General features: G+C 26.5%; 4 protein-coding genes and 10 non-coding genes across 14 annotated transcripts in view; 7 read left to right on the plus strand and 7 right to left on the minus strand.

The window, feature by feature from the left end:
* Positions 1 to 17,390: 17,390 nt before the first annotated feature.
* Positions 17,391 to 92,327, minus strand: LOC145832351 (dynein axonemal heavy chain 6-like). The gene is made up of 82 exons (XM_082939669.1): positions 92,233 to 92,327; positions 84,664 to 84,770; positions 84,462 to 84,598; positions 83,095 to 83,250; positions 82,540 to 82,721; positions 82,240 to 82,383; positions 80,711 to 80,807; positions 79,420 to 79,545; positions 78,278 to 78,552; positions 77,545 to 77,755; positions 76,912 to 77,126; positions 76,351 to 76,558; positions 71,318 to 71,496; positions 67,398 to 67,545; positions 67,146 to 67,258; positions 66,717 to 66,879; positions 66,463 to 66,575; positions 66,155 to 66,293; positions 65,604 to 65,759; positions 65,218 to 65,355; positions 64,116 to 64,393; positions 63,728 to 63,896; positions 63,552 to 63,663; positions 63,026 to 63,167; positions 62,353 to 62,581; positions 61,513 to 61,566; positions 61,118 to 61,263; positions 60,580 to 60,835; positions 60,230 to 60,328; positions 59,857 to 60,012; positions 59,246 to 59,443; positions 58,947 to 59,068; positions 58,680 to 58,832; positions 57,206 to 57,401; positions 56,692 to 56,809; positions 56,231 to 56,412; positions 55,880 to 56,020; positions 55,355 to 55,455; positions 54,879 to 55,062; positions 54,368 to 54,505; positions 53,837 to 53,932; positions 53,334 to 53,529; positions 53,124 to 53,194; positions 52,778 to 52,917; positions 51,297 to 51,492; positions 50,557 to 50,745; positions 49,958 to 50,107; positions 49,162 to 49,337; positions 48,741 to 48,926; positions 48,292 to 48,541; positions 47,866 to 48,017; positions 47,264 to 47,486; positions 47,076 to 47,131; positions 46,746 to 46,902; positions 46,282 to 46,395; positions 45,663 to 45,938; positions 45,395 to 45,544; positions 44,799 to 44,954; positions 44,305 to 44,520; positions 43,857 to 43,967; positions 43,457 to 43,638; positions 42,791 to 42,950; positions 42,586 to 42,720; positions 41,755 to 42,013; positions 39,389 to 39,645; positions 38,780 to 39,003; positions 38,425 to 38,600; positions 38,096 to 38,292; positions 37,197 to 37,313; positions 36,858 to 37,103; positions 34,588 to 34,666; positions 33,867 to 34,030; positions 33,506 to 33,660; positions 25,745 to 25,929; positions 25,135 to 25,310; positions 24,639 to 24,770; positions 24,329 to 24,419; positions 23,769 to 23,866; positions 23,497 to 23,697; positions 23,046 to 23,350; positions 22,323 to 22,437; positions 17,391 to 17,576 (listed from the first exon to the last, which is right to left on the minus strand). Exons 1-82 carry the CDS (start codon positions 92,325 to 92,327, stop codon positions 17,391 to 17,393), a joined length of 13,377 nt encoding a protein of 4,458 aa, XP_082795795.1.
* Positions 29,486 to 29,650, minus strand: LOC145832767 (U1 spliceosomal RNA). Its single transcript, XR_014369744.1, has one exon. It is a non-coding gene; the product is annotated as a U1 spliceosomal RNA (small nuclear RNA).
* Positions 30,402 to 30,565, minus strand: LOC145832759 (U1 spliceosomal RNA). The gene has a single exon (XR_014369736.1). It is a non-coding gene; the product is annotated as a U1 spliceosomal RNA (small nuclear RNA).
* LOC145832760 (U1 spliceosomal RNA) lies at positions 31,020 to 31,183 on the minus strand. The gene has a single exon (XR_014369737.1). It is a non-coding gene; the product is annotated as a U1 spliceosomal RNA (small nuclear RNA).
* On the plus strand, positions 35,648 to 35,720 carry Trnar-ccu (transfer RNA arginine (anticodon CCU)). The gene has a single exon. It is a non-coding gene; the product is annotated as a tRNA-Arg (tRNA).
* Trnan-guu (transfer RNA asparagine (anticodon GUU)) lies at positions 72,924 to 72,997 on the plus strand. The gene has a single exon. It is a non-coding gene; the product is annotated as a tRNA-Asn (tRNA).
* Trnai-aau (transfer RNA isoleucine (anticodon AAU)) lies at positions 73,080 to 73,153 on the plus strand. The gene has a single exon. It is a non-coding gene; the product is annotated as a tRNA-Ile (tRNA).
* Trnad-guc (transfer RNA aspartic acid (anticodon GUC)) lies at positions 73,161 to 73,232 on the plus strand. The gene has a single exon. It is a non-coding gene; the product is annotated as a tRNA-Asp (tRNA).
* Positions 74,459 to 74,530, minus strand: Trnad-guc (transfer RNA aspartic acid (anticodon GUC)). The gene has a single exon. It is a non-coding gene; the product is annotated as a tRNA-Asp (tRNA).
* Trnai-aau (transfer RNA isoleucine (anticodon AAU)) lies at positions 74,538 to 74,611 on the minus strand. The gene has a single exon. It is a non-coding gene; the product is annotated as a tRNA-Ile (tRNA).
* Trnan-guu (transfer RNA asparagine (anticodon GUU)) lies at positions 74,694 to 74,767 on the minus strand. Its single transcript has one exon. It is a non-coding gene; the product is annotated as a tRNA-Asn (tRNA).
* Positions 92,328 to 107,628: 15,301 nt separating the features above from the next.
* On the plus strand, positions 107,629 to 112,024 carry LOC145831803 (uncharacterized). Its single transcript, XM_082939145.1, has 6 exons — positions 107,629 to 107,755; positions 108,417 to 108,590; positions 108,808 to 108,867; positions 110,213 to 110,335; positions 110,785 to 110,958; positions 111,303 to 112,024. The coding sequence occupies exons 1-5, from the start codon at positions 107,672 to 107,674 to the stop codon at positions 110,956 to 110,958; spliced, it is 615 nt and encodes a 204-aa protein (XP_082795271.1). The 5' UTR covers positions 107,629 to 107,671; the 3' UTR covers positions 111,303 to 112,024.
* A 7,678-nt stretch (positions 112,025 to 119,702) lies between these two features.
* Positions 119,703 to 132,791, plus strand: LOC145831640 (uncharacterized). Its single transcript, XM_082938950.1, has 12 exons — positions 119,703 to 119,805; positions 120,687 to 120,764; positions 120,910 to 120,963; positions 124,010 to 124,068; positions 124,258 to 124,362; positions 125,585 to 125,678; positions 126,876 to 127,000; positions 127,202 to 127,334; positions 128,891 to 128,967; positions 129,975 to 130,446; positions 131,504 to 131,583; positions 132,214 to 132,791. Exons 1-12 carry the CDS (start codon positions 119,724 to 119,726, stop codon positions 132,241 to 132,243), a joined length of 1,389 nt encoding a protein of 462 aa, XP_082795076.1. The 5' UTR covers positions 119,703 to 119,723; the 3' UTR covers positions 132,244 to 132,791.
* A 10,055-nt stretch (positions 132,792 to 142,846) lies between these two features.
* The window catches only part of LOC145832352 (uncharacterized), a 5,587-nt gene continuing 4,254 nt past the window's right edge, over positions 142,847 to 144,179 (plus strand). Inside the window, exon 1 of the mRNA XM_082939670.1 lies at positions 142,847 to 142,997. Within this exon, the coding sequence (XP_082795796.1) occupies positions 142,847 to 142,997 (151 nt within the window). The remainder of the gene's footprint in view (positions 142,998 to 144,179) is intronic.

The following is a 144,179-nucleotide window of genomic DNA, read 5'->3' on the forward strand; positions in this document are numbered from 1 at the left end:
TACAAATATTTTAGTGGAAATGAATATAAAAAACAAAGAACCTTGGAATGCTATTCTTGTACTTTTTGGATTTTTTTTCGTTTTTAAAATTCTTTCTTATTTTGCATTCAGAATTCGTGTTGACTTGCAAACATAAATTGAAATCATATATTTATTATCTATGTTACAAAAATAAGAGAACTCAGTTTAATTTAAATGATTAATTATTTAAAGTTTTTAAATTACATGAATTATGAAATATTTATTTTAAAGTTTTCTTAAAAATTTAAAACTACGTTAAAAATAAAAGAAGACTGTTCATTGCATAATTGCTGTTTACTACTATGATAGTATATACTAAAAGATAATTATATTTTATTATCGTTTTAAATAAAGACTTAGTGCGTTTTCTTAGAAACTCGAATCAATCAATAAACAAAAATTAATACCATTTTTACCTGCTATTTATTTATAAAAAATTGAGTAAAGTAGTTGCTGGTTAATAAAATTGAATAAGTTATATCAGAAAAATTTTACTGTTTTACTAAAAATCCTGTAAGTAGCTGGATACTTACGTAAGTATAAAACTTTCTCCGTCTAATGGTAATTTATAATTCTTTACCAAAACAATTATCTTCAGATTTTGAGTAAAACCTTTTTTTACAACATTTTATTTAGTCTACGGTATAATATTAAATAGACGAAATTAGGTGCCTCACTAAAAAAGTATTTGATATTTTATGGTTGAAAATTGTTGATAAAAAGTTGAAGCTTTATATTATCATTTTAATATGTTATAATTTTTATATGTAACATACTTGTTGTATTTATTTCTCCCTTTGAAATAGCAATTGTATGCATAAGTTTACAATTGATTAATCGTTTTTACATATTAGCTTTGAAGGTAAAGAATCGCATTTTATTTTAATTTAAAAGCCTAAATAGTAAAGGTTCAGTGGCAGTATCAATTTTTTAGATAAATATTAAAATTTGAATAGGTTGCAGATATATAGTATTTTAATGTTCTAAACAAATTCTGTTTTTTCTTGTCAAAGTAGATACAATAATTGTTACACTAATAAAAAAATTGAATGTTTTTTAATATACGTTTTTTAATTGTTCTAAACTAAACGTTATTCCTTAAAACTTAAAGTGATTTTTAAATGACTTAAAGCAAAACTAAATAGTAGTTTAAAACCTTGTTTAATATTTCATTATTTTTACTCATATGGAAAAACTAAAATTATCAGTGCAGTAAACTATTTACGATCAGAGGATTTTATAGATGCAGTAACTAATGTTTTAAAATTTATTGTCATTGAAATTTTAATATTATAAAATTCAAAACAATCTTTAAATGTCGATTAACTTAAATACAAGTTAAGTAGATAACTTTTATATGTACTTAAAATTTTAAGTTCCCTACTGAGTTATAGTAATTTTTTAATACTTTATATATACAAGTTTAAATAACAAAAAAACTGCAAATTTTATTTATTTCGTAGCCATTAGTTATTTTAATCAGTAAAAACACGTAAAATTCCTTTAACTTATTTAAACACCTTAGTTTTAGTAAAAAAATTCTAAAAACATGTCTATTATTTTTCGTGGTCCAAAAGTGTTGATAGCATTTTTTATTTTGCCGCATAGCTAAATTTGTGAACTCCCAATAAACCTAGAATATATTTTTAATTAGTAGTTGAAAAAATTTAAGAGAAGTTTAATAGTTTTATCACTAAAGAAAATAATTTTAATAAAAAAAATAATCTAGTTTCATTGATACGGTTCATAATTAGATAAAATTAGAACTTTATGTCTGCTAGCATAAGAGTTTAGATAAATATAAAGAAAGTAATATATATTTTAATTATTTATTTTTGTTATTAAATATAATTTTTAAGAACTGTTTGGAATTTATTTAGTTAAATAACGTTTAATTCGTAATATGTTTGATAATAATAGTTTTTTGTCTTTATAAATTAAACTGTTGTAAAAAATTAAGAAAGTTATAAACTTTGAAAAATAAAAAGAGTAAACTAAAGTGAATAAAGTTTAGTAGTAAAATATTCTTATACCTAAAAGTACGTAGACTAAAATAAGTTATACAGAGATCTTATAGGTTTAAGAGTGTTTAGCTACTGCACTTATGCATCTCTATGAATAATTAAACTTGAATCTATTTATGTACATCATGAAGCAGAAGTCATAAATGGTTTTTCTTGTAGTTATAAGTCTCAAAAAAGGAATGATCTGCCGGAATTGTATCCAGCCTTATCTTAGTTTGAAAAATTTATCCACATTCTAGCTGATATATTACCAGATTTAATAATTTGAATATAGTAATGTCTTTTTCAGTAATAATACCAAAACGTTGTATTAAAAGATAGTTAACTTCAAAATATTTTTTACAAAAACAGTTAGGCACAAAAGTAAATCATCAAGCATAAACAAGACCACAGTTTAAGTTATTTTACAATTTTTAAGTGATGTATACTGTAAGTTTAAAACCATTTACAAATATTTTTTGTTGCAATAGATAGAGGTTAAAAAATGTAAAATGAATAGTCCAGAAATTTTTTTACCTGCCATTTATTGGTATATTTTTACCTTCTTTGGATCAAAAAAGCATACTGTTTGATTTATAGTAATTTAGTTTCATTTATTATATGACTGTAAAATATTTTTTTATCTATGTAATGTTTTAAATTTTGATGAACTTTTATATTCTTTAAAAGTTTTGTCTTTATATAGATTTTTGATAATCTGTAAGAAGACTGTATAATTTCTCCAGTCAGATTAGGCATAATTAAATACATAAAGTTCACTGGATTTGTTTGGCATAGACTTATGCAGGACGTTTTACTTTTGTAAAAATAAAATATTTACAAAGTTAGTGATGCTTAGATGTAGAGCTCTACTACTAGGAGCCAATAGATAACAAAGTGCAATTCAAATCAAACTAAGTCAAACAGAATGTTTTTGAGTTACCATTTTAAAATTCAAATGGTTTAGTTTTTATAGCAATAGCAAACAATATTAGTAAGCCTTAAACTCTTTTTATAATTTAAGTGTATAATGAGATCTAAATTCTATTACTTCTTAAACTTTATAGTGGTGAAATCAACCTATTTTAAATCAGTTTCAAATTATATTATTGTAACAACTTTTTAAAGAATCTACGATACCTAAAACTTTTTATTCATTTATCCGATTAAAAGTAAAATAAACTTGTATTTTAGCTTGTCTCCTTAAAATTAGTCATAAAAATACTATTTAGTTAAGAAAATACTGATTAACTTTTATTAAAGGCTTTGGCTGTGGTGTTTGGTTTTCTTGACTTCTCGATAGACAACGTCTGAATAAAGTTGTATAAAAGATTCTACAGCTTTAAAAAGAAAAAAAACATTTTGGCGTAATATATATATGAACTTTTAGTTACTCACCATTTATGCTCACTACAATTTTTACTTGCTAACTTTCTATCTTTTACTAACTTAAGATAAAAAATTACCAACTATTGTTTTAAAAACACTAAAATGTTATAAAGTACTTGATATAAAACTAGTAGCAATATATAAATTTTTAGTATATACTTTTAGTACTTTATTAAATTTACTTTGAACTTTTTTATAATGACATTATAAATTAGTTAAACCTTAATTATTACAAATCAGTATAAAAAGATGAATATTGTTTAAGTTGTTTAGTAAAGTTAACAGTGTATAAATTCTTATTCCAGCATTATACTTTTAATTTAATCTACTTGTGTTTAGTTTAATGCTTTGGTTACAACGAATAAGGTACCAACGTGTTTTCGAACAAAAATCATAAACTTCAAACTAGTCTAAACAATATAACCTCAATCAAGTCCAGATAAATAACAAAATTCTGATACTAAGTAAAAATTTTTTTTTTTGAGTATATAATTAATAATTAAACGTTAATTTTACTACTGATTTAAAGTGTTATATAAAAGTTGTTTTAATTTTTACAATTATAAGTAGGTAAGAAAATCACTATAACATTAGTTATTTAGGCATTAGTGCTAAAGATCGCTGTGTTGTACCTAATGGTGGTTAGAAAGTTAGAACTACTTACCTTATTGAAATAACGGCGCTTACCAAAAATAACAGGTAACTAAAATTAAACTTTCATTAAAAAATTAAAATTTTTCTGTACTAATTAAACTTGGGAAAATATGTTCCGCTTCAGATATATTCAAGTAGAAATGAATGAATCTCGACTTAGACATATAAACTCATAAAATAAAATGTTTTTACACTACTACAGAAAACATAAACATTTATATGTTAAATTTTATACTGTATTTAAGGGCATAAGGGGGTGGGTCCACCATGATTTTTATAATGTGATTTTATTTTATAGAGTTTAATCTGAGCTATCAGAAACTTTTAACCGCTTGAAAAAGTTCAAAGTAATTTTTGAGATATGAGCGATCAAAGTCGGTGACCTCAACAGGTTCCTAATGGAAGGCGCATACTAAAAACGCGAAAAAAGACCATTTCACTAAAAATCTATCTCCTCCTTCATTTTTTAAGCAATCTTATTCAAATTTTCACAGAAAGTGTATAATTAAATTTTAAAAAGATTGAATGCAGGAATTTTTATAATTTTGAAAAACAAACACTTTTTTTTTTTTTTTTTTAAACTAAAATTTTATTTTTGAATATTTTTAAAATTCCGATATTCAAAGTCTTTTATACTAAAAAAGGAACGTTTCCTGAAAGTTTGAGGTCTCTAGCTAAAAAAATGAAGGAGAAGATAGATTTTTAGTGATTTATTAATTTTCCAAGAAAAATTTGCTGTACTTCGTTTGTACCGAAAATTTTTTATAAAAACTACAATACCTCAAAAGTTAAATTAGATTTTTTAATTCTGAAAAAAACTGCCTTGTAGTTTGTACTTCAAGCTTTCATATAAGATCCAATGTTATTTTTAGTGAAAAAAATGTCGGATCCTCCCCTATGCCCTTAACTTTCATGTACTTAAGTAATTTTATTAACATTTAATGATAATCTTTAAAAACCTGAAATATTTTTGATAACAGCTCTTTGAATATTACATGCAAAAACAAATAATCAGAAAGTAATATTAACAGTTATAAAACGACCATTATCAAAGTAGATAGTTAACAAAAACAGCTTTTGGATAAATATCAAAACTAACTAGTATTAAAACTTTACATTACTGTAGATTATTTGTTCAGTGACACGATTCTCGCCTGCCACAAGGGAGGAAAAGGTTCGATTTTATTGTAAATGTTTTTTGAAATAGCTTTTGAAAATTTTATGACAAATACATAAATACTTTTACATTAACCTTCCTTGTAACTTCGCATTTATGATTAAAAGGGCGAAGTTACTCAGCAAATTTCTGTAAAAGCCTTAAATTAAATTTCATGTAATTTTTAAATGCTAGTTCAAAAACATTTTAAACAATTTTTATAGTAAAAACAAAAAACTATAGTACAAACTTTTCAGCAAAAAGTTGATAATTGAAAAATACTAGTTTGAAAGTGTAAAACTGCAATAATTTTAGTTTAGATTTTATTTTTGCAGGCTAACAAAATAATACAATGTTTCATTTATATAGTTATTATTGTATTGTTTTAATAGTCTGCAAAAACAAATTCTAATTCGTTTTCTTATAGCTACATAAGTTAAGAATTTTCTATTGTTTAATTTAAAGCAAACTACAACATCATAATTGTGATATATTCCAAAAATACTTAGAGTATTAATATCTATAAATTTTTTTTTAATTCTTTAGCAAAGTCAAAATAAAGTACAACTACTAATTGCTGACTTGTTTATTAATAAACAAGTGCACTCTTTCTATACATTTGCAAAAAAATCTGTTAATAAAATTATTAAAAAAGATTAATTACAAAATATTAAACGATGTATACAACTCAGATTAAAAGTTGAAATCAACAAACAAGAATCACAAAATAAGCATTAAAAAATAAATTAAAGATTAAAAAAATAATTTGATAAAATAGAAAATAATTAAAAAAAAACATTACTTTTGATTAATTTCTGAGCAAAAGCACAAGTTTTTCCATTCAGTTGACAACCTATTTGAAGCTAAGCCCCAAATCCAGGTTCCATTAGCAATTTGATCAAGTTTTTTTGGATGAGGGTTCAAAGCTTTGTCAATACAATTATCACACATTTTGTGTCTTAAATTTTCATGATTATCTATGGCATGAGTCATTTCGTGCACTATATACTCATCTTCTTTTAAATTCGAACTAACACAATTAGAACGATTAACATTGTTGTCCAAAACAATGTCTGCCATTTCGTATATTAGAAAAAAAAATATCAAACTCGCCTTTTAAAGTCAAATCTTATGACAATAATTACTTTTTTAAACCGTGCTCAAGCCTTCTAGAATCTAGAATAAAATATCTTTTAAAATTTCAGCTTGTAAAATCGACGATGGATATTATGACGTAATTTAGCTGTAACCATTTATATACGGTAGCTTTCGTAGGTATCTTCAAAATAGTTTTATTTGAAAAGTTTGTATTATGAGTGATATTAAACTCGGTTTACTAAAGAACTGTACACTTTGGTTTTAAGTGCAACAATTAGATTTCTCAAACTGGGTTTAAGGAGATAAATACAACATAACATCCCAAATACATCCTATTTAAATAAATTTTCATTAAGATTTTATTAATAATAACATATATCAAAGGAGTTTTACCTAAGAACTGAAAATTTTGTTTGATCTAATCTTATGTAAATTTGCTGGTACTGAAAGGATTATTAAAATTTTTGTTTTAAAGAAACCAACTAACATAAAAATTCATTCGTCCGCGAAAATTGCTTCGGTTTAAAGTTTTGCATTGACAGTGTTTACTAGTCTACTTTAAAATAATGTGTTTGAACAATTTTAAGGTTAAAAAAGTTAAATTAGTTTTACCAGTTAACAACAGATAGTTTTAAGAAAATTAACCAAAGTTCAATTAAGCAGAATAAATAAGAGGCATCTAAAAATGTGGTTTTCACGGTAATTTAAATCCGTGCACACTTAACTAGAATAAAAATCATTCTGTGCACTCCCAGCTCAAAACTCACTGAAAATGTAGACTATTAGAAAAATGTTTCCGTTATATCTAGTGTAAGTTTTAAAATTTCCTTTAAATATACCTGAGGCTGTTTCTTTGTTTGCACTTTATCTTAAATTCCGTAATAAGTAGTTTTAAGTTTAAACTTTTTTCCAGAGCATCATACAAGTTTTATAAATTTGTCAGAATGTCTAGTGTAAGTTTTAAAACTCCCTCCTATATGCCTGAGACCTTTTTTGCTCTTTATCGTAAAATCTGGAATGTATAGTATAAATTTCCTGCACCCATGCATGAGTTATATACAACATAAAATTCTCGTGCATCGTTAAGACCACTGATCTAATGTATGTGGGTAGCTGTCAAATATACACGAAGGGACACTTTTGCACGGCGTCAATTTTGCACGAGGAGTCACTTTTGAGCAAAGACACTTTTGCACGGGTTGTAAAATTTATTTTAGTTTTTGATTTTAATTTTATTTTTATTATCACTCTTACCCCTTACCCTCGGTTGGTAATTTTTTTTCTTCTTTTTGCATTTTTATTAAATTATTTTAATTGTTTTATTTAATTAATATTTATTATTATATGTATTTTAATTTTTACTATCACTGTTACCCTTACCCTCGGTCGATAACTTACTTTATCTTTTTTTTTTGTTTTTTATTAATTTAATTTATCTTTTGGCTCTTTTTCTTGTTTAAAAAAAAAAATTTTAGCTTTTAATTTTGTTTTTACTCTCGTACATAAATGAACCTTCGTGCCAAAGTGGCCCTCCGTGCAAAAGTTTTCCTTTGTGCATATTTGACCCTTCGTGCAAAAATGTCTTCGTGCATTTATGACCCGTTCCTAATGTATGCATAACTACAATAAGTTGTAATTTTTCGCTTCAAAAAATTTCTTTAATTGGTTTTAGGTATTTTTTATTTGCGTTTTTGTTTAAAAATTTTTGTTATATGAAACAATGAACTTCAAAATTTAATCAAATAGTTTCCAAAAAATTGTTATACGGGTAAACTATATTGGTGTGTAAACAAAAACTTAAATTGAATAAAAAACGAATTTATACTTTAAAAACAAAACCAAACTATTATCTTACGGTTAAAATTAAATGAAAAGTTTAGTAAAGAATAATAAACTTGAATTTTTAGAAAAATAAGGATATAAGATTAATAAATTCTTGATAGAAATACATGTTTGAGATCATGATCAAATGATAGTTTGATATTAAAGTAAATATTAGTTTTTGTTTAACTTAAAATTTTGTTTACACACCAGTATTCTATCTAATCTCTTAAGCAGCACCCATTTTCCAAGACTTTCAAACATATTTTTTTAGTTTAAGTACTGATGATGAGCTCATTGAGCGAAATATAATTAAATTGTACTAATTCTCCTTGTACAAGTAGAGTTCTTTGATTATTGTATTTTCAAGACAACAAAACGTCTTAAAAAAGTTTTAGTATATAGAATAAGTACTGGTTTGATAAAAACAAACTTTATAAAAAGACTTTTAATTCTATCGTATAAACAAACTTTTAAAATAATCTTCTTTATACAGACAACTATTTAAACGTACTGATTAAATAATTTACCAATATAAATTTAAAAAATTTACAGTTTTACCGAATCTATAGCTACTTTATTGTAAAACTACGCAATCTTTTTAATAACGGGTAGTATGATTCTAAAAACTTCAGTTTTTGGTACTCTAGCAATTGTAGATACTTTTTTCTACACAACAGGTCGTCATACATCCTGTGTTGACGATTTTAATAAAAAAGGGGGAAAACGTTGAAATTTAAAATAAATTATTTAAGTGTTGATTACTTTTTTAATTTTTGCTAAGTGGGCAATTATAAAAAACAGCTTGGAAAACCTTATCTACTATAAATATGATTTTTTTTATCACTAAACTTAAGTAAAAGTACTTGTTTAATTTAAATTATTCAAAAAAAGTTTTAGCTAAGTAGTGGTATCTCAAGCAGCAATGAAAAATATATTAGGTTGAGCAACAGAACACTGAAGTTGTTATAAACAAAGCGATTAAAATAATCATCTTTAAAGAATACATGCTTTTGTTGTTACTTCACGTTTTGTATTGTTTATCATCATTTTATTTTTTCATAAGCAAGTTTCATGGCAAAATGTTATATATGTGAACATTTCCAAATAAATAGTCACACTAAAATATTAAATTATTTAACAAAAAGCAAGTTCTGAACATTTTTGTCCTAAAAGTTAATAAGGTTCTACTTTTGTTATATTAAATAATATATGGCCTAATTTATTTTATATTAAATAATTATCTTTGCTTTTTGTAAAATATTACAATAAAAATATAACATATACTTATTTAAAACAAAGGTTTATAATTATAGTAAAAATTTTATTCTCAACCATATGCATTAAAAAAAGCTTAGCCTACACTGCATTTATTTAAATAGATTATTTATAGCTAGAGTTATTCAGTTATTGGACGTATCAAATCGTGTTCATTATAACTATTTATACTATAACTCAAAACAAAACTTAACAATAATAACGTGTAGAAAATGTTTTCATTTATTTTCTGATATGAAAACAGCTTTTTTTAGCAAGATGTATTTGTAAGTGCAGTTTTTCTTAATCGTTGTTTTTCTATTGTTAAGAAATTTTATAATTAAATATAAACAATACAAAACAAACCCTGGACGAGATGTTAAAAGGTATCCAAGTGGTGTGCGACTCGACAACCGAAAGGTTTTTTTGGCACCAGGTCCTAAGACAAAATATTTTGAGCGCTTTTTTTTTGTCGTTCAATAAACTATACTAAACCGTTTAATTTAAATTGATATATATTATTTCTAGCTTTTAGCTTAAGAGGTATTTATATTTGTCATAATAAATCTGTTTGAAAAAGAAGGGTTGAAATTAGTTTTAATAACACTGTATAACAGTTTACTGTATAATAACAATTAAACACTATTTTATTTTATTTTCCTTGACATGACGTTAAACTGTTCTGGTGTATGACTCGATAACCGAAAGGTTTTTTCGTGCACCAAGTCCTTTGACCAAATTTTTTGAGCGTTTATTGTCGTTCAATAAACAATATTTAAGTAAAGTAATTGGCGCTTTTATAATCAATATAAAGACTTAAATTAATTGGACACATATTAGCTAAACAACTTTATGTATATTCTATACACTAAAATAATTTTTCAACTGTTATATTGTTTATTGAACGACAAAAAACGCTCAAAAATTTTGGTCCAAGGACTTGGTGCACGAAAAAACCTTTCGGTTATCGATTCATACAGCCGAACAGTTTAACGTCATGTCCAGGAGTCTTGTTATGTAAGTAAGTCTTGTTGTTAAAAAAAAAGCTTCAATAAAATTTATTAATTATATTTTTTTTTGTTTTATATACCACAGATTCCTTAAACATCATTTTTTTAAATATTTTGTTATTATAATTTACGGTTTTCACAGTTAAGTTTGTATATCATAATAAGAATTTTACTTTATAACGCTTTTCTACTATAACATATATAAATTTTATCTGATCGTTATTTTCCAAACGACAATAATAAAAGTTAATAAAATTAAAAGCGTAATTTGTATTACCTCTAAAAATATTATTTATTAAGAAACTTGATATTTTTACAGTAACTAAAGTGATTGTTATTGAAAGTTTATACCTTACTTATATACTACTTAGCAAAACAAAAATTTCTTTTTTTTTTGTTTGATTGCTATCCATTTTGACAATCAAACAACAATTTTTGTAGCTGATATGATATAAAAATGTTAGGAGTATTAGTTATAAACCAAGTTTATTGTTTTTTAAAATAGATCAGTGTAAGTTTTTCCAGAAAAACAAAAAAAAAACTATTAGTTTATACATCAATAAACTTTTAGTGTTAAAACATAATTTGCTATGCATTGAGATTTAGTTTAGTTATGTATTCAAAACAATTTTAGATACAATGATTTTTTATAGCTTGTTTAATCAATATGAAAGTAGTCAACCAAAAACATTGGAGACTTTATATCTTTCAAAAAATCTTACCGAGTTGTAATTATTTTTACAAAGTAGTTTTGTTGATCATAGATTAACTTTAAAAAACTATTTAAGATAAAGTATTCAATTACATATTGAAATGTTTTTCTTGTATAGAAAAGATTTTATTGTAAAAAATATTTTTTGCTAAAAATTAACGGGAATTTTTATCTTAAATAACAAACTATACATAAACAATTCAACAATTTCTAAAACTTATTAAAAACGCTTTTGAGAAAAAAACAAATTAACTATTCTATGAGTATTCTTCGAAATAACAATCTATGCATGATAATTCAACTGGTGTAAATATTAAATAACTTTTAATTATTAAACAAAATATTTAGTTGTGCTAGTTAGGTTTAAGAAAACAATAACAAAAATTCAGAATAACAATTTTAGAATACAAAAACATTAAGTACGCTCTAAGTGTAGGTATACAAATAAAAATGAACTATTGTACCTACTTAATGAAACTTGGTGTCTAAATTATTGCATGTTTAATATACCTTAAGTATGATAACACTTAAATAAATTATTAAAGGAATGTTAAAACAACTGTTCATATCAAAAAGTAAAACTACTTAAAATCGAATAAAAACCAAACTACTTTCCTAAGTTTACATTTGTTTGCAGTTTGAGATGGTTTATGATACCGCAAGTGTTCTTAAGCTTGCAAAGGTGACATTAATGAACTTAATGTCAGGCTATCTGCTACCGTACTTAATATATAAGAGTTAATTCATAGGAGGTTTAGTTTACCTGCAAATGTCCATAGTCTGTTTGATTATTTTTCTGTACCTGATCATTGGCAACCTGGTTTGCGTTTGTTTGCAGATAACCACACCTTTTAAGCGGGTATGCTTAGCACACACTTGATTGTGTACTTACACTTGGGAAGTAAAACCTTGGGCACACTTTTACTTTCACACCCCGCCTATTAACAATGCACGATATTTGGTAGCAACGCATCTCACAACTTTCAAACACTGGCTTATGTTAAAGTGGACCTCAGCGCTATAACAAGGCTGGCACCAGACAGGCTACAAATGACACTGAGTGGAAACTTCTTGGCAGACAATTTAGATCTCTACCAGTTTCAAATTCACAACGGATCGGTTTTTGATTGCCATTTGTTTTGAATGTTTTCCGATTGACTTGATGAAAATTAGTTAGTGCTTTGTTGAATTGAGCTGATCTTATTGAAATGACATGTAAAAGTGTAAAACTATTTATAGTAAATATAATTTTTATAATTAGGTGTTTTTCTAACTAATAACCAAAATTATTTTTTACGTTACATGTTTAATTACTACCTTTTTTTTTTGAAAAGTCTGACAATGTTTTAAAAGTATTATATAAATTCGCAAATTTAAAAAAATATTTTTAGCCTATATTAACACGAACTATTTGTAGTTGTATAAATATAACTCCTTAATACTTTACTTGTATTAAAGCTTTATATTTTTTATGGAACAGAAAAAAAATTGAAATGCTCGACGCATAAAGAAAATTTTTTAATAATAGTTAATAAGTTTATTATAATATTTTTATAACCGCTGATGAACTGCTTAACTCATTTAAAAGCTCAAAATATAAAACACTTGATTATTTTCTGCTTGAACTTTATTTTTTGATTTTCTACAGCCGCTTGAGTTGCTAGTGCTTTGCTAATTTTCTTTTTAGATTTTATTAATTTTTCTATTTTAAACTGAAAAATCAATTTATGAAAAAATAGTTAAAAAAAGTTTTTAACTAAATAGACTTATATTTAACGTGAAAAATAACTTTACAGAACATCAGTACATTGATTTTTTTGATACATAAGTTTATCCATAATAAACTAGACTACTACCAAATTTGTTAAACAGTAATTAAAGAACTAGCAAAACATACAAATAAATTTGTTTAAAACTTAGACTTAATTAATAAAGTTCTAAATAATAATAATAACAAATTAAACAATATTCTTTCCTTACAGTGTTTATTTTTTACAGAGCTCCGTTGAAGTGTGTTAACTTGTTAACACACAGAAACATGTTTTAGTGCAGGGGTCGGCAAACTGCGGCCAGCGGGCCAACTGCGGCCCTTGAAGTGTAAATCTGCGGCCCGCGAGCATGTTTTTTATTTAAATGGAATGCGGCCCGAGAAAGAAAAAGCTACGGCCCGCGAGCATGTAAATGTGGTCCTCAGGCATGTAAATTTGCCCGCTAAACAAAACTACATTTTAAATTTAGTATGTGAAAAAAGACCGATAGTAGTTATAGCAGTTTTTCTTTAAAATTTAGATTTTGCTTTTCCTTTCAAACAACAACATCTTGGAGTGTATACAAAAGCTTACGTACTTGGATTGGAAAGCATCTCAGATTCAGTAACTTGACAATGCAATAATTAATTTTATTTAATAAAAGGTTTTTATGTCCACAAACACTGTGCAAACATTACAATGTTTTACTAACATATCAGTTCTTTATAATTTAGGTCTTTGTTTTGACAAATGATTAAAAAATTGTTTCTTTAATAGTCATTTTATCACTGTATTGAATTTATGAAAGAAACATTTAAAAGAAATCAAAGAATATTAACTGAAATTAAAATATATTTATTTTTATGTTATTTTGTTTAAATGGGAAAGTTTTTCTATATTTTATTTTTTTTAAATCCTTTAAAAAACACTGACTGGTTTGTTGTAACTGATTGTAACTTTTCTGTTTCAAAAAGTTGCAACCAAGAAAACTTTAAATAGCTTTCAAAAGTATTTGAGGATTTTAAATGAAAAACTAATAAATGAAAAATGTTTAAAATGAAACTAATAATATGAATTTAGTTTATAAATATGTAACTGAATCTTTAAATACGTGCTGTGCAATATATTGAACATGTAAAGATTATTTTCAACAACTTAAAACTAAATAACAACTAAATAAACAGAATTTTTTTTCTTCCTACCTAGATTCAACAGCAAAATAGATCATAAATCGCTATCCTACCAAGGAAGTAAGTTATGGATTAAGCTACCATTACGTTTAAAAAATATAAGTCATTTTGTAAAGTTCCAGAATGAACTTAAAATTTATCTTTTAAATAGTGATTATCAAGGTCATAAGTGATCATTCCTACTCGTCTATTTACTTTTATTTAAGAAGTTAATAGTATTTGTCATTTTCAAGTTTTTATTTTATATATATATCTTTTTTTTTGAAAGTTGATTTATTGGTTACAATAACATTTGTTTAGTCTAGGTTTTAGCATTTTATATCTAGTTATTTTAAGGATTATTCTCTCAGATAAATATTTTGAGTTAAATTCAGAATACTTACAAACTTTTTTTTATTAAGCTTACAAACTTTATTTTTAGCATGCAAATGTGAAAAAATAGTTATAGATGTTTATACTTAAGCAGACAATAAAGTATCTAAATATTACGCTGAGATAACTGTTTCAAGCAAACTTAAGTTAAATTTTTTGAGGAAACCAAAGAAAAAAATTCTTCTTTTTTATGTTTGAAAACTTATGTGCTTTCTATTATTAAAGGTTTAGACTTGGACAAGTATTCAAAAAAAAACAGTATATTTTGAAATAGAAGGAAATTTGTTGTTATTAATTTAATTATTGTTTATTTTTTTTTTGTTTTTTTTCTTATTAAAGCATAAACTTTACAGTACTTTTCTTCATATTTTCATTTATAAAAGTTAAGTTCAGTTATTGTAAAAATCACTTCTTTAAAACTCTTAAAGAAATTTTACAATAGCTTATTTAACTATTAAAATGAAAATTTATTTTTACTGTTCAAGTTAAATTACTAAATAAAAATTACCTTTTTAGCACAAATACTTATAAAATTTTTTGTCAAAATGTTTTAGCGTATTACATTTTACTTTCTTTAAAGAAGTTGTAACCTATAATTCAAGTATTCACACGTATGTTATTAGTGTTTTTTATATTCTTTTAAAAGTTAGTTCAGAGATTTATATACTTTTTAGTTTTTATGTTATTAACAAGATTCTTAGTACAATATTAAACACAAAATTCAGTTAATTTTCGTTTAGTTTTATTTTCTTCCATTTTTTATTTCGTTTTACTGATTGTTTTATTACTAAAGATATAAACATTTAAATGATTAAAAAAACTATGTGTAACAGCTCGTAAGAAACTTTATAAGCATGTGGTGTACGACTCGATAATCGAAAGGTTCCTTTGTACACCAGGTCCATAGACCAAACATTTTTAGCGCTTTTTTTTATCGTTCAATAAAAAATATATTAAATAAAAAGTTTACAAAGTGATCCACATCTGTTTTTTGAGCTGGACCCGGATCTAGTTAGTAAAAAAGAGCATACTGAAAAGTATTTTTTCAAAAACAAACCCTGTGTAAATTAATAAGAGTCATTTTCGTCAGTTAAAATTAAACACCTACCGTGATTGGCTCATTTTGTACACGTGACTAATTTACATTTGTTTACATTTGAACTATGAAATAAACATTTCATGAAATGCAACTCTTTACATATATTATAAAATTGAAAACTTTGGAATAAATATTTGTATTATTTATTGTTTAAAGTTGAGCTCAGAGAATATTTAGAGTTAAAACGGTTGAATGTACGAGCCAATGAGAATCATACGACGAAATGTTTCAAACTAAATACTGATGCAACAAAACATCAGAACATGACAGGCAGTTTATATGTAAGCAGTTAGTTAGTTTGGTGTGTAGCTTGAAGCAACAAAATATCTTGAACGTTTTTGTGAATGCTTATTGTAAGTAGTGTTTTGTTTTAAAAGTGAATATTTCAACAGGTGTTTAATTGTTTAAATATTTGAGCCAGGTTTATAGTTTAATAGTTTATTAAAAATTTTACAGTTTCTTGTTTACTAAAAGTTTATTTAATTTTTAGTTTTTTATTTTAAGTCTTTTGATATAGATTTAAATAGCTTCCAATTTTTAAAGTGTTACCAAAGTAATTAATAATTTTGTATATGCTAGTATTTCTTGTTGTGTTTTATATAAAAGATTTATCACTCAAAACTGTCGTGTCTGATTATAGAAAGTAGTCTCAGTTAGAATTTAGTATTTGTTAGATATTAATTAAATAAGGAAGGATTTAATTATGATGGGTAGTACTAATAAGTTAAGTGTACCAAAACTTTACTACTAAATTGTCAACCTTTGCTAGCTGTTCTTATTATTGATTATTAGATTAAAGTAATTTTTTTAGTTTTTAAAAACCTCATTCTGACTCCGGCTTGTTTATACTCAATCTAGCTAGTTTTATTGACTTGAACAGTGGCAACCCTGCTAGTTTGAAAATTTTTGGGAATTTTAGAAAATCTTGGACTGCCTCAGGCTAGTTTAGTTTTTTATAAAAACTCAGGCTAGTTTTCTTTTAGATTTTGAATAAGTTTGAGCTGATCCAGTTTTCAATATTTTGTAATTTTCTAGTGTATTTTGTTCAAGAACTAGATTTCAGATTTTTAATTGTAAATAGCACCTAAATTTGTAAACCTTGTGGCTAGCTGTTCTACTTATTATTAGATTAAAGTTCTTTTTTTCTCAGTTCTCAAAAACCTCATTCTGACTCAGGCTAGTTTATTCTAGTGATGTTACGGAATCACTATCCGGGTCCGGTCGGATATTGCCATTTTTGTCTGATATCCGGATCCGGCCGGATTCTAATTTGAAAAATAAGTCCGGATCCGGTTCCGGCCGGACTCTAATCTGAAAAAAAAGTCCGGGTCCGGTTCCGGCCGGATTCTAATTTGAAAAAAAAGTCCGGATCCGGGTCCGGTACATCACTATTTAGAACATTACTAATTCTACTATGGACAAACTAGTACAAGTTGTATTTAAACAGTAGTAAAGTTTATTTACTGCACGATTTTTTTTGAGAGAAAACATTATGAACAACTGTAAGATTAAAAATATCAATACGATCTAAAATTTAAAAACTTAAGAACACAGTGTTATAAAATAGGTAATTGAAAGCGGCATGATTTCACAGTAATGTGTACTTTGGACGAAATATTAAACAATGCACAGAATAAAAAAGTTGTTCATTACAACTTACTTGCTAATCAACAACTACGTAGGAATGTCAAAAAAAATTGTAAAACACTTTTAAAAAACCCTATCAAACTACGTTTAAAAGCTTGCTCTAAAACTACAGTGACAAAAAAAAGGCAACAAAAAATACTTGTGCATACTATTTGAAAAATATTTTCAAAACATCTGGTCCTAGGCAAAAAATAAAATCTGCGTCGAACTTGGTCAGTCATCGAGCTGGGTGAGCATCGCGGTACCCCGCAGCACCCAGTGGTCCTGGGACGCCGTGGACGGGATGCGGACGGTGGTGATGAAGTTGCTCGAGTGTCCCGAGGACGTCAGGGCCCCGGTGCGGCGCGAGGACCGGTAAACTGGACACTCGTACAAATTGTTCTCGTCGTATTGCGCGCTCTGGTGGTTGAAATTTTGAAATGTTGAAATACAAAACAAAATTATTATCAAACAGTGTGTAAGATATTAGAAAAACTTGTAAAGTTTTGAAACACTTTTCCTGCAGTCTGCTTGTTTTAGTAAGAACTTTATGTATCGATTACTATCAGGCAAAACTTGTTTATATTTAATCTAATTAATAAAAAACATTTGATGTCTGAAACATTGTTAAGAAACTTTACACAACTTTTTTTTTATGGTAAAAAAACATCAGTATCAAACTCTACCCCTTGCAACGATAAACGTTTTCTGGGGAAAAGTGAGTGTGTTACATCATATGTAATTTTACCTGCCCATTGATATTTAACTTTAACTATCCAAGAATAAAATTAACAAAAAACTATATTTTAAACTAACAAAAAACCCTTGGTGACACGCCATTTGGAGAACACTCACAAGGCTAAAATCTCAACCCTAAAAACCACATAGTGGGGGAAAATCATGAAGCTCAAATCCCCAAGTAAGTGTTCACCGGCGCTACAACAAAAAAAATCACACCAACAACCCAAACATGTGATTACTGCCACCATAATGAAAAAACAATCAGTTGTTGAGATAATGCATTAAACTAGTACTATAATGAATACATTAGCTTTAAATAACTATCTTAAAACTTAATAACTAATTACTTTACTTAAATGATACTCAGAAATAATAAAACTAAAACATATTAAGAAAAACTGTAGTTTCTAAGACTTGTATTGGTAGAATCAATTTTAGTCTAATAAAAGTAAGAAGAGAAAAAAAAACTTATAGTTAGGCAATAGTAATTAATATATACAGCTAAAAAATAAAACACAACACAACTGGAAAACAGCAAAAAAACAATCACTCACACCCATATAAGTATCTTTACCCATTAACAGACCAAAACCAGCCAATAATAATCAGAGTAAACACACACAAAACTGACAAGACGTATATTAAGTAAGACAGATAACAAGTAACAACCAAAAGCAGTTAAGCAACATCTGCATGCAACACAAATTACTCAACCAGAGCACTCCAAACCTACTCAGTATACTGGCTCAACAAGAATTTTTTTTGACTGTATTTAAACTGATCCTTTTTTAGGTTTTAAAAATTTCTTGAACACTAGACCACAACTTAGGTGCAAGATACTTAAAGGAGTTTAGGCCAAGCCCTGTTCTAGGTCTTTCAACTACAATTTTTTTTGAATGTCTTGTATTGTGTGTATGAGCCATACTTACTGGAGTAAAACAACTGTGGTCAACCTCAAATCCTCTCAAAATATTCAGCATCAACTTACAAACTTGCAAGTTAAACACTTCATTAAACTGCAGAATACTAGTTATCAAAAACAATGAATTTGTTGGATTCAGTGCAGGCACACGACAAACATATCTTACAATTCTTTTTTGCATACAAACGATTGGGTTCAAATGACAACTAGCAGCACCACTTAAGCAAATATACAATACTGTATATGCGGATAGAACAAACTGTACTACACCATTTTCAAAGTACTCCTATCCAAACAATATCTCAATTTTGACATTGTAAAACAACTTCTCGAAAGCTTCTTTTAAGGTACTTTAAATGTGCCTTCCAATTTAACTTGTCGTCTAGTACTACACCTAGGTATCTAATATTTCAACTTTGCTCAATCACAAAACCATTTACCTTAACACTAAATTCACTCTTTTTTTCAGTTCTATTAACAGCCAAAAATTTGTCTTTGAATAATTAATAAACAGTCTATTTTTACAGAGCCATTCATCAATTTTCTTCAACTCCATATTTATAACAGAAATAACATGGTCAATATCACAATGTTGATAACTCAGAAAAGCATCGTCTGTAAACAATCTCAATTTAATACTTGTAGCTGAAAATATGTCATTTATATACAGAAGAAACAACAATAAACCAAAACAAGAACCCTAAAGTATCCCAAAATTCAAAATTTCACGCTCAGAAACAATATTATTTATCACAGTAGACTGACTTAAATATTTTAAATAGCTTTCAGAAAAATTTAACATTGAGCATTTTATATTATAAAATTTAAGTTTTGATACTAAAATTTTATAATTAACAGTTTAAAAGCTTTAGCAAGATCAAAGAAGACAGAACAATTTACCTTATTTTTTCACTAGCCTCGATTAGTTCCTCAATAATCTGATTTACTGCTAACTCAGTCATACTATTTTTTCTAAACCCATATTGTTTGCAGTGCAGTAAACCATTTGACAGAAAGTAATTACTCAGTCTCTCACTCACTAGTGACTCAAAAGTTTTAGAAAAGGGAAACAAAAGAGAAATAGGCCTATAATATTTACATCGTTTTTTTTACCATTTCTATAAATTGGCACTACCCCAGCATGTTTAAGAGAATCAGGAAACACACCATTCTCAACACAATTATTATACAATATAGAGAGGTAGGGAGAAATTATTTTTGCACTAAGCTTCACAAAACGAATACTAGGGACATCAGAACGCACACTCTTATTAGAGTTCATTGTTTCAATATAATTTTCAATTTCGCTCGCTGATACATTCTTAAAAACAAAACCATTTTTTACACTTCCTAAGGAAAACTCATCATAATCACAAGCAACATGTGTTCTTTTTTTATTAAATCGTCAGCAATAGACACAAAATTTTTATTCATTACAATACCAAATTGTTTTGGTTCAACAACAAAATTACCATGCACATCAAGCATACCATTGATTTTTGAATGAGAGATAGGCTTAGTAGCAACAATGCTGTTAATTATTATCCAAAAAATGTCACTGTTTGTTTATTTTTTACAACCTGTTTAAAATAAAGTATTTTAGAGCATTCAATAACTCGATTCAGCATATTTCTAAATTTTTTGAATATAATTGAATTTTTTTTGTTTTATTTTTGATGGCGGACTTAAACATCAGATTTTTCTTTTTAATTGAAACAATAATCCCCTTTGTAATCCAAGGTTTAGCTTTGAGTTTTTTATCTTTTTTATTTAAAATTCTAATTGGTGCATGATAAAACACTGTGCTACCAAACACACTCTCAAACTCATTCCAACACTCATTTATATCCTCACCTTTTGTAATAATCATTTTCAATTTACCCAAGCTTCTATTAAGATCATTGAAAAAAACTCCAACATCAAACTTACAAAAATCTTGAACTGATTTTTGATAATACAATACTTTTAATTCTTTAAACATTTAGTTACACAAATAACAGGCATATGGTCAGTTATATCATAATCTACAACATTTACGTTTAGCTTCTCACGCCCAAAACTAGAATAAACATGGTCAATCAAAGAACTAGAGGAATAATCAGAGGAAAGTCTAGTTGGGGAATCAACAAATTGTTTAGCACCAGCACTAGAAATACAATTCAAATAGTCACAAGTACGCTGATCTCTAACAATAAATTATTTTTAACATATATAATATTAATATATATAATAACACTTAATAAGTTTATATTTACATCACCACCAACTATAAAAAAAAATTATTTTCATTTAACATATCTTAAACTTTAAGGAAATTTTCTTTAAAAGTATTAAATGTAGAGCTTGGGTGTCTGCACACATTACTAAGTATAATATATTTATTATTTTCAAGTTTAATAGAGATCCACAAATCATCTACATCGTACTGTTCAAAAGACACACCTTCTACAACCTCATAAGAGTGACAAGCTCTAACAAAAAATGCAACACCACCAGATTGATTACTATTAGGCAACTTATTTACAAAATCATACCCATGCAGTTTACCCATAAAAGGTCTCAGACTAGTCAACCAAGTTTCACAAACACAAATTATATCAGGTAGATTTTTAACTAAACTAAAAAACTTCTCAATTTTATGTAGATTTGTATTTATGCTTGTAATATTCATGTAAACAACACTAATAGTATTTTCTTTTACAAAAATCACAGAACTTAAGTTTAAATATTGGTCAACATCTCTTTTATTAATACTCATCTTATTAGGTTTTTTAAAGCAATCATAGTCAAGATCATCAATATTCTGAAATGGAAAAACAGATTTTTTACATAGATCACAACAAAATCTAAAATTATCGCTTTTAAAATGGTAAAGAACATTTTTACTAGTTGTACATTTAAAATGACATATTTTATTACATAAAAAACAAGTTAAACAATTTTCTGAGTCTTTACAAACTAAATTACTTCTATAACAAACAGACATGTTCAAATCACAATCTTTACAAAAAAATAGGTAAATCAATTTTACATATTTTAGTAAGACTCTTGTTTGATATACTGCCACATTTGTAATGAATCCATTTAAAACAACCTTCACAATACACACATTTATCTTTAGAAGAAAATCTTTTAAAACAAATTTTACAAAAATCTTCACTCCCAACAATGTCAAATTCAAAATTATTTGTACAATATTTACAATAAAAAAAATCACTGTTATAAGAATAGAAATTAAAGATAAGTTTAGATAGCCCAGAACAGTTTAAATGTTTCCATCTTTTACACCCATCACAATATATAGATTCAAAATTTAAAGGTTTAAAATCATTTTCACAAACTTTAATCTCAACAAAAGCAGTTTTAAATAATTTTGTCTTATTTAAGCTCATTTAAAATACTAAATAAAATCTCAATAAAAACTAAACATAAAAAAAAAAATAATATGAATATAGTTAACAATCACTTTTAGAATATTTTTTTAACTCTTCTACACAACGAACTAAGACAGCCTTGCTTGTTTCCTTCTCCCTCATCAGTACAACCCCACCAGACGACCAAAAAAGCTTCCAGCCATTAACCTTTTGGAACCTTATTATATGGTAAAGAAGGTCCCGGCTAAATGATGTAAGATTCTTATTGATGTACACATTCTCAACATTTTTATCTATGGTCTTAAGATTAGCAGTTGCCAATATTTTTTCTCTTTCATGATCGTAACCTTCTGTTCAAAAGATCTAAATTTAACCAAAATAGGATTAAATACCTTCTTCTTGTCTTCAGCCTTTCCAGTTGATTTCATCCTTCTAAATCAGGGTTTCCCAAACTTTTTTGCAAATGGCCCCTTTTAAAGAATTTGAAAAAGCAATGGCCCCCTTCAACAAGAAATTCTTTTTTTTTTTGCTCTTTATCTGCAACTCAAGAATATCTAGTGTAAATTTCTAAACTACCATAAAATACACGTAAGACCTTTTTTTTTGCTATTCATCTGCAACTCAAGAATATCTAGTGTAAGTTTCAAGTTATGGCCTCATGGCCCCCCTGTGGCTCCTTTACTGCTCATGGCCCCCTAGGGGGCCACTTGGCCCACTTTGGGAAACCCTGTTCTAAATGAAACAATATCCTTTCTATGAATCCGCGGGTCAACTATTTTCAATGTGTTCATCATAAAACTTTCTAGATTCTTATTGTCTGATACCGGTACCCCTTAGATTTCAGCATTTGACCTTCTTAAAAAGTTTTCCATCTGGTTAACTCTTTGGAACAACTCGCCACCTTCCTTAACTTTATCAGCAATATCAGATGATTTTACATTATCTGCTTTTAGCACTTCTATTTGATTTTTCACACTTTTGTTTTCCTTCTCCAGTTTGTCAAAACCACCACTAATAAATTTCACTGACTTTTCAAGCTCAACAACTCTCTTCTTCTGGATCACGAGCTCCTCCTTCAGCTCCCTCATATCCTCTGAAAGACCTCCCAGACCTTTTCCAAGGTCAGCCTTCACTTCCATAACCAATTTCTCCAAACTCTTCAGGGTAGTTTTTTGCATAGACATATTAATTTAATAAAATTACACCCTATTTAAATAGAATAACTTTAGTTTAATAATACTCTATTATTAAATTTTTAAATCATAACTACATAATAAACTCAAGCCATTTTTTAAGTAAACACCTGAGTTGGAAAAAAGCATATTTCTGGAACTTTGCTGAATCTTTTCTCAAAATCGGCATCGCAAAGTTCAAAATCACTGTTTAGCTTCGCGCTGTCTAGAAAAAACCCAAATATTCTCACACCGTCTGGATAACTTTTGTCGGTTGAACGAAAAGCGAATTCCGATGGCTGTAAAACAAAATGCTGCGTAAAAATGTTTATCTTCACTAACTTTAATACTAATTTTGTTGCATTTGTTGAAGGTATATTTTTAAACTTACAGATGTAAATACTTGTTGAGTTTGTTTTTGAAACACAAACTTGAAGTTCAGATTGTCAACTGCAATTTTGTGCTTTCTAGCGTAGTTTTGTAAAATTGCTGTCAAAAAACCTAAAATGCGAGTTGAAATGTTATATACTTATATTTGGTCGTATTCTTTAATCTTAAAGGTGTACTATTATCATTTTTACTTTGGTAGTATGTTAAATGTCAATTGTTTTAGACTTAAATTTATAATCTAATTTTAGTATATCAAATAAGTAAATATGTGTAAACATATTCATTAACTTTTATAGCAAATTTAAAAAAAACTAAATTATTATTTTCATGGCAAGATAGAGAAGAATTGAACTACCTGTTTTATTTTTCTTAAAAACTAAATGTTAAATAAAACTTAAATATGCTTAAAAAAAAGAATTTAATATTTTAAAATTCGTACTATGTGATGAGTAAACAAAATTATTAGAAAATTCAAACAACTTGTACTTTAATTTTTCTTATGTTATAAGCAAATTAAAAGTAAGTTAAAAAATGTATTTAGAAAACATGATATTAGGTATAACAATATAAAACCTTGAGGAAAGTAAAATGCTGAAATCCAAAAACTTGTAGGATGAATTTTATTTACTTTAGTTTTGTTTTCGTCAGTTTCTTGTATGCCCATCTTAATAGTTAATAAAATTTTAAAAGTAATTTACTTAATTATACACAGTGAGTTAATTACACAAAAATTTGAAATTTAAAACACAATATAAACATCTAATTAAAGTAACATCTATAAGCAAATAGTTATGAAACAATTTACTTTATTAAACAATAATACTCTTACACTTTTTTTTTAAACATCAATGTCAATAATAATATTTTTGTTGAAATATCTAACATTAGCTCTAGCAGTATTTGAAACAACTTGAGACCAGCTCGCAAAAAACTCAATTCTCGCGAAAAAATCATGAAGCCAAGACGCAAGAAGTTTACATGATTCATAAGAAATTTGCTTCCAACTTTTAGGCACCTAAAAGAAAAAAAAATTGTTCAGAAAATATCTATTTAAGTGTCTAGTTAAAAACAGAAAAAAATACTTTAAAGAGTAGTATAGTACAAAAATATCTAAACAAGATACTAAAATATTTCATACTTTTACAAAATAGTCTTGATATATTGAAACAGTACACATTGACACAAAAACAATCTTGCTAAAAATCCATAAAACTGTTTTACTATATACAGGAGTTTTATTAAAGGTGAAAACTATTGACTTAATAAATGATTTTTTTTGACAAAATAGATTTCAACTATTTGCAACAAGTTTCATCAATTTTATAAAAACTTATAATACTCAATAAATTTGATTTTTAACGCTTTTCAGCATAGTTTACCTGCTGCTGAAGTATTGAGCTGAAAATTTCTTCCAGCATTTCTGACATAACCACTTGACCACGGATGGCGCTACAGAGCGTCTTCAATTGTGACGTCATTGTTGTTAGGAGCACATTGAAGCGGTATATTTCCTGCCTGGCGATCACGAGGAGCATTGAGGGAGATTCACTACTTTCTTCAAAAAAAAAAAAATTTACTACAAAAATATTTTTTCAAATATAGTATGATTTAGAAATTTAATTTAATATATACTGTGCGTATTTTTGCATAGAAAAATAATAAGTATCTAGTATCATAAGGTAAAAGATAATAAAGATTATAAAAAAAAGATTAAACAAGATTTCTTCGTTTTTTCAATACCAAATTTAATATAAAAATTCAGCAAAATGTTTTAAACAATTAGTTGCAGGAAAACAAAACAAACTATGAAGTAAAATAAGAACAAAAACAAACTTTTTTGTTTATAATATTAACGTTGAAACTATCTTTTAACTGAAACAAAAACTTTTATATTTTCAGTTACGCACGTACCATAGCCAATAAAGAAATTGTTTCAATTCAAGCAAAATAAAAACACCTTATAGAAAACAGCAAACAGGTGAAAATAACCTTTTTCGTTCAAGTTTTTGTTGAGAAGCTTCAGCCACGACTTCGAGGACATAATTTTTTCTATGGTGAGGAGATTTTCTCCATCACCATCGTTATCCAACAAAGACTCTACTGAATTCGGAATCCTTCTCAGAATGTCTTGCGCCGTCTTCAACACAAAATCCTCGTTTGTGTGGGTACTTTGCCTGAGTTATGGAAAATATGTTTATATGCTTGTTTGTTTTTCGAAAAGCAGGTAAGTTATCAAGTATATTTTACTGTATATAATCTAGATTTAGAGGTTAGTTGTATAAAAGTGATTCGTTGTACAAAAGAGACACTCCGAGTAAATGATACTTAACTTATAAACTACATACTTATTTTTTTGTTAAGTCTTATAGAGTCCTATATAGTTTATAAACTGTAAAACGTTGTTTATAAGTTTAACATCTATATTTGAAATTATAAACTACCTTCGAAAAGTGTAAATTTATAAAATTTCATAACAAAAACATCCTTTTACCGTTTTTAAAACTAGTTTTAAAATATCAAGTTAAAATATCAAGTTACAAATTATCAATTTGATTTTACTAATAGTATTAAAAGTTCACGAGACTAAAAATACTTTTTTTTTGTTAAAACTATTTACATTGAAAATAGAAACATCTAAATTTTGCCATACTTACTTAACAACAATTTTGCCAACTAAGTTTGTACTTAATTTAATTTGAAGACACATTTCGTATTATATGCATATAAAAGTGTTACCAAATGATTCAGAAAATTTTTTTTTAAAAGAGTGTTAAAAAATGTATATCAATATATGTAATATAAAAAATTATATATCCTGAATTTTATTGAAATAAATGAAAAACTTTACAAATAAAAGAAATGGGTCCAATCCTATTAAATGGGCTGTTACACGCTGCCTATTCTCAGGTGCTGTCCCGCTACTGACCGACGCGGAGACTTTTGGCTGCTACCTTGCGGTCCTGGCCCGAATCGCCTCTCCTTACTTAACCTGGTCGTATCAGCTTCCGCCGTCGCGACACATATTAACGCCGAGCTTAGCGCGGACACCCGATCGACATAGCACAACGAGTAACAGGGCTCCCACCCTCATACCGTCCACCATTTCAAGCTTCCTAGTAGCTAGATTACAGGCGCCTGCCAAAGCGCCCAGCTGCTAAGCAGCGTTTAACTAGCTATATAAAGTTAATTTTTTTTGCTATGCGTGGAGTGGGAGGAAAATTTGCTCCGAGCAGCGCAAGCTAATTTTTTGTAGTTATCAAAGTAAAAGTTATTTAACTCATTTACTTTGTATTTTAATAGCTTTTTACTACTTTTAATACTTTAATAGTAACTTTATTTAGAATAATTTAACTTTTTTAAGTAAAATTAATTACATCGTCCTAAAACTAGTAATTTAATTCTAATTGTGAACTAAACAATAATACACTAAAATTTTGTTATTTATTAATCAAGTAGTATTAAAACTATTTTATATATAAAAACTTGTTTGTTTAATTTTTCCTTATCTTTGCTTGCTAACTTCTACTTTACTTAAATGAAGAAAACTTTTAACTTTTTAACTTATTACTTTATACAACAAAAAAATCATAAAAATAATCAAAACAAACATAAAACTTTTAACAATCTTTGTATGTTTCATTACATTAACATTCTTAATTCATTTGAGAAATTAACAAACATGACAAATAACAAAGTTCATAATACTAATTTAGTTAGATATTCATGTTAATACACTTTTTGAGACTTCAACTAAGTTTATGATGAAAAGTCTATAAATAATAAAGTAAAAATAAATAAGTAAACTTTTATAACTATACCTATATAATTTTTTTTTATAAAAAACAAAAACTTTTCATTTATAGTTGAAAAGAATGAATGTTTTGTTATTATTTTTAAAATATTGGTTACTAAAAGAAGGATTATCGATTCTACATTATAAAAACCGATTTAAAATTTGAAAATCAAGTTTCTTAGTTTGTAAGGATTTTATCTAACAGGTTTTAAAATAGACAATAGGAAACAATAAGTACGTATTAATATATGTGGTATCTTATTACTCGGAGTGTCTACTTGTACAAAACATCAATTTTATACAGCTAGCCTGTAACTTTAAAACGCTAATTGCTTGTCTCTAGCATCAAACATAAACCTTGTAATAAGTTAAATTTTCGTACAAAAATACTTACTAAGAATGTCAGTTGGGCGAAAGTTTTTAATGATTTAAATGAAGTATGTACTTTAATTTATAAGTATAATATTTATCTGTTTATTTGCTAAACTGATATACCATTTTAATAAAGGAATAAATTGCTAGTAATGTTACTTGTTCTGCTGTTAAAAAGTAGTCAAGCAGAAGTAAGTATTAATAACTTTCATGTTAAACTAAAAACGTTAAATAAAATTTTGCTTACAAAATTATCCTGTTTGCCGCTAGAAATTAAGAAGTATATAGACCAGTGGTCTTCAAACTGATGAAAACCTGTGCACTTTAAACTGCAAAAACAAAGCTTCGTGCACACAAGTAGTAATTTATAGTGGTAGGACAGCGTAACTTTTTTGTTTCTTCATTTATATTAAAAATCGAAAAATATATAGAATAGTAATCGAAAGTTCTAGATCCCAGAATATCTAGTGTAGTAATTAAAAATTCTAGTTAAAATATCTGGTGTAGTAAGACCCCAGAATATCTAGTGTAATAATCAAAAACTCCAGTCCAGGCAACAGAATATCTAGTGTAAGATTCACTTTCGCGTCATTCGAGATAAAAACCTGTTTTGCTTTTTGTTTTGTTTAATTTTTAACATAAACTCCAGAGTACGTATATAGTGTAAGTTTCATATCTTGCGTCAACTATGCTTGCGAATTTTTTTACTCCATAGTGTCAACGATTTTGGTTTAGCGGCCCGATTTAAATACTCGCGATCCGCAGTTTCCCGATCATGAAGTTAATGAAATTTCTAAAAATATTACCAAAGTGATACAATGCATACCAAATGAGTAAAAAAAACAAAATAAGCTGACAGGAATAAACTTAGTTTTAACCTTTAACTATAAATAAAAAATAATCTTTATACTTTTTTATATGCACACTAAAAATTTCGTGCACCACAAAAAAATAACTTGTACACACCGTGAAGACCACTGCTATTTTAATTATATATTCAAATATAAATGTAAATACTTAGTTTTCCAAGCTTTTTTTTTTTTTAAATTCTATGTGCTTTTTGCTGAAATGATTTTAGTTTTTAACTTATTTATAATCATTCTACTTTGACTGACAAAAACGTACAGTGTAAAAAATAGAAACTCTTTTATAAATTAAGTGTTAAAAGTTATTAAAACTAATTTATTTATAACCTGTATCAATAAGTTTTTCTTTAGGCAATTTATTTTGTGCAAATTTAAAAAGTCAAACTAGTATTTGAAATTTTATAATTGAACTTACAATTTAATTAAAATTTTATATTAAAAACACTAATTGATTCATTGAACTACTTTTAAAATCCTAAAAAATCGTTAAAAGACATTTCTAATTTTTTCTAAACAATGTCTTACCTACTGTAGATAGTCGTGCGGTGCAGTCAGTGCATGTTGTTTGGCGGAGAAAAAACACCTCTAAGCTTTGCAGAAGATAGCCAAAATAATTACAGGTTAATATTTTATAACTAATAAGTATCTAGTATAATTATTAACTTAGTATATTATATGAATTTATGTTAGTAAGCTATATAGGGGAGAGCGCGAACGCATCTTCCCCAAGTGAAAAATGACACGGCCGACTTACTCAATTTTGAGTAATCGCAGAGGTCAGTGGTCACCAGTGTGCAATGGTGAAACCTCGCCCTGGGTCAACAGCCTGCCTGATCGCTGTTAAGACCCCCGTCAGGTTAGTTTAATCTTATGCCGACACATTTCCTAACCAATAAAAACACGAGAATAAACTGTTTATGTGCGTGCTTTCATGACGTCATAATACGAGAAAACAGTGCATATCACAAAAAGAGTTGAATTCAAATAGTTTGCAACAGCATATATTTTTCCGATGTCATTTGTTACTTTAAAAAATATATACATACTTAAAGATAAACTTAGAATGATTTCGTTAAAATCCTGATTTAAATATATTCAATTTTTTTTTACTCAAATAATAATTATTGTTCAGACATTTCATATTTTCTTTAAATATTTAAATCAAACTGTGTATTTAAAAGTGAAAAAATAAACGTCTATACGAAACTTTCACATTTTAAATTCAAGTTTATTTTCAAATAAATAAAGCAGATCTTTAAAATAACTTAATTTTCAATTCAAAAATATTTACAACTGAGTAGAAAAGCTTGAAAACTACGAGTAAAAAAATTTAAAACTCTAAAAGTTATTTATTAGACCTGTAAGAACTTTTTTTTAAATTTGTTATCAATCACCAAATTTACCAATGTAATTCAAGTTGATAGTTTTAATAACTGTTTATTAAAAATATAAAAAAAATTAAGTATGGTATAAAAGTCCTAAAAATTTTTTTTTTAAATTAACATAACTTTTTTTATTATTAAAGTTTTTAGATAAAGAAATTAAAGTGATTAAGCCTTAAATTAAACAGTTTTATTATGTGAATGCTTAAAATTGAGCAATCGTAAAGGTAGTTAGGGGACTGCGCGAACGCAAGTTCCCCGTGGGAGAAATTGTACGGCCGAGTTGTTCACATTTGGAACAATCGCAGAGGTCAGTCTCACCAATGTGCAATGATGAAACCTCACCCTGAGTCAACAGCCTGCCTGATCGCTGTTAAGACTCCCGTCAGGTAAGTTTAACTTTTCAGAAATCAGCCTATACCCAACCAATAAGCAAGAATCGTTAGTTTGTGGCTTTAATTGTGACGTCACAATATGAGAAAAAATAGTGGAAATGAGAGAGTATGAGTAAAAATAGGTCGTTGCGTTTAATCGTTTAGACAATAAACTAAACATCTTAAGTACTCTTATAGCATTTTCCAAGCTTTTGCTACACACTCAAATTTATAACATAAGCTTATCATATATATCTTTATTACATGAAATGACGAATTGTTCTAACAGCGAAACAGTTTAAAAAATATTAACAGTACAATTAGATGTGTTACTAATAAAAATCTCATCTCTAGATTATCTAATTTTTTTCCTGTGCAAGTAGAAATACAAATTTTATTTATTATTATTTTAGCCAAAAAGCACCTCGCGGGTCGCATTTTGCCAAACATTGGTCTTGGATAGAATAAAAACTATATGCGGGAGGCGCGCGAACGCAGCCAACCCACTATCAGAAATTGTACGACCGAATTGCTCAATTTTGAACAATCGCAGAGTTCAGCTTCACCAATGTGCAATGGTGAAGCCTCGCTCTGGACTAACTGCCTGCCTGATCACAGTTGAGCCATCGCCAAGTAAGTTTGATTTTAGTGGTATCAACTTCTAACCAGATTGTTTGTTGTGTTCTATCATTTGCTTGTTTTGTATTGTGACGTCACAAAATATGAGAAACTTTGTGACGTAAAAAGAGAAAAGAAAATTAAAATAACTCTATGCATTAAGCATTAAGGCCGTAAGGGGGGGGGGGGTCTAACCCTTGTTTTTACAAAAAAATCTTTGCTATTTATATGAAAGCTATAAGTACAAACTACAAGCTAGTTTTTATAGAATTCAAAAATTTAATTTAACTTTTGAGATATCTTATTTTTTGTAAAGAGTTTACGATACAACTAAATGGACTGCAAATTTTTTGGGGTCAGTTTTCTAGAAAGTTTAAAAAGTCACTAAAAATATATCACCTCCTTCATTTTTTAAACAATCTTCTTCAAAATTTCAGGAAATGTTCCTTATGTTATAGGAAAAAAGTATTTATAAGTTTTGATAATTTAAAAAAATTAAAATTAAATAGCAAAAAAAATTTACTAAAATTTTTTTCAAGTTTAAAGACCCTTTTTTGTTATTGTATAAAGATTAGACTGTAAAAATCTGAAGAAGATTGCTTGAAAAATGTAGGAGGAGAAAGATTTTAAATAAATTTGTCTTTTTTCGCTGTTTTAGTTTTCCTTTCCCATAGGGAACCTATTATGCGGCCCGAATTTGACCGGTCATATTTCAAAAATTAATTTGAGTTTTTTAAAACGGTAAAAAGCAACTTGAAGCTTAGTAAGAAGTTTATAAAAAAATATCAAATTGTAAAATACATGGCTTACCTCCCTCTATGGCCTTAAATCAGTGATCTTTACGGTAATTGTAATCTGTGCAACTATATTGAATCTTCAAAAATCTGTGCACCCCAAACTCAAAACTACCCAAAATATGCCTAACCCTTTTTATTTTCGTGGTCTTCATCATAAACTCCAGATTCTCTATCTAGTATCTTTTTTTTTTGAACTATACACAGTAATTTTTTAAATAAAAGTAAATGATCAAACGGTAAAAGAAAACCAAACCTACTGTTCAAACATATAAAATAAATAAAGTTAGTCGATCCAAGAGAGAATAAAAAAACTTTGTAAATAAAAGAAATGGGTCCAATCTTATTGAATGGGCTGTTACACGCTGCCTATTCTCAGGTGCTGTCCCGCTACTGACCGACGCGGAGACTTTTGGCTGCTACCTTGCGGTCCTGGCCCGAGTCGCCTCTCCTTACTTAACCTGGTCGTACCAGCTTCCGCCGTCACGACACATATTAACGCCGAGCTTAGCGCGGACACCCGATCGACATAGCACAACGAGTAACAGGGCTCCCACCCTCATACCGTCCACCATTTCAAGCTTCCTAGTAGCTAGATTACAGGCGCCTGCCAAAGCGCCCAGCTGCTAAACAGCGTTTAACTAGCTATATAAACTTACTTTATTCTGTTGTGCGTGGAGTGGGAGAAAATTTGCTCCGAGCAGCGCAAGCTAATTTCTTGTAGTTAGCAAAGGAAAAGTTTTTTAACTCATTTACTTTGTATTTTAATAGCTTTTTACTACTTTTAATACTTTAATAGTAACTTTATATAGAATAATCTAACTTTTTTAACTAAAATAAATACATCAACTAAAAACTTGTAACTTAGTTTCAATTCTGTAATTAATTATTCAAGTGCTATCAAAAGCAACTATTTTATACTTTTAAACTGGTTTTTTAAATTTTACTTTATCTTTGCTAACTTTTACTTTATATATAAAACCACTTATATTTTACTACTTTATAAAGCAAACAAATCATAAAAATATATATAAAAATCAATGAAAAACTTTTAACAATCTTTGTAAATTTCATTATACTAACTCTCTTATTTACAAAATAACAATCCAAATTCATTTGCGAATAAATTAATGAAAACGCTGCTTTAATTAACGAATATACATAATACTAACATTGATAGTTTAGATAAACATGTTAAAAATTAATACACTTTCAAGACTTCATCTAAGCTTTTAATAAAAAACTTATAAAAAATTAAATACAAATAAATAAACTTTTATACTATAACTAGATGACAATTAAATTTCTATAACAAAAACAAATACCGTTTATTTCTAATTAAAAAAAAGTAAATTTATGTTTTTGTTTTAAAACTATCGATCGTCTAAAGATGGTTTATAAGGATCTACGTTTAAAAGTCCGATTTAGAATTTACAAACAAAGTTTATCAGTTTGTAAGGTTTTTACCTAATAGATTGAACGATTCACAAAAACAATGAGTGCGCAGTTATAAAGGTTGGAAACACAAGATTGAAAACAGTTGGAACTAACTCTTGATTGTGAGAAGCAATTTTAGGTTGTATTGAAATGATGCTGTCAATGATTTGTGCGCTTTCGGATTGCAAATACGCAATCTCAGCATTTTTGTGCATGCCGAACAAATCAGGCGGGTCTTGAAATGGAAGTTTGTTCACATGAGTTCGCATCTGATTACAACATAAATTTATGAATATTTAATAATTTTCTTCTTAAAGCAATTAGTTTTCATTGTAAACCAAAACTATATCGTTGCCATAATATTATATATTACACATGTCTTTTTATTTTTTCATAAATGAACTACTTAACTTAATGTACTACAAATTCACTTTTTTTTATTTCTAAACGAACTGAAGTAATTTTGGAAACAAACTTGATCATAAGTTATATCGGCCAACGGTAGTTTAAATTTGCTGTCACTTGAATAGCTGTAATTTGATTGGTCGATTACACTCGGGTTGAAAAACTTCCTGAAGGTGGAGATGAGGCACCTTCGATCCCAATCGTCAGTAACCCTTCCACCGTATATCACCTCGGCTAAAAAAATTGTTACGTCACAGTAAGACAAGTTTTTTTTCCAGTTATTTTGAAAAACTCAAAAATTGTTAATATAAAAACTTTATCGTCTACGATAATTTTGAGCAGTTGAGCTTTATTTATTTATAGTTTTTATTTTAAACTCTAAGTAATAAAAGTAAAAAAATAATACAAAATAATGAGTGATATTTTTATAGAAATTAAAGTTATTAATAATGAACAAACAATTGGTTTAGTTTTAGTTTAGATATCTTTAAAATCTTTACACTATTATTTGTACTTAGCCAATTTTTATATTTTGAAGTTTAATTTTAATCTGAAGCATTTAATAATTCAACCGTTCAACAAACAATAATTGCATACTTTGTTTTTAAGAAAATTTACTTGTATCATAATAAATGGCTTGTAATTAACTAACAAGCTAATATGTTTGTTTTATAATATAAAGTTAAAACTCTTGTAGAACTAGTATTCAAAAAATAGACCAAAAAAATCTAACTACGCTCAAACACTTAAAGCTTATTTGCACTTAATATCTATAACAACTTTAAGCAAACCAGTCAAGTATTCAAGAGCTGCCCACGGAACAATTTCATGGTTAACTGAAAGCAACTGCTGCAATGTTAGAACCGAAACCTAGTTGAAAATAAGTTAAAGCTAATTTTATTTAAAAAGTATTTGAAGTAAAGTTTAAATTTTTATTTATTTGCTTGCACAAAACAACCTCCAAGCTTTATATGCATGTGTACAAGCATTTATAAAATAACTTTTACAAACTAAGAAGAAAAAAAACGTAAGTTTACTAACTTAAACGAGCTAATAGTTTAACAAAGTTTTATATTATGTATTTCAGTTATTATTTCGTTGTAAAACATACTTTTAATGATAAAATTAACTAAAGTTATGCATTTAAAATGTAAAAAAAAAAAATATTTACAAATATATCCAATAACTAAACATTTTAAACAACACAAGTATAATTGTATTTAATCATTAAAAATTTCAAACTAAAATACTTCTATAATGTACTAAATAAAAAGTATAGTTAAAATCTAAACGACTAATATTGTTCGTTTTTTGTATTTTTATTACTGTACAACGAACTTTGTATTTAGTGCTGACTTAAAAACTATCAATTACCAGAGTAGTAAAAACCAGATAAAAAAAAGTTTTATGCGTTTATAAACTTTTGAAAACTAAATCAGCATGTTTTTTCATCTTCGAATTTGTAAAATTAATTAAAGTATTAAAGCATCGCAATGTTTTTAATAAGTTTTATTTGATTAGGTTTAAGTTTTTTTTTCATTTTAAGTTAAATAATTATGTATGTGTAATATTCTAGTAAAAATATACAACTATACTACCTAAAACATACTTACTAGTTTTGTGTAGTTTAACTGTAAGCCTTAAACAAACAATAACATCGAACAGTTTATTATGCAGTAAGCTAATTATCTAAGAAAAATATTCTCATTATTGGTATAAGTCTTATTTGAAATAAAAAATGAAACTAAACTATCAATGAAAGCTTTTTAAATTATAAAAACCTTTCTAAAATTTTAAATTTTCCACTTGATTTTAAGTTATATATACGCATATACTCGTTATTATCCAAGCGACTGCGTGGCCTAATGGATAAGGCGTCTGACTCCTATTCAGAAGATTCCGGGTTCGAGTCCCGGCGTGGTCTGCCTATTTGCTTTAAGTTTCAAACTTACATTACCAGTAGGAATTAATAATTCTAATTTGGGATTAATTTTTTTGTTAATTACGCTGATAACATTATTTTAATACTTCCATTTATATAGATGTTCAGGCATTAGTGAACCTTTGCAAACTGATGTTTTGTATAACAATTGAAAATTAAAATTTCATTTTTTTAAAGCTTAATTACCAATATATTTTAACTAGTTCAATTTTCAAGTTTATGGTTTAATTTCAGATTTTTCAAACTATAAGTAAGCATTTGTTTAAGAAAATTAAAAAAAACTTGCTTTAAAATAAAAGTTTTATTACTTACACAGGAAAGCAAAAAAAAAACTAGTCTAAATTAAATTTATGTTTTATTTTACAATATCTGTTAAATTTTTTTTTTTGAATAATAGCTTTTTTCAGATTTTTTTTTTCATTTAGTTAAAAAATATTTTTTTTTTCAACTGAGTTTTTTCATCAGCTGTAATGTATTTTTGCTTATTGTTAGTTAACTTGAATGTTATATATTTAAAGAGCAGGTAAGTTAAAATAAAAGTAACTTTGTAAAATTTCAAAAAACAAGTATTGCTACATGAAAAAAGATTTTAATTTTAAAATGGGTTTAGCTTGTTGTTAAACAATTTATCAGGTGTGTGATTACTCTTTTTAGTACTTAAAAAAATAATAAAACGTATAAACATATATGTAATAAGTTTTTAATGTTAATTTTCGTAGAAATGTATTAAACAATTATAACTGCATTTATTTGTACCATTGTAAACATAAGTAGTTGATTACCTTGAATTGTTTAAAATAATCAACTAAATAATGAAATAATCTTATTACATTAAAACACTTAAACTTTTACACCTTTTGTATTTGTAAATTATAATTAAAATTTGTAGAATAAATGGTTACGTTGCGTATTTCAAAAAATATATATAATGCATAATTAAAATAAAGTTAAGTGTGAACATGTTTATAAACTGCTATAAAATTTACTTGAATACTTAATGTTATACCTTTGTTTAAGGTAAAAAGCTATATTAATTGTATTTATTGCATTTGAAAAAACATATTATCCAGTTTTCAAACCATAATTGCATTGAGAAGAGCTAAATGCATCAAAACAAACTTGCAAGTCGGAAGCAGTTAAGTTGTACTTCAGGTTGAACCCAAGTGAGTTGAATTTTCTCCTCTCGTGCGCCACCGCGTTGAACACGCACAAACCGAACACCAGGTGGCGCCACGCGCCGTGGTCGCAACCCTGCTCGAACAGCTCAAGCGTCACGTGACCCACTTGAGTGCCGTTGCCATGGCGACCCGAGCTGAACGCCGATTGCAAATGGGAGCGGACCCCTCTTGCTGGCTCTACGGCCATCTAGAGGATAACATTTGTATAAAGTTTATACATAATCAATATAATAAAGAAATCGTATATTTTAGCTAAACATGTTGATGAAATTTGGCAAACCTTAAGAGACTTGTGCAGAACGCTGGTTGGAAATTTGCAATCAGGCTTTGAGCTGAGAAATAACCGGAAGTCAGGATCTGCTTCAGACGCCGGACATGACAACTCATCAACTAGCTCCTGAATTTAAATGAATTTTGAGTACTTAAAAAACTCGAGTAGTTTATAACGTTTTTAAAATGCCTTCTTTTAAAAATAATCAAGCTGAGTGTAAATACGAGTTTGTGATGTTGTATAAAACTGTTACGAGACGCAATCTCAATCAAGACAAATATACGAGCTTATACGTCAAATGGTGTAAAATTGCTTCCTAAATAAACTACTTTATTTGGTATTTCAACTATCAGAGCTTTGCATTGTCGGATTGTTTACTAATGTTTTAATTATTAGTATTTTGTTTCAACTTAATTCAATAATAAAAAAAATAGTTTATTTAAATTTGTAAACTTTATTGTAAGATTCAATTGTTAATAAGGTATGTTATTTTGTAATACTAAGAATTTACTGTTATTCGCATCTCTAAAGTAAAAAATAGCGTATTTATCAGATAACAAATGTATTCACAAACTTAATGACTTAATGTGAATGTCTCGATTAAGTATCATGGCAGTGAGTTAAAGTCTTTTTAAGTCTTTAAATAAAATACTTTACGTTAAAAGTCAGAAGTATCTGCTATTCAGAGCATGGCCGGCATACTGATTGAGCACAACTTAATTTTTAAAAGACGTGTACAATGTTATCATAAGTAATTGATTTTTTTTAAGGATGATGAAAATAAATTTTAACTTATAACTAGGTTAAATAAAAGTATATAAAATCATGTTAAGTAATTAGAACAACTTTTTGTTTCCAATAGAAAAAAACCAACAACTTGACTAAATAAAATAATAAAAGCAACTAACCTGAAGACGCGGCATGAATGAATGAGCGAGGTGACAATTTTGCAAAAAGACCCACCTGCCCTTCAAAATTCTCGCTTTGTTCACGACGTTGTTGGCTTTCGGCCCCTGACCCCTGCCCAGTGACACCATGTCCACGTGCAAGGTGGAACCCCTCACTTGCTGAGCGTACGCCAGTAGCTGCTGAGAAGGATCAGTTCCTGCACAAAATTACATTTAAATGAAGCTGTCACTTACTTGATAATTGATTTTCAGCAAGACTAGTTTATCAGAAGTTGTACTAATAGCTGATACTATTTATCTACTTTAAAAACTACTAATTGATAAAAAACCTGGTGAGAGTATGAAGACAATTGGAGTGAGCCGGTCGGATCTTTCGAACACGTCTGTCAGATCCGACTCCTTGCTATGGAAGTTTTGAGAGTACGACGGTCCCATGCTGTCTTCTATAAATGAATATATTGAAACGGGAAGAACTTCCGGCCTTAAAACTTTTATGAGCATCAGCCTGTAGGAGTATGTACTAAAGCAATCTTAGGCATATATAAAAACTTAGTTGTTGCATAATAAGTTAACTTTAATAAATTTAAGCTTTAAATAATAAAGCTTTTGAGTAACGAGTATTTCTATTTTGTTTTTGTAAATTAAATAAAAGCTTAAAACACAGTCACAACCAACGTGGGTTACCTTTCAAACGCAGACAAAGCAGACCAATCAAAGCAGTTCTCTTTCTCAGGCTTTTTGGTTAACAAATTGTATAAATTTGATGAATTTTGAAAGTTATTCCAGCTATCGTTGAAATTTTCGTTGTGAATGCTTCTACACAGTTGTGAGAAAGAAATGAAACTTTCGCTTAAGTACTTGCACTGTCGGAATTTTTCAAAACTAATCCAAGCTTTCGGTTTGACGTACTGTAAATTTTTAAGGTTATATTAAAAGGTTCTTAAAAGACAAACATCAATAAAACAAAAAATATCGTGACTAGAATAATTTTTCAACTGGCAAGCTTTTAGTTCAACCGTAATATCTTAAAAAAAGTATTTATTTCAAGAAGTTTGTTACTAATTTTTTTGTGAAAAAAAGTTTAGCATTTTTTCTTATTAAAACTCTTATGTGTTTCAATAAACTTATTAAAACAAAGGAAGTAACTTAATAGCCTAAGTAACAAAAATATTTATAGTTTTTATGCAAACCATTATGTTTATGCAATTAAAAATGAAACAAAACTTTACTAACTCGTGTAAAGTCTCGTTTAAATAAAACTTTACTCATTTTTTCAACCACACCAAAACTAACTTCATCACTTTTAGTGCCGAGTGATGAGGCGAGAGTCCTAGTGTGGAGGAACGCCACCCAGTGCTTGTAACTCAACCGATCATTCCTCCGCATAACGGCGACGCTGAGCAAAAACGTGAAAGTCTGCCGGTGATGCGCGAACAACGATGACGTCACGATCGAATGGCATTCTGACGTCATACGGTCGATGATGAGGTCGAGGCGAGATTCCAACTCGTCGTCAGCCAGGCTGGCCAGCTGGCTTGCTTGAACAAGCTCTGTTGAAAATTCAAATTAACTTATATTCAGCGAAATTTAAGTAGCTGAAGTTAATGGCTTGTTCGAGTGTGTTAACTTTTTAGTAGCTTATGGTAAAAACAAGTATAATATACAATAGTCTGTATTCTTCTCAAAATTAGTTTTTGATGAATGAAATTTTTCAACCAAACTTATTAAAACTTCTAGCGCATTTTTCTGAATTGTACTGTTATTATAAAAAAGAAAATTGTACATAAGTCTTTACTTTTTTTATAAAATGCACACTAAAAGTAAAAATAAATAGAAAGTATTTGTTATACAAATATAATAATCTTTTTCGAAGTTGTCTTCAGATAAGATTCAATTTAGAATATAACCATTTTGCTCGAAAATCGAGCGCACTTTCTGTAAAATTTTGTGCATTTCAGTAGAAATGCAAAACTTCCATAAGAATTTGAGCATAAATTTAGAATGTGCTCTTGAAAATACCCTATAGCAGAACAAGTTTTAGTAATTATGTAATGTAGACTCAAACTAGTGTAAAGAAAAGAAAACAAAACGATTGTAAACATTACTCATAATATATTTTCTGTGAAATGTTTAATTTGATTGAACAGAAACATAAATGTTAAATAAAACCAAGATTTTTTTTTCTCTTTAACTAAAGCAAAAAAATACACAATTATGAAATTATAACAAAAAGCGTACCAAAATTTAATTAATTTAAAACTAAAATAAACATTGTAATGGACAAATTTAGGAAAGAGTGCTTCGGTTTTAAATAAAAAGATATAAGTATATGATTTCTGTTCTTAATTTATAATGTTGTGCAAAAGTCAACAGGGTCGGCAAACTGCATCCCGCGGGCCAAATTCGGCTCTCAAAGCCAGAATTTGCGGCCTGCGAGGTAATTTTTAGCTAAAGACATACCTTTTTGAAAACATAAAAATAAAAGGTTTTGTTTTAAATTTTATAATAAGCCTCCTAATTTAATAAATACTGTTTACTAGCTTTATTATTGCTTACTTTATCATACTTTTGGCGTAAAACTGTATTTTTATACTAAATACTACAACTATTTAAAAAAAAGACTTTTTTTATAAATAGAGCGGCCCGCGAGCAGCTTTTTTAGAAAAATTGGCCCGCGAGCTACAAAAGGCTACCGACCCCTGGTCAAGCAAGTAAATTTTTATCATGTGTAATTTCAAAGAATGCAAATAACTCAAATTCTGACAACTCAAGTTTTAACAGTTTTCTTAATGTTAGTTTTATCTAATTATAAATATTCATAACTTAATTACCATAATTCTATTTCAAAGACCTACATGAAGATTTCTAAACAAATAAAAAAAATTGAGATAAAACTTAAAAAAGTTTTAAAATTTACTAAAATATTTTTAGTATTTATGAATATTATAATTATATTATTTTTATTACTATATGTTTAACAGTTAGACTTACATGATCATTTTATAGTTATAATTCAATTTATCTTTAGAGGTGTGACCCCTTCAAAGTTTTCTAGACTACAGTTCTGTAGAGCTCTGTGATTCGCTTATCAAAAGGTTACTAAAGTACAACTTAATATATACTACATTTACAAACTAAGTAGCAAACATAAAAAAAATATAAAATTTTAACGTAAAAAAGGGATGATACAAAAATTAATATATATTTAAAAAAAGAAAAAAAAAACTAAACTAAATAATAATGTGTAGAAATTTTAATTATTAAAAAGTTTGATACTATTTTCTTTTGATATAAAGTTTAATATATATCTATATCAAGTTTTCATATTATTTATAAAAATCAAATAATGTTATTTTTTGTTCACTGAGTAAAAAGTACTCAAGTTATTAAACAAAAATTTTTTTGTACCCCTAACAAAAAAACCACGCGTCGCCAATGGTCTAAAATAAAAGATAGTTGTCGTTTTCAAAGGAGTTTTGTACATGAAGAAAGCTACGTATAACCTTATTTAAGTATTTTTTTGCAAATTTACCACGAACAAATCTTACAAAAAATAATTATCAAGTAGTTAAAAAAAAGGGGTAGCTAACGTATAACCTTATCCGCACAATTTTTACGCACATTAACATGAAGCAGCGAAAAACAAATAAAACACTCACTGATGCTGTCAATGAAGAGTTTGGTGAACCACTGCAATGAAAACTTGTACATGGGGCTGAGACCGGACAACTCGTCAGTGACAAAGTACAGAACAGCGCCTCTGCTGGCCACTTTCAAGTATTTGGACCTGGCCTGGTCTGTTTTTTCCTGATTTGTTTTAGCTTCGGTCAGCCTTTTTGAAACTTCTTCGGCCGTTGCTTGGCTTTTCTTTAGAATGACAATCAGGTCTTCGTGATCTAAAAGGCTGCCTTGTTTGTTCTGAAAAATTAAAAACAAGTTTCAAACTACCCTTGTAACTCTTGCTAATTATTTATAGTTTAAAGTATAACAAAAAATCATCTATAAACAACAAAAAATAACTTTTCAAAAAGTAGAAAATACTGACATTTTTCTACGTGACAAATGTAAACAGGCATTTTTGCTATTACATACGTAATAATCTATAAAAAGTACTATACTTTAAACTAAATTTTGGTAGCAACCTGTTTTAGTGTTAGTTTTAAATACGGTAAAAATAAGAAAACAATTCTATTAGGACTTGGAATTTTAAAAACTTAACTTTTTTATAGATTTGACTTTAAACTATAGAAGTTTGAACAAATTTTATATTAGATTATTGTAAAAGTTTAACTTTTATTTAATTTAAAAAACTTTACAGAATAATATTTTAATAAGTTAATAAGTTACCAATAAAAGTTTTCTTTAAAAATTGTTATTAAAAATTATTATCAGTTATAAAGTACAGACTATGAGAGTAAAATTCTATAAAATTTTATCAACCTGTAAAAAATAATTTTCAACTGTTCACAAGACCTAAGCAACTAAACTACCTGCAAAAACTCTAATGTTTGGTCTTCAAGCTGCTGCAAAAGTTTCGTGTCGTTCATAATGTTGACAAGCAACTCATTTTTGTTGTCTTCAAGCTGAGGCCTTTCTAAAGTGACGACATTTGAGAGAAGCTGGCCCTAAGTTTTAAAGTATAAAGTTTTAGAAACTGCTCCAAACACTTAAAGGTTTAAAAGATTTAAAACTAGCTTGTAGTCCATGAAAAGTAGTTGTGAAATTGATGACAATTACAGCAATGCACATCGCGGGTAGCAAATTCGGATTGGGTTGGTTCGTTATCAAGTACAATCGAAAGTTTGCGTTGTAGTTGACTTCAACGCCTCCGATTAGCATGTAGTCTTGGCCAGCTCTAACAGTTGTTGAGATAAAAATAATATTTTTTTACAATGTTCTTTAGGAGTTAGTGTTACTTTACTTACTATACTTGAAAAAAGTTAAGAGTTGAGCTTGTTCATATATCTAAATGGTTGTAATGCGTGTCTAAAAGTTTTAAAAAGTATTTTTTTATCTTAAGTAAACATAGAATTTTCATACAAAAAGTTAGAAACTTGGAAATACCAGCACTAGTATTTTTACAACTAAAACAGAGAATTATTAAATATTTATTTCTGATTTAAAAGTGTTTTGACAAAGTTTATAGGTTTTCTTTAGAGCTGCAAACTACTTTTAAGAATATAATGTGCCATGTTATACCACTATGTTATTAGTATTTGAATAGTTACTCTAAAAGCACCAAAAAAGAATAAAACTTTAAACACTAAATTTAAGCACCTAATAAATATTTAAACACTCTAATAGAATACTTAATACCTATAACAATAAATAAAATTATTACACCAAAGATATAAACACTACCGATGAAATATTTGCTTTTCAAGCAGAGGTTTGAGCTCAGCATCAAAAGTTTGTGGAAAATTGCAAATGATGAGGGGTTGGCCCATTCTCACCGCCTGCTCAACTATTTTGATGCAATTCGCATCTGTCGAATCCACCATTTTAAGATTACTTCCTTCCATTTGCTTTATCCAAGTCACAGCCTGCGAAAATGTGCAGAACAATTTATAATAACTTCTGCTTATTCATGTATACATTTTTCAGGTTACAAATAACAATTTATTATTGTCTCTGGTTGTATTAGATAAACAACAAAAATAGCTGCAGAGTAGAAACCAATATGTAAAAATTAATAGCTCTCAACTTTAAAGTGGAACTTATAATAAACATTTTACCAGGTAAAAACTAACTGAAAACTAACTTGGCCTTGAGGATCAATGATTAGTGGATATTTAGTTGACAGCTTCATCATCACTGCATTTTCAACTGAGTAATCGTCCCGAGGTAGCTTCATATTGTACCAGTTTCGCACCTTGGTTGTAAATAGGTGTTTCAATTTTAACAAGATTACAGTTTATTTTATACATTTATTAAAAAGTTTTATACATAGCAGTTATTTATCAAAAGATGAGAACTAAAAAAACTTACAAAACTAAAAAAATATTTAGTTTGGAAAAACAATTCGGCAAATAACTGATAATCTAACTAGTTTCTAATGTTATTAGAGTTAATTTTTAAATTGGAATTAATGTAACTATAAATTTAAAATCTTTTAATATACACGTTGTTAGTTTTAACAAGTTTTTTTTTAAAAAACTAACTAATTTTTTAAACAAGTGTATTTAAAATAAAGCTTAAACAATAAATACCTCATTAATTGGAACGTTTGACTTTATAACGTCGTAGTTTGAGGACACATTCAAGCCTGCATCTTTGCAACTTGACAGCACGTGTGTTGCCATGGTGATGCGGTATTTGCGGGGAAAGGGACCAAGATAGCTGACCCAGACACTCGAACACAAAGTGTCACCAACTAATCCTATGCTGTCTTTTTCTAGCTGTAGTATGGAGCTTTTCCACCTTTTCTGCATTTAATTTATATTTTTAAACTTGTTAAAAAAAAACTATTGAGTAGTGGACAAAAGTTTAATGTAATTTAAGTTAAAATAGTTTTCAACAAGTGTTCTAAAAATGTGACTTATCTGTTTTATACGCTTAAAAAATTTAACAGTGTGTTTGTTTGGAAAATAAAAAAGTGAGTGAATTCTAGTAAAGCAGCTTTTAAACCAACAAAACTAATTCTATACAGCAAAAATATTAAAGCTTACAGCAGATACTAATAGTAATTTAATAAAATAAACACTTGTTCATGTTTCAAAGCAGATATAAGTTTTGTAGCTCTTTCCATTTTTTGTGAAATTTCTGTTTTTTGCTTGTTCATGTTTTCTTTTTCTTCTACACTCTGCTTGTATTTGTCATTTAAAAATTTGAAGTGGGACTCGACACGTTTAAGGCTTATCTATTGCAAAAATTCAAATTAGTATGATTTATTAATTTTATTTAATATGAGTTGTCGCCATAAATTAACTTTACACAATTAAACTGGTTTAGTAAATATTTAAATTCACTTTTTCAATACTTTTTAGTCATAGTTCTCTTTACGATTTTTGCATAAATGTTTTCAACTAATATATCATCATGTTAAAGATTTAGTTAAGATCAACAGAATTACTTTTTAATGTAAAAACTTAATAAAGCAAACTAACTGTAATTATACAAAAAATCGAAGGTTAGTTTTTCCACTAGTTTAAATATTTAAGCAGCTTATGCACAAAACACTCTTATTTATTCCTGTTGTACTACAAAAATAATAAAACTAATCTATGTTATTAAAGTTGAGCTCAATGAGTAAAGATTGACAAAAAAGCAATTTTTAGTGCTGTTAAAAAACAAGGTTACCTGTTTTTTATTAAGGTCTACTTTTGAAATTTCAAGCGCCTCTACGGCTTCTTTGACACGATTTTGTCTCGGAACTATCATTTGTTGCACGTTGTGATAATGCTCCAATGCTAACACCCATTTGCACAAGGACATACAAGCAAAAGAAACCTGGTTTTGTGTATACTAACTTTTACAGAGTCGTTGTAGTTCATACGAAAGTTTTGGTAGTTAAAAATGGTATCAATATTCATTACAAAAATACATTTATAGTTTAACTCAAGTAAACCTTGGCAACTTTTTCAGGCACAAAGCTTTCATTGCTGGTAATTTCTCGCAATTTGACGAAGACACGATTGGGGATCGAGTCTCGGTCGATCAGAACCAGTTTTTTGATGAAAAGCGAATCAGCAAGTGCCAGCTTGGCGTCTTTCCAGGAAGTGGGGATCCTGAGAAGCAAACAGACCGCTTTCATCACAGTCTCGACCAGTTTCGGCGGTTTGTTATAGACTCTTATTTCGGCTATGTGAGATTTGTCCAGGGCGTCAAGGGCGGAAGCGGCTTTCTAGCGTGGGGGATGTAATTAGTTTATTTAATTGAATACCAATTTTTTTATTGAACAACAAAAAAGGGCTCAAAAAGTTTGGCCTAAGAACCTGGTGCACAAAAAAACCTTTCGGTTATTGAGTCACACACCACGGATACAGTTTAATGCCTTGTGCAGGGCATTTATTTTGAAACAATAAAAAAATTGAAACATAACTATAACTATCTTTAGAAGTGTTTTTTAAAACAAAGTAAAATTTTGTTTAAATGCTAGTAAAAGCTTTTACAGTTCAAATATTATTAAAAAAATAATTAAAAATGTTTTTGGCAGTAACTTTAAAATTTCAAAGTTATATTCGTACTTGTAAAGCAGGTAGAACTGATTTCAAATCCTGAGAAGCAGTTTCAGCAAACTTTTCAACAATTACTGTTTCTTCTTTCATCGCTTGCTCTTCTTTCAAAACTATTTTCCTTACCTTTAGTTTTTAGAGTTTTAAGCATATACACTTTATAAAATTTTAAAACAACTTTTTATTAAGTAGTGCTGTCATTAAAACTTTAAAAAATGTTTTTAATACTACTTTGAGTATAAAAATTTATTTAAAGTTATTAATCTACTGTATTTGAATAAACTTATTTCGTATAATAAGATGATTTGCTTTAAAGTTTAGTAACAAATAAACCTTTTGATAAAAGGAAGTTAGAAATAAGCTCTGCTTATTTACTTAACTTTAAACTATTCTTTAATGTACAGAAGAGACTTTAAATATGCATTTTAGCATAGGTAAAACATAAAAAAAGTAATAGAAATGTATAGAAAGAAAACCTCTTCTACGGCCACTTTATCAGTTTGTAGTTGCTGCATGAGCTGCTGAAGTTTAAAAGAGTGATTTTCAATTTTGGGTCCCAACTGCTGCAATTCAACCTGCATATCTCTTATTTGTTGGTCTGCTTGTTCTATCTTTTTCATTCCTAGCATCAGTCTGATAATAGTTGGATTTAAGTTTAGAAAATGTTCTATAAAGTTTACAAAATGTTCTAATTATAATAAACAAATTTGAAACTTAAACATGTTCGTTATATTTGGACATTTATAATAAGGCTAAAGTATTCGTTAACTCAGTAAAATTTTATAGACATAATCTTTAAAAACTACCTATTTAGTTCATGGGTATGATTTCCTCTATTTTCTTTGAGCAGCTTAGTTAGAAGCTGTTAAAGTTTATAGTATAAAAACACTTATACTAAGAATAACTTGTTATTAGTTACTAAAAACTTTAATGCATATTACAAAAATTGTAATTCACTTTAAAAAATAAAGCTTAGATATTAAAAACTAGCAACCTGAACAAAATGCAAGTAAGTAGCGGGCGTGATGAAAAACCTCCTTTTCATTTCCTGCCACATTTTATCCGTTAGTTGGCGCGCAAACGAATGTACATTCACACACAACCGCGCCAAATCATCAGCAGAAACTCCGTCTGAATGGTTCTTACTGATAAAATCCCCTCTACTGAAATACGCGACAGCAATATCTATTAAAGCGTTTTCTGGCCACCTGTCAAACCTGTATTAAAAATAAAAGTAAGTAATTGTGCATGGATTCATAAATAGATTTTTTTTGAAATTGGTAAGTGGAAAAATTATATTTTGTTTTTTTATTTAATTATTTTAGACCAATAAAAAAACATAGGTTTAGATTTCTTCGTGGTCTGACAAAATCTTACTTACTGTTTGCAATTTGTTTTTAATAATTGATATCTTTAATAATTTTAAACGGGTTTCATTGCTTAATAAAAAACCTTTCTAAGCATCAAAAAACGTTTTATCAAATATAAATATTTTGAATAAGTTTAATTTTCTTAACTTGTGAACAAAGTTGTGAATTACATCAAAAAATATATTTTTATATTTGAATACTTTAAGCCAAAAATAATATTACACACCAGTCAATAGTGCAGCAGTTCACGATTGATGGGTGACTTCTCACTGTTTTGTTGAACCTGTCATCAGCAGGCGACATGGAAACTGCAATGTGCAAGTTTTTGCGAAATCTGCAACGAAAAAATTCCATGATATGATCCCGTTTGTCTTGCACCTGCATTCAATCAATAAAGTAAGTAAATAGCAATAACATACGACAAAACAATAAAAAGTTACTTTAGTTAGTTTAAAAAGTTTTGTTATATTAGCACCCACATTGCTGAACTTCAATTATAAAAAGCTGTACCAGATGTTCATACTGGATGCGTTGTTTGTAATCTTAACAGATACACATTAAAAAGCTTTATGTATCATAACTATAAGACGAATAAAATTACCAACTTATACTTACAAGTACGACGTTAATTAATATTTAAACATTTACCCACCTGATTTTCTTGGGCGTCCTGTTTTATCTGCATTACAATCGAGTCGATTTCTTCCTGATCGAACAAGTCCTGATCTTCGGATCCAGTGTTCAACAGGCAGTTTATGTCTTCCAGAAGATCTTCGCAGACGCAAATGTCTGCATCGGTGATGAACAGCACAACTTTCTTGTTGGAAATACCACAAAGCTTGAGTAACTTTTTTAACTCTTCCCTGAAGTCATCTAAGGTGTACCCACGCACAATGTTCAGTCTGTGGTGTTAAGTCTTGAATAGAATTAAGAACAGTATATAAAGATATTAAATAACTTGAAGTTGAAGCACAATTAGCCTTTTTCTTTCAAATATAAAATATTTTTTTAAGGCGTTTAAAACAATAACTTTTAAATACACTTTCTCATTTTTTGATGCGTTGGACTTGACTAATTACTAGCGGCACAAACAAAACAAACGTGTACAGCTGGCACCCGCACAGGATGCAGGCCAGCTTGCAGGCGGTGAACTTCCCGCACCCGTTCAAACCAACGAGCAGCAGGTGGCTGTTCTGCTGCGAGAAAACTCTGCTCGACCTGATCACGTGATCCACAGCGCTCTTGAAGAAGACGAGAGGGCACTTTTGCACTTCCGCTACATTGTTGCTGTGTAAAGAGAATTAAAATTAATATATAATATAGTTGGAAAAGCATTTAAGCAAAGCTTGAGAATGAAATATTTTCTACTGAAATTTCTAATACATTAACAGAGAAACACGACTGAGAAACACGACAAAAAACCCAAAGGTATTAAGAATAATAACTTAATTTTATTAAATCCAAAAAAATAATGTTGTAAGTATTACATATATTCACTACACATTTTCATAGAGAAACTTACTCGAGATTTGTCATGTAAAATTCATCAAGTAGTTTCCCAAGTACATCGTGGTTTGCTAACTGTTTGTATATTTTATCTTTTTTTTCATCATTTTTAGTAATCAATTGCGTTGGTGACTCTTGAAAACTTCCGAAAGCAAAACCCTTTTTTTCTAAGTCTTCAACACTTAAAGAAACCTAAAAAATTAACCTTTATTAAAACTGTGTATGTTTTTAAAAATACTAAAAAATTAAAAATTATATATAAAAGTTGTTGTATTTTAGTTTTAAACGTATATAAAATTAGTTTATATTTTAAAGTTTAAAAAATAAAGTTTTTTTTTAACTTAAAGCTATTTATCGTCTTGTATACTTTTCTTAATTAGGTTAAAACTTAAAGATACCTAAAGTATAAATCTTTAGTTAAACTGTGTATGTTTTTAAGATTATAGAAAGTATTATTAAAAAAATATGTTAAAGTTATTGTATATTATTTTAAACGCATTTTAAAAATAGTTCAGATTTTTAAATAAAATAACATTTATAAATTTTAATTTTTAATCGTCTTGTATACTGTTCTAAATTAGGTTATACAGTATACAAGTTAGCTACAAAAATATAATTAAACAATCAAGTGTTTTAATTCACTAGAGAAATATGGTTATTGTATAAAAGTTAGGTCTGATTTAAAATATTTTTGTAATGCATTATTTCTGAAAATTTAAACTTAATAGAAGAAGTTTTTAGACCTTATGTTTACCAAATTTCTAACAAGCTTTCGTTTTTTTTATATATAAAGATATTATTTTTTTTGTAACCTTAAAGTAATTGTGCAAGTCATCAGACAAATACTGCAAAAAAGAGCATCTATCTTCGGAATTAACAAGTCTGTCGTGAAAAACTCTGGTGGCTTCATGGGCGAATAATTGCACAAGCAAGTCTTTTGTTGCTATCACACCTTCGTTTGCCTGAAAGTTTTCATTTTATACTAGATAGTTTACAAATGATAGGAAAACTGAACAGTGAACAAAAAAAAAACATAAAGTTTAAATTGAAAAACTAAATCAAATCTAGTAATTTGTTTTAATCAGGATCCGTTTTCCTTGCAAAGACTTCAAAATTCCAAAAACAAAATGTTGTATGTGGAAAAACTATTAATTTCTTAGATATTAGTTCGTTTTACTTGTAAAAAACTTATTATTTACAATTTTTTAGTCATTTTGATTGAAAAAACTAGTGACTTACTGGATCTTTTCTAAATCAAGATCTGGCCGGATCTTTGATTAAAGTTTAAAGTGTTTAAGCAACAAAACAAATGATTTGAAAGAAAAGATAAAAAAGAACGTATCTATTCCAGTCACAATATTTGATTTAAAATTAATAAAACTGTCTCATAAACAGCTACATATGATCAAACCTGCATGACGCCTTTTATGACTTGACTGAGCTGCCTGGTGTTGAAAAGGTAATGACACTTTTTAGGGGTGGCGGGCATGGTGTTTACCATCTTGTAGTATATTGCTATGGAGGCGGAGACCAACTGCTTCACACAATTCCTCACTTCAGGCATGAAGTCTTTTTGCTTCATGAAACTTCCTAGTTGTACCTGTTACAATTATTTTTTTTAAATTTAAATTCTTAAGTTATAAGTAACTAAACTAAATAAAACTGAATAGAAGTTAAATTTAAATTGGAACTAAATTAAGATTTTATAAAGTTAAACTTCAGAATAAATTTATAATTTGTTTCTAAAGCTTTTACGTACTGGTTTTAAATAGTCAAAGTTAAGATGTTCAAAGTAATCAAATTAAAGCACATATTCGCAATGAGTGTGAGCTACAAATGATAAAGTTATAAATAAACGCCTCAATAAAACAAAAAGTATAAAATTTTTAAACTTCAATATGGCGTGACAATACTAAACTTATGTACTTTAAAACTAATAAATATAAGAAGTAAACAGCAAAAAAAAGAATTAATAAATGATGCCATTGATTCTTGATAAAAATTGTTTATTTTTGTCTAAGTTTTGGAGTCATCCAGTAAGCACCTATTGACTTTATTTCCTAACAAAAAATTTACAAGACTTAGGTAAATAAATTTATCAAAAACTAAAGCAAGCTAAAACAGTATTTAATATTAAAAAAACAGACAAACTCTGTAAATGTGTTGGAGTGATTTTGTGGACGGTTGAGGAATTGTGAACATGCTGAAGTTAGTGAGCAACCTCTCGCTGATTGTTTCACGGGTGTTGCCGCGCGGTGGCGCTGTCACTCCGGCTATTGTGACATCACTGACGCTTTTAAACTGCAGCGACTGGAGGTCGTAGAAACCTCGCATTTCTACAAATTGCCTAGAAAAGAAAAAAAAAATTGGACAGATTTTATACTTTGTGAAAGTAATACTTGAATATAAAATTGGGCTGAGCATTCAGAAGTGATGAAAAGATCTTTGATAGCACAACATTTAATGAACAATACGAATAATGTAGATATATATGAAATTTGAAGATTTAAAGTTTTAAGGATTTGTTTAGATACTTTTTTTTTAATAAGACTAGAGCAGAAGCTATTTAAAAACAATTAAAAAAGTTCAAGTCGTGAAAAAGAAGAGTTTAGTTACACGGTTGTAGTTCAAGTAATTTTGGAAATATTTTAAATTGTAATTTATTGGTTAGTTTTACTGTGTTTTTAAATTAGATTCAAGTGATTAATTTACATAATTTTTGAAGTATAAAAGTTCTGCTATGTATGTATTGTGCCTTTTCAAATGTATTTTCCTTATATTAAGGGCATAGGGGAGGATCCGACATTTTTTTTCACTAAAAATAACACTAGATGTTATATGAAAGCTTAAAGTACAAACTACAAGCCAGTTTTTATAGAATCAAAAAATCTCATTTAACTTTTGAGATATTGTAATTTTTATAAAAAATTTCCAATACAAACGTATGGACCGCAAATTTTTCGGAGTCAATTTTCTCGGAAATTAAAAAAAATCACTAAAAATCTATCTTCTCCTTCATTTTTTGATCTAAAGACCTCAAACTTTCAGGAAATGTTCCTTTTATGATTTAAAAGACTTTGAATATTGGAATTTTAAAAATATTATAAAATAAAAATTTTATATAAAAAAAAAAAAAAAAAATAGGTAGTTTTCTTTTAATAAAAATTTATTTTTCAAAATTTAAAAATTCGTGCACTCAATCTTTAAAATTTAATAATAAACTTTCTGTGAAAATTTGAAGAAGATTGCTTAAAAAATTAAGGAGGAGATAGATTTTAAGTGAAATGGTCTTTTTTTGCGTTTTTAGTTTGCACCTTCCATTAGGAACTTACTGAGATCACCGACTTTGATCGCTCATATCTCAAAAACGACTTTAAATTTTTTCAAGCGGTTAAAAATTTCTGATAGCTCAGATAAAATGCCATAAAATAAGATCAACTAGTAGAAATCAAGGTAGTACTTCCCCCTATGCCCTTAATTGAAGAAATATATTTAAAAATTAACAACTGAATTGTTTCGATTTTATTAACTATGTGTCTATGAATAGTTGTAACTTTTTGTTAAAGTTAGTTCCTTCGAACAGTTTACTTTACTTAACTATAAAATTTACTCCTAATTAGAGACATTAAAACCTGATAAGCTCAAGAGGAGGTTGAGTTCCGTATTTATCAGCAGAGGGCATGTTTATATCGTTGATGAAAACAACCATTCGTTTACCACCACAATTGTAAGAGTTTGGTGGACTTTTCGTCAGCTTGCTTAATATGTGCCTCTGTGTGTTGAAAAAATTGAACTAAGTTTTTTATTAACAACATAAGTAAACAAAGTTATTGCAAAAGTAGCAAAACTTTTAATTTTCACTTTGACAAAAGAAATAGTTACAAAATATTTTTAGAACTCGGTATTTTAGAAAATTTGACGTTAACAGCTGTTTTACAATATTCTTACTAAAATTTAAGTGCATAAAAATTTGACTACCTGACACAAAGATGATTTAGTGAGAGCACTGAACTGAATTGTGTTTGTTGAAACATCTTTACTATCGCCATCTACAATAAAAGCAACTTATTTTAATACAAACTACTACAACAGCTTAGTTTTTACTTAATGCAAAAAAAAACTATTGCTTTTAAAAATATTTTACTTATTAAGTTAGAACTAAATATATTGTCATTTGTGTGTTTGTACCAGAATGACTTTCTTCGTCCTCCAAGTTTCCGCCAATCATGAGGCTGGATTTTTCCTCTGCAACGCCACTCAGTGTCAAATTTACAATGTCCTTTATCAGCTGCGATCCCGTTTCGTTGAACCGAAAAATTTCCCCTATTATGCAACCTACGTTGTCCTTGTGACCGCCTTCTGACGACAACCGCGACAAAACGTTCTGTTTGTTATTTAACTTTGATTAAGCTTTTTGTAGATGTGACCATACTAAAACTTTAAACAATTGAAACTCAAATTCAAAGTTTCATGACTGGCTTATCATATAAAAAATTAAAGTTATAGATTATATAAAACCTATTCTATTTAAATGTAACTGATATTACAAAAATTTCTGAAACTTATAATAAAATTTGCATAATCTTAATATTCTCTGTTAGTGATAATTCTTAATATAAATTTATTATAGTATGACTAATTACAAACTTATTTAATAAGTTACTTTAAACAAAACAATAGCAGTTTTAAACCTGCATAATTTTCAACTTCCCAACTCCACTGTTTCCAGATAACAAAACTGGGTGGTTGTTTAGTAACAGAAGCGACGTTAGGAACGAATATCTTACCTGTAAAAATTTTAATTTCATGTCAAAATACATTGTAGTATTAATATAAAATTTGACTAACTTTGATACTTTTGAGGCATTTAATTTTAAATGTAACATGTATTTTTCAAGTTATATGTAACATACTGCTTTGTCTTTGTATTAAAATCCTTAAACTGAAATACATATTGAAAAAAAATATTGTAAAATAGTTCAAATTAATTTTGCTCAGAGCAAACTCTACTAAAAAAGTTTCCAAGTTTTGGTATTTAAGTAAATTTTATAATTTTTATTACTTTTTTCATTTAGTTATAACTTTTATAACGCTAAAAGTCATATATATAACCTTATACAATACATGATTATTTTTCAGTTAGTCATCATTTTGCAAATATCGTTTTACTTTAATACTTTAAAAACTGTTCGTAAACGATAAAAAACAATTTAAGAACAAACAGTGTCTACAGTAGGTACCAATACGTTTGAAATTTCGTCAGCCGAAACTGATTCACCTAGCGATTGAAAAATATTTCCCTTGTCAATCATCGTGTCTATGCTTGGTACCAAACTCGCCCATTCAACAAACCTACCGCTCTAAATTGAATTATAAAGATAAAAAATATTTGTAGTAAATTTTTATGCATTATCTTTAACAAGTGTACTTTAAAAACCACTTTTTAAGTAAACTATTTTTTTCAAATAAATACTTTTCTAGTTTATTATTCATTAATATAAGTCTCTAAAACTTGATAAAACTTATTTTTGCAAAATAAAAAATTTGTAGCATGTACTTAATTTCAAATTGTATGTCTGCAAAAGTGTACTTTTAAAACAACTTTGATGTAAATTAAACAATGGCATACTTTTTCAGCATAACTAAATAATTTAAATACTATTCATTGAGTTTTACATATCAAAAACTTGACATAATTTTTTTTGAAGAAAAAAAAAAACGAAAACATCTCACTTGTAAATCGACAAAGTAGGAAAAGATGGACTTGCTACCGGACGGGAAAGCGACACCTAGCAGCTGGTGGTTTTCGAAGAGGTCATGGACGAAGTTGTCGAAGTCCAATGAAGCGTGCATCAGGTTCTCGTCGGTTCCCACGTGACTCGCGTTGATCAGAGTGTCATCTTCCTGGTCATCTTCTCTGTTTAAAGTGTTTTGTGTAAGACGTTTTACAAGCATGTTTTCTACAAAAGTTTGTTTGAAGTGTTGAATGGGTTTCGAATTAGGCCTCAATCTCAGCGTGACTGTTGGTCGTTGGATTTTTTACAAAAAAATTGTAATTTGGCAAAAATCCTGCAAAGATTGTAATATGCATCCCCTGTTTTAACTTTGAGGCTAATTTCAATTCAAGTAAGTTTAAACACTAGTTTACTATAGAAACTACAAAACAATTTCAGTATTTGTAAGTAAAACAATCAAGTAAATAGAAAAACCTTTTAATAACTCCGCCAAAACTCCATGTGTAGGCGAAGACAAACAATCGACACAGCAATTGTTCCAATCGTTCAGGGTGGGACTCCATGAACCACTTGCTCTGAATTTATTTTGTCATTTGAGATGCAAAAAATAAGTTAATTCTTAGTTTTTAATTGATATTAGTACTTAACTGATATATGAATTTTGAGTTAACGGAATACTAATAATGAACAATTACTTTCAAAGTATATAACTTTTGAACTTTTTTCTAAACAGAACTTTTCTTTAATAAATATGAATAAAATACCAAAAACTTCAAACTTTTAACATAAAGTATTTTGTTTTCACGAAGAAAGTTACTTAAAATATACCATAATTATTATATACATACATATGAAAACTTTACACTTTATATTTTTTATAAATATTAAAATTTACAAGTTTGAAAGTCATTAAAACATAGAGAAAAAATTAATGAGTACGATACTAAATTTTCAACTATTTATAATAACAATAATCGAATTAGCTATGAAAAAACTAACTTTTTTATCTTTTGTATTCACATCAGCTTTTTTCCGTGAATGAGAAGTAGAAGGTGTTTTGTTAGTACTTTTACTAATTACTAAACCATCTTTAGCGTTTTTAGGTGAAAGATTTTCTGCAAGTTCATCCATTTCTAATCTCTAAAACATTAAAATAAATAAGTTTTTTTCATCAAATAATAGTTAATCAAAAATCTAGTACAAAAAACATTATATTTATGAAAAAGAAGTTTGAGCAATAATAAAAGTTTAAAAAAATAAACTAACATACTAACTCTACTACCGCGCGCAAACTCAAGTAAGAACTACTAATTAAAATTCACACTGAACTAAACTCTCAAAATCTTAAACCTCGTCAGAGTTGAGTCCGTAGCCTCCGTTGTTTTTCATGTACGAGACAAAGCTTCCGAGTATTCTGCACAGCGTCCTCACAACCTGCAGGTTTGTGATGGCGTAATCGTGCGCCAAGTCGCTCAACATCTTCAAACCCGCGTCCACGCTCAACTCGAACAGCTTCCACAAGTGAATGCGGCCTGATTTGCAACACTTTTAAAGTTTTAAACACTAAATTTTAAATTCAAACTTTTTTCAAAATTGTATAAATTTTAAATAACGGACGTTATGTCTAGAGTTTAAATTTTGTTTCTAACTTTTTTTCAAGTGTTTTTGTATGTTGAAAATAATTTTAAATCTGAAATGAAATTTAACTTGTATCATGTATATTACATGTTCCACAAATGAATGCGACCTGAATTACAACGGTTTAAGTGACTGTAAAATTTTACATAAGAAAAAAAAAACACTTGTGCTACCTTTTAATGGAAATTCTAGCGGAAGGCTTCTGATCCAACTTCGCACCATTGGTACCCATCCCAGATCGCTGGGATCAACATAAACCATGGCGCACCTGCTGATAGTCGCCGGACTAGACTGTAGAATTGTTTTAACTTCTGTAAACAACATGACGACAAAAAGTCCTTAAAGTTACAGAAGTTTATAAAACTGTTTTAAACTTTCGGTGGCTGATTTAAAACGTACAAAAAATGTATTTTCTCAAGTTACTTAATTAATCTATTAATGCTTTCATGTTTTGCAGAATATCGCTTTTAAAAAGTAAAACAATAGTATTATGTAGTCTTTTATAAAAGCTCTATGCTTTTTGTTATTGTACATACTTTAAGTTTTTTAAATTTATATCTTTTAAAATCTTAAAAATTCATTCATATATGGTTAGAGTAGTATTTTATGTGAAATTCTTTAATACTTTACTTTGTTTTGCAAACAGTTTAAATGCATCTAATTTACAACAACTTCTTGACTTCTAACCTGTTTCAACGAGTCAACTTCGAAAATGAATCTCAAATTATCAGGGATGCCGATCCTTTCCCCATTGGCAAGACACAGTATCCTGGTATCATCCAGCGCCGTGTTCATGTTTTCCACCCACGTGGTGTCCACTGGCCCATCCATGACCAACCATTTCCATCTGGTGGTGGAAACTTTGGGTTTGTTGAAAATTTCCCTGAAAACACATTGCGTAAAGCTTAATTGGAGATTTTTTTTTCATTATATAAAAACTACTTCTCTAAAAGATAATTTTGAAAACTATTTGGTCAAAACAAACTATTACTTTTAAATAAATTATTTAAATTACAATTTTAAAGTCTGTTGCAGTTAAAGTTGTGAAAATACACAAAAATCGAAAGTTTTGTTATATAAAAGAAAACTTTATGCTTTTTTCCAAAATTACGAAGTTTAATAAGTATTGTCCTTCATTCATCATTTGACTTAAAATTGATAGAGAGTGCTTGATAAAGTACAAAGCAACAAAAGTAAGAATACTTACTAAATTAAATAAAAATAGTAACAACTTATTGAATTAGAACTCAGATAAACTTATATGATGCTTAAAAGACAAAAATAATTAAAAATAATAAATATTTTATTAATTTAATTTTATAAGTTTTAAAGTTTTAATTTAAGTAAAATATTAACTTTATTCATTTTATGTTTATCTAAATCCAAAACTTTTCGATTTCTCACATTAAATTAGGTATGTATGAAAACTATTATTTATTTTGTATAAAATAATAAAGTTGTAACACTACACTTTTTTCTTAAATTCAAAGTATTGTAATGAAACTATTGTATGCTACTTGTTGTTTCATTAATTTAAATGTCGAATATAAAGAGTCAGAAAAGTAAATAACCATATATAGAATCTTTGTGCAGTCAAACATAATATTGAATAGCTGTTTTTTGTTAGATTTATTTTTGTTATTGTTGTTAATAAGACCTAGAGACTAAGAATTAGACCTATATTTTGAAATATAAACTGAATGTAATTTCATTAGTGCATTTCTATGGTTCAAGTATAAAAATTATTATTTAAACAGTATTTTTAGAGTTCTTAAAACATTTTATAGTTTACATTAGTTGTAGCTTTAAAGCATTTTTCACTTAAACTTAAATTGTTATTGAGTTTCATTTATTCCAAGTTATTTTTAAAAGTAATTTATAGTTTTTGAAAAAGTGTTTTTATAATAGTGTTTTGTGGTTATTTTCTATAAAAGATACATAACTCAAACTGTCTGATTTGTATAAAGTAGACTAAAATGCATCAAGTAATCAAATAAGTTCCCATACTATTATGTATGTATGGTATTAATGAATTAAGTAACCACATTTTCTGTGTGATTACAGTATCTAAAATATTTGTTGTATACATACCTACAAAGTATAGCACACACAGCTACAAAATGCATATCAATTAGCTCGGCCCAAAATAAACTACACAAACGTTTCATTGTTGTTGCTTTTGTTACTGAGAAGAGTGTTTGTTCTTCTCCTAAATCTGAATTGGCTGCTGGATTTACTGCTACTCAATGAATCTACTTCACTTTTGCTTTGTGAGCTTTCTACGAGCTCTGTACTCGTAAGTTCTTTTGAAAACCTATAGAAAATTTATACTTTAGCGCTTGTTGACTAAAAATGAGTAATAATACAAAAAAGCTATGGTGAATGATTTTAATAAAAAAAACAATAAAACATAAAAATTGAAGGTGACCTCCTTACTACGTATGACAAAAGACCGTCTGTCCACTCTAGAGTGTTGCTGTCCACATAACCGTATAACTCACCCAACGAAATGCTCTTCGGATTAAAAGTGAAACAATCGACTTCAGTATTCTATTAACAACAATAATTGCTTTCAGTGACAAGGCTTGATCACGCAAAATCAGCAGTATTTGTTTTGTCATAATTTTATGACACAAAAGATAACGACAAAAAAACACTAATAACGGTTGACATACCAAAAGAACGATTCGAGAAACTTAAATATTATAACACTATTATTGTAAAAACACAAACATGTTGGCCGGCGTGATTGCTCGTCAATGAGTGACGTAATATTTCACGTATGGTTGATTTCCCGCCACCGCTGGGCCCAACAAGCATGACGCCGTGGCGCACTCTTAACTGTTCGTCCAACTGAACCACTTTGGCGACTTGGGTGGGCCACAGCTCCAGGCCCAAGTTCAAAACGCTTCGCCCCACGTTTGACTGTGAATCGGTTGTTTTGTAAAATTAAAATAACAGATAAGAAGAACTTAATAAAAACAAAATATTTGTAAAATTAGTTTATGTGTATTTTTATTAACTAATTTTAAATATCTTTCTGTAGACTTTATCTTCTTTCTTTGCTTTACCTTTAAAATGTACGTCTTGCTGAGCAGATTTTTGCTTTGTAGTCAGATTTACAAAAAAGGAATTTAAATAATTTAGATGTTAAAGTTAATCTTAGTCAATGACGATTTTAGGCCTATGTTTACTATTTTTTAAGATGCTTTAAACAAATACTATATTTTGTTTGCAACAGTCTTAAAAGCTTAAATAACATGCAAGTATATTATAAAAATTGAACAAATCGATGTAAAAAAAATATAAAAAAATTAACAAGTATCTGTAACGAAAACCTGTAATTCTTTAGAATTTTGTTCATTCGAGACCATTTTAGGAAACAAGTCTTTCATAATATTAATAAACAGAGGAGTGTCTTCGGATAAAAATCTTGGCAAATTAGATTTTCTAATTGAACTGATTAATATTTCGCGTTCATTTGCCAAAGTTTCCTTGTAAAAAACAGTTTTTGTAGACAAAATTGGTGGATATGCTTTTATTAAAATAACAAACAAAGTAAAGTTTTTTAAGAGAATCTGTTTAAAAAAATCCTGAAATAATTCTAATATTAAACAAAAAGTAAATTACTTTAAAATATGTATAAAAATAACTTTGAAAATTTGAAACAACAAAATATAAACATATATTATATAAATTATAAAAACCAACCTCACGGTTTAATTTCTTTTTGTCTGTTATTATTCTTTTCATGTTTCCAGCCATAACCAAAACCGACTTGATAGATCTCATTCCAAAATCGTAATGATCCTGTGCAAATATTAATTTAAACACTTTAGTGCTGTAAAATATTTAATATAATTAATTATGTTCTAAAATGAAGTTTTTTAGAATGAGTAAAAGATGTTTTTATTTATTTGATTTTTAACTAAATTGTACTAAAAAAATTGTTTACTTGAAGTAAAAACTAAGTTTGAAGTCTAGTACAAATTGTATACCTGAAATTAGAGCTAACTCAAACACAAAACAAGGAATTACAAAAAAAATCTTGTTAAAACTACCTGCTGGCTGAGTTGTTTGCTCATCAGATCGTACAGGTTGACGATTTTGCGCGAGAAGAGCGCCGCCTGGCGGAACCCCTCCGAGAACAGGGTGATTTCCGTTATCAGGTGAAGGTCAGGAGTGACCATGGAGACGGGTCGGAAGAGCGATTTGAGGTTGTCGGGAAGGTCCACCCTACCCAGGTAGGAGGGGTTCATGGTGATGAAGTATCCGCACGAGGAGTTCAGCCGGATCTCTTTCCCCTCGAACATGAACCTGTGGGGATGCAATTTTGAAATGGTATCTTCAAGCGTATATATGTATATTTTTTTTAAACAGATAGTTAAAAATTTATTGAAATACTATCGAGTAGTGTTTAACTTTGTGTCCGTTGTAAGAAATTTAAAGACTTTTCTATGCTTACCAGACAACTTAAAAATTCCATTGTATACAAAAAAAATAAAAACTGAATTATAAAACTAAATAATTTTGAAAAACTATAAAACACTTTTGTAAACCATAGAAAATCATATGATAAAAAGTAATACAAACAATCACTTTAGTGCCTGTGAATCTTTAGCAACTTTGATGGAATGAATTTGCGAGGCAATTACGCTCAGTACTTCTACGTCAATTCTGTTAAATTCATCGAAACAACACCAAGATCCACTTTGTGACAACCCGCTAAAAAACTGGCCCATTGTCTGAGGAAAAGTTAAGTATTAAAAAAAAACTGATAAACTTTCAAGGTTAAATATTGTCTTTTTTTGTTTATGTTCATCGTAACAGCATTTTTTGATGCTATAAATAGTTTTAAACCTCTTTTTTGAAATACTATAAATCAATAAAAGAGTATACTGGGTTTTTCAGGATCGTGAATATAACTATCTCAACATTATTTTAAACAATAATGTAATAAAGAAATACGCTACAGTTCATAAAGTTTTATTAACCTGGTAATCGACACCTTCAGAACAATTGAACACAACGCATTGCTTTCCAACATTCTACGGAAATTATTAGGAGTTATAGCACTAGCTAAAGATTTGTAAAACTGAACAAACATTTAAGAAAATAATTAAACAGTGGTTTGAAACATATTTTTTGAAAGTCTAAATATCAATTCGTTGCAACCACAAATAAAAACAGAGTTGCCAAAAGTTCTTTGAAAATTTCTACCAGGTTTTTAAAGAACAGTTTTTTTTTAAGAAAAAGTTTATTGGTTCATTTTTATAAATTTAAGTTAAAAAATTGTCTTAAATAGTATAACAACGTTAAACTAAAGTAAAGCTACTTTAAATGTGTTTTTTAATAATAGAAATTGGTTGATACATAAAAAATTTCTTTAAGTGATATATTTTTTGTATTTAGTCAAAGTTCCATAATTTTACATGAAAAGTTGTTTAAAATTCCAGGTTTTTATTTTTCAAATTAAAATTTTTTCAGGCATTCAAGGTTTTTTGGCAGCCCTGTAAAAGGTTAAACAGTTTAAAAATAATAATACAAATAGTATTCAGATTCAAAATTAAAATTATTTGTTTCAAAAACATATGTATATGGTAGTTACATGAGATTATATTACATATATACTAATAATTGAAAAAGTATTTGAAAGCAGAAAAAATAATTGAAGAGTAACTTCTTAAAGTCGCACTGAAACCTCAATAATTTTTTCTAGCTCTTAAGTTAACAGCTAACATCAATTTAAGGTCCATTCTAATTCACAAACAGCTTGAAACAAACAAAATTTTGCTTAAGTTCTAAAATTCCTAAAATGCATTTAACTACAAAACCTTTGCCAGGTCCTTCACCGTCTCCGACTTTCCGGTCCCGGCGGGTCCCGCGGGAGATCCACCAAGGTGGAGGCGGAGGGCGGAGGTGAGAGTGAGGAAGCACCTGTCGGTGAGCGGGGTGACCACCAAGCGGTTGACGCAACCCAGGTACTCGTATCCGTAAGTGCAAGCGAACTGGGCCTGGTGCAGTTTGCACGTTTGCTGGTAGATGGCAGTGTAGAGCAACTGCCTAAAATTATTGCTTACACTTGAGTGATGCAAAACTAACTGGCATTTAAATTGAACGAGATTTTAAAGTTTACAGGGAAACATTGCTCTTTAAAAAGTGCGCTAAGACTAAAACAAATTATAAATAAAAAATGAAACATTGGTTTATAAGGAAATACTTTCAAACTTTGGTACAGTTAATCTTTGGGCAGTTTTAAAAAATATGTTTTAAACAAATGAAAGCTTTTATCGGAATTAAGGTATTCAACCATATAAATTTAATTACTTTTTACAGGTTTACTTAATTGCAAACACCAGCAACAACCACAATAAAACAAATTAAAAAACTTAACTTTTGAGAAAACTAAACTTTACTATTTAATTAGCTTTTTATACGTTTATACATTGTGATGGTAACAGGCATATTAGATTGAAATTATCAAAGGTAAGAAAAACAAAATTAAACTTTTTCCAGGTGAAATCTTGCATGTTGGTAATGTTATTTTCTATCAAGCTATTTACAATATCTCTCATGTGTACATATGTTATTATCATCGACTCTAACTTTAAGTATTGATGAGATTCTATTCCTTTATTGGAAACAGCGTCTTGAAACAAAATAAAAAACTTTAAAAAAATAAAGTATTTGTTTTTGACGAAATTAGTTCTCTTCGTTTAAAATTACTTTAAAAGTATACTTTAATACATAAGCTCTCTTTTTTCATAAATTATATTTCCCCATATACAAAAATTTACTACAAGTTTAAGATACTAGAAATTTTTATTAAAAAAGCACTAACGTTTCACTGTATTTCAAATAAAAACAATTATAGCATATCTAGTACATTGGACAAACCAATTCAGTTTCAAAACTAACTTATAAACCAGTAAAATTCTAAAGGAAAAAAGCTAGTATTGATTTAATTTTCAACTAGATTGTTTTTAAAAAAAAAAAATTTGTGCAGAGAAACTATGTAACCGAAATAGTAAACCTGATAGTACGTCGAGACTTCCGCGTATTTGATCATGTATAGTTTTCAACAAGGAAATCGGATCATTTTCATTGAAAGACTTAGTGACACTTCTGTTGAACATAATTTGAGCCTGAAAAACAACATTACTTCAAAACGCTATCAGCTTCACTTATCAAACACGAAACATCACTAACAACAACCAGGACTATTTGACCGGGGTTGCCGAAAGTCCAGTCAACGAAGCCGTTTTGAGCTTCGGTCCATTTGTCCATGGCCGTCCATAGACAGCCGCGCATGACGTCGAACATGGACGTTTCGACGTTGGACAGCCAGCTTTCCACCGTCCCTCGAACTTTCACCTTGCTTTGAACATGATTAATTCAGATTTTATTTTTGCAGATTATCAAAAACAATAACAATAAAAAAATGATTAGAATAAGATTTATTTAACAACTGAAATCTCTTATAGATTACTATAGGAGTGTAACATTGCATTGTTTTCAATAATCTACAAAATAAAATTAAAATAATAATAAGCTTAGTTACGTATTGAAAAATCTAAAATCAAAAAAAGATTCTTACTTTTTGAACACAATGTGCTCGCCTTCAGCCGAAGTCATGGAGCAAATCAGCTTCCCCTGAAAGCTTCCAACGTCGTCTCTCAATCCGTCCGATTCAATTTCGTTCAACGAGCTTGACACTTCGATAAAATGCAACTTTTTCACGTTGGCGAAACACTTGGTCAGGTGCGGCTGTATGCTGACCACGTCGTCACTGTGACGCGACAATATCGACAGGAGCTCGTCGTTGCTGAGGAAGTAGAAGCGGGGGAAGGAGGAGCGTTTTATTTCCAAGTATTCCTGGGTGATTTTAATTTAAATTAAATTTGATGTTTGTTAGATTGATACTTGTGCTGATTTTGTCTGTTAAATAATATTTCTACCAGTCCAGCAAAGTTTATCATATAAGGACTAGTCATTTTTTATCGGTATAGTATAGAAAAAGTCGCTTTAATTTAGCAATACTAAGTAAAATATTTTTTTAAATTTCTAGCTATTGGTGACCCTGTTTGAATTTATTAATAAATACGTATTTAAGTATAAGCTTAGTTAATACAATATTTATATATGCAGTTCGTTTCTATATAAGTTAAGAAATCTAGAAAACCAAACAAGGGCATTTATTGATAAGTTGCTGCGAGTAAGTGCAAACCTACAGAAAACCACCCGATTACTTTTTAAATGAAAATTTGCTCAACTGAAAAATTTTCGGTTAATTTATTCTCACCAAAGTTATACCAGTCGTCAAACTGTTTTTATCATAAACACTGATTCTTGAAAAAAACAGATAGCTTTTGATACGAAAAAATTAATGAATTTTTACCTAACTTTTCATTAAGATATTTGAAAACTAAGTTATAATTTAACAATAAGGTATATAAACTATGTATCAGTTCATAATGTAAGCTTGTCAGTCAGGTAGGTCAAGCTTGCCAGTCATTTGCAAGGAATTACCATTTTGTGCACGTAAATATAATTTAAAATTCTTAATAAAAAATCCTATGCATAAGAACAAACTTAGAAACTCTTAGGACTTAAATAAAAAGTACTTAAAATTTTAAGTAAGTGACAACAAAAATTTCAGAATTAAAAGTAAAAATTTTATTATGAGCTTGAAAACATACATCGAGACTTTTCTTGACTTTTTCCAAGTTGGAATTATTAGACTGAAGTGTTTCAAGGACTCCCGGCGCTGTGGCACACTTGATTACATTCGGTCGGTCTGCTGTTCGACGCATCAGTTCCGTCCAGGCGTTGTTAACCTAAAAAATAAAAATAGAATACTTAAAGTTACTACTTTAGTTTCGTTTGTTTGAAACATTTAAAAAGTATTGACAAAATTATTTTTGAAAGACATGTAGAATATTTTATGGAACACTTCAAAATGCTTTACAGCAATGGTAACTTTTCTACTACTGATCATAGCTGTTAGTAGTACTATGAAAATACGTTATAAAAAATGTTACAAATGTTACAAATAAAACAGTAGCAATTTGTTTTAGCAAAGTACCTGCATAAAAATGTAGTATTCGTTGGGCAGCTGCCTCTGTATATCGCTTGTAGTAAATATTGGTTGAAGGTAGAGCCACAGTCGTTGGCAAGACACCCATTCATTTATGACTCTTGCGAACAACATCAGCTTTCTGTCCCAATCATCTACTTTTGCCTGTAATTAGAGTATTATAACGTGCAAGGTAGTATTGTGCCAGAGGTTTGTTTTATAATTTATAATATGTACATTAGTTTGCTAGTTTCATGCCATTAAACGAACTGAATTGTATATTTGATAATAACTTTCAATTTTGAAATTAAAAATTTCACCTCTATCATACCATACATTTACAAATACAACTTCCAATCAAGTATCTAATGAAAAGGTTCCTGAGCCCACTTTGTTAGCCTTTTTATAATTTGTTAATGTAGACAAATCAGTTTATCTATATTTAATCTTAACAGAACAGAAATTAAAAAAAAAGCTTTGCTTATATACATATAAATCTTAGTAAAAAATTATTTCAAATCTGGATACAGATATACTCGTGCAAAAAAAAAGACACACACTTTTATCGGCTCAACATATCTGGAGCCTTTCAGTGTGGAAATCGTCATTTGACTTTCTTCAAGTTGACTCAACAACTCCTCATGCTGACGAATGACCATCACACTTTTACCCGCATCGTCCACGCGATGGGCTGTCAGCCTGTCATAAAGTTAGTTTTAGACCCACTAGAATTGTCATGAAAAATATCTAAACTATATTAAACTTTTAAATAGTACAACTATAGTCGATTTTCAGTAGCTAGATAAAACAAAAACGTAGAATGCAAAAAAGGAACAAAAAATTTAGAAATTGCTAGACTTTTCCTTACTTGAAATCGGTACTCTTCCAAAGTCTAGAAAGCTTGTGCAGCATACTGTGAAGTGTGGCTTCGTTCGTCGCTCGTGCAGAAACATTTATGATATTTTCACAGTGCTGAGCGAGCTGTTGGCAGAAGTTTAACATTAAACTCAACAAATTATCCTATATAACCAGTATGTGACTATGTTAGAACATAATTGTATATTAAAGTTATGCAGAATCAGTTTTTGAAAATAAATTAGCTAACAAGATAAAATAACAAACCCTCCACTTGAGCAGTTCTGCCAGTGTCAACGTCTCATCTTTGCTGTAAGACCGTCCGATGGCAAACTGAATTTCGTCGTAATGTCTTTGCAGAAGATGCTTGTTTTTCATGGCAGTTATTAGAGGCATTACAAGCTTAAACTCCATCAGAAGTTCATTGAAGCTGATCACGAATTATATAAGTTTTGTGCAACTAAGACTGTACTTTAAAACTTGTAATTTTTATAGTCAAAGGAGCTAGTTGGTTAAAAGCTAAAAGTTAAAGGCATGCAAACACGATTAGAAAATACTAAACATAAAGGCTTGATACTTTAAACTAAAAACGGTCTAAACAAATATAATGCATCTAACAAATGCCTAGTTATTTTTACTAAGTTATAATACTTTTCTTAATAACTTATCGGTAAATCCACTGTAATTAAAACTTACTGAAGTAACACTTGATTAGGCGGAACTCCCTTTTCAAGAATGAATATTGTGTGGTTAAAGCGAGCAACACTTTCCTGAACTTCTTCTATATCCATCCGGACGAAAGAACTCTCCTTGAAGATAAAACTTTATTTATAAAATATCCATGAAGAATTTGGTATAACGATATATAACGTGTCATATACTCAAAGATGCTTGAAAGTTAACAAAAAGTTTATACAGAAAACCCATATAATGTTAATTATTACAAACCAGCCATTTTTCATGTAGTTGCATCCACTCAATGTAAGACTTCCACAAAAGTTTTCTCATTGTGACCTCGCGTTCTAATTCGGTCACTTCTGTTTGTAAAAGCGACGCGTTGGATGACTTTCCAATCGATTCAGCTATCTGCTTTTCCCTGTAGAATTTCTTAGTCTACTAATTACTACGTTTAAAAATTAGTCTCATGTAAGAAAAAAAAATGTTTAGTGTAGTACTAGAAGTAGCTATCACGCTAAAGCAAATATGCTTTATAGTTTTGTCTGGTCGGTAAAATATTTCAATGACAGTTTTTGTTTAAGATTTAGAACATAAATTATCAAATCAATAAACTACTCATAAATAACTAACTTAAAATATTAACTTAAACTGTTTCACTAATTTGCTTTCTAAATTCATGATTCTACTTATGATAGTTTAAATCAGTTTAGATCAGGGTTTCCCAAAGTGGGCGATATCGCCCCCCTGGGGGCGATTTTAGTATTTTGGGGGGCGATAATTAGTAAGGGGGCGAAAGGGTGGGCGATAACTAGTAAGGGGGCGAAAAGGGGGCGATTTTAAAATTTTGGGTTGTCATAAGATTTTTACTTTTTTTCTTGCTATTTTACTATTTTTAGCTTGCTATTAATTATTTGACCCTGAGGTAAAACTTAAACAAAAAAGTTTATTCTTTTTATAAAAAAAAGAAAAAAAATCTAGTGCTTATGACTCCTACTTTCAAGTAAATACTATATTTTCATTTATATATATCCATATTTAACAATAACATATATCTTAGACGATTGGAATCCCTCTCACTATTTTATAACCTGACATATATGTTATTTGGGGTTATAAATGGTTTGTAAAAATCTATGTTATTTATTACTATCTATCACCTCATGATATTTCCAGTTGCTTTTTGAAAAGTCACTAAGTTACACTAAGAAATAAAACTATACAGGTTTGCCAATTTACCTAGAAACCTGGAAAAACCTAGAATTTGACAATTTAAGCAAAAAAAAACCTGGAAAAAATCTGGAATTTTTAACAATTTTAACATACTAAGTAGTAAAATTTAGATTTGACACAAAAAAGCTATCATATAGATAAAAGTATGGATCCCTTCGAGGCAAATACTTTTGAAGTAAACGACTTACAGGAAACCTTCTCAGACTTACAAACTGACCTTGAACTTAAAATAAATTCTTCCAAAGAACGATATGAAAGCTTTTGGAATCAACAAAAACTAAGGCAAAAGTATCCAATCATTTTAGAGGAATTTAGATTGTTGTTTATAGCTTTTCCTTCTAGCTATGTTGTTGAGAAAGCTTTCAGTTCAGTTATCAACATCTTGAGCAAAAGGTCTAATTTAGATATTTATAAAGGAGGTGACCTAAGGCTCTATTTTACTAATTAAGAATCAGATTAGAAAAACTTGCAAGCAATCATATTCCTCATCCTCCACATTATATTAGACTTCAGTAGCATACATTATTTTATGAAAGTTTTTTAATTTTATTTGATCTTTTGAAGTATTTATTATTTCACCTGGTTTGTATTGTATTTAAGTAGTCTTTTTATAATAACAACTTTATTAAGCTATTAATTCTACAACAGGTTTGCATAATGCCTAATAAGTATTATTTACGGTAGACTTACTCTTGAGTTCGCACTTTTTACCCCAAAAAAAGTGAAAATTTATATTTTATAAAATTCAACTAAAGTAAAGTCTATTACTAACTAAATGTTAATAAAACAAAATATATATAATATTTAATAGCTTATATAGATCTTTTTTTTTATGAAAGTTTGTTTTATGTTTTAGTGGATTTCATGTTTATACATAACATCATTGCATATAACATATTGAAATTTTTCATTTTGTAAAAAAAAAATATGGTAATACTTTTTTAAGTTTGCACTTTTTGATTTTTTTCAAAGTGCGAACTCAAGCGGAAATCTACTATATTTATTAAATGGTTTATGCTTTAAAGATTTTAATAATTTTATTTTGACCTAGTTAATTTTGTAGTTGATATTCGTTGTTTTACATTACACTAAAAGTTTAATTAATTAGTGATTAAAATATTTGTTTGAAAGACCTTTATTTGACAGGTTTTTGTTATTACTAGTTCAATATGTATACAACTTATATCACTATAAAACTATTATCTGATTGTAATATTTTGACAACCATTAAAGTTTTTATTTCTAAAAAGATTTTTTTGGTTTTAAAAGAGTATAAATTTGAGGTTTCTATTTGAAATGACTTCTACTTTTTAATTTAAAAGTTTCTTAAACACAATTTTATTTTCTAACTTGATTTATTATTGTTCAAAAGTTTATTATAATATAAGGAGTTTTAAACTATTAATACAACTGTTTTTTGTTTTATCTTAATTCAATATATATTAGCAATTAGAATATACTTAGTTTATTTTAATACTTCAACACTAGCTTTTAGTTTTTCACTATTTTCCTCTGTTAAATTATTGTAGGCTAATAGCTAGAAAAAAAAACTTTTTCAACAGAATTAAATAAACCATCAAAAAGACTGCTACAATTACAAAACAAAATTTAAACCTAGTTAAAAGTTTTTTTTTAATTGATTACTTTTTGTTCACAGAATTAACTGTAAAACATTGGATTTTTTTTTGAATTTAAATAAATAAAAAAAATTGTTAGAATCAAGGTTTAGTTCCCTAAAGATTATTCCAAGTCAAATGCTATTTCATGGTATTCTACTACGAAACAAATAGTTTAAAAAGTTAAAAATTAATTTTTCAACTTTACAACTAACTTGCTTACAATATATCTTAGCATTGAAATTAGTAAATTTACTGCATTAACTGAAGCTGTTGATGAAACCACTTTTCATGTGAGATAATCAACCAGTCGGTCAAACTTCCTTAAACTAGATCAGAAATAATGTTTTAATATTTATTTCATTTAGTGTAAAATAAACTGTTAATTCTTTTATAGTTTTTTAATCTCTGGTATAGATAGTTAAAAAAATCCTATTTATAAAGTAATTTAAGTATTTTGTGCGGCTTAAATAAGTTACTTAGTATTAACTTCTAAATGTCCGAAATTTGTTATATGAGATATTATTAAAATTTCAGGTTTAAGTTAAGATTTCAGGTGGGTAACGTACGGCTCAGATCCAGTCGCAGATCCAGTCGAATTTCGACCCGCTAAGTAAATTGAAAACTACTTGTGCAAAATAAATAAAATTTAGTTTTTTGATATTTAATATTTTGATATACGCTTTCATTTCGTTTTCAGTTCACAAAAGTATTTCCTAGATCACAATAATACTAAATCATTTTATTACAATTTTGCTCGAGTTTTTGATTTTCTTATTTGTAATTTTTCTAAATCATGCAGCCCGCAATTACATTTTCTAACGAGTTGAAAATAGAAAATATTTTTTAGTAAATATGAATTGCTGACTACAAAAGTTGTCCACCACTGACCTAAAAGTTTCAATAGTTTTAAAACAGATCATATTTAAACAGGATGATAACAGATATAACAGATTACACAAGGCTTTTAAATAATTAAGTATTTTAATACACTTTACTGGGCTTCTAAGAAAATAACTGTAAATTATTTTCTCAAGCCCTGTAAACTACTTTGAACACAAAAGTGCGTGCATAAGAAAGACTAAATTAGATTTCAAACACAACTTTTTTTAGCTCAAAAGTTTGTACTCAAAAGAAAAACTACTTTGTAAAATCCTGGGGGGCGATTTTTTTTCAAGTTACTGAAAGGGGGCGATTTAGTAAATGAGTTTGGGAAACCCTGGTTTAGATGAATAGACAGTACAATTGTGCTTTACAGGCTGGATCCAACCTGCAGGCCGTAGTTTTCCGACCCATATAACAGATGAAGCTTAACATTTATTCAGAAAACAGTTATAAACTCACACGGTGAACACTTTTGCACCCCCGCTTTTGGAGATGCCCTGGTAACCGAACCGTTCTTGATAGCTGACGTAACTGGCGGCTTGCGAAGATATTCGTTCCACTTCAGTGCACAGCGTTTCTATGATGTGCAAAACTTGAACTGACGGCGTGTCTAAGTCCAAAAGCTTCGGATCTCTCACCTTTGATGTAAAAGTGTTACGTCATAATTATATCAATAGTTACGTTTTTTTTTAACTAATAGATATAGAAAACTTAACAGAAAATTTTAATGAAAGTTTATTTAACAAAAATTGTATTTAATTTCAGAAACATCAACAGCTTTATATGGTTAGGTGTGCTAAACAAACAAACTATTTTCAAAATATCTTTAAAAACTATAACTATGTAGTATATTTATAAGAAAGTTATATATTGACTATCTTTTAAACAAAAAAAAAACTTGTTGAAGTCATTTAAAACTAGTTTTAAACTTGTGGTTGTGCTTATGAAATGTTTACTTTATAAACGGTTTTATTGTAGGTAAAAACCTAAGTCATAATTAAGTATAAATGAAACTTGTGCATACAGTTCTAATTTCTAAAATTTAAACTATAATGTTACTGATTTATTATGAAAATATATTTTTATTAAACTTTATTATATTTTACTATTGAAATCTATTTAAAGATATGGTTAAAAGAAATTTTTTAAACTAATATAAGTTTAGCTATTTCTAAGAACTTATGAACTGTTTTTTTTAATAAATATAAGTAAATACCAACACAATCATATTAATCAGACCCACAGGAACATTTTTTACTGTTTTTAAACAAAATATTTTTTTGAGATGTTGCTTCTTAAAATGTTTTATATGAATTAGAAATGTCGTTATTTTAATTACCATGTAATCAATTGAAAAATTTCTTGATTCAAACTTAAATTATTAACAGAAAAAAATACATCATAACTTTATTTAAATAAAAATTCAAACTTGTATGAGTTTTATCAAAAAAGCAATATTAGAACTATTTTTTTTAAAGCTTCAAAAAGTTAGAACAAGTCTAAGTTGGCTATGAGAGACCAATCTATTTAAATAACTTTAACATATTTTATTAAAAAAAAGATTATACAAGTTTAATAAAGATATGTTTATACAACAAATATGCTAAAAACTTACTAAATTTGAACAACATAGTATAAATGGAACAATTTCTGAAAACTAGCAAAGTAAATTAATTTTATTCATAAAAAAAAAACTAGGCTTAGTCACAAGTTCATAAAAATTAAAACTTGTATGAGTTTTATCAAAATGAATGATGTTAGAATTGTATATTTAAAAAGCTTAAAAAAGTTAGAACAAGTCTAAGTTGGCTATGAGTGACTAATTTATTTTAATAACTTTAAGATATTTTATTAAAAAAAAAAATTTTAAAGTAATGTGACTTATCTTTAAATTTGTGCACATAAACAACTAAAATGCAAATTTCGAGTGATTTAATAGACAAAACTAAAAAATACTGCTGCATAGTTTGCTTGAATGCTGTAGAGAGCTTCACTTACACAATTTATGTTTACCTTCTCAGAGTAAAATTTAATTATAAGCTGAAAAAAACTCTATTGAACAGCCGTCTTCGTGGCGCAATCGGTTAGCGCGTTCGACTGTTAATCGAAAGGTTGGTGGTTCGAGCCCACCCGAGGACGTTTTTGTGTAAAACGACGCAATTGTGACGTCATAATGGCCGTAGTTGCATATGTAAACAGATTTGTCTTTAGATCAACGTGTGGCCGGTTAGCTCAGTTGGTTAGAGCGTCGTGCTAATAACGCGAATGTCGCGGGTTCGATCCCCGTACTGGCCACATAATTTCCTCGTTAGTATAGTGGTGAGTATTCCCGCCTGTCACGCGGGCGACCGGGGTTCGATTCCCCGACGGGGAGTTTTTTGGTATATACAACGTATTTTTTGTCTTTGAATTTTTCGTGTATTAGACAAACAACTAAAATTACGACTGTAATGGTTCTAAATAACAGTTATAAATTATCAATTTAAAAGTATAGACTGTCGCTTAAGTACGCAAATTGAACCCGACCAAAAAATACGTACTTAGCACGGGTAGTACTTTTTGACGACATAGTATAAAATGAAGTTTAGTTGTTTCTTTTCTTTCTTACAACTAGCCAACAAATAAACAAGTATTTTTATATTAAATAACATTTAATACATAAATCTAACTTGCAAAGATTTTAAAATGATTTATTTTTTCTAAAAAAAGTTTCTATATAATTAATACATAACTAACTGTAGAAAGTCAATGTCAGTCAATGATATAAAAAAGAATACTAAACTATATTTTTCATGTTTGTTTTGTTAATGGGAAAGCATCAAACTACATTGTGTTTAACAAACATTTTCAAAACATCAATTATTATGACGTATTAATAGTTATTAATAAAAAAGTACTTTATATTATCGTAAAAGTAAAACAAAAAAGACAAAATAATATTAAATAGTTTGCATATTTTTTAGATCATTGAGTTATGTCAGCTGATAAAAAATGATTAACTGAGTTAGAAAGGATGGAGATCATTAACCAGCTTGAAAGGAAAAATTCACCTAGTAAGCGTTATCTTGGAAGAAGCTTTAATGTTAAGGTGCAATTAAAAAAATTTAGCAGAACCTAACAGAAAATTAGTCTTTCTTTTGCAGATATTTTGAAAGTGTTTGAATAAAAAAAAAGTTGGAATTTTGTTTTGCCTTTCTAGAAAAAAAACGTATTTAAGGCGGGGTGCGTACTTAAGCGACAGTCTACGTACAATCAAACTATTCCAAATACGGGCCAAATTTTTATTTTTTTATAACCTTTTTTTACTACGTAATAATCAATTTAATATCTTAACTTTCTTCAAATAATTTTAAATTTCATTTAACTTTTAACAAAGAATAGGATATAATTCGGAAAGCTTTAAGTAATAAATAAAGTTATTGAAATGAAAAGTATTGTGATTTTAAAGTGCTAAAATATTTTTAACGCAAAAAAATACTTTCCGACCGTACAACAAATTTTTTTCAATTATTATTTATTTTCGTAACAATCATAACTTTATTTGTTTGTCTAATACACGAAAAATTCAAAGACAAAAAATACGTTGTATATACCAAAAAACTCCCCGTCGGGGAATCGAACCCCGGTCGCCCGCGTGACAGGCGGGAATACTCACCACTATACTAACGAGGAAATTATGTGGCCAGTACGGGGATCGAACCCGCGACATTCGCGTTATTAGCACGACGCTCTAACCAACTGAGCTAACCGGCCACACGTTGATCTAAAGACAAATCTGTTTACATATGCAACTACGGCCATTATGACGTCACAATTGCGTCGTTTTACACAAAAACGTCCTCGGGTGGGCTCGAACCACCAACCTTTCGATTAACAGTCGAACGCGCTAACCGATTGCGCCACGAAGACGGCTGTTCAATAGAGTTTTTTTCAGCTTATAATTAAATTTTACTCTGAGAAGGTAAACATAAATTGTGTAAGTGAAGCTCTCTACAGCATTCAAGCAAACTATGCAGCAGTATTTTTTAGTTTTGTCTATTAAATCACTCGAAATTTGCATTTTAGTTGTTTATGTGCACAAATTTAAAGATAAGTCACATTACTTTAAAATTTTTTTTTTTAATAAAATATCTTAAAGTTATTAAAATAAATTAGTCACTCATAGCCAACTTAGACTTGTTCTAACTTTTTTAAGCTTTTTAAATATACAATTCTAACATCATTCATTTTGATAAAACTCATACAAGTTTTAATTTTTATGAACTTGTGACTAAGCCTAGTTTTTTTTTTATGAATAAAATTAATTTACTTTGCTAGTTTTCAGAAATTGTTCCATTTATACTATGTTGTTCAAATTTAGTAAGTTTTTAGCATATTTGTTGTATAAACATATCTTTATTAAAAACACGGTTTAGTTTATAAAAAGCATCAAGTATACCAAAAATTAAATAAAAATCGTCTATGTGGTAGTCTTACAAACAATACAACAATTTGTGTATAGTGAGAAAACTTGATTGTTGTTAACAACATTAAAACAAAAACTGTTGAAAATAAAATTGGAAAACTAATTTTAGCACTTTAGCTGAAATTTTTTTTTTAATAAAACTTTTAACATGTAATTTTCTTTTAAATTAATTCAGGATTGTCAGTTTAAATTCAGTTAAAACTTGAATATTGTTAGTAAACTAATAGTCTAGTAGTGGTATGTACAAAGTTATGAACTAAAATTATATTGTACAATAAAACGTATATTTAAAAAAGTATCTAAACTTCAAACAAATAAATGAAACTACAATACAAAACAAAATTAAGTTTATTAAATAAAAATCCTGAAGTCTTACAAAAAAAAAATTCCTTGAATTTGCCTGAGTTTTTCTAAAACTTCAAACTGGTATGAATTACAAGCAACAAAGGTAAACACTAAAAAACAGGTAATAAAAGTTTATTTGAAGTTTATTCAACTTTTCTAAAAGTTTACGCAGCTTAATTTTAATAATACTTAACATTAAAAGATTAGCTTTTTTATATAAAAATTAAGAGAAAAAAATCACTACAAGTTTATCATAAATGTAGAACTGTGTACTTTTGAAAAACTTTTAAATTATTTTTAGTAAAAATTATAAGGTTTATACTCAAAAGTCTTAAACATTTTTTAAATAAGAAAATCTTAATTTATTGTGTACTTAGGCTTTAATATTTTTATTTTGTTTTTAGGTTATTTAACTTTTAAAATTTTTTTATAAACAAAACGTTAAATTAGCTCATAATATAAGCATTGATATTCTTTAACTGCAGAAAATCTACACTTCACTAAAAATTTTGTCAAAAACTGTTAGTGTAAAAAAAAAAATTCATCATATGTAGCATTACTTGTAAAAGTTTGATTATTAAAGTTTTATTTAAGTTACTATAAATAGTTTAATAGACTGTAAAAATACATATTTAGTTTTTTTTACTTAACAAATAATTTTAATAATATAAAAAAAACCAACTCGTTCAAAAAGTGTGAAAAGTCCCGATCTAATTGTTTCAATCTTTCTTTCCAGCTGAGCACTGAACTTTGCTATGCTGTCGTCTTTTTGAGTTTCGCAATACAACAAAGTGGTCTTCAGCTGCTGAAATGCTGGGTCAAGAGTCGCGTGAGTCGCTAACTCTTTAGCTTCAATGTCCACATTGTAGTCTTTTATTAGTTTGAAAAACCTGTTTTTGATTCGAATTACAGAAGCGAATTAAGCAAAGAAATAAAAGCTTCGGTTTTAGAAGATCAAGTTTTGTCAAAGTATCCTTTAAGAACTTTGTAACTTTAATTTTTTTATTTAATTATAGAAAAAGCTGATTGGTGTTTCAATAGTTAAGGTGCTTTTCTTAAATATCAGATTGAAAAAAAATACTAGATAAACTGCTGAAATTTATTGTATGCTAATTTAAAGTGTGAAAGGAAATATTTTTTATACTTTTATTAATTGATCAGGTTTATAAAAGAAATAATTTTACAAACACTTTTCTCTCCTAAAGAAAATTACCTGTTAACAAAAGCATGATTGCAAACTCACTGGTTGACTGTTGAATATTCGAGCTGAGTTCTGCCGTGCTGCGTCAGACAGTGCGCGAGGAACGTCACGTGATCAACGAAATTTTCCACCGACTCCAGTGCGTTCTTCTTGCCCATGGTGAGCTTGAGTATGCTGGAGTGTATCAGTTCCAGCAAGTCGTTGTTTCTCTTCACTGTTACGCGGGGAAGCACGCGGTGCAGCATGTCCAAGATGTCCTGTGTGGATTGTAAGGAGAGTTTAAATTCAAAATTCTTTTTAACAAGTCTATATTTCAATATGATATTATAGTTAAGTAATATCATATAACTTTTTTCAAAAACAAAAAATAATAATAAATGCAATTTTTACAAGGTAAAATTAAGAATTTCAAGTTCTTGTTTCTTCAAAAAACAAAGCTTTTTTTTTAATTTGTGATATGTTATTAATAAATTACATTTTATTGCCAACAGCACTAACTTTTCATTTTATACGTTCTAATCGTATATTTATTTGTAACTTAATTACACTTAATGTTTTAAATAACACGTTTTAGTATAGTTAGTGTATTCTTAGTATTCAATTTTATTCAACAGCAAAATTTTACATCACCACAAGTCTAAAACCATAAAAATCTCAACGTTAAAAAAAGCTAACCTGCGGGTACTTGACAACGTCAACAGTGAAAGCTTTGGTGAAAATTTGGCAAACATGCATTGTCTTGCTCCTCCTGATCTCGTGCACTTGCCTCACAATGTCAGTGAAGGAAAACATCTCGTGCGCGAACTGAGCGGGCTTCCACGACAACGCTTCTCTTTCGCGATCTTCCAAGCTTTTGCTAGCGCTCTTTTCAACCATATCCGAGAACCTATATGTAGTTAAATATGATTATTTTGGTACTTAATGTATTGAACAAGAGATTTTAAACTAAATACTAGTTTTAAAAGAAACCATTTTTTGTAAAAAAAATTATGCCTAACTTTATTTTCTACTAGATTTTATTGTTATACTAAATCCCTTTTTGCTAAGCTTCTGTTTAGTCTAAGTTAAAGGTTTAAATTTCCTTATACTTTACGCTAACCTTAAATTCTAATCGATTACAGAGAGTTTTTTTCAATTAAAAACTATTTTGCTTTCCTTAAACTCTAAATAGGTCAGTTGTCTATTCTGCGCTTATGGTGACCTGTGCTAATCTGTCAACTACATCGTACGTTTCACTTGCTTTTTCTTGACACACAACATATCTGTTGATCGTGTTGTTTTCTTGCACTATGATTTACCCTAAAGATTGTTTTTAGATATACACCTAATTTTAAACCTTTTTTTACGACAATTCAAACTACAGATGCAATTTATTAATTAGTTACAATGCAAAACATAGAAATGTAACCTCTGGTACGTTTCTGACCACGCTTCAACCTTTACTATCGATTTTTCAACAAATGAAATGACATCAGCCACAGCCTGCTTGTATTTGTGATTCGTGTGCAAAACATCCAACCTGAAACAGGAGATTCTTGCGTCTGCGCACTGCTTTTCATGAATAGAACTGCTCACTGCACTGTTGCTTTCTTCTTCATACTTGAGAACTTCAGGGTTGTCGAGTAACTTATCAGGAGTTTTTAAAACATCTGCAATTTCTTTTGAGCAACTTATAGGTTTCGTCTAAAAATTTGTATAATTGTTCCTTGATCACTAACAGGTTATTGATTTAAATAACTACTATAAAAACAGTACTTTATTTGATATTTAAATAAACTTTGATTTGAAAAAAATCCTTATACATAACAGAATATCAATGCTTACACAGATAAATATTATCAAATTTTAATTTCAATAGTTTCAACAAGTATAATGAACAACTAATTTTATTGACTGGCTCCAACAACTTAAACTAGGGATGTCTAGCCTTTTCATCAGCGGGATCACATTACAAACATAAATATCTACACATGCCACGAAATATTGCCGTAATAATTCAATTTACAAAATTAACAATGAAGTATTAAAAGGACTTTAAGCTAATTATCCATGTTTTTAAACTGTTTTATTGTAACTATATTTAAATTACTTGATACTAAGTATAGAAACAAGATGAACAAATTATGGTAAAATAAAGTTTAACTATTTTCTGATGTTTAAAATTATTTTCAATCAACTAAAAATTGTTCCCAATAACTTTTTTCATTTAAAGCAGTGTTTCTTATAGTGGTAGATTTTTAATATCAGGTAATAACTGAGTACAGGCAAAAAAGTAAATGATAATTAACTTGATAAGGGGTCATAGCTAATATAGGGTGCGAATATATTTCAAACTTCTGCCAAGTAGGCGATTATGAAAATGAGTTTAGAAAACCTTGATCTACAAAACAATCTTCATTTATATTTAAATTAATTTAAGTTGTTTATTCCTTAGTATTTTAAGTCAGACAGTGTTATAACATTGTTTATAAATATTATAATGTTTTTTGTTAGGTAAACATAAACCTACCAAAACTTAATTTAGAATATACTATTTTAAAACCTACAAACCTCTGTTATAATGCTTTCAAAACCGCTTATTACATCAGTAAGCATATTGATATAATCATTTTTGGTTGGTAAAATTTCAACATTTGAACTCAAGCTTTTGTCATTTACTTTCAAACTTAGATGTACCTTTGAAACAAAGTGATAAATTATTCAATTAATAGTCTTCTATAAAACTTTGATTACAACAATTGTAAACAACTTTAAGTGCTTTTTGATGTAGTTTAAATTTATTAAAACAATATAACTATATTACAGTGAAGCAAAAAAAAGTAGACATGTTTTTTACGAATAGATTTTAAAAAAAAATAAAATTTGATTTTATAGAAAGAAAATTTAAGCAATGATTTGCTGTAAACAAATAATCGTTAAGTTGATGGTTTTGAAACACTTACAATAAAAATAGGTATAGAACATGCTTTTTTGATATCATCTTGGTTTTTCTTTAACTTGATTTTTTTTACAGACGCCTTTTAAAAATGTAATTTATAGTTAATTGGTAATGTTCTTTAACTAAGTTAATACAAATTAGCTAGTTTTTACATTTATCATTTTGTTTTACTTTCTACTAACAATAATAGTAATTATAGATTAGAAGTAGAAAGTGATAGATAAGATAAGTATATAAGAATAACAATTGTTATTTTTAGTAAGTTTTGAAACTATACTTTACATTACGATTATGTTATTTAGAAAAGGACCTGATTTTATTCAAAATAGTTAACTGAAAGAAAATAAAAAGATATGGGATAAATTAGTAGTTATCAAAGCTTTGAATACTGTTTTAAGTAGATTTCTGAAACAAAAATGTGTTATACTGAAACATTTACTTGTGTACACTAAATTGTGAAACGCTTATATTAAAAAGTTAATTGAAATTGAGAATTAGATATTTTCATTATAAATATTTTTCAAACTTGTACAAACAATTAAAAAAGAGTGTAAACAAGTATACGAGCCTTTTTTAAATAAACATTTTTTAAGAACATATAATAGTTTAAGAACTTTTTGTGAACAGTAAAAAAGACCTCTAAAAACTACTGTTTACAGGTCTTTGGGAAACATTTTTCTAAAAAAGACTTGCAGAAAAACATTTACACTATTAGTAACTACCGAAATATGAAATTACCATCTAAAAACAAACAATTAGTTTTTGAGTTAACATAGCTTGTAAATTAATAGTAATCTGAATTTAGTTAACACAAAACTCTGATTTTTCTGCGATTCGTTTAAAACAATTTACTAAGCATTAATTATTATTAATTTTTTTTTTACTTTGTTCAAAACTAAATACTTGATAGTCTGGTTGCTCTTGTTTTCTGTAAAATTCTTTTAGCTGAAACCAGCTGTCGTGTCCATTGTTAGAAGCAAAGTTTGTAACTTTATTGTACCTTGTGAAATAAGTTTTAAAATTAATTTCAAAAAATTAGATTCAATTAAAATCAATACAGTACAGCTAATTTATTAAAATTAAACAAGACAAACCATACATAATCTATATCAGTACGCATTTTACTTTTATATAGTAGACATTAGAATTGTCTTAATCTTAATTTCAAAACAAGTTAAAAATTAAAAAATACAACCTTAAATAAAATAACTTTTTGATAAAAAGATTAAACAAAACACAGTTAAACACAGAAAACAAGTAAATTGCAAAATTTGAAAAACAACTTTTAAAAACTTTAAATTTATTTATGTTCAACATATGACAAACATTAAAAGGAATACCTAGTAAAAACAACTTACAGACTAGTAGTTTTAAAACGTAGTTTTTCATTATCGTGGTTACCAGCATTGAAAGACTGCACAACAAACATACAAAGTAGTCTAGTGTTGGTAATGACAACTCTAAGTAGAGTATCATACAACATCATGTCAATCTTGCGTACAAACTGATGTAACTTTTCTTTGTATCGTTTCCATTGAGTTCTCATTAAATGACTCATCTGTTTCTGTTTTAATCTAGCTAAATCTACAAAAAAAATATAGTTTAAGGATTATATCTTTAACTATCTTTTGTCTACACAACATACTCGTTTTTTTTTGTTTATATTCCTAATTTTATAAATTTTTTACTGCTTTGTTAAATAGTCTTTATTTGATAATCTATCTATCAGAAACTTTATTTAAAATAAAAATAATTATTATTCATTTGAACTAGAAGAATAGAAACACACTTTTATTTTGATTTGAGTTTATTTGAACTTCATTTTGTTTTAAAGTATTCAAAGCTTCTTCTGAGACACCATGAGTACAGAAAAAATTCTGAAAAGTTGTTCTTTTTAAAAAAAACACAAACAAATAATATAGTACAGCAAAAATTAACTGAGAAAAATTACCTTACAGACTCGAGCAACTAGTTTTACAATTGATTGACGACATTTTTGTAATGTTTGTATACTTGACTTAAGCATCTTGTACTGGCTAGAACGAAACTCTTCAAGAGAAACCATTTTCCTAAAATTAAAACATGAATTTGGTTTTAAGCTCAATAACTTCATTGTTTATTACTTAAATTCAAAAATGTGAGAATAAGTAAAACCTTTAAGAAATTTAAATTTTGCAGTCTGCCATTTTTATTGATAAGTATTATTATTTTTTAATTAAAAAAGAAATTGGAACTCAAAAACTTTGGTCAAAGAACTTTTGGTGTACAAAAAAACCTTTGTTATAGAAATAATAATAATAACATTAGTAAAGTATAAAATTAATATTAAATAGACAAAAAGATAGTTTTGAACTTGTAACAAAAAAATAACAGGGCATTTTAAAACTTTGTTGACTAAACTTATACCATGATTAAATTTCACAAATAAAAACCTTGAGTCTAGTTTAAACAACAATACAGAGTTGTCTCCAACTCCGAACCCATCAGTTGAAGAAGATATCTCTTCACAAATCTTTCTTACATTTAGGACGCACAACAAAAAATCTTTCTCTACCAACTGACTCTGCAGCTTTTTTCTAAGCATAAAACAAATGTATATACATTTTTAAAAACAAAATCTATATTTTATCAAAATAAAAAAGTAAAAACATTTTTGTAATAGTAATAACTAACCTTAAGAATATAAAAGTCATAACCAAATATTTTTAAACCAGGAGTGAAAAAAAACCAACAGCATAACATTTCTTTTAATGCTGACAACAGCCATCCTCCACACACAAAACTGTTTCCATTTGCGCCACTTAGCGGTGAATATGTTGAAATGTGATATCATCTGCATCAACCTGCGCTCATACATCCACCACATGACATTATCCGTCCATTGTGACGTCACTGTCCCGCTCTTGTTCTCATACTAAACAAACTGATAATGAACACTCAGTTTATCAATTTGTAAAAATTTAAAAATAACTTGCTTTATTAAGAAAATTAGAGAAAACATTTTTAAATCAACATGATCAGACTTATCTTTAAAAACTAATTTTTTTTCAAAATTAGTCATGGTCAAGTGATCAAGATTTTATTAACATTGTGTTATTAAATATGTACTGAATAAAATAATGAATCTTTTTTTTATATTTTCTAAAAGAAAAACTTAGTAAACTTATGCTTGAATTTTTGTTGGACTATGAATGAATACTTTTAAAACATAACATTAATTTAAAAATTTAAATTTAAAGCTTCTTAATTTTTTTATGATTAGTTTTAAAAAGCAAAAAACAACCAACTCTGGTAATAAAGCCAGCAGAAAGAGTGTAGTAAACATTAAAAGTACTGGCAACATCACTGGTAACTATCTTCAAATTGTAGCAGTTTTGAATCACTGAATCAACCTCAACTGCATACACAAAGTCGCCATCATCAGGCAAAGCATTAATTTCTTCCTGTTTTTAGTCAATACATAGTGCACCTTAGTTTTAATTTAAAAGTGGTACAGAAATTATATACATCAGTTATTAGTAAGCTACTATAGATAACAAATTGTGTCATTTAATTTTCTAGATCGTATTTTGAAAAAAAAAAACAACATTAGCGTTAAAGAGTTATAGATGTTTTATTTAAAACAAGTAAACTTTAAAATTTTATTTGTTATATAAAAACATAGACTACCTCAGGATATAGTATCTTGTGAGAGGGTAGAACAATTTCGTTTAAAGCTAAAAAGGTTTGATTTAAATACAATAAATACTAGTAAAATTCTCTAATTTTCCACTATAAACAAAAGAAAAAATATTCGTTTCCCTACGCCTCCCCCCTACAAACTTTTAGTTTACTTATTTATTTTGTAATTATGAATTTTGTTTTATAAGTGATGATTTAGACAAACTTCTTTATTGTGTGTACTAAGTAATATATAATTTTGAATTTTTTGAATTGAATTTTTAATTTAGTTCATTTGTATATCATATTGTGTTTAACTTTGTGTTTTCATTTAAATTATGTTTATATATATATAATTTATCTTAAAGTTTTGATAATAAGTTTATTTTCTTTTTCTCTTTTTGTGTGTCCTGTTTAAGTGGCTCAGGTTTTGATGCCTGAGTCCAACATTGCACAATAAACAATATAATACTATAAAATCAAAATTTTAACACTGAAATTCTGTTTTCTAAAATTAAGAATATAAATCTAAAATATTTTAAAAAATTCTCTTGAATATAATAGTTTCAAGTAGCAAAAGTATACTTAAAAATTGAAATTTTGTTGATCTATTTATGAAAGACATAAATGATGTATAAACAATAACTAGATAACATATTTAACATTTTTTACCTTTATCATTAAATTAATTTTACAAAATATAAAGCTTTTACCTATTCTTCTATACACTTTCTAAACAAAAGGTATAAGTTTACAACAAGATGTATCACTTAAAAAATAATTTTTCTAAAGTTTTTTAACGATAAAATAAACTATCAAAAAAGTTATACATAAGCATATTTGAATACATTTTAACAATGCTTGATACTAAAAAAGGCACACTTTTATCATAAAATTCAATACTAAAATATAAACTTTGAACAACATTACGGATATTGAAAAAATCTATCTCAGACTTTATATTCTAAATAGGATACAGCAATAAAGTTTTTACTTTCAAAGGGTTCTTGTGGTCAGTGTTGTACATCAGTTTTGTTGCTCCTGGTGCATGTTTAGGCAACATACACTTCCAGTTTAGTTTACTTCTCAGTCTTAATATATTAGCTATTACATTATCCTCTTCATTATAGTCTAAAAAATGTATTTGATAGTTATAGAAACCTTGTAAGATTTAATATAAAACATTGAAAACCAACCTTCAACAGAAAAATTACTTAGATGATCACATCCTACTTCATCATTTGTAGAAGAAGTGTTATTTAAAACATCAGTCAAAGATTTGTTGAAATTTGTTACTTCAATCCTTTAAAGTATATTTTTTAAATTTACTATAAAAAAGAAAACAGTTGTGTTAACTTAGGTATCACAGTATTAAATAACATTAACCAAGTTTGAATTTTAATTAGAGATATACAGTTTATTGTTTATAAAAAAATATATATATTTCGTAATTAACTATTCGAAGTACAAATTTAAGCATTTGCTAATAAAACTCCTAGTGAAACACGCTCACTGGAATATATAATAGTTATATATTTAAACAGTTTTCTTTCTTAATTACACTAATAGATGTTTCTGTGTGTTAGTGTAATATAGAAAGAATATTGTTTAAACTTGTTATTATCATTTTTAAGTTAATAATAAAGATGTTCTTTGATTCGTTACAGTCTATTGGTGAAAACTGTTATATTAATTGTATTTATGTTTTTAGGTAAACTGTAGTTGTGGTTTGTTCTTTTATATAACTTACAGTATACAGGGTTCTAATTAGGTTTCAAAAAAATGTTTTAGTAAACAAAAAATCTTTGTAATTTTTTATTTAAAAAATGGTAAAATTTATCCGCTGAAATGCACTATTAACCACTGTTAGCTGCTCCTATAAACAAACAAATGAACAATAAAAATGTTTAAACTTCTTTACCCTTTTAGCTCACAGTTTCTTTAAATCAGGGTTTCCCAAACTCATTTACTAAATCGCCCCCTTTCAGTAACTTGAAAAAAAAATCGCACCCCAGGATTTTACAAAGTAGTTTTTCTTTTGAGTACAAACTTTTGAGCTAAAAAAAGTTGTGTTTGAAATCTAATTTAGTCTTGTACTTCTTATGCACGCACTTTTGTGTTCAAAGTAGTTTACAGGGCTTGAGAAAATAATTTACAGTTATTTTCTTAGAAGCCCAGTAAAGTGTATTAAAATACTTAATTATTTAAAAGCCTTGTGTAATCTGTTATATCTGTTATCATCCTGTTTAAATATGATCTGTTTTAAAACTATTGAAACTTTTAGGTCAGTGGTGGACAACTTTTGTAGTCAGCAATTCATATTTACTAAAAAATATTTTCTATTTTCAACTCGTTAGAAAATGTAATTGCGGGCTGCATGATTTAGAAAAATTACAAATAAGAAAATCAAAAAACTCGAGCAAAATTGTAATAAAATGATTTAGTATTATTGTGATCTAGGAAATACTTTTGTGAACTGAAAACGAAATGAAAGCGTATATCAAAATATTAAATATCAAAAAACTAAATTTTATTTATTTTGCACAAGTAGTTTTCAATTTACTTAGCGGGTCGAAATTCGACTGGATCTGCGACTGGATCTGAGCCGTACGTTACCCACCTGAAATCTTAACTTAAACCTGAAATTTTAATAATATCTCATATAACAAATTTCGGACATTTAGAAGTTAATACTAAGTAACTTATTTAAGCCGCACAAAATACTTAAATTACTTTATAAATAGGATTTTTTTAAATATCTATACCAGAGATTAAAAAACTATAAAAGAATTAACAGTTTATTTTACACTAAATGAAATAAATATTAAAACATTATTTCTGATCTAGTTTAAGGAAGTTTGACCGACTGGTTGATTATCTCACATGAAAAGTGGTTTCATCAACAGCTTCAGTTAATGCAGTAAATTTACTAATTTCAATGCTAAGATATATTGTAAGCAAGTTAGTTGTAAAGTTGAAAAATTAATTTTTAACTTTTTAAACTATTTGTTTCGTAGTAGAATACCATGAAATAGCATTTGACTTGGAATAATCTTTAGGGAACTAAACCTTGATTCTAACAATTTTATTTATTTATTTAAATTCAAAAAAAAAATCCAATGTTTTACAGTTAATTCTGTGAACAAAAAGTAATCAATTAAAAAAAAACTTTTAACTAGGTTTAAATTTTGTTTTGTAATTGTAGCAGTCTTTTTGATGGTTTATTTAATTCTGTTGAAAAAGTTTTTTTTTCTAGCTATTAGCCTACAATAATTTAACAGAGGAAAATAGTGAAAAACTAAAAGCTAGTGTTGAAGTATTAAAATAAACTAAGTATATTCTAATTGCTAATATATATTGAATTAAGATAAAACAAAAAACAGTTGTATTAATAGTTTAAAACTCCTTATATTATAATAAACTTTTGAACAATAATAAATCAAGTTAGAAAATAAAATTGTGTTTAAGAAACTTTTAAATTAAAAAGTAGAAGTCATTTCAAATAGAAACCTCAAATTTATACTCTTTTAAAACCAAAAAAATCTTTTTAGAAATAAAAACTTTAATGGTTGTCAAAATATTACAATCAGATAATAGTTTTATAGTGATATAAGTTGTATACATATTGAACTAGTAATAACAAAAACCTGTCAAATAAAGGTCTTTCAAACAAATATTTTAATCACTATGCTATAAAAACTTTTAGTGTAATGTAAAACAACGAATATCAACTACAAAATTAACTAGGTCAAAATAAAATTATTAAAATCTTTAAAACATAAACCATTTAATAAATATAGTAGATTTCCGCTTGAGTTCGCACTTTGAAAAAAATCAAAAAGTGCAAACTTAAAAAAGTATTACCATATTTTTTTTTTACAAAATGAAAAATTTCAATATGTTATATGCAATGATGTTATGTATAAACATGAAATCCACTAAAACATAAAACAAACTTTCATAAAAAAAAAGATCTATATAAGCTATTAAATATTATATATATTTTGTTTTATTAACATTTAGTTAGTAATAGACTTTACTTTAGTTGAATTTTATAAAATAAAAATTTTCACTTTTTTTGGGGTAAAAAGTGCGAACTCAAGAGTAAGTCTACCGTAAATAATACTTATTAGGCATTATGCAAACCTGTTGTAGAATTAATAGCTTAATAAAGTTGTTATTATAAAAAGACTACTTAAATACAATACAAACCAGGTGAAATAATAAATACTTCAAAAGATCAAATAAAATTAAAAAACTTTCATAAAATAATGTCTGCTACTGAAGTCTAATATAATGTGGAGGATGAGGAATATGACTGCTTGCAAGTTTTTCTAATCTGATTCTTAATTAGTAAAATAGAGCCTTAGGTCACCTCCTTTATAAATATCTAAATTAGACCTTTTGCTCAAGATGTTGATAACTGAACTGAAAGCTTTCTCAACAACATAGCTAGAAGGAAAAGCTATAAACAACAATCTAAATTCCTCTAAAATGATTGGATACTTTTGCCTTAGTTTTTGTTGATTCCAAAAGCTTTCATATCGTTCTTTGGAAGAATTTACTTTAAGTTCAAGGTCAGTTTGTAAGTCTGAGAAGGTTTCCTGTAAGTCGTTTACTTCAAAAGTATTTGCCTCGAAGGGATCCATACTTTTATCTATATGATAGCTTTTTTGTGTCAAATCTAAATTTTACTACTTAGTATGTTAAAATTGTTAAAAATTCCAGATTTTTTCCAGGTTTTTTTTTGCTTAAATTGTCAAATTCTAGGTTTTTCCAGGTTTCTAGGTAAATTGGCAAACCTGTATAGTTTTATTTCTTAGTGTAACTTAGTGACTTTTCAAAAAGCAACTGGAAATATCATGAGGTGATAGATAGTAATAAATAACATAGATTTTTACAAACCATTTATAACCCCAAATAACATATATGTCAGGTTATAAAATAGTGAGAGGGATTCCAATCGTCTAAGATATATGTTATTGTTAAATATGGATATATATAAATGAAAATATAGTATTTACTTGAAAGTAGGAGTCATAAGCACTAGATTTTTTTTCTTTTTTTTATAAAATGAATAAACTTTTTTGTTTAAGTTTTACCTCAGGGTCAAATAATTAATAGCAAGCTAAAAATAGTAAAATAGCAAGAAAAAAAGTAAAAATCTTATGACAACCCAAAATTTTAAAATCGCCCCCTTTTCGCCCCCTTACTAGTTATCGCCCACCCTTTCGCCCCCTTACTAATTATCGCCCCCCAAAATACTAAAATTGCCCCCAGGGGGGCGATATCGCCCACTTTGGGAAACCCTGCTTTAAATAAACAATACACAGTTGGACTGGCAAGAGTTGACTTTTCTAGCAAATACAATTTAAAATTATACATTGTTGAATAAATACTGGGTTTCTTCGTATCAAAATTGGTTTTGTATATTTTCTGCTTCAAAATTTTAGAAGTTATGAAAGTTTAAATGGAGCTAGTTCTTGTTATCTATTCAAAAATTATCCAAAATAGTTTTTAACATTTTTTAAATGTAAAATAAAGTTTGCAAAAACTACACAAAAATACCTGAACTATATAAAATTATTTAGTATTTATCTTATTTCTAACATTGTATAGTTTCAACTTAAAAGTTTTTTTTGATGAAAATATTTAAACATTTTTTGGTTTTTAGGGAAGACTAAGGGTCCTATAACTTTAAAAGCCTTTATGAAACCTCACTTAAACTTTATTTTACGGTAGAGCACATAAGTACAGAAGCTACAAAAAAAATTAGAAAATTGGTACTTTATAACTATAACTTATTTTTTATGTTTTTGAAAGCAATATTTTGAGAGTTTTTCATTTTTTTTGAAAAATGCAGGTTTTAACATTAAAAATTCTTAAGTTTAGAGTTTTCAAAGAACTTTTCTTGTTTTTTAGTAGACACTATGCATACAGAGTTTAACGAAAAAATATAAAAGATTCAGTTATAAGTAAATGTTTTAAGTATTTTTGTATATTTTTGCAAGTAACTGTTTGACAATAGTTACAAAAAATGTATAGTGTTTTTTGAGCTGGAACATAGCAAAAATTTGTTGCATTTAAACTTACAAAACTTCTAAAGAAATTGAAGCAAAAAGAAAAGTTTTGAAGATAGGAAATCCAATCCTAACAAACTATGAGCAATCGTGGTTTTATTTTTTGTTCACTAGTGAAAATTTCACTTGACCCACCTTTTTAACCCACTGTGCAAAATATTACACACAGAAAATAGTTTATTTTTCACAAAGGTATTACAACTGCATTTACTACTAAAACTAAGATTTTTACCTTTTATGTTTTATACTAGGAATTGGGTCAGAAAATAGTTTGTGTTGTTCAGCCTGGATATTTTCCTGAGTAGGTCTTCTTTTGTAAACTAACAAGTCATTTGGTAGTTTGTCCAGTTTTACACACTTGATATTATTGTGGCATTTTCCAATCAATTTTGAACGACCATTCTGTAATATATACTTATTTTATTCAGTTGTTCAATAAATAACTTCAGTTACTTTTATTTTTGATGAAATATAAAAACAAGACTAGTTTTTTTAACTAATTTTTATCTTATTTCAATAAAAGTGTAAAACAATAATAAAATTGTGTATGTAACTTAACTTATTTAAAAAAAAAACTTTTTATATTACATTTTTGTTTGTTAAAAAAAATAATAATGTGTAATATAAAGTTTTAATATATTTAAGATTGTTTTATTAGTACTAGCTTACTTTTTTGTCGAATAAATTTTGCTGTACATCCATAGCAAGTCTAACTTAAAGTACTTCAGGCAAAACAAAACATTAGCAATTAACTATCTTTGTATTAATAAAGCATATATTTCAGTTAGATAAAAACTCTATAAAAGATACAAAAAACTAATACTTCATTTTCCACTTTGCAAAATATATGTTTTTAGTGAAAAGCATCAGTAAAAAAAATAAATTAAAAGTCAACTTAAAAAACAAGTATTTTTATTTTATGTTTGGAAAGCATCAGTCTTACTTTTTTCTTCCAAAAACATAAACACTTATTATATTACTATTTATTACATATACAAACTATATTGTTTATTACTATTTAAAAGGTGAGCCAGTAAATTTTTATCATGCTTATATAAACATTTTAAAAACTTTAAACCACTGAATTTAGAATTAAAATACTTGGTTGTAAAATGTTTTCTAGAATTCTAGATGTTTGGTAAATAGACGAACTTAAATTTTATTGTTAGTGTTTGAATTGCTGCATTTGTTTAGATGTAGGTGTAATTACAATTTTTAAAGCATGTTTTAGCATGATTTTAAGCCATGGAAACAACATTATGGCTTATTATGAATGAAAACAAATCTGTAACGTAATTATTACAGCCGCTTAAACTGCATATCCAACTTCGAAAATCAAAGTATTCCAAAAACTTTTTATAATTTTCTCAAAGTTCTTAAAAAAGAAAGTAATATCATTCTTAACTGAATTGAAACTTCTCTAAATAACTTATACATTTGAAAAATAAATATTTTAATAAAATAAACATCAGAAATCAGAATTGAACATTTTTAAATTTTGAATTGATGAAAAAAGTACGTTTAATTTCTAACTACTTGATTTAAAAGTTTTTAATCAGAGTGTTCTTTGTACTTAAGGTAGTTACTTAAGTAATAACGCTTTGCTACCAAAAAAATATGAGCTGAGCAGCTTTGCGTGATCTGTAAAGGTTAAAACAATGGTTAGAAAAAATCATTTGAGATAGTTTGTTAAAATCTGTTACTATTTATTTTTTTTTACAAACAAAGTTTTGATTTAAAACTAGACTTACTTCACATCGTTTTAGTAACAATAAATTTAGCGCAAATATAGCAATGCATACACATTAATATGATTATTAATCTTAATATAGTCATTGTCTTTAATACTATATAAATAGACTTTTTTTTAATTTATATTTGTCAGTTTAAAAACACCTAAACTAACTTTTAAATTAAGTTAAGTTTTTTAGATAAACATTTAAAGATAAGTGTTTTCAGCAAAGTTTAAGTTTACATACAGAAATATACTATTTAAATTTAGTACTTCTAGAAAAAATTATAAAAAAATCACTTGAATAATGCTATAATAATGTTTTTTCGATTTTTTAGATACCTTTGGATAACTTTTTCTTTAAAGTAACCTAAGAGAAGTTTTTTTTTAATCTTCATCGATTAGTTTCACTACAAAGTAATTTCAATTTTTTCATTTAATGTTTTACATCTATTTATTTAAAATTTAAAAGCTGATATATAACAACATGAGTTCTAAAATGTTGCTTCTACTCTTCGTTGTTTTTCTATGTTTGTTGATATATAACTACAACAATTTAAATTTAAAGTCACATTACTCAATCTTAATTTTTAATTAACCATATTTTATTATCAATAAAATTTTATTATTTTCGCTTCGATAGTCCAAAAGTAGAGTTTATAAGCAATTTCATATTTAAACCCTTTTCTTTTACTAATAATTCTTAAAATGATAAAAATACTTTGGTTTTTAAAAACATTGTTTCGAAGAATAATAACAATCGCTAGTTGACGCATTTTTGCCATGAAGAATTAACTTCCGATCACGCCAGGTTTCATGCTTTAATCAGCATGTTACATCATGCAACCATGTCTTGACCAGGCGATTGTTATGTAAGAAAGACGTATATAAACAGCAGAGCAAACGAGAAAGCGGATCATTTGGATTTCAATGTTAACAAGAAGCACCACTACGCCAGTTTCCAGTCCGAAGCGTAAGCCGCCATCTTGGAAAAGCTAGCTGAATTCTCGGAAAACCTTCTCTTGGCGCACTGAGTGTAAGTCGCCATCTTGGAAAAGGTAGATGAACTCCGGTGAAACATTCTTATTTAAGTATTTGTTTGTTTGTCTGAAACATTTACTCTGTACTTAACTTCATAGCTTCGTAGTTTTTATATCTTGTTCTATATACATTTTTTATACCTACTTTAGCAACGTCGACGGGGCGTACAACTTAATTTAAGTTGTTAACGTGCCATACTCATAAGCCTACGCATACTTCAGCAGACAAGCAGCAACAACTTCCAGTTTGGATCATTTTGAACATTGAACTCGACCAATAAGCCCACGCATTCGGTGGCATAAACTTATTACTTTTATCTTTTGTTTTCTTTATTTTTATATTGTATCTTTTTATCTCGCGCGCTCTATATCCAGTGTCAACGAGGAAGTATAAGTCCCTACTTTCTGAACCAGTAAACTGTACGAGCAACAATTTGTTACAGCCCAACTAGAATTGTGAACTGCAAGAAGCTTTCTCATATAATAACTTTTATTATCTTTCTTTGGTTGTATTGTATAATAAAGCATATAGATACTTGTAAGTCTATATTTAAACTATAACTATAAGTAAAATGAGTAGGGTATTAGCTCTTACACACTCTTGCACTCGGTCGCAGACCGAGGTAGCAACTAAAGATAAAGATGGCCCCGAAGCTACTGCTAATCTGACTTCTTTCGAAACTGCCCAACCTGTTACTGAGGCGGTTTTACATGAAGCTAGAGACTCCAGTGGTTCGGAGTACATCAACAGTTGTAAAAGATTTATAGTTCAAAAAAACTTTTTTTTTCTGGAAGCAAATGGTTTAAAAATTACGATTTTATCAATGTATAAGAATTTAAAACAAGTTAATACACCTAAGTTTATTATTCTACCAAGTTTTTTTTCTCGTTTTTAAATAAAAAACTTTGTAAAAATTTGTTCTGACTTAAGTGTCATTTCGTTTAAAATTAAACTTTAACTAAAAAAATAAGTTTTTAATGCTGAAAAATATTTTTTATGAAGCCATAAATAATCAAAGTACTCAAGTGGTGTGCAGCTTGATGACTGTTAAGTCTTTCTATACTTTCAGGTCCTTCGAATACATTTTTGAAAGCCATTTTTATTATCGTGTTCAACAAAAATCTTAATTTTACCTTCCAAAATTTACTTTTAAAATTTTAATGAACAAAGAATCAAAAAAAATGTCGTTTTGTATCAATGTGTATCTAAGATAAAAAGACTTTTAAAATTTCTTGTAAATTAAAAGTAACAAAATAAATTTATATCATTTCTACTACTGTAATAACAGCAAACTATACTAAAAGTAAAACAATAAATAACTTATAAGTATTATAATTTTAAGTATTAAGGTGAAAAAAAAGTTAACAAAATTAACAAAGTCACAAAGTTAAAATACTAATATTTTAGTGTTTTAGTTAAGGAAGCAGATTTATTTCTAAATTATATTTCGCAACTTGTACTTAATTACTTAAATCGGGCATTATAAGTAAAAGTATATAAAAAAATAAGATAGATACTTAAAATTAAAAACAATGTATACCATAACTGTATTTATTTGTTTTAAATTAGTTTATAACTAAAGCAGGGCTTTAAAAAGTAGACGATGTCATCCTTGTGGGTAATTTTTAAAACCAAAGGGAAACTACTAATCATGAAAGAAAAAATAAGGAGTAGAAAATTAGTAATGAGACGATTACTTTTCAAGTTAATTCAAAGTTGACGACTGTAAAAACTACCTGCTTAAAACGAAGTGAGTATATTTATTTTCAAACATAAAAAAATTTTTTACTCTAGTTACATTTTTTGTTGTTGTTGATTTTGAATAACATTACTACTTATCTTACTTAAACTAAAATATTTTTTTAGTTTTTTAAGTGTTTGCTTAAAAATATTTATGTTTAGCATTGATTTTTTATAGCACTTTCAGTATATTTGAAAATATATCTATAATTGAATAAACATTACGAGTCAAACTTAAATGTATAACTAAGTAAATGTTAACTTTTCCGTTTTTCTAAAAACTAGACCTAGAATACAGTAAACTTTTATTAATTTAATTTTGAAAAATGCGTAAAACTTAGTTTTATTTTTATTGATTTGATTCTAAGAAGTATGATAATTAAACTTCCAAGTCTTTAATATTAAGCGTTTGGTTTTTTACGACGAGAGTTTTACAAAAACTATTGTAATGTTGAAAAACTTTAAAACGTTTTTTTAAGCTCTGGAAGTTCATCATCTGCTAGCTATCATTTGCTTTACAACTAACAATAGAATCAAAATAGAGCGAAATGGAGTATCACTTTCCTTGAAGTACTTGATCAATCTACTGCTTCTGACTTAATAACTTTTTATGCCATTTAAATAACTGAGTATAATTTTGTAATTATGTTATACAATTAAATAACTGTATATAAGCAAAATAAATGTTGTCAATCAAAGCATATATTTTTATTAAAGAATTCAGTTATAATATTAAATTTAATTAAGTTTATTATTTACTGGGAAAATTTCTAATTGTAATGTTAATATTCTAATAAAGAAGCTTTCAAAATTGTTTTTAAAGATAGTTGTGTAGAATTCATTTTTGATTTAAAATTGATATCTGGTAGAACATCAAAGATATAATTTATTTCATCTGGTTTTTTAAACTAAATAAGTTTATGAAAACTAAGTAAAAATAGAACTAAATTTTATGTTAAAGCTGCATTTCTTACTTAATCATGATTAAAAAACTCAAAGCCATTACAAACATAACTGTTTTTGATAGTAGGATCTACATAAGTATAAATTTTCATTTTTAAATAAAATCCAACCTTTTAAAATTTGCTCTTAAATCAAAAGCAAAACAAAGTTCAACAAATTTTATAGTTAATAATGTTTTTGTTATAGATACTTTGATTAATCCTATGCAATAATGTCAAATCTTACTGACGACGAATCCTACTACTGTTTCGGATATGCCAACAAAAGTGTGAAAAAAGAGTTTAAATCTTTCTTCAGGAACTTTTCAACCTTAGAAGAAGCAGTTGACAGTCTTATCTATCTAGGCGACAATCTCCACAACAATTACACGTTCATGGACACTGATGTCAAGTACAAGTTGAGAGCTAAAGCTTCATCTCTGGACGACCCCGAGAAGCTGAATGAAGTATTGCTTAAGTGGTACAGTTTTGTTGAAAGCAGTAAGTATAAGTCGATGGGCTGCGTCATTGAGAAGCTTTTGATGGTTAGAAGACAGATTATAAATAAGAATTACTATCAAGCTTGTGCAAATGTTGAAAACCCTATAGAACTAGCCGAGTTTTCACATGTACCAGATATGCTTAACAACGATGATGATCTTCACACTTATAAGTCCATGACAAAATCATTTTCTAAGCTAGACCATGATGTAAATATTCATGATGAATATGAAAATGCTCCAGTACAACAAAACTCCGATACTGTTTCTCTTCTAGCACCAAAAAACAAAATTTCGTCCTCAATAGACTTAGTTGAAAAATCTCAAAATCACATGTCTACTGGATTAGCTAAAAGCCAGTCGGTGCATTCTGTCTTTGAGCATTTTACTGAAGGTGGAAAAAGTCGCGAATTGCGTAATATCACCAAGACTGAAATGGTGGAAAACAACGAAGATAAACTCGAAGATGAAGCAGTTTTGAACGTTTATAAAGCTGGTTCAGCTGATGCGAGTGTCAAGAATACTCCTGCAGTAAAAACTTCTGATGGTCTTAATCTTGCGCATGCCATGTCAAACTCCAGACAGGTGCTTGATGATTCTGCAATTGAACACACTTTTCAGCAGTTAAAAAACTTTCGTCTTGATAGTGATGTACCAGTAGATGAAAACGATGAGTCTTTCTTCGAGTCCGCAAGCGAACTTGTTCCAAAGGAAACAATAGTTCCGTCTGGTAAAGAAGTTATGACTGATGAGTTGAAATTGCAAGAAACACCAAAAGTTAATGTTCACGCATGCGAAGAAAGTGACAGTTGGGGCTCAATCATTGCTATCTCTTCCGATTCCGAAAGTAACTATTATTAAAAAAACCTTGTTTAGAATATTTGTTTGAGTTATTTTCGGTGTCTTGATAAGTTGATGGCTCGTTTATTTCAAGTTTCTGTTTCTTTTGTGCTTTATTTCTTTTTCGCAAGCAATAAATAAGTTATAATATTGTTGATGTTATTGTTAAAATTTTAGTTAGCAACACATAGTCTAAAATTTTAGCAAAAATTAAATTAGTGCAAGACTATTTGGTTAGTAAATTTGAAACTTTTCTTCCCTGCAAATTTTTTACAATACAGTACAAAACAGTAAAAAGAAGTTTTGGTTGCTCATCTTACGCAGAAACATTGTAAAAAAAAACTAAATTTGCAAACTTTAGTAAACGGTTTAAGGCAACTAAAATCTTTTTTTGACTTCATTAAATAATATTAAGTTTGTAACATTTAGAAAATAAGCGATTGGAAAGCGATTTTTTTTTGATTTAATGCAAGAAACTTAATAAATCGATTTAGATATCAATTCTATAGTTACTACTGTAACTTCTCCATGTAGTTTTCAGTTATGTTAGCATAAAAAAAAATTCTCTAACAAATCTGGTTACATAAACTCATCTTTATTTAAACACAATATAATTTCAAAAACTACAATCTTGAATAAAAGCTTAAATTTAATTCTCTTTGATATATCTAAATAAGTTTTAACATTTTTGTTGATTAATTATAAATTTTTTGGATCAGTTTAAATTCAACTGAAGTTCATGATACTTACTTTCGTTTATCTTGACAAGTTTTATTTGAGCGTTTTTTTTGTCGTTAAATACAATTTATTTTATTATTATTACTAAATAATATTATTTTAATTAAATGAGAATGTATATTTTTATAAATACTCTATTTAAAAAGTTAAGCATGTACAATATTACTCAGTTATAATAAAATAATGATTTTATTTACGTATATTTCTCTACTAAAATTTTAGATAAGTTTAACAAAGTTAAAGCAAATAACTTCACGCCAATTTATATAAAGAAAAGATGCATATCTATCCAAATTTTATTTGTATAGATATACTTCTTTTTCTAAGCTTGTAAAGTATTTTTTATATCAAAAAACCACCGAAATTAAGAAGTTATACCTTATAAATAAATGTGATACAAGTAGCACTTAAATTTTACTATTTTTCTAATTTTTCCATAAGTCTTCTACATATTTTCAGAATTCTTTATTAAGATACTTAAAGTTTTTCTTAAATAAAAAACTTAATTAAGTTTTAAGCAACTACTAAAAATAATTTGAAAAAAAAAAGTTTAAGTACTTTAAATATTTATGGTTTTTGACCAGTTTTAATTAATATATTTTATTACACCAAATTACTTGTAACTTTTTAACTCTTTTACAAATGTTCTGCTATTATGAAATAGCAGTTTATATTTTATAAAACATTCAAATATTTAAAAGTTTTACTGACAGTATACTTCTCGTTTTATCAATGTTCAGTTAAAATTTACAATTATTTAATCTCATAATTTGGTGGTTGCCGCTGTACTAAAGAACCAAAGAAAATGAAACAAAAAACTCAATTGTGAATAAGCAGGATGTTTAGTACAAACATTAAACTCTAAAAGCTCAACTTATTCTTAAATATTCTCTATATATGTTTAGTTTTTGATTTTTAGTATCTATTTATGATAAGTATTAAATTACGTTTATATCTATGTATGTACATTTATAAATTAGAATTAGAGCTTACGTAAAATAAGAAATAGAAACTTAAAGAAAAACTTGATCATAGAACTTATGAATATAAAAGTTTTACATAAAATGACTATGTTTGATCTGGGTTTCCCAAACTTTTTTTCAAATCGCCCCCTTCAAATAAATTAAAAAAGCTAAGCACTTTTGTACTCAGATTACTCAAAAGCTACCATAAAAAAAACACCTAAAACCTTTTTATTTATTTTTTCTTTTCATCAAAAACTCAAGAATATCTAGTGTAAGTTTCCAATTATGACCTCATGGCCCCATTTGGCATCTTTACTAGTCATGTCCACCCATTTGGCCCCTTTGCTGCTCATGGCCCCCTGAATAGGCCACTTTGGGAAACCCTGTTTTAGATTAAGGGTAAGCGGTATTTTAAAATTCGAGTACCAATTTTTGTAGATCAATGTTACTCGCGGGCTGTTTCGTGTAGAAAAATGTTTTTTGTGGGCCGCATCTATTTGAAATTATTGTTACTGTTTTCTTAAATTTAAACGATATACCAATATAATTTATCTAAAATTCTTCTTGTTACAAAACATGAATAAGTTACATAACTGAACTAAATCTTATTAAAATTTTTGATTTCCTTTTTTTTACCTAACCAGATTATTCTTTGAATTTATTCTTTCAAGAATTTATTTTACAAACTAAGTTTCGGTCAAAGACCTCGTCAGCGCTTAAATAAATATAAAAGATTTGTAAAAGTCATGGAAAATAGCATTTAACCATTTATTTTAAATCAAATTTTTACTCAAAATTTTTCCTTAAAAAATTAAACAAATTAAATTTTAATATTAAGATTGAATTTGTGGTAAAGTTTTAATTTTAGCTAAGCTTCAAAATCAAAGAACAACACAAATAATAATAGAAATCTATATGTAGCTTTCTATTTTTTTCTAGTTGATATTTAAAGTAAACATTGCTTAAATAAAAATTAGTTAATAGTATTAAGTAAGCTTAATTTAAGATGCATTTTAATCAAACTAATTTTTATTGTGACTTAAATATTGGAAATTTAAGTAGTTTTGTACTTGTAATAGTTACGAAATTTTGAAATTTTGCTAAAATGATCTTTATAAAGAAACTTTTAGTTTCAAGAAAATAATAGATACACAATAATTTATTAAGAGCATGCATAAAACCTGCAAATAAAACCATGCAAATAATTCTATTTAAACTTACTGTAAAGGTTAGCAATATATACACATTTTTATCAATCTGAATTAATACCTGTTCAAAAGTTAATACAACAATATTCAAAAACTGTAGTTATTTAAAACAGTATTTTTTTATAAATCATAATTTGATATTTTGATCTATACAACAAAACACAATTTTTATTTCTTTAGGGAATAAGTTTTTAGTTTAATAAGTTGTTGTAAACATTTTTGAGTTTATTTATTTTAAATGCATTTTTTCGAATGTTAGATTTTTTTTTAACAATATTTTCTCTCATTTTTTAGGTTAAACTTTTGAACTGATTAAACTTAAAACGTACAGTATTTTTTTCACACACCGAAAAATAAAATTTAACTTTTTTTTTACTTTTTGAGTTGAAAAAAGTACGATTATTTGAGGTTTTGAACAAACCTGGTAAACTTAACGTGGATAGTAGATTTGAAGTTGATGTACTTTTATGTCATCTTACAAATTTATCACTTCCTTCTTATCAGCAGAATGTTATCATCATAACAGAGTAACACAAACATAGTGATCACAAGTGAAAGCAAATAAAAAAAAAATAATGGTTATAAAATATAACTTACAAACTCTCCTTTAGTTTTAATTTTGTTGATCATTATGCTATTAGTGACCTAAATTAAAGTTTTATAATATTTTCTTTAAATCTATGTAGTTTTCCTAAATCTAGTTTTCATTCAAATTGGTTAATTAATTTTTTTTTATTATGTATGTGCCATCTGTTGAAAACACTAAGATTTTTATGAAATGTTTATAGTTGATAGTATTGCATGTACAATTACAATAATTAAGGCTTTTAAAGTTTTTATAGATAAAGGAGGCTTTCTGAAGTGTAGTGTTTTTGAAAACATTTAAAAATAAATATTGAGACTTAAAAATATCAACAGCACTTTAAAAATTCGACACGTGAAACGTTTAAAACACTATTATTTTATTAAACTGATATATTTAAAACACAAAAGTGTTATAGTTTTATTGTTGGTCATTTAGAGTAAGCTAAGTATATAAAACTAATCTAAATATTCAACAGCACTTTGTTGATTTGCAGTACTTTCTATTCGTATGTGCAATGGATCACGTAGTTCTTGTGGAGAATATTTTGTGCGATGCCAATCCGAACACCATCAAAAACAAGTTCAGCAGTTTTGGTGAGATCTGCAGTATTGGCCTGCACTTCAAAAAGTTTTCGCTTAGAGTGAAGGGCAATGGATACGCCTTCGTCAAATACAAGCAGACTGAAAGCGCTCAGGAAGCAGTGAAAAGTAGCGGTATTATCAAAATTAAACATTTAAGAGTTGACATTTGCATGCTTGCTGATGTAGTCAATGAGCATCCGTTCTTTGAAGCAATGTCATCGGCTAATAGCGAAGAACCAATGTTTTCTAGTTTCATAGATGAAAAATCCAGTAAGAGTTCAAAAGTTGTTGAATCGGTTATTCGTTTACTACAAAATCAATCTTATCAGAACACTTTTCTTGGATCATTTAAAAGATCACTGGTAATTAAAGATATTAACCCTGCGCAGTTTGATGCCAGAAAATTTAACCGGAAGGTTCACTATTTAGCGAAAATTGTGAAATTTAACATTTTTTGGGACTATAGCAACAATACTGGGTTCGCTTTAGTTGAATTAAAATCTTTTCTGCAGGCAATAAAGGTCTCTAGGTTTTTGGACAACATTGAAATCTGTGGCACTAAAATCAGAGTGATGAGGCCACAGTCGTTGTTTGATTCAGTGGATTTTACTGGCGAAATGTACATAAAAAACCCACTGTCGCTGTCTAGTATTTTATCAAACGATAGTCTTGAACTACCGCTACTAAACTATACTAGTGAAGCTGAACTTAATGTTTCCAAAACAGTTGTGCCATCCGTACAAGTTCTGCAAAGTAACAGTTACCAGCAGGCGTGCGAAAACGGTGAAATTGGAGTTATCTCAAAACCTATAACGGAATGTCATCAATATGCGAGCAACAAGTCGCCCATCCAGCTTGGGACTGATGTAAAAGTTGACGAGATTGTAACTTCGACAGTAACCGATGACGTTATAAGGAAAAAACTGAAGTCTACTAATGTCACATTCAAAGTGCTGTCCACTCGTCATATCAACGTTAAATTTCAGTCGGTCGAATTGGAGGATCGAGTTGTTGTGAAAGTTTTTGTCTAAGCTCGTCGCTAGCTCAATGTTTTTCTTTGTTGTTTTGATTTGATCGATTTTGTTAACTTGGAATTATTTATGTTCTATTAGAAAGTGGTTTTTATTACTATCTTAATTTTTACCGTTGCATCAATAAATTTTGGTTGAATGATTATTGACTATTTTATGCATATATACATTATTATGTTCTAACAAATCCTCAGTAGCATTAAACATCTCATAGCTTTGAATTTAATTAGATCATTTCCAGTTTATTCTCGCTATGTTCGTTTCCTATTATGTAAGCAATCCACGTAATGGAAAATATTTGGTTTAATCTTCCCCTTTTTAAAATCTTATTAAAACCATAACATTTAACTGCAAAACGTGTTATAGAGAAAATAAGACCTCATTTTCTTTCCTTTAATTAATAATTAAAGCAATTTAATCAACTTTGCTAATATTGTAACAATAAATTTAAAAATAAATAATAATCCCAGTAGTTCAGAAAAATAAGCTGAGATTTCATTTAATCAAAGTAATAATTCTTTAACAACAGAAAACCAAGCAAAAATGTACGACAATGTACGTCTAGAAAGTAAATTAGTGTTTAATAATTAGCTGGGTACAATAATCGTATAAGAAAATCTATAGTACGGTTTAAATATTTAGTATAAATTTCACTATCCTTATACTGTCTTAAAATGTTTTGAACTGAAAATACTGTCTTTAGTAAAAAAAAATGATTGCTAAAAAAGATGAATTATAATGAATTTATTAACTAAATACTAATATATACTATTCAAGTTACATGAGAAAGAAAAAGCATGTCAAAAAATACATTAATTTATATGTAATAGTTTGTTTATTTTTGAGGTTTTGTTTTGTTAATGCAAGTACAGTCTAGACTCGGATGACTTTATTTTAAAATTGGTTGCACGACAGTTCAAATTTCGACAACTCTAACTCTTAGATTACTTTTTCTAAGGACCACAAATTTAAAAGTAAAATATATTTCAAACAATAGAAAAATACCTATGTAGGTCTAACTATTACCTACATACCATTTTTTTATTTAAAAGGTTTTAAAATTTTTTTGAGATATGGCTAAAATTAGTTGAAGAAAATAATTATAAAGTTTAATTTCTGTTTATTTTGTACTTTTTATCTCTTTTTCGCAAGCAATCAGTATGTTGAAAACATTGATGATGTCATTGTTAATTAAATTGTTTTTTAGCTATGAATATATAGTCAAAATTTTTGAAAATCTAAAATGGTCATAAGCAACTAAAATTTTTTATTGCTTAATTTGCATATTTATTCCAATAATAAGAAAAAAATTGTTAAACTTTATAAGGCAACAATTACTAAACAATTACTCAACAAAAGACCTGATTTTTTACACAACTTTGTACATTAATGACGGTTCTTCTGCAAATAACATCTTGGCGCTTTTTCACCTTTCACTTTTCTTTCTCATGAACACACATACACTTTCACTTTATATATATTAGTATAAATCTATATCCTAAGTTAATATAGATATGTTTATTGAACTAAAATAGCGCTCAAAAATTCCGTACAAGGACCTAGTTAATTTTTTTTTTCGATTATCGAGTTAACACTAGGATACAGTTTAATGTCATGTCCAGGACAATAATACATATTTCTTACTTTATTATTTCTTTATATTTTTATTTTTATGCATGTAACTTTTCATTTTCTAACATGATTTTTTGCCTCTTACTCAACAATATATATTTTTCAAGTTCCTGTATGTGTTAAGTTCAAAGTTTAATTCGAAGCCTGTACTCAAATCACCGATAAACCGTACTGCGGGTTTATGCTTAGCACATAACCATCTTGTTATTTCAAATTTATATTAGAAACAAACTTGTAATTTACCATATATTTAAGCATCTGTATAAGATCTATTTAATTTTAACACCCGACTGCTCTTTTCTATAGTAATAATTAAGTGTTTTACTTAATATTTAATATATATATATATTGTACTAAAAAAGTTTAGTCTAAGAACCTGGTGTACAAAAGAACTTTCAGTTATCGAGTCGTACACCACATGCTTCTAAAATTTCTTACGAGCTGTTACATAAAAGTAATTTTTATTTATTATTTAAATACTCAAATCTTTAGTAATAAAACAATCAGTTAAACGAAATGAAAGAAAATAAAAACTAAACAAAAATTAACTGAATTTTGTGTACAAAAATGTACTTAAAAACTTGTTTATTAACATAAGAACTAAAAAACAGATATAACTTTAAATCAACTTATAAAAGGACATAAACAATACTTATAGCAAACATTTGAATACTTGAATTATAGGTTACAACCTCTTTAAAGAAAGTATAAATGTAATACGGTAAAATATCATTACGTTCATTTTCATCAGTATTTTGTGGTAAAAATGTTTTTTTATTTATTTAATAATTTTAATTGAACAGTAAAAATAATTCCATATTCGAATAGAGAAATTAAATATTGCATAATTTTTAATAACTTTAAAGAAGTGAATTCTACCACAACTGAACTTAACTTTTATAAATGAAAATAAAAAGACAAGTAGTGTTTAACTTATGTTTCTAATAAAAATAAAAAATAATATTGAAAACAACAAACTTCCTTCTGTTTTAAAATAAACCTTTTTGTACTTTGAGTACTTGTCTAAGTCTAAAATTGTAATATTACTCGGCAAAAAATATTTGTAATCATAAAAGAGAAGTTTTTTTTTTCTTATTTTATCAGATAAACAGGTTTTTCAACATAAGTTTGCTTGAAACAGTTGTCTAAGCTTACTTTTTAAATACTTATTTTCTGTTAAAGTATATACATCTATAACTTTTTTTTTACGTTGGCATGCCAAAAAAAATAGTTTATAAGTATTCTGAAAATAATCTAAAGAATAACCAGATAGAAAATGCTGCAATCTAGACTAAACCACTATTATTGTAACTGAACAGTTCAACTTTTGAACAAAAAAAAAAACAAAACAATAAAAATAAATCTATAAAAAAGTTGCTTATTAAATGACAAATACTATTAACTTCTTAAACAAAAGTAAACAGACGAGTAGCAATGATCATTAGTGACCTTGTTAATCACTTTTTAGTAAATAACTTTTAAGTTTGTCCGGGAACTTTCCAAATTGACTTATATTTTCTAAAAATAATATTAGTATTAAAAATAATATGTAGTTTAAGTTGTGGTGTTTTATTTACGGTGCTGTAACTTAATTATTTTTCAGGGCTTTGAATGTTTAAAAAACAATTTTTATTTTCTGCTTTGGTGTCTTTCGGGTCTGCGTGTAAGTGGTTTAAATTTTAATTTGTTATTTTGAATTGTATCTAACTTTAACTATGTTAATATTCAGTTAAAACCATTAAAAACATTTGAAAATAAAAATATATATTACCCAAAGTTTTTATAGCTTTAATCACCTTAAACCAGTGGATCTTAACCTTTTTTTCGTGTTTTACCCCTTTTTAGAAAATTATTACCAAACTTAGCCCTTTTTGAAAATTAATTACCTATTTTACCCCGAATATACAAAACAAAGTTTAATTTTGAGGAAAAAAGCTAGATTTTTTGAACTCTAAGCTAATCTAACTTTAATAAAATACAGTTTAGTATTAACTAATAAACTAAAAAGCTACTTAATTAACATTAATATACATAACTTGTAATAAAGAAAATTTACCCACTCAAAGAAGCGAATTTACCCCAGGTTGGGAATCGCTATCTTAAACAGTTATTTAATTTCTTAATTCAGTATTTAATGTTTGTTCTTTTACTTCTTTTTATTTAAAATAGATTACTTATCATATATTTAAAATAAGTGTAATTCTTTTTTAATTAAAATGCCTTACTGCTTTTTTCCAAACATAAAGAATAAATTATTTAGTTTGCAATGCAAGGTAAATGACTTTTTTTAATTTTAATGTATTAAAGTAACATCGTGAGGTAACTATTAAATATTTTTTTGAATGTTTAACGACGGATTAATCTTATAAATCAGTATTTCTTGAACTTTCATATGAGTGCTTTATATTATAATTTGTTATTTTATTTTTTATTTCGCTTTACTTTAACATAATTTAAACTTCTTAACTACAAATATTATATAATTTTATAACAGTCGGATTTAACACTATACATTATACCTATTATTAACAATTAATCTATTGTATTTATTCTTATTTTTTATAAACACATATATGTATACACATATATATATATATATATATATATATATATATATATATATATATATATATACATACTTTAGCTTCTATTCTTTCCTTACAGTGTTTATTTTTTACAGAGCTCCGTTGCAGTGTATTAACTTGTTGACGCACAGAAACATGTGTTAGTTTAATAAAGAAAGAGTACTGATTAAATATGTAATTATTATCTTTTTATAACCTCATGCATTGAGGTTATATGTTTACAATATTTTTACGTAAATTTAAAATAATCTTTAAAAAGTTCAAAACATTTACAAATAAAAACGCTATTAGTTACAGTAATAGGTTTACTTATAAATTAAACGAGAATTTATAATATATTTTTCAATTATATTCTTATGACTTAAAATCTGATTAAAGTCTAAGTAGAATTTTATTTGCTTGCTTGGCTATAAAATTATTACTTCTAAAAAAATAAGATACGTTTTTGATAAATTAAAACAAAAATATCCATTTAAAAACTAAGCTAAACTTCTAAATAAAGTGGTATTTATTGATCAAAACGACAAGCTACATTAAGAGAACTGTTTTAAAGAAGAGACATTTTAGTTCTAAATAAATACCAATTTTAGGGTTCGTTACTTTCCCTTGTAAACAAATCTTGCATATGGATTTTTAAATTAAATTTTTTTCCTTCTAAAAATAGTTAAAAAATATTTTCGTTTTTAGACTTTTATCATGCTTAATTACTTTAAATGATAAAAAAATTGTACGCACATATATAATTTTTTTGTCAATAAGTTTCATTATATAATAGTATTTTTAAGCACAAATCTAGTAAAAATTTTTTATTTTAAAATACTAAAGCTTGTACGCATTTCGTAAATAAAACATAGTTCCTTTGACTTTTTTCTTCTTTTTTCAAATTGCTTCATTAATGATGCGTTACATTTAAATATTTTTACTGTATGTAGTTCAGAAAAGCTTACAGGGATTTTTGAAGAATTGTTTTATATTTAAAAGATGTATTTTTTAAAGCTTAGTTGAATTTTTTTGTATAAAAATACACTGATTATCAAAATCATCAGAAAAATTGTCAAACTGTTTATTATAAGAAATATTAATAGAAATATTAAATTATTTCTTAGCAAAAGTTCAACCTATATTAACATTCAACGTTTTAAAAATTCAGATGTAATGTTGTTCTATTATCTTATTTATATATTTTGAAATAGTTTTACTAAAATTATGTTTGATTTTTTAATTAGATTTTGATAGTTGAGTTTATAATATCACTTATAAAGGCTAGAATATGTTTACCGGCTTCATCACAAAAAGTTTCGCTGGCCGTACATAAAAAAAATCAAGTTTTTGCAGACAGCGTAGTTTAAAAAAGTATAATACAATTTATTTTATTTATTAAAAGTAGATTTGCAATGAAATGATCATTTATTTTAAAAATACCGACAAGCTTGAAAATATTTAAAAAAAATTAAAAATATTTATTACAAAAAAAAAAGAGTTTACTTATTTTGGCACAACTTGTTTTCAAGCAAAAATATACCGCAAAACAGTTAGTTCTGCTTGGTTTTTAAGATCAGAATTGCGAGTTGTTCATTCTTTATCTCTAGTATAACGCAAAAAGAAACTAGAGATTTATAAAATTTAACTAGAAATTGATAAGAAACTAAAAAAAATAAGGATAACAGACGATTGTAGTTCATCTAAAAAACTAATGGAAAACAAGCTTGAGAAAAGTTCAGTGTACATCTGTTTTTGAAAAGTTACATATTTATAAAGTTTACTCGATAAAAGTTAGAAATATTAATTTTCCTAATAGATTAACTGCTTGTTAAAACAGTTAGTTTATTATTACTAAAAATAATTATCACATAAAACATAAAAAACTTTTTAAGTTGTATTCAATAATTATACGTTAAAACCTTACAGTTAACTTTTTGTTTTATGTTTTTATCAAGTGCTATAAATTTAAGTACTTTTTCAGTAAATTTTTTAATATATTTTTTAAAATAAAGAACGGTAGAGATGTACAAAAAAGAATCCAAAGCGTTAATTGACTTAACAAAAATTAAACCTGAAAAAATACCCTTAGTAATTAAAGCATTATCAGTTAGTTTAACTTGTTTCTAAATTGTTTACTTTTTATTTTAACTTTCTGACACTTTTTTGAATAACAATAAAAAAGTTAGAATATTCAAATTCATGTCTAATTAAAGCAAAGCAAAAAATAAAAAAAATTTAAATATAAATTTTGCTATATAAAGTACTTTAAATTATCAAGTTTAATTTATCTTTATCTATTTTTATTCTTTATTTGGTGACATTTTTATATTTTAAACAGTGGATTTTTATTAAAACATTTTCATGTCAAAACTTCGAAATATTATCTTTTTTTTTTGTTATATATATATAATGAAAGGTTAAAGTGTTAAGCATAAAATGTATTTTACCTTAATCTACAAAAATAATTAATAAGTTTTTGTTGGTAAATTACAATTTTAGTATTATTAAAAAAAAAGATAAATACTGAAAAAATTAGCTCTAATAACAATTAATTAAAGTTTTTAATGTTTTTGTCTGCATTATTTCGATTATTGAATTTATTAACTATCAAAATAAAGTTTATATGATTGTACTGCTTTGACTTTGCTTCGTTGGATGTATTATTTACAAATTTACATATCTACATGGTAGTTGAATTTTTTTAGTAATAATTTTAAAAATTTCATTCTATATTAAAACTATTTAATAGTTTTTATATCTTTGTAAGGTTGTTCACGGTCTAATTTCTACTTCAAGCATCGCTTTAGGATTTTATATATTATTTTCATTTTACAATGAAATATACTGCCTTGATCCCATCGATACAGAAGTTGGTGCTAACTTTTACGATGTCTGTAAGAGATTTTTTCCAATAGGAGAACAGATTTGGGGTCAATTTATGGTAATTTGTTGTATCTTTTATATAAACTATAATACTTTATTGCTTTTTAAAAATAGATTATGAATATAATTTAGTAGTTGTTTGTAATTTAGTATTTACTAACATCTACATAACAAAGTTCTTTAAGAAAAAAACAATTTAATTAAACTCTTTTCTAGTTTGGTTTTAAAATGACTCATTAATTTGTTTTAAAAGTAAATTATTTTTTTTCTAACAGCCCTTTCTCGCTGCTGTATGTGTTTTAAGAAAGCGGGGAATAATAATTTCGAAAGAGCAAGTAAGAAATGCTAAGTATGATTTTGTTTAATAAATTTTTTTAATTACTTTTAACATAATACTTTATAGACTTGATAGCTTAGGTACATATTAAACTTTTTACCTCATTTTGAAAGCTTGAGTTAGACTCTATAAACTGCTAAATATTTTTTTTTACAAAGTTATGTATAGTTAAGAAGAGTTGAATTTTTTTTTGTTGTTAACCAAAATCGAGAAGGTAGTTTAAACATTTAATCCACTTTTGTACTAAAAGTTACTAAGGTGATTCTAATTTAAAAATATAAAATTAAAAAAGCAAAAATATAACAAACATTTTTTTTAAGACAAATGATATAAATTAGTTATATGTGTAACTACTATGCTTAAATATTTGTTGATGATATATACAACTCTAAAAAAATACTTGACTTCTTTGTGTATTCAGTTTTCGGCTAGTATAACACAATCTAAAAATAATTGTTATGGTAAATGGTCAAATCGAAATATAGTGAGTTTTAAACTAAAAGTATGATCAAATATTATAGTTTTAGTTGCTCTATTAGTTTTATTTTTTAAAAGTTCTAGCTTATTATTCTCATCATTACTTTATACTATTTATCAACCTATGTTATTAATAGCTTTTTTTTTTTGAAACGAGCATATAGAAAAATTACACTAATTGACTGCGGTCATATTATCCCGAAAGTTTTTACTACTTGGTCACAAATTGAAATTAAACTACTTGTCGTTAAAAAAGCTGTAAGATTTTTACTTTTTTAAAGTTTTATCCGAACTCAAAGAATAATTTTTGATGCTTTTTGGAAAAATAAGCATCTTAACATTTTTACAACATACATTGCTGAAAAATTTGCAAAACTAAAACTTTATAAATAAGGTTAAAACTTTTATATTTTAACTTTTATACAAACTATTTTCTATAGCATTAATTTCACTAAAGTTTTTGGCTTATACCAACTGTATCCGAAAAAAAATCTAAACGTTTTTAACCTTAAAAGTTTAAAAACTTACTATATTAGAATGTTGTTTATTAGCAGTATAACTAAACAGTTTTGTTTCTAATAATTCCTATATGCACTTTGACACAATTAGTCTATAATATTAAACCTAACTCAATTAGTTCAAGTGACTTTTTACAGTAAAAACAATAAGTAAAACTTAAAACGAAATACACTTTATAATTTTCAAGTTTTTTATTTTGTCATAGAAAGTGATTGTTTATAAACTGTAAATCTTGCTAGAGCTAGACCTTAAATTGTTCTGATGTAGTAAAGTTGTAACTGCTTTTATGTTGGAATTTTTTTGGTTTGTTTTTCATATTCTGTTTTAAATTAACAAAAATCAAACAGATAAGGTGGACTGTTTTTTTTCTCTTGACTGGTTTTATTCTAAGCACTGCTGGATTTATGAGTTTATGGGAACGCGAACTTTCATGGTATACTGTCGATAACAACCTTATCAAGATTAAGAGGGTGTGTTAATGGAAAAGTGTTTTGGTAATAAAACTAAAAATTAAAGTGATATAAGTAAACATATTAAATATTAAAAACAACAATTTAAATTTTGTTATTAAGGGGCTAAACTAGGTAAAAAATTAAATAAGTAAAAAAAAAACACATAAAAAAGTACATAATACAATCTATTAACGTATAGAATAAAATTTAGTTCTAAAGTTTTTGATTTATATGCAAAAATAAAACATTTGTTTAATTAGTTATTTTATTGGAGATAATCAAAAAACATAATAAAATAGATAAAAATATAAAACAGTTTTAAAATCTAAAGCATAAGTACAAATGCTATTTAAAAGCAAACTTATAAGCATACAATTTTATTTCTTCATTTAAAGGTTTAACTACTAAACCCAAAACTTACAATTTCATATCGTCAACATCTGTAAGAATTTAAACTACTGTAACAGGTTCGTACATACTACATTCTTCTTTTAGTGTCAATGTCATTCGCAGCTTTTAGTTCATTGCTTTGTTTAGTTGCACTAATTCTTATTTATGCAAACAAGAGTATGAAAAAGTATTTACAATCGTGTTCATACGAAAAACAAATGGTGTTTCTAGTTAACTGCTGTGATTCTTAGGTAAGCAAAAAGTAAAACTTTCATAGTAAAGCAAAAATTAGTATATGTAGACAGTTATATTACTTCAAAGTAAGAATAAATGTTTGTAAAACAGTTTTTTTAGTTTATTAAAATATACTGTTTTCATTAAAATTTTTAAAATATACTATCTTGAACTTTTATAAAAATACATATGTCTAACGTTTATATAAACAACTATTATACATTTTTAAGCTTAAATGCTATTTACTAGTTTCTTAAAAAGTTTACAAAAATAAAATAATTTATGTTTTGAATTTTTTTTTAATCGATACCGAGATTAATAAAAAAGCTTACTGTTTTAAAAGTAAATATCTATTAAATAGGTTTACAACGTTTTGAAAATTATACAACGAAGACCGATCGAACGAAAATTGGAATACTAAGTTTATGACACACAATTTAGGATACTTGTTTTTTTTTATAAAGACTTCAAAAAGTTATTTCGATATTTAACTGGTGAAATTTAAAACTTTCTTTATCTACAGACAATACTTAGTGCAGGAAAAACTGTTAAAGCTCTATACTATAAGCATAGTTTTTATAGTTAACTAAATATATAAAAGTTTTTACTTTTATGTTTAAAAAACATACTCTTTTTTTTTATTTACTTGAGGTATTTGCTTACATCATTCTATATTGCTGAGTTCCTTAGAGTTTATTTAAATATAACAAAAATACTGATTACTTTTTTTTTAACTTTCACATTTATAAATGTTTTTCAAGCTATTAGCTGTCTAATGAGGCGTATATTGAAGAAAAAAAAGCAGAAATTAAGTAAGTTGAGCAAAAAGCCTTACATTAATTTTTTTACAGTAAAACTATCTCAAAACAACGATTAGTTAAACACATAAAAGCCAAATTTTTAAGATTATTTTAGTTTTTAATTTTCTTTTTGATGTACTAATAAACAGTTTTTTGATACCTTTTCTGATTTTTTGAAACTTAAAAAAAAGTGATACAACTATCATAAAACAGTTACTGATTGTTTTTAATACTTGGTAGTTGGTATTTGTTTAGTTTAATATAAAAAATAAATAATTTTATAGTTCTACAACTTTAAGACAGAAATGAAAGTATTCTTTTATCGAAAAACTTTTTTATTATAAAATTAAAAAAATTTCGTCATATAAACAACTGCTAAAACAAAAAATAATTTATTTAGTAAACGACATTTACTTTTTTTTAATCTAATAAAATAAAAATTAAAATTGTTTTTTTTTTTTTTGCAAATTGTTTGTATACATTACAAAAAACATATCAAAAAATAAGAACAACCTTTTGAAGTGCTTTATTTATTAAAGATTATTAAGTTTTCTTCTGCTTGTTAAATATTAAGTTAAATTGAGTTTTAAGTTGTTTATTTGAAAACAATAGTGTAAGAAGTTAGATTAATAATAAACTATTTTATAAGTTTGACTTAATTATGGGTGAGTGTATAGTTTCTAGTTTATAGTTATTATAACTTAGTATAAAGCAAGTTTGACAATTAAACGTTAATTATTAAACGTGTTTTACTTAAATTTGTTTGTTGTTTTTAAACTAAGTTACACGCGTTACTCAAACTTTTATCAAAATGCAGTTCACTTAAGACTTTTATAGCCTGTATCGGTAAAATTATAAAAATATTGAAAAAATACCTAACTTTAAAAAACCATTAAACAAATATTAAAGAAGTAAAACTTTTTAGTAGATAATTGAATGTTAATGTTTTTTTAAGAGTGTAAAAATGATTAATATTAGCTATTTAAACAAATATTATATAACTTTATTTCTATTTTACTAATGAGTAGTAGTCATCTACTTCTTTTAAAGGTCGTTAAAAAGATGATGATTAAGTTTAAAGCGGTTTATAAAAATATAAACAACACTTAATTTATTTAACAATTTTATTATAGTAATGAGTTCACCACTTCTTAATGTTTTGTTATCACAAAGGCAAAAATATTTGTGAAAAGAACAATGTTTTATAATTCACTAATAAGAGAAAAGTCAAGTTGTTTTATAAATATTTTTTTAGAAAAGTAAGCACGTTTTACTAAGTTTGTTTATAAGCTATAAAACTATTAATATAAAAAAGTAGTTTTTATACTAAAGAAAAAAAAACTTGTTTTTTAGTTTAAATATTTTATTTTTATACACCTTATGCATATTTTTGACTTTAAAATGTCATAACAGTCATCAATTTTTTATTTGAGAATCTTTTATCATATAAGTATGTTAATATATAATATAGTAAGTTCTTATGTTTATTTCTATGAATAATTCTATGAAAATGCTAATCCATAAGTCTTTATGACGGCATTCTATTTATTATTAATCCAGTAGTCTTACTAATGTTTACAAATTTTTTTTAAGCATAACATTTCAAGATAAAACAAGCAAACGCTTACTAAGTGTTCACTGAAACACTGCATAGGCATAGTATTTAGATGTCATAGCAGCTTTAATATTCTGACAACCCTGCTTTAATAACTCTGTCTTGTTCTGCTTTTTACCCAAAAGCCTTTGCTCACTACTGGTTCGAGAACTCTCAAACTGCAACATGACGCACAACGATTGATAACCCTGCTTTAAGGCATAAATGCAATATTTATGTTCGATAATTGCCATACAATTACTCGAGCATGACAATTTAAACAAACAAACGTATATTTTTTTAGTCCTTTGAGATTAAAAAAAAATAATTCTATTAATTTATTGAATTAATTTTTTTAGAACTATTACTTTTCTTTAACATAGTATACTTGAAAATTAAAACTTGAGTTAGTATTTAAGACGTAAAACATAAATGTTCAGTGTTTGCAGGAAAGAAACATACTAGAAATTTTATTAATGAAATATACCTATCATGCATAAAAACAAAATCTCGACAAAAACTAAAAAAAAAGTTAGACTACAAAAAACAATTTTAAACCAAAATCAAATTTTTAATTTGTATAGTACAATGTTGGCTTGTTTTTTATATCATAAGGAAGCAACGCATTAGTAATTGCATCAAAAATTAAAACCGTTTTTCTTTGTTAACTATCAACTTTTTTAATTACTAAATAGGTTTACATTGTCGTACAAAAAACCTTTATTATAAGACACATGAACGTAGTAAACCAAAATTTTTAATGTACTACAGCACAAATAATATTAGAATCGAATTTAGCAAAAAATAAGAATAAGATATTTTATAACTTTTTAGCTAACCTTACCCCTAAGGCCCTAACCCACTTTACCCAAAAATATGATAAACAAATCAAAAATATAAGTTTTACTAATTGTAGATTAAAACAAAAAGAAGTAACATTTAAGCTAATTAGAAGACTCTAGATCTAAATATTGCTGCTGATAGTTTTAACTCTTTTTAGTTTCTATAAAATCACCTTACAATGCGTCGGCTGCAGTTCTAAGGTCGCTTCTGATTGGGTAATAACTCACTTAATATTATTTTAAGTAATAAATTTTATTTTTTTGATTTATTTTTATAAACATGGGTAAAGTGGGTTAGGTTTGAGGGTATAGGTAGATGTTCTTAATAAACTGATGTATTATTGATCTACCTCATGTACATAATATTATAAATAAAAAAAGTTCTAAAACCTTACAACTGCAGCCGACCACTAGTAACAAAAAAGTTTTCTAAGACTATGGAAACCCCCGAAGTAAAAATTAAAACTTGGTTTTATTGACTCTTTCATAAACAATAACCTATGTTTTCCTAAATTTTTATAACTTTTCATAGTTAAAGTTTTTCTATTGAGTGGTTTAATCTAAATTTAACTTACTTAAAAATAAGCAAAGCTTGCTTAATTTAATGAAACAACAATTAAGTCCGTTGAATGAGCAATATTTACAGTTATTAATGATAGTTTTAAATACAATAATAAATTATTTTTATTAAACTCATACAAACAAGGAGATGTAAAACTTCTTGCAGTGCAAAATAAAAAGTGCAAAATTTAATTTCCTTAGCGATTACCTGGAAGTTATTCATTCAATCGAATTAAAATTTTGATTTAAATTAGGCATTAAGATAGTTGATTTTTTTGTTTATTTATTAAATAAAAAGAAATAATATATTTTTATTTTTATTTTTAATTAATTTTATTTATTATTTTAAAAGTAAGAGGTAAAGGCAAAATTCTAATTAAAGTTTGATTTTTGTATAATTATTAATCTTGCTATTTTTTTCTTTCTGAATTTTATGTTAAGATATTGCTAATAAACTATTATAATACATTTTTTATTTATTTAATTTATGAATGTTAATATTATATAAATGTTATTAATTTCTAAAATTATATATATATGTATATATATATATATATTTATATAAAGGTTTATTTAAAGATGTAAAACTCAAAGGACTCGAGTTTTGTGCCTATGCACTCAAAGTCCTTTGAGTTTTACATCTTTAAATTAACCTTTTTATTAATAAAGCCCTCAAGGTGGTCTCAGTGTGAAAAAAATTATTTTTTTTAAGTTAAATAACTTATTTCTATATATATATATAATCTAAAATACACAAAATAAACTTTTGCTTGGGACAGCTGTTTCTGCATTTAATACGGGTCTTCAGCCAAGTTTTATTCAATGAAAAGCAAACTTGTAAGTACAGCAATAGAATTAAACAAAATTAGGTATTAGTAATAATAGAATAGATAGTTGATTTTAGACAAAATTATTAACAGAGTTTTTAGATAAATTGTTTACAATAATGTATGCAGCCAGTTTGTAATTTGTTTCTTTTGTTTAGAGATTCAAATTTTTTAACTTTTAAAATTTTGATTTCTTCCGCATTGCACAATTTACATCTGTTTTTCAAACTATATTTATTTTTCGTTTTTGTTGATATTTCCCACTGAATTTTAAAATTAACTTTGTTATTTTTTAGTTTCCAAATGTACTGCGATAAAGTTGTTTTATCTTTATGTTTTATTATATATATATATATAATTTTTTTGAGTATTTTCTAATTATTTTATTGAGATTAATAATTTTGTTAGACATTGGTTTATTTTAAATTTACAACAGCTGATTGGGAGTTCACACTGGTGACAGTGACTACAAAATTGGATTGTTGATGTATCTTTGTTGCAGCCTTGGCAGATACTTGCTTTGGGATTTGAGCTTTATGATTTTCCCACACTTTGTGGTTTTTAGTGTTGAGATTTTAATCTTGTGGGTGTTTCCAAATGACGTGTCACCAAGGGATATTTTTTAATTAAATAGATAGTTTTTACTGTTTATTTTTTGGTTAGTTTAATGTTAATTATTGGCAGGTAGATTGCTTGACCTTGATAAAACATTTACTGTTGTAGAGTGAAGAGGAAGTTTGGTGTTTTTTACCATAAAAAAAATATTAAAAGGTTGTTTAAAGTAAATTCTAAAAAATATAAACAAGTATTTAAAGTTTCAAGCTAACCGTTTGTTAATAAAGATCTTTGAGTTTACTCAAATATATATAAAAAAAAAAACGTTTGTGCTGTACTTTTTTTATTGAACAGAATATGTTTTTATGTGTTAAATGAGTTAACACACTTCCACAAAGTTATCAAGAACCAAAAAGTTACAGTTCAATAAAAAAAAGTACTGTGAAAACTGTTTTTATTACTTTAAAGTATATAAATGTTTAGAAATAAATTATTTCTTTTACTGGAAGATAAAGCATCACAAAGATTTTTTACTATTAAGATATTTAATGTTTTATTTGGTAGAAAAACATCAGACTCACTCTTTCTTTGACAACAATAAACATTTTTTGAGAAAACCTGTAACTTGACAAAAAAAAACTGAAAAAACCTGGAATTTTTTACAAAAATCACTAAAAGACCATGAAAAATCTGTAATTTTAAACAATTTTTACATGTTAAGTAATATAATTTTGATTTGACACAAACAATTTATCTTGTAGATAAAATTCTTTTGTTATTATCAAAAATTATTTTAAAACGCGTTTAATTTAAAGTAGCTCTACAGTATCTTTTTAAAGTTTTCAAACTATTTAACACAATTTTTTACCTTAAACTTAATTTATTTTTAACTAAAAATAGATCCAAAAGCGTGTACTTTTAAAAACATAGAGAAAATTTGCCAAAAAAATTTGGCAATTCTGCCCAATGTTAAAATCTCTACACTAAAAACCACAAAGTGTGGGAAAATCATGAAACTTGAATCCCTAAGCAAGTATCTGCCTACGCTACAACAAAAGCACATTAACCATCCAATCATGAGATCACTGGCACCAGTGTGAACTCACAATCAGCTGTTGCAAACTCAGATAAACTAATATCTAACTTATAGTACTAAGTTTAATGAAATATGTTTAAAATTAAAATACTGTAAGTAGAAAAATACTAGTGTTAATAAAGAAATATATATATCAATGGTAAAACCAATAAGATAATAAGTACTATATAAATTTGTTTGTATTAACTTTAAATAAAACAAAAAAAAAAGTATATATATGTAATATTAAAAATAAAATGTTTTTATGAGCAATATAGTAGTTTCATTTATATGTTAGTTTTTATTTCTTACAAGCTCTTATCATTGTAGTTTTTTTTTTGTAAAATGTCTGATGGGGTAGATACCCTAATTGCGGTTTTGAAAACTCTATGAATCGAACATTGCAAGAACAAAACCCATCAATCAACATAAACACAAAAAAAAATTACACAATTAAACAAAAAATATTTTATTACTCTCCAAAAATTTTATTATTCCTAGAGCTATCTTAGTTTGAGCTAAATTCAAATTGTAGAAACTTTAATTATGTTTTTAGGCTAATTTTAATTCAAAAAAAAAAGAGGCTTATTATGAAATACATTAAAACAGCATAAAGCACATTTTGGTCAAAGTTATTGCTTATGAACTTTTTTGCCCTCTATAGGATTTTAGTAGCTGTCTTAATAAAAATTAACTTAGTTCATAATTACAGAGTTACCACACTAAGGATAACTCAAGATATTATAAATGTATTTTTTATACTAAGATTGAGTCAGGATATTTTTTTTTATTGGACAGATTTAGTTAGCCTTTTTCCAATTTTTGTTAATTTATATAACCATTATTGTCCTAGAATTTGATTTTCATTGATTGTAAAATGCTTATTTAAAATTCTATTAGCCTATACAATGCAGGTAGTGTTTTACTACTCTAAAAGATAATATTGTGTTTGTGTAGTAATTATTTTATATGAATTTAAAAACACTCAAGATGACTCAGAATAGTTCAAGGTCACAAAAGACAGTTTTTGATCACTCAGGATAGTTTTTTTTTGACTGAGTGGCCCCTGTAATTATAAGGATGTTTTAATGAAAATTAATGTTTTTAGTGGGTTTATGTTTTTAATTAAATAATGAAAGTACATTAGAACAACTTTATTAAACAAATATCTAAAAAGTTATGTAGATTTGAGTTTAGAAGTTTTTTAGTCATAAGATTTAATGAAAAAAGTCTTTTTAAAGTCATGCTTTATAGGAAAAGCTTTGTTGACCACATATCTTAAAAAGTTTTATTATACAAAAAAGAAAAAAAATCAGTAAAAGCAAAACTATATTCACCAGGCTACTGTCTACTGAAGATAACATTATAAGCAAGAAAATTTCAAAATGTTAGTTATAAAAAAGTACAATTTTATTTCTTTTGCATAAGTTGTTTTTTACCTAGAATAAAACTTGTTACAATAGATTCTTTACGGAGAATTGATCTGGCCTTTAGCTGTAAGTTGCCCATTCTACTTATTTTTTTAACTTTTGGCTTAATACTCTCCAAGGTAAATTACATACCTCAGTTTGCTATGAAAAATATTAAAATATTGACAAAAATTAAAAATATTGGGTACAAATATTTTTTCAAGAATTAAATATCTAATAAACTGTAAGTAATCAAAATCTAAATATATTTATAGGATCTACTCTTGTGGGCATAACATTTGGCTCACAAAATTAAATAAGTTAGCATGACAATTCAAAATCGGACAATTCAAATTCCTAAAGTTTCAAAATCTTAAATTTCTTTCATGAAGGGCCAAAACTCAAAAAGTAATATATATATGAAATATTTAAAAACGTTTGTGTTGGTCTTATTGATATCTACAAGCCATCTTTTCTTTTTTTGTAAAATTAATTTTTTATTTATTTATGTCTAAAATTAATTTAGAAATATGGTAATTTTAAGTAATTCTTAAATATCTCAAATAATATGTATTGTTTTGCCAAATAGAAAGAGTGGGTTGTAGATATTGATATAACCTACAAACCTAATTTTTATTTTTTTTAAAATTTGTAGTGTTTTTATAATATGGTCTTAAAAATATTTTTGTAAAAATTTGCATTGTCAAAATTGAGTTGTCATGTAACCCTAATTGTAAGTGTTTTATAACAGCATGTAGCTAAATAAAACTAACTCATGCCAATTGTAAGTTTACAAACAAGAATTTTTACTTAAAGTTTAGGATGAATCTACAAGATCATTTAAAAATTTTTAAATTTCAAAAAGTATTTAAAGTAAAAGACAAAGTGTTTTCTAATTATTTTAGATGTAAATGTGTTTAAAGCTAAAAATAATAATCTGTAAATTTAAAGTATAATGTTGAAACATTTTTATAGAATTTTTATTGTTGTTTTTAACAAAAACTATAAAATGATCAAAATTTTAACTGTACTTATAGTATTACAATTATAGAATATTTTTCAATAAAATTTTACAATCTTGTATAATGTTTCATACATTAAGGTTAAGTTAAAATACAAATGGCTCTTTCTAATGCTAACTCAGATGTGCTTAGTTTATCTTCTAGCAGAAAATCATCTGAAATCAAAGCATTTGTCAGTGGTATGTATTTTTATTTCTACTTGTTTATTTTAAAGTATACTAGTTAAACAGCAGAAAAAGATTATTCTAAGAAAGTTGAATTTATTTCGTCAATTATGTGACAACAAATATGCTATATCTTGGGTTTTAAAGCCGTTTTGAAATTTTAACTGATAATTAAATAAAATGAATATAATATTCTGTTGACTTTATTGATTTGAAACATTTTTTGGTTATTAGTTTTATTAAAAAAAAAATAGTATGATAAACTTGTTTATGTGGCTAGTGGTACATAGCTTGGTCAAAAACTTAAAAATAATTTTTATAGTATTAGATAAACAAGGTGACTACTTTATCCGTAAATACATGAAAATCATGAATTTTATAAAAATACCTGAAATCATTAAGTTTTAAGGTTCAATAAAAACACTTATGATGTTTTTCTAATTAAAAACATTGAAATTTTAAACAGGGTTGCCACACACTCAGGACACTCAAGATAACTCAGGATATTTAAACAAAAAATAAAAAATCTTAGGATGACTCAGTATAACTTAGGATATTTTGAATTTGTTTTTAAATTCAAGATGACTTAAAATAGTTTTTTTAAACTCAGGATAGTTTTATTATATAAAAAAAATCAGACCAGTTTTTTCTAGGTTTTGAAAGAGATTTAGCTAATTTAGTTTAAAATTTTGTAATTTTTAACTGATTTTGTAAAATAACTTGATTTATTTTGAAAGGATAAAATAAATTTTTAAGGATTGAATTAAAAAAAAAAGAGTTGCAACCTTGTTTATTTTTATTAAGAATTAATATAAGCCAGCTTAAAATATTGTAAGATTAGTTTATGAATTTTAAACTATATCCAGAATCAAGAATAATTTAAATGTATTTTGCAGATACTGGCTATCAAAACAATTTAGCTGGCCCAAACGAAAAAACTTCTTCCACAAATAAGGATGTACCTTCTTTTGAAGGTTTTATAAGTTTCTAATATGTTATATAATATTTCGTTTAAAATTATGATATTTTTTTCTCAGTTTGTAATAGAGTTAACTTAACAAAATCTAATTATCTATAATATATCTAAGATATATAATTATAATCTAGTATTTTTTTCAGAATTAGTCAGTGAATACGAAACAGTCAATGCTGGTGCTTACATTTATCAACAAGGCAAGAGTATTACCTTTTTTATCTAATTTTTGTATTCTTTCTGTAAAATAGTTTAAAAAATTTTTTGTTTTGTATTTAATAAGTACCACTTTCATAAAATTCAGACCTTTTTTTGAAATATTGATTGTGTTTTTCACAAATGTATAAAAACGCATGATTTAGATTCTACTAAAAATATAATGTGTTTCAGATATAAACTTTATATATATCTATATAACTATTTGAAAGCAGTTTTGTTATGGTTGATGAGTTGTTACACTTTAAAAAAGTAAGAATTTTAACAAAAAAAGCTATCTCATTAGCAACTTAATAAAATAACAACACAATTGTTAAGTATAATTTTTAATTTAAAATTAATAATAGGTAAACAAAACTTATAAGATGTAATGTTAAAAGGCGTTAAATCCTGGAGATCCTGATAAGCTAAGCTTATTGGAATATTCCACAGATGTTTTTGTGTCAAAACTTTATTCCGACTAATGGCGTTTCACTGCTCTCAAATAAATTTAAGTTCACATCTACGGAGTCTATAAAATATTAACACACATTAGAAAAAAAGCATGTATAATAATGTATATTATTTTAAAAAAACTTCCTATTCTTAGAACTTTTTTGAGGTTAGTATATACTTTTATAAAATTTGCAGTTTTTGTAGAAAATTTTATGTTTTTACTCCATACTTTATTTTAAACCATAAAGTTCGTTTATAATTACTACTCACATAAATACTATACATAATTATACATGCTTTTTTTCTAATGTTTGTTAATATTTTATAGACTCCGTAGATGTGTTCTTAAATTTATTTGAGAGCAGTGAAACGCAGTTAGTCGGAATAAAGTTTTGACACAAAAACATCTGTGGTAAACAAAATTTATTAAGATTAAAAAATTAAAAACCGTTTTATATAAAAAGTAATTACCCTTAAAAGTTTTTCAAGCTACATAGAGCTGTTTATGAAAAACAATGTATAATTTGAATCAGCTTACATTAGCAAAAGTTATTAAAGTATTTTAAACACAAGAATTCCCAAGAACTGAAGAGTTCTGAAATGCAAATACGTAAATAAACCTATCAAATAGAGTATCTTCAACATAGAAAAAGCAGTATTCAAGTGTTTCCGAAATAAAAAAAAGAAAGGCCATAATTAAACAAATTATATTTTCTTTGGGTTAATTTAAAAAAAATTTACTAAGCTAAAAATTACAAAATAAAGTTATATCAATACTATTAAAATAATTCAAAATCAAACCATTTGTAAGTTAACTATAATTAAGTTTATCTATAATTTTAATCAACAATGTAAGATAAGCTTTATTCACTTATCCAGCTTGGAGTTCTTAATTTTTGAGCAAAATAATCCAAAACCATTAACCTAAGTTATTTTAAATAGAAAAACATTTTATTTCAGTATCCTATAGTCATTTTACTACTATCTTTTCTTTTGTTTGTTTGTAATGTCATTAAAGAATTTTTTGAGATTTTAATTTAAAAATAACTATATAACACTGTAAATGTATTTTTACTAGAAACATTTTATTAAATATATTAGAACATTTTTTTTACTATTTTTATGATAACTGTATTTAAATATATTAAAAACTTTCCTTTATAAAATTCTTTTCTGATCATAAGTTTTGAAAATAAATATTTTAAAGATATTTCAGAAGTACAGTAGACTACCGCTTAGGTACGCTTTTTTTTTGGTACGCACCCCGCCTTAAGTACGCACTTATCCAGAAAGACAAAAAAAAAATTCTAATTTTTTTTTATTTTTTTTATAATTTTTTTATATATTTATATCAAATTTAGATAAACTTTTAAACTGGGGTGAGTAATCTTGAGTAGTCTAAGTGTCCTGAGATTGTGACAGTCCTGTTATTAAATGTTAATAAACTAAATACTTAAGTAGTGGTTGCAGAAAAGTGAAAAGAATAATGATATTTGAGCTGTAATGCTATAAAATGAATAAATTTAGATGGCAATATTAAAAAACAACCTACAAATACAACATAGTTAAGTCATAATTTAATTTAAATGTACACACATTGATGTTTTAAAATGTTTGGTAAACAGAATGTAGTTTATTACTTTCCCTATAACAAAACAAAATGTGGAAAATATGGCTTAATATTCTCTTTTATATCATTGACTGACATTGAATTTCTATATTAAATGTATGTATTAATTATGTAGAAACTTTTTATAGAAAAAATAAATTATTTCAAAATCTATTAACAAATTTTGCAGATTAGAATTATGTATTAAATGTTATTTAAAGTAAAAAGATTTATTAATTTGGTTAAATTATTTAGTGGCTAGTTGTAAGAAAGAAAAAAAAAACAACTAAATTTCATATTATACTATGTTGTCAAAAAGTACGCACTACCCGTGCTAAGTACGCACTTTTTGGTCGGGTTCAATTTGCATACTTAAGCGGTAGTCTACTGTATATGAAAAATATTTTTTAGGTTACATGACAATTCAATTTCGGATAACTCAAATTCCAACAATTCAAATTCTTAAAATTTTTTTCTTAATACTATATCTCAATAAGTAATATAAATTAAAAAAAAAAAAATGTAGATCTTATTAATATCTACAAGCGATTTTTTTCTTTTTTTAAAAATCTAAAACACTTTTCAAGATATTTTTAAATTACTAAAAATAACTATGTTTTTTACTTTATTTAAGACATATCACAAAAATATTTTATGTCTTGCAAAAAGAAAAAAATAGCTTGTAGATATTAATATGACCTACATATGTGTTTTTTATATTTGAAAAAATATACAATAATTTTTATTTGTGGCTGTTTCAATTTATTTTAAAGAATTTGAATTGTCCGAATTTGAATATTCGTGCACCCATATGAAAAATATTGTTTAAGATATGTCTTCACTATACTAAGATCAGAAAGGTATCAAAAATGTTAATAAAATATTTCACTCAAAAGAAATTTAGTATAGTACTTAATACTTAAATAATTATACAAATAATTAAACTAAATGAAAAGTTATACTTCTTGAAAATTTTAATACAACAGATAGCTCTTTGTACCCATCAGTGAATTCCAGTGATGCAGCCTTGTCTTTTCTTAACGTGGTTCGTTGGGTTCTTATACCATTTGTTTATTTTGTATAGCTTAAACAGTATTTACCATTTTGATAATTGATTCTTATATAATTATAACACTAACAATAAGACATTTTTGAGTTTGTAGAAAGCTCTGCAATAAAAAATGTTGCTACGAACGATTAAAAGTAATATTATATTTATTCTTTGTTATCTCAGCACAACGATGAAATGAATGATGGCAAGTTCAACCACTTCATACTTCATTCTGACACGCTGCTCTGTCCGCCAACACTCTCCTCCGACAATCTTCAACTTAACAAAGTTAGTGGTTTTTTTTGTAATGATTTGTATTTTTAATTAATCAAAGGCTACCATGTTTTTATATTAAAAAAAAGTTTAACTGAGCGAGATTGTAAAAAAAAGTTTAACTGAGCGAGATTGTAAAAAAAAGTTTTTTCTGTAGTTAGTAAAAAAACACACTTTGACTGGTTTCTACTTTCATAGTTTTTATGTATTATGTTTAATGTTTTTCGTTCTAAATTAAACAAGTACAATTCTTAATTCTAAAATGTAAGTAAATAAGTATGATACGTTTATTTGGTTCCAATTTAGTAGTTTTTGAGCTCAAAAAGTTGGCTATGACCAATTTTTTTTTGTATAAAGTTTACATGATATTAATAAAGTTTTATGAGTTACATTAAACAAAAAGTTCTGAGCAAAATTAGCAAACATAAGGGTGTTTATTAAAAATAAATAAACTTAAGTTCGTATCTTAATTAAGATACAAACTTAAGTTTATCATAAATTATTGAACTATAAAATAATAACTTAATAATAACTATAATCAATAATTATTAAACTTATCATAAATTACACTTAAGATTAAGTGTAATTTATGATAAGTTTTCTACATTACTGTAGATAAAAATCTCAACATAAATTTCAATTTTAATTTTTTTTTAATATATAGTGTTACTAGAAGATATTATAATTAAAATATTTCTAAGACTTTGATCTTATGAAATAAATTGCAATTCGTTATACCTTTTTTATAATTAGATAAAGTAGCTAAATGTTTTGAAACTAACCTTGATTGCTGATTATTATCAGCTCTTAAGAAAATAGTACTTTAATTTACTTAAAAGAATTCTATCAAACAAAGGTTCATAAGAAGCTTTAGTTAAAACTACAAATTTTAAAACAATAACTTTTTGAGAAAAATTTAAAAAGCTTCAAGCTATTACTTTACATAAAATGTTTAAAATATTTTTTAAAGGAATTAAGTCTCAAAAGTTGTTTTATTTTCGTGCTTAATTTTTTTTTAGTTCCTACTTGAGTATTGATATAAATTTAAACTTCGTAAATTACTTTTATTAAAAACTTAAAGTGTTCAATATTTTTTTGATAATTACATTGTAATGGTCTAGTAACTCTATAAACGTTTTTAGTTTTTTTGATGATTTAAAAGTTCTTATCAAAGAATCATTTTATTTGTTAAACTCTTAGTTTAATACTTTAAAAGACATGTAAATTTAACATTTAGGAAGAGGCAAAGTCTTATATATGCAGTTACAAGGGTTGCAATAAAAAACTTACTTGCAAAAACTCACTTAGAAGCCACAAGCTAACTCATACAGGTTACAAGTTATTTATATTATCTTAAATATGTGTTGATGTAAAAATTCATACTACATTTTATTTTGTTTCAAATTACAACAAACAATAATTCAACATTATTTAAATCAAGAGGTAGTTAATTCTTATTGTGTTTGAAATATATGTAAAATGTCTACGTTTTTCTTATTAAAAGTTTTGAAATATAAAACAAAAAAAAATTAATATTTGTCAAACAATTTTTTGTTCTTTTGAGAGCTATAAATACAACTTAGTCGCTTTTTATTGTACTTTTATGATGATAAACTAAATTGTGATAATCTTAAAAATAAACTAAATCTTATTCGAAAAAAAAAAAAATTTATACTAATTGCCCGGTTTATCATTATAACACATTTTTTTGTTGTTGCTAAAAATTTAAAACGGTCCTAATAAAAAGCAAATACTTACGTTTTTTTTATTTTGTAAGATTTGACTGAAAAAAGTTTAAAGCTGTAATGGGGGCAAGTTTGTTTAATTTAGTCCGTCTTCAGTTTAATTTCTAGAGATTCAACAGATTTAAGATTATTTTTATAATAAACAAGTTAAATTAATATTTTTTCTACAAGCAGTAAACTAAAAAATTGAGGTTTACTATTAGCTAAATTTACACCTTTTCCTTTAGTATTTTAAAAGGTCTTAGTGATTAACTCCTCCTAAAATAAAAAATGAAACATATTAGTTTAAGAAATAAAATATTTTCTCTTGTTTTAACATAAAAAGTTAATTTTAGATATGTAATAAAACAAAAAAAAGTTTAAGGTGAGAAATTTTTTTTTTAAATTTGATATCGACAATTTAAACTATTTAGAAAACAGTTATTCATATCTTCAATAGTTTCTAATCTAAATTAAACCAAACTTCTAGCTTTTTTTTTGACATTTTAATAAATAATTATTTTAGAAGTACGTGGTTTTATGATGATTAAACTGAAGTTTTAAAATTCTCATACTTTTATTGTGTAGCCGACAAACAGTAGATTAAAAAGTGGAAATTACTGAAATTATAATGTAAAAACTATTTCTACCATATCAAAGTTTTCTTTATTAGCTTGAGTTCTTTTACTAAACTTTTTAATAAAAATCTTGTTTCTAAATACTTTTCATATATTTATTCTTTTATAAAGTAGTTATTTTCATGCTGAGAAAATCTTGTACTAAAGATGAAATGTTAAATTTCAGGGGAGAAACCTCATTGCTGCCATGTATGTAACAAAAGATTTCGCACGAGAAGTGATTTGACTAAGCATTCGAGGACTCACACGGGTGAAACACCTTACATTTGCCATTTGGTTACTTGTGGAAAGGTAATAATATTTCTCACTACATTCTTTGAGAAATGTAGTTAGTACGAGTCTATAATAGTTTAATTATAAGTTTGTTGTTGTTTTACATCCATTGGAGATATTCAAACATTTTTTATTTTTTTTCGAAACATTTTATCTTTTTATACTTTTGTGTTCGCAATTTTTTGACTTGAAACTAAATAACCTAATGATAAATTTCAGGGATTTAAAACAAAATCACAGCTGAACGCTCATTTAAACGTTCACTACAAGAAAAAACCTTATAAATGCTTTGAATGTGAAAAGGCATTTAGTAATCAGCGTAATTTGATAAACCATAGAAGAACTCACACTGGTAAGTTTAGATGATTTTGTTTTGCTGTTACATGGTTTTAAGTAATTTATTTTCATTGTAGGTTTATAATGTAGTCAACATCAATGCATTGGTAAAACTCTATATTAGTAATTATGAAACTATAAAAAACGGTGTATAGTAGAGCTAAAAATATTTTCGTGCAGAGTAAAAAAAAAAGTCTTATAATTTATTAATCTGTTGATAATTAATTGTAAAAAAATATTTATTTCAAAACAATAAAATATACACTACATATTTGACAATAGACTATTTCTAGTACTTTGTAAATGTGTATGAATTATATGAAAAACATAAAAACTGCGAAAATCACAGCACTATATAACTAGAAGTATTATTTATTTAACAGTTAGTTTAAGTTAATGTATGCTTATTCTTATTAACAACTTTTGAGAACAAACCAATTGTGGTTATCTTCCAAAATTTAGAAGTAAATGTAGACAGAAAATTTAGATTGTTTAGATAAAAAGGTAAAACATGCAATATAAAAGTAGTATATTTGTTCATTTAATACAGTGGTTTTCAGTTTTTTTTAAATTTTTGCACTAAAAATAGCTGTAAAATAAATTCTGTAAAAACTAAAAAACAAACAATACAATTTATTTATAATACTACTATTTTTTATATTTTAACTGTTTTAGTTTATAAATAAGAACTGTTTATTTGTACTGTAACTAGTTTTTTCTAATATAAAATTACAAAACAAACTAAAATATAAAAAAATATCTTTTTAATTTACTAAATGTTCTGTGCACATAAAGAATTATGTGCACACTGAAAATCACTGCTTCAGTGGTTTTAACTGCTCAATTATAATAGTATTTAAGTTGAATTATGGGCCATCGAGGTGCAATAGTTGTGTTATAAGTACAAGGTTGCCAAAAAACTGGAATTTGACAATTCAGGCTAAAAAACCTAGAATTTGAGAAAATTTGAAATAAAAAAACTGGAAAAACCTTTAGTTTTGAAAAAAAAATACTAAAAAATCTGGAATTTTAAACAACTTTTCCATGTTAAGTAGTAAAATTTCGATTTGACTCAAAACATCTATCATACAGATAATTTTTATTTTGTCATTATCAAAATTTTTTTTTTTAAATCACATTTAAAGTAGCTTCACAATATCTTTTCAATGTTTTTATACTATCTAACACAGTTTTTATCTTAAACTTAACTTTAAACTAAAAATAGACCCTAAAATGTGTACTTTTAAAAACCTGGAGAAAATTTTGAAAACCTAGAGAAAATTTTCCAAAATCTTTTGGCAACCCTGTAAGTAAATTTACGGACTTTCTTTCTGACTGTATCTAATATTTGAAATGAAAAATAATACTTTGAAAATTTTATTTTTAAATCTTTGGTAAATGAAGACATTGTGATTTTTATTTTAAAGTTTTAATAATGGTTTGATAATTATTAATTTTTAACTGTATTGACTTTAAAAGTTTTAAAAATAACTAATTGTTTACTTTTACATGTAGTTGTTTAGTACTCATTTAAATGTATTAATTTTATTAAATTTTTAATGTTTTTAATAGGAGAAAGACCTTATCGATGTGACTACCCTGGGTGTGTCAAGAGTTTTTCAGAATATTCCACCTTGTTTAAACATAAGGTTTAAAGAATTTGTGATTTAAAAGAATTCTAATTTTTAAATATAGTTTATTTAATTCTTATTAATCTCTCACACGCGACAACTTATTGTAATTGTCAAATAAGTAAAAGTATTTGGTATGCTCTGTAATTCTACATATTTCTAGTTCAATTAGTTTTAATATCACGTGGTTTAGGTGTCGGCATCCTTTAATAAGTAGAGGCCATAATCACTAGGTAATGTTTTTAGCAGCATGCTGTAATTAAGAACAGTTGTAATGTTAATAAAAATAATGTAAAACCAATATTGTGAATCATCTAACAATCACTGTTTACTCACAATTAAATTTTGATCACATTTGTGAATATTTTTTTATTCACAAGGTTATAAATTATTTGTTTTGCCTAAGTTATTTTCAAGCTAAACAATTGTCGCGGGCTAGAGATTTGTTCTAAGCATACTGCAGTTTGCTGACCCCTGGCATATTTAAGGTGTCTTAAAAATAATGATTTCTTTTTAATAACTTACGTTTGATAAAAGTATTAAGATATATTGTTGTTTTAAGTATTTTATTTTAAAAATTAAAACTCTGTAAGACATGTAAACTATACTTACAGGCATACATTTTTTACTTTAAATGTTAATGCTCAAACTTCCTTTTTACTCACATTACTTAGTAGTTCTTTGATATAACCAATAGAAATTTTAAGAAATTAATTCGATAGTTTTAAAAGTAGTAAGCAAAAATTAAAATCTATTGTTTATATATTCCTATTGCAGTTCATATAAACTAATACTATCAATTATATTTCTACTTCTGAAAAAGTTTAATAAAATTTGTAAAAAAAAAAAATTATTACATACTTAAAAGATTTTTTAGCTGTATTTATGTTACACTAAAACTTAATACTTTAAAGTTCTACAAAAGTTTCCTGTTTTTAATTTAAAATTTAAGTTTATACCTAAGTTTTCAACATAATGTTACAAAAAAAAAATTAATTGTATAAAAAACATTCTTGTACTAACAGCTGGTGCACAACAAGTTGAAATGCTTCTATTGCAACAAAGAATTTCGAACGAAGCAAGCCAGAACGAACCACGTCAACAAAAACCATCGAAACGAAGTGGATGAAAAGAATAAGGAAGATTGCACAACCAGTGTTCAAAACGACCTTAGTTCAAATAAAGCTGAAAATAGCATAGGAGAAGATGCAGCATTGCCGAAAATTAATCTTAAAAGCTGCTACGACAGAGTACCCTTACCCAATATTAGTTTTTATCAACAAAGTAGTCCTGATAAAGAAGGAGATGTACCAAAAGGTAAAAACAGAAAGTCTGTGTTGGCGTACTTCGATAAAAAAATCGCCGAAAATAAGTTGAAAAATGAAGCTGCAAGTTTGTATAAAAACTCAAGTTTTCACATATTTGATGAAGAGAAGAAAAAGTTTAACTTGTTTACACCAGTGCTTAGCAAAGACGTAGGAAGAGTTTATTATTCAGGTAGCTTTGTTTGGTTTTATTATTCTAGTTAAAATTTGGTATTACGATCAAAACAAAGTAGTAATGTTGTATGTTGGTTTAACTTAAATTTTCTAAAACGTTTATACTTGCACACATTATAGTTAGTTGCTAAAGTATTTCAAAACCATGATCTGTGAATTTCCTTTAAGGCGTTCAGAACTAAAAAACAATTTAACTAATTTAAGTATAATAGAAAACCTACTACATCAGCTAAAACCTAAAAAAGTAACAAATCACTAAAATGATTTGTACAAAATGTATCAAACTAAAGTCAGGGTTGCCATTAAAGTGCATTAAAGTTCAAGAGTTTCAAGCAAAAGGAAGATTGTTTGGACCAGTTCTATTTTGAAATATTAAAATTTCCTGCCAAATCTTCTCTCGGAAAGTTGTTACAACCATTATTTGTGTTGCACAATGACCAGGCTGAGGTCGAGCTAGTTTAAGTATTAACAAAGCCCTGCTTGAAAACAGTATGAAATGAGAAACTATTACATCCAGAAGAAGAGTTAAAGACTATATGTATGCATACAAACTAGAACTTTATCAAGTTAGAAAATACAAGTATTTTGCTGATAGAGCTGTTTATTGCAAATACATCAATCATACACAGATGGTTCAAGTGATGTAAAGGAAGTTAGATGATTGAATTCATCAAAAAAAACTGTTGTTTTAACCTGTATAAAAATAAGATTGGAAGGTTTATATAGTTTCAAGTGTATGACTATGTATTTTAGAATAAGTTGAACTTAAGAGTTTAGATTTAGAAAATTCAGGAAAATATTAGTTAAAAGTCAGGAAAAGTCAGGAAATTTTTCTCAAATTGATCTGTGGCAACCATGTAAAGTGTTTATAAAAACTTTATTAGAAAATATAAAATTTTAACAAAAAATTTGTTAAAAGTTGGTAGTTTTTTAATTGTATATCAGCAATTGTATAGCATGTATTATACAATTAGTGTTTTAAACATGTCATATGACTGTAAAATTTAAAAATTTTAGTTTAATTATTTGTAAAGCTTACTGAATCATGTAAACAGGGTTACAAGAGTATTCAGATGTCAGAAAACAAATATTTAATAACAAATATCCTTACACCGTAAATGGAGCAAATTATAAAGTTAGTTTTTAAGTTTTTCTTTAATAATAAAAGTAGATTTTTTGCAATGGTTTCCAAACTTTCCAAACACTTATTTAGATCTGTTAAAAAAATTGTGCAAACTTGATTATTATGCCAGTATTTTTTATTCAAAAGCTGTTATTGTTATGGTTAAGACGTAGTTAACACAATACATTATATTTATTGAAAACTATCAAGAAAACAAAAAGTTTTTTTTGAAGTAAATTAAAATATACGTAACAAATGAATTTTTTTCACTTAGATTTCTGTGCACTGCACAATTTCTTTATTTTTGGGCTCGCATTGAAAAAGAAACATTTGTTTTATAATTTGAATTGCTGAAATTTCACATCTTAAGAAAATATCTAATTTATGACTCTTAGTTGTGTTTTATTTAGTAATCTATTAAAAACTATAATAGTCATACTAATAAAAGATTATCTTTAAAAGCAACTGATGGAAACATATTTATTATTTTTTTAACTTAAAATCTAACATACTGACTTCTTCTTTTTTGATGAAAATATAAGTAAAACAAAAAAAGAGCAAGTATGACACTCATTAGTGTAAAATATATTTCAAATTATCTTATTTTAAATTATATCAATTTACAATCATCTAACTAAACAGGACAAAGTAGTGGGGAAAAAGGCGATATGAAAATTCTCTCGGGTGAGAAAAACTGAATTTCAAACTTCAATGTACTTGCCATTAAACTTTAGTTTGATACTTCGCTAATTTAAAAACAGTTAAATTGATCAGTTTTAATAAAGTAATGAAGTATTACAAATTGAACTTAGAAGTAAAGTTTTTGACAATATTTCTCTACCTTGAAAATATAAATTAAAAAAAAAAAAAAGTAAAATTGATAAGTATCTTGATTTTATGTATCATGTTTCTATCTTTTGGTTTAGGGGTGGGCAACATGCTGCCCGTGGGCCAGATCCGGACCACAAACAGAATTCTCTAGCACTTAACATCTATTTTCTATTATTATTGTCGACATCAAAAATTTTTGGCTGTTCATAAAAAAAAAGTTTGAAATGCATCTTAATTAGATTTTCAGTAAAGAGATGTTTATTAAGTTTACATTTCGTTGTAATTTATTTTATTAAGTTTTTTTTTAAATTTTTTGTGTATACAACTTATTACGCAGTCCGCGAAGACTTTTTTCTGGCAAACCTGGCCGGCCGACTGATAAAGTTACCCACCCCTTGTTTTTCATGTTTAATTATTTTAATGTGTTAAATCTTTTTTTAAAATACAAATAAAGTTTTTAAATACATGATTTGTTTATTTAGAAAAATAGATTGTAATGTGATCTAAAGTATACCGTTTTTATATATAAAAAGTAGAAAATACTTTGGATTTATTGTAAAGTAAACTTCTTTTCTTCAGTAATTTATAGTCAGTATTGTAAATTACTGAGCAAATGAAGAGTGAAAAAGTAGTTTTGATAAAACTTAGAGGAATCCTTAAGTAACTATATAAGTATAATATAAAATTAAACCTTTCAGCTTGCAAACAATATGTACTTGATGGAACACTTTTAACTGTTTTCCAAGTTCATCACCATTTCTAATGTTTATATAACAATTAAGTTCAGAAAACAACAAAATAGTTACGGTGCTACTGTCTAAATTGATGTTTAAACCTTAAATATTTTCAAAGTATAAACATAAATGTGAAAAAACATTTTTTTTTCATTTTAGTGTGGAGTTTAAGTTTTCTATCTAAGAAAATAGATGAGAGGTTGTTCGCGTTTCTATATTTTTTATTAAATGTATACCTGACAAAATTAACCTTTGAACATATTGTAAGTAAAAAAGTTTACTCGTTATACTTAAAACAAGTGAAATTATAATCATCAAATTAGATGCGATCATCTTTAGATATGTGTTAGTTAACTTTTCAAGCGAGGTGAGCTTTTATATATTTTTATAATTATAATCGAGAATAATTATTTCATTTTATGGCAAATACAACTTGATTTAAATCAAATGAATAGTCAACTTATTTCATGTTCTGTTTTTACCAAGTAAACAGGTCGACAATCAAACTAGCTTAAGTTAAACAACCGAAAAAATTAACAATATTTTTTTCAAATCTAGACTTAAAGTATGTGAAATACTGTACTTAAGGTAATTTTCATTGATATGATGTAGTCATTCGTTTACTTTATTTATTACTATTAGTAAAATAACTTTTTTAGTATTATTTACCTACATAAAAAATTATAAACTAATCGTTTATATTAATTTTATTTCAGTTCATTAATTATCTGCGTTACAAAACGTACTGCCTTACTAAAACTAAACAAAAATTTTTGTTTATTTTTTTTAATGCTTTTGAAAAGGTTTGGCTGCAGTAGAAGTGTTTTACCGATAAATTGCTATAAACTTTAGTTTTAATGAGAAACAGACTAATACAACAGCTAAATGTAAACTTTTAAACTCCTATCCTCATCTTATCAAATATTTTAATCTAAACCAACTTAAGCTGTACTTTTAATACTAGTACTGCTTAAATTAATTTAGATAAAAATAAACAGAAATTACATTTTAGCCAATTTAATCTAAGCAGTACTACTGTAGGTGGCAGCTTAAAAAAAGCTTCTCAACCAATACAGTTAGGTAACAAAATATAAAATTAAACGTAAACTATTTTATATCATTTATTTAAACAACAATACAACCTGTTAACTATAAAATAATTTAAATAATCAATAAAAATATCTAATTTTTATATCGAACACCTTAGTTTGCAATACAAAGTATGTGCGATGTTATTTATATGATGAAAAAACATGTAAGTATTTATAACGAGTTAGATAGTTTTTAATTTATAAATTAGTTTTTTTAACATCTGGAAGATTAATAAACTATTGAAAGTAGAAAACAATTTTGTGTTTGATATATAAAGAAATTATATAAAATCAAGATTTTAATTTAGCTTCACCAACTTTATAAAAACTAAACAAAGAGGGTGTCTTGCGAAACACATGTACTATTTCAGCAATTATACACCTGTTTTTTATGGCTCACTGAGCATAAAAAAAGCATTCAAAAAACTAACTTTCAAAGTTCAAAGCAAACTAATTAAAGACGATATGTAAGCTAACAAATAAATTGAGAAAGAAAAAACTAAAGTCAATAATAAAAGATCGTTAAATATCAAACTAACTAAGGTTTGCATAAAAAAAGCATTCCAAATGATAAATTTTAAAATTGAACGAAAGCTAATTAAAGACGATATGTAGGCTAACAAGTAAATTCAGCAACAAAAAAAAATTAAGTCAATAGTAAAAGATGATTAAATATAAAAATAATTTAGGTATATAAGTAATAAAAAAACCTTAATAATACTTATATTGATTTTAAATCTTACTATTTTTAAGTTTATTCTAAAATTTTAAAGTAAAAAAAACATAAATATTTTTCGTTATATTTTCTTTACTTTAAAACAAACTACTTTCTTTAACGTTGTTTTATTTATCAAGAAAAGTACCTTAAAGTATGAAAAAGAATATTTATTTTATCTTTTTGATCATTACTTATAAATATAGTTTTTATAACTTGATAGGTTAAATGTACATTTTTTCAATATTTTTTTAGATAACTGAAAATAATGCCAACTAGTTTATTTAAATGTATTTTATTTCAATTTTATAACAAGTTTTTGTAAATAAGATGTTAATGTCAAATTAATCGCGCAAAATAACATTTATAATAAACCATAGTAAATTTCTAATATAACTAGAACTACTTGACTAAAAAAGTATAAAATTACTCACTTTAATATAATACTTCTATTAATAAGACTCATATAGAAAAATTTTTTTAATAAAAAATAGTTTAAGTATTTAAAAAGGTTACTTACAGATAATCTTAGTAGACTATACAAGTTTTTGTAAAAATTATATGTTTTAGATAGATTTTTAATATTATTATAATTTGTATTTAAAGTATGTTTTAAAAAATATTACGTACTTATGTTAAAAATAATTTATCATTTGAAAAAACGAACTTACATCCCTAATTAAATTTCATCAATTTATATTTTATCTTTATCTTAAATGTCTTTGTATCTTTTTAGTTATTAAAACTATCGGAATATTTACACTACTTATTAAATTTTTTTAAAACAATATCATTAAACAAAAACTACATCACAATTCATGAAGTAATTTTTGATAAAAGCGATATTACGATGAACTTTAACATTATATTTTATCTTATTAAAAGTTTAAAGTTGCAATTAGCAAAACTTAAAAAGTAACTGAAATTTAAAACTTTATTATTTAGCTATTTAACAGTAAACAAAATTATAAACTCAAAAGAGTAATAAAAATTACGGCGTTTTTACAAAAATAAATTATTTATTTAAGCAGAGTGAAAGAAAAAAATCTTTAAATTCATGATTGATATGTAACTGTAAGATAAAAAGTTGAAACTAAGAATGGATTAATTTAACTCAAAACATTTAAACAGACATAAAGTTTGTAAGGGCCAGAGTCTTTTAACTTTTTCAAAGTTTAAGTCAAATATTTTACTTTATTTATCTTCATAATAAGTTAAGTCAAAGAAACTAATACTTACATAAAGGTTCGTTAAAATAATTCTTGTTATATTGTTTGTTTCTTGTTTTATTGTATCACAATTTTTTTGTTAACTAAACAGTTTTAATAGTAAAAATATATAGTAGTTTTGCAAAAAACAATTTAATTTTTGTGAGCGATAGTTTTCTAATGATTAATTGTGAATGGAAGAGAACTCCAATTAACTAATTTTGTGGATAAAAGTAAAATATATAAACTCAAAATTGGCAATTTTATCAACAACCACATGGCCGAGCGCTCTAAAGCGCCGGATGTATCCCTATCAGATAAGAGACCCAAGTTCAAATCCGCGCAGAGGCACATTATCATTGAAGTATTTTTTTTTAATTAAATTAATTAATAGTAAATTTTTCTCAAGTAAAGTTTAGTTTTTTTTTAAATATAAAATTATTTTTCTCAAAAACTCAACAACTTTATTTATAAATTTCTTAGGGTTGCCACTCTTTAAGTCAAAACATATTCCCTGAGTGACCAGAAACTTCTCTGAGTAACCTAAATTTCCTTGAGTTTCCCTGAGTTGTTTTAAATCTTGAAAAAATCAAAGAACTAGCCGCAAGGCTAAAAAACTTCTAAATAAGCATTTATAGAAAAATAAAACTATTTTTTTGATTAAGTATAGAAACTGAATTTACTAAATCTCATTCTAGATCCAAAAAAAAGTTTTCCTGATATTTATATATATATTTAAAACTTTCCTGAGTTTCCCTGATATTTTCTTTAATTTAAAAATTCCCTCAGTTTTCTTGAGTGTGTGGCAACCCTAATTTGTCTTTTTGCTTGTTTTCAAGTTTTTTTTTCTAAAAATTTGAGATATAAATCAACTGAAGACCATCTTGTTTAAACTTTGATTTGTATATATTTTTTACTCATATTATGTATCATATTATCATTTTATATCATATCATCTCATATAATATATTTTATATCTAAATTATATTTCATTGTACTAATTAAACAAAAATTGTGAACTTCAATGTTTTATATGGTTTGAGTAAAAAATTACAGGTTTTTTTAGGCTTTTTTGGCTGATATTTTTATTCACAATTTAAATTTCTAGGTTTTCTGGTAAAAATACCAACTACTTTTTTAAAGTTAGATAAAAGTCCAATTTTTTTCATTTCACATTTTAAGTTGTTTCACAATTTAGCTTGCCTTAGATGTCATTAGTGCAATTCTAAAACATTGCTATTTCATGCTCAGTGAGCCATAAAAAACAGGTGCATAATTGCTGAAATAGTACATGTGTTTGGCAAGACACCCGTTACAAACATATAATCAACAATATTTTGTAATTATAAGTTGAAAGAAGTTGTTGAGTTTTTGAGAAAAATAATTTTATATTTAAAAAAAAACTAAACTTTACTTGAGAAAAATTTACTATTAATTAATTTAATTAAAAAAAAATACTTCAATGATAATGTGCCTCTGCGCGGATTTGAACTTGGGTCTCTTATCTGATAGGGATACATCCGGCGCTTTAGAGCGCTCGGCCATGTGGTTGTTGATAAAATTGCCAATTTTGAGTTTATATATTTTACTTTTATCCACAAAATTAGTTAATTGGAGTTCTCTTCCATTCACAATTAATCATTAGAAAACTATCGCTCACAAAAATTAAATTGTTTTTTGCAAAACTACTATATATTTTTACTATTAAAACTGTTTAGTTAACAAAAAAATTGTGATACAATAAAACAAGAAACAAACAATATAACAAGAATTATTTTAACGAACCTTATGTAAGTATTAGTTTCTTTGACTTAACTTATTATGAAGATAAATAAAGTAAAATATTTGACTTAAACTTTGAAAAAGTTAAAAGACTCTGGCCCTTACAAACTTTATGTCTGTTTAAATGTTTTGAGTTAAATTAATCCATTCTTAGTTTCAACTTTTTATCTTACAGTTACATATCAATCATGAATTTAAAGATTTTTTTCTTTCACTCTGCTTAAATAAATAATTTATTTTTGTAAAAACGCCGTAATTTTTATTACTCTTTTGAGTTTATAATTTTGTTTACTGTTAAATAGCTAAATAATAAAGTTTTAAATTTCAGTTACTTTTTAAGTTTTGCTAATTGCAACTTTAAACTTTTAATAAGATAAAATATAATGTTAAAGTTCATCGTAATATCGCTTTTATCAAAAATTACTTCATGAATTGTGATGTAGTTTTTGTTTAATGATATTGTTTTAAAAAAATTTAATAAGTAGTGTAAATATTCCGATAGTTTTAATAACTAAAAAGATACAAAGACATTTAAGATAAAGATAAAATATAAATTGATGAAATTTAATTAGGGATGTAAGTTCGGTTTTTCAAATGATAAATTATTTTTAACATAAGTACGTAATATTTTTTAAAACATACTTTAAATACAAATTATAATAATATTAAAAATCTATCTAAAACATATAATTTTTACAAAAACTTGTATAGTCTACTAAGATTATCTGTAAGTAACCTTTTTAAATACTTAAACTATTTTTTATTAAAAAAATTTTTCTATATGAGTCTTATTAATAGAAGTATTATATTAAAGTGAGTAATTTTATACTTTTTTAGTCAAGTAGTTCTAGTTATATTAGAAATTTACTATGGTTTATTATAAATGTTATTTTGCGCGATTAATTTGACATTAACATCTTATTTACAAAAACTTGTTATAAAATTGAAATAAAATACATTTAAATAAACTAGTTGGCATTATTTTCAGTTATCTAAAAAAATATTGAAAAAATGTACATTTAACCTATCAAGTTATAAAAACTATATTTATAAGTAATGATCAAAAAGATAAAATAAATATTCTTTTTCATACTTTAAGGTACTTTTCTTGATAAATAAAACAACGTTAAAGAAAGTAGTTTGTTTTAAAGTAAAGAAAATATAACGAAAAATATTTATGTTTTTTTTACTTTAAAATTTTAGAATAAACTTAAAAATAGTAAGATTTAAAATCAATATAAGTATTATTAAGGTTTTTTTATTGCTTATATACCTAAATTATTTTTATATTTAATCATCTTTTACTATTGACTTAATTTTTTTTTGTTGCTGAATTTACTTGTTAGCCTACATATCGTCTTTAATTAGCTTTCGTTCAATTTTAAAATTTATCATTTGGAATGCTTTTTTTATGCAAACCTTAGTTAGTTTGATATTTAACGATCTTTTATTATTGACTTTAGTTTTTTCTTTCTCAATTTATTTGTTAGCTTACATATCGTCTTTAATTAGTTTGCTTTGAACTTTGAAAGTTAGTTTTTTGAATGCTTTTTTTATGCTCAGTGAGCCATAAAAAACAGGTGTATAATTGCTGAAATAGTACATGTGTTTCGCAAGACACCCATAAGTGTACAGCTAAAGCAATTTTTGTCTTTTTTACGTCAAATGGTTCTGCAGACCATTCATCGTTTTCTACGTCATGACATAAAGCTTTTGACGAACTATGATAAATTGTAATAAGTTTACTTCCAATGGATATAAGCCTAAGTTAAACGTTGGCACACTTGGGAATGATTTCAAAAAAACACTTTTTTTCTTTCAAAGTCAAAAAATTCACTCGATTCTCCTCGACCTCCCGAATCGCTTGCTACTGAACTGTGACCAAATCTTCCTTCTACCATGTTTGGTATTGATGACCAAATATTAGTTACACGATCAAAAGCCTCAACACTGTTTAATGCAACTGTCGCAAATCTAACATAGCCACTGGAAATATCCACTCTTTCTTCGTGTACAGTCAAGCTGATACTACTCTTGTGTCGTTCATTCTTGCAACTCCTTTCCATTTGTTATTGTTTGCACCAAACTTTATGTAAGAATCTAAAGAACCTTTATTGTACACTCCAAAAAGAAAAATGTATTTCATAAAAGAACATGTATTAAAGTCTGCTCGAGTATCAAACACACCAACTACATTATTCCATCTATTGCTTAATAAAGAACACTTTTCAACAAATTTTACAAACCCATTGCTATTACCTCTAAAAACATAAACTGCTCCTCTACATTAAACTGGCTTGTGCATTTCTCGGCTGTATTTCATTAAAGCAAAGTTCTTTTCAATATTGAAGTTTCTGCAATCAATTTGTCGCATGTTGAAAAGTGGTCTTTGTTGTTCATAATAGTAACCGCCCTTAGTTGTGATGTTAAAACAATTTTGAGTACAATACTGGTTTAAACTAGAGCTGCTTATGTTTTTTTTGGTCACTCCTGTTTTACAAACTAACCCTAATATTCAAAGAACAATCTTTATTTTATAGAACAGACGAATAAAACTTTAATACAGCATTTTAAGCACGCTCAGAAATCAAACTAAGACGCACTTTTGATAGAAGATTACTTAAAAACTTGCTTCTTTTATCAAATTTGTAGCTCACCCAACTGTCAGTCGCATTAAAAAATTCAATTTTAGAGTCTGCATGTAAGCTAGAACAAGAAATTATGTTTAAGGTAAAGTTATAATCTTACTCTCAAAATCGTTACAATCACTTACTAGTGCAAAGATACGTTCAATACAGCATAACAGACGTTTTAGAAGCTGTGAGAAGTTAAAACATTTACTAACTTGGTAAAAGGTGTCCACATTATCAACATTGACTATGTCCCTGACTTGCTTTAAGTTTTTACTTTTAAGCTTTTCATTCAATAAAATACTGTTAGCTTTCAATATCGTGATGAAATTGATTTGGTTAAAATTATAGTTTCTAAAAATTAAATTAAAGTTTTGTAATTTTTTATGTTTAATAAAATACTTTGGTTTTCATACTAGTCTAATTATAATCTCAGTATTTTAAGTTTTATATCAAAAACAAGTATCAGCTACTAGAATTACAAAAAAATATTTTGATGTATAGTTTTATTTGTTACAATCTTTACAAAACACGTATAGAATAGATTTTTAGCCCGGATAATTTTGACTTATTGAATTTTATAAAACCAATTTATAAACTTAAGACTTTAACTTTTAATTACTTATTTTTATATATTTTTGGTATATTATAATACAAGAAACCTTTTAATCTCAAATTTTTGAGATATAAAAATTAAAAATTATTTAACAGTTTTATTCTAACTAATGAAAGAATAATGAAATTTAATAAACCTGTAACAATCACATTATTGTATATTTGTAAAAAATATTTAATCACTAATAGATATACCGATTTACTTTAGTTTACAAATTCGTTGTTTCTTTTTTTTTGTATAACAACTAATACGATTTAGTAAGTTTTGGCTGATATTTTAAAGTTTTATTTTCTTTGCACAAATTTTACTTGCTCTATTTTTGGTTATTATACTTTATTAATTATATAAAGTAATTTTTCTCATATTCGTCAAGTTTTGTTTTCTGTAGACTTGTGTAAACTTGAAATGTTATAAGTTTTAGCTTATCAAAGTTCTAAGTTTAGCCTAAAAATTATAGCTTAAAAATTAAGTTATAATATTTATCTAATTAAATATAAATTAAGAAAAACATCAATTTACTAAATTTAGTAAGGTCTGTACAATCATTTTTCTTATTAAAATACTGAAGTATAAAAGAGTTTAGTCAACTATTTTTCAACAAGGACTGTAAATGTTTTAAATAAGTAACTTAAATTATTAGACACCTGTGATTGTTTCATAAATAAAAATTACAATTGTTTCTAAAAATTTAAATATTGTTAATAAAAATATTCAAAATTATTCGAAGTATTCTTTTATAACGCATAAACATGTAAGTAAGGCTTAAAGTGTTCTATTGATTAAGTACAACTTTTGAAACTTAAAAGTAAAAACATATAATGTGGTTTAAGATATTTTTAAATTTAAAATACATACACTTAGACCGATAGTTTTAATAAACAAAAACCACTACTTAAAATATAAAAATAGTAAAATATAAACTAAAACATCAAAATAAGATTTTTTTTCCAACAAGTGGACAACTAATTCTAAAAAAAAAATATACAATTTGACTTTAGTAAAAATAGAGAAAATGTCATATTAAATATTTGAAACTACTGTAAGTACATAGTAAATAAAAGTTAATAATAAAACTATTGTTTTTTAAAAAAAATCTAACGTTCTAGATAAAACTATAATTTGCTTATGAAAACACTTATGTTTTTAAAACCAAACTAGTATCTCTGCGTAACTAGCAAAGTTATAAAAAATGTTTTAAAAACAGACGTAAGTACTAAATGACAGTTTTATACTCAAACAAGATTGTTTCTATAGGATCAAAAAAAAAAAACAATTTAGGAATTTAAATATGCTTTTTGTTAATAATAAACAACTGAAAACTGTATGAAAAACATAGCATAATTTTGTAAATCAAGTTAAAATTTTAATTAACGCTGTTTATACTATTATAAGTAAAAATTGTTTATTAAAAACTTCAATAGAAAAAAAAACGCTAACTGCAACGATTAATTTTGGTTTTATAGTTTTGAATTAACACTGAATTGGTCTAACAATTAAAACTTCAAAACTCTTTTAAAAATTCTAAAAAAAACGTTCACAGTAACCTGAGCTAGCCGGAAATAAACTGGTTGTTATACTTATTCTTACAAACTTTTGAGGGAAATAACCTTATATGAAAATTGTCATGGAGTTGTTGCTGCTATATATTAAAGTTATATCAAACAAAATATGAAGAAACAAAGACCTTTAACAACTGGTGATATTTGTGTAAAACAAAGTTTGTATTATGAAAATGGTACTAAAAAAAGCGAAAGTAGTGAAAAAATAGTTTTTGCTAACAAGTTTGAAACAAAAGAAAATTACCACTACGCTATTACAGGTTAAATTGTTTAGGTTGTATTAACTTTAATTTGATTTTAATGTATAAACAAAGTAATTTTTAATTGAAAATATTCAATTTTATTGTATTTAATTATATAAAGTTCTTAACTTACTTTCACAAAAAAATTTTATAAATATGATTTTAATTAGTTAAATTGGTCAAATAGAATACTATTAGTATTTCAACTTATTTACTTTATTATAAAAAGTTAATATGCTAAAAGTTTAAGTGGTTTAGTTTTAATTTGTCTTCTTATTTTCAGTTATATCTATAGGTCTAGTAAACATTAAATAGACAAAAAAACTTGTTTTTTAAAGCATAAGTGTCTTTAAAATTTTTAGCTTTAATTCAATTATTTTACCAAATTATTATGCCTAAGTTTATACTTTTTTTAGTGGACTCATAAATACAATTCGTTTCCAACAAAATATTATTGAGTTGTGTGTTAGACTTTAATGATTACTATATTATAACAGAAAACATAAAAAGCTGAATGTAAATTATTGTAAAATTCATAATATAAGCTAGAAATGGTGTGTTGCCCATGAATTTTATAGTCAATATTGGCAGTATTAAGTTTCGAGAAAGTGATAACTCTTTTTAGTATAAAGTTGTTTTGTTTGGTTAACTTAATTCCAAATTTAAAATATGTTTTAGTTTTTTTCGGTATAGCTCAAAAGAGTTAAAATAAATGACCACAAGCTATGTTTTAATACCAAGTCCATTTGCCAAAGTTGTAAGCATTCCTTTTTTTCTCTAGACTGTTTGAAAAAACTGTTTGATAATTTTATTTTAATTTTTTATATTTAAATAAATATTTTACTTTATTGTGAAAAAAAATTATAAAAATTTATTGTAGTTATATAGCTAAGTAACAAGTAAAAAAAGTTAGTCATGTAATTCAGTAAGCTTCTAGTTAATTTTTTTAGAATAGTTAAGTCAAAGACTTATTTTAGTTTTTTAGTCCAATAAAATTACAAAGACTAATAAATTTACAAAAACTTTAAGTAAATTAATTTAATTTGGATGAATTTAATGTGTAAAATAAACATACTGATATCAGAAACTAACTACATGTTAAACTTTTCAAATTATAGTTATTTTAAATTACTTTAAAATTGACTATATTGACTTTACTTTAACTAATTAACATAGTTCAAGGTTTCTGTTAAATAAGTT

The sequence above is a fragment of the Thalia democratica genome, chromosome 3 (genome assembly GCF_965202585.1).
Source record: "Thalia democratica chromosome 3, ktThaDemo2.hap1.1, whole genome shotgun sequence".
Taxonomy (NCBI): Eukaryota; Metazoa; Chordata; class Thaliacea; order Salpida; family Salpidae; genus Thalia; species Thalia democratica.

Excerpts from the sequence above, each read along its gene's own strand:
- LOC145831803 (XM_082939145.1), top strand. The coding sequence starts at position 107,672 with ATGTACAAAAAAGAATCCAAAGCGTTAATTGACTTAACAAAAATTAAA. Across the intron at positions 107,756-108,416 it reads TAGTAATTAAAGCATTATCA|GTTGTTCACGGTCTAATTTC; the intron begins GTTAGTTTAACT and ends TATCTTTGTAAG. Across the intron at positions 108,591-108,807 it reads AGATTTGGGGTCAATTTATG|CCCTTTCTCGCTGCTGTATG; the intron begins GTAATTTGTTGT and ends TTTTTCTAACAG.
- LOC145832351 (XM_082939669.1), bottom strand. The coding sequence starts at position 92,327 with ATGGCGACTTACACTCAGTGCGCCAAGAGAAGGTTTTCCGAGAATTCA. Across the intron at positions 60,013-60,229 it reads AAAAGAAATTAAACCGTGAG|GAAACTTTGGCAAATGAACG; the intron begins GTTGGTTTTTAT and ends GTTTTTTACAAG. Across the intron at positions 39,646-41,754 it reads ACTCTTCATTGACAGCATCA|AGCTTGTTCAAGCAAGCCAG; the intron begins GTGAGTGTTTTA and ends AATTTTCAACAG.
- LOC145831640 (XM_082938950.1), top strand. The coding sequence starts at position 119,724 with ATGGCTCTTTCTAATGCTAACTCAGATGTGCTTAGTTTATCTTCTAGC. Across the intron at positions 120,964-124,009 it reads TGCTTACATTTATCAACAAG|ATAGCTCTTTGTACCCATCA; the intron begins GCAAGAGTATTA and ends TTAATACAACAG. Across the intron at positions 130,447-131,503 it reads AGGAAGAGTTTATTATTCAG|GGTTACAAGAGTATTCAGAT; the intron begins GTAGCTTTGTTT and ends TCATGTAAACAG.